The sequence below is a fragment of the Saccostrea echinata genome, unplaced genomic scaffold, assembly GCF_033153115.1.
Source record: "Saccostrea echinata isolate AGI-Se365-2 ecotype Australia unplaced genomic scaffold, CSIRO_AGI_Sech_v1 ptg000033l, whole genome shotgun sequence".
Lineage (NCBI taxonomy): Eukaryota > Metazoa > Mollusca > Bivalvia > Ostreida > Ostreidae > Saccostrea > Saccostrea echinata.
The window spans coordinates 14,429,156-14,573,334 of NW_026889782.1; the positions used below are offsets into that span (position 1 = coordinate 14,429,156).

A 144,179-nucleotide genomic window follows, 5' to 3' on the forward strand; every position below is an offset into this window, starting at 1 on the left:
AAAAGAGTGTATATTGTTTAGAATATTATTCTGAACATCTTTTGTTTAATATTGCTTATCAAAACATTTTCCATTTTCAAAATTTAAAGTGTCAAAGATTTAGCATTCTGGCCCTTATGGCCCCTTATTACGTAACATACAATCAAAATTTTATAATATATAGTTGCAGAATGTTAAGATGAACATTTTTGCTTCAGTAATTTATAACAAAATATTGATCATTAAAGAGTTATAGATGAAAGACTTTTGGCCCTTCTGAGCCCCTAATTGGAGGGGTTAGGCCCTTTTTCTTGATATCAAATGAAAGGTCTTGTGATTTTGAAGACTTTTTGTTCAACAACTATTCAGAAATTTCCTTTAGTTTAAGAGATATATAGAATAACAATATTTAGGGGCCAGCCCTCCAAGTCCTTAATGGGGATGTCTTGCAAAAAATAAAAGGGTGTATATTGTTTAGAACATTATTCTGAACATCTTTTGTTCAATATTGCTTTTCAAAATATTTCCCCTTTTTGAGATATAATGTGTCAAAGATTTAGCATTCTGGCCCCTTCTGGCCCCTTATTACGTAACATATGATCAAAATTTTATAATATATAGTTGCAGAGTGTTAAGATGAACATTTCTGCTTCAGTAATTTATAACAAAATATTGATCATTAAAAAGTTATAGATGAAAGACGTTTGGCCCTTCTGAGCCCCTAATTTGAGGGGTTAGGCCCTTTTTCTTGATATCAAATGAAAGGTCTTGTGATTTTGAAGACTTTTTGTTCAACAACTATTCAGAAATTTCCTTTAGTTTAAGAGATATATAGAATAACAATATTTAGGGGCCAGCCCTCCAAGTCCTTAATGGGGATGTCTTGCAAAAAATAAAAGGGTGTATATTGTTTAGAACATTATTCTGAACATCTTTTGTTCAATATTGCTTATCAAAATATTTCCCCTTTTCGAGATATAATGTGTCAAAGATTTAGCATTCTGGCCCCTTCTGGCCCCTTATTACGTAACATATGATCAAAATTTTATAATATATAGTTGCAGAGTGTTAAGATGAACATTTCTGCTTCAGTAATTTATAACAAAATATTGATCGTTAAAGAGTTATAGATGAAAGACTTTTGGCCCTTCTGAGCCCCTAATTTGAGGAGTCGGCCCCTTTTTCTTGATATCAAATAAAAGGTCTTGTGATTTTAAAGACTTTTTGTTCAATATGTTTTAACAAAATACTTTTATTTAAAATGTTATTATAAGAAATGTCTCTAAAATTCACTTATAAATCACGTCCTAAATTTTGACCCCTACCGAGCTTCCATACTTCGCACTTCCGGAAAATTTGAAAACCAAGGTGCACAACTAGAACATGTCCTCTATCACCACTGAAAGTTTCAGCACTCTAGCTTTTGTCGTTCTTGAGTTTTTGTGCAGACACAAGGTCTATCAAAAAATCGATCAAAGGGCGATAACTTCCGACCGGAAGTGATTTCTCAAAAACTGAAGCGGCGTTATAAACTTCAGATAGCAACGCATTAACCCTGAAAATTTGAAGCAAATCGATCGAGCGATCTCCGAGAAATCTTCTGCACAAAATCGGTAAGGAAAAAAAAAAGAATAATAATAATAATAATAATAAGAAAAGTGAAAAATCAACAATAGAATAATAGAAGGGTCTTCCGCAGAAGACGGAAGACCCTAATAAACAGTACAATCACTATAAGGTCTTCCGACTGAAACGGAAGACCTTAATAACTAGAAACTCATTGCGAGCAATGAGAGGTCTTCCGTCCGATTCTGAAAATAAAAACAAAAATTCACGCTGAAAAAGTGATAAAAGAAATTCAAGAAAGCTAACCATTAACCATTCACTTTTTTGCATCACTTCCTGTCACGACCGGAAGTAACGGCGATACAAGATTTTCTCACGATTCAAATAAACTGATGACTGACTATCAGACCTGACAGTTGTTTACTGTTGCCGAGCAATATTGTGAGAAAAAATTCTAATTTTGAGGACAGGTAAACACTAGACCGGAAGTGAATTTCATAAAAATCTCTGCAAACTTTTTCAATCAAAAAGATGAAAACATACATAAAACTCCTAGGAGACTCTCTATTAACCCTGTAAATCCCAGAGAAAAATATTGAAAAACAAAAAGTTGCAAATTAAACATTTTTGAATTCACTTCCGTTTGCGACCGGAAGTAAGAACGACGAAAAATAATGGTCGATCACCATGTCTACATTTGATGCTCTATTACCTCAGAAAGTTTCATATTCATATCTTTAGCCATTCTCTGATGATATTGTTTACTTTCTTTTATTCTTTATGTATTCAACTTTTTATTTCATGTAATTCCATATACAGGCATGTCCATGTAATCTTTTTCTGCACTTCTATATACTTCTGCTTCAGACCATTTGTCTACTACGAAAGGTTGGTCACGTTACATTATTTCGCGCGAAACGTCACGGGTAAATATTCGCGCATTTCCTTTGGAATGTATTTTCTATTTAATGGTGATAGCTTCAATGAAATTTCAAAATGTATGTTCTTATAACCTGAATATCGAGCTTGAGAAAGTATATTTATCATATTGTACTTATTATATATCGTATGGATAAGTAACACTGAAGCAGTGATTTAGGTAAGATTTTCTAGAAGTTTTATTTTCCTGTTTACCCCCAAAGTGGACTATCCCGATTAGTTACACATTCATGAAAAGACTGGAATGTTTCGCCCAAAAACAAGGAATCTGATACCATTTGTGTTCAATAACAACATCTTTTAGAAAAAAATACTTAAATCATTTTCATTAAACAATCTTTAGAAAAAAATGGTTTTCTTATTTTTGTCTTTTCTGTTCATTTAATATGACACAAGCCTGCATGGGGGAAAAACAATGGCCACGTAATAATTACTATATATTGATTGCTTTAGTCAGGCAAGTTTCTTGAAAAGCTATTACTTATAACCATGGATTAGGATCAGTTTTTCCGTGGTGTAAAACAAAAGGTTGTAGTTATCGTATTTCCACTTGTACTCATGTCGTTTTTCTACTTTGAGATACAGACAAGAACAATTATAGTAGACGTTTGAGGAAACCCCCGATTAAAACTCTAGTTCGAAACAGAATTGCAACGTAATTGTAGTGTGACAATCCAACAATTCCTTCACATTTCTTTGATCCTTATGGTACTTTCATTCAAACAAACGCTCGGCTGACTCCATAAATTCTGACCTACTTATCGGAGTTTACAGAGACAGCCGCCATTTTGAACCCGCTTCAAATTTAGAAATGCGAATATCTAGAGTTTGGATTGATCAATTCTAAAATAAATTATATATTAAGCATTTTCAGAAGAGCCTCTATTAACCTTATTAAAATAAAAGAAAAATATAGAAAAACAAAAAAAGTTTTAAAATACGACTTTTTTAAATTCGCATCCGGTAACGACCGGAAGTACTGACGACGCACAAAAAGGTGATTCCCCTCATCTAGAAGACATAACCTATCATCTCTAACAAGTCTCCAGTTCATATCTTAAACCATTTTTGAAGAAAAGGGGGGACAAAATTTCATTTTAAAATCAGAAAACTGTCAATAACTTGGCACCGGAAGCGAGTTATCCAAATTTTCCTTCTGATGAACAAAGTTCATTTTCCGACACATAATTCCTGAAAGATTCATTTAAAACCACTGAATAGTTTTTGAGAAATCGCCTGCACAAAATTTTGGGGAAAATAATAATAATAATAATAATAATAATAAGAAACAGTAGAATCACTATAAGGTCTTCCGTGAAGACGAAAGACCTTAATAAGAAACAGAGTAAAAACAATATGTTCCCCAACTTCGTTTGGGGAACATAATTAGAACAGAATACTGAAATTGATAGCCAGTATTTACTAGTGTGGTATTTTAGATTGTAATCAGTATCTTGGGGTTAGCTGTTGTAGATGAAAGATATTTAACACTTCTTTATTGTTGGGAATTAAGGAAAAGCAAGACTTGATAATAAACATTGTTGGAAACTATTAATACAGATAGCATAAGATAAAAATGGGGATTAATTGCTACATTGTAGTGTTACCATGAAAACAACATACCAGTGGTATAAAGTGATAATTTTTGACTAATATAGGAATTAACCTTTTAATAAAAATAATGTTATTTGACTCATCGTGGACTGGAGAGAGAGAGAGAGAGATTACCTGTGATACGAAGTTTTCGAATGTGCTTTGACATTTGAATTGATCTCAAGTTCAAGTTTGACATAATTTCCAAATATTTTATCATTGCCGTCATTCATATTTGACAGGACCGTTCACGGTAGCTCAGTCGGTAGAGCCCTCGCTCCATGATCGAAAGGTCGTGAGTTCGATTCTCGGCCGCGACTGATCTAAGTCGATAAAAAAAATAGGTAGCAACTGTTCCTTCGCCAAGCACTCGGCACTTTGAAGTGAAAGTCGCGGGTCCTTCGGATGAGACCTTAAAAACCGAGGCCCCGTTTCACGGCAGGCGTTGGAACGATAAAGATCCCTCACTGTTCAATGGCCCTGAGTGCCGAGTAAAGGTCAAAATTTGAAGCCCTTCATCGGTATATGGTGACGTCTCTATATCAGTGAAAATTCTCGAATGGGACGTAAAACAACATACAATCAATCAACCAATCATATTTGACATGTGTATTACCTGTGACAAGAGATTTTGAAATGTATTATGATTTTTAACCCCTTGACTTTGACCTTGAAGTTTGACCTAATTTTAAAAAAAATTAGCATTGCTGATAACTTCTGAATAAGAGAAAATAGGGCATTTAATTTTGGCATGTGTATTATACCTGTTTCAAGACCTTTCCGAATGTACTCTGGTTTTTACTCTTAAAGTTTGATCTACAGTCTTTTTTTCAAATTTAATTTACATTGGTAATAATTTTGAATGAGAGAACATAGGACTTTCATCTTATACATGTATTTTACCTATGAATACACCTTTCAGAAAAGTATACCATTTTTGACTTCATGATTTTGACCTTTTTCCAGTAAAATATCCAAATATGAAACAGATGTGTAGACTCTGTTGCGTCTTTTATTTCTTGTTTATCTACTAGATGTTTGAAGGACAAACAACCAAAAAATTTACAATATGCCATAAATAATTCCATCCCAAGCACTAAGACACCGAAAGCGGGCGACCATAATTCTTTGAATTTGTTTGTGTATAACTACTTCACCATGTACTGCCTATGACTAATTGATCGATTGTTATTTTACGTCCCATTCACGAAATTTTTCACTCATATAGAGACATCACTATACATCGGTGAAGGATTCAAATTTAGACGTATACTCGGCACTCAGGGCCATTAAACAGTGAAGGATCTTTATCGTGACAACGCCCCTTTGACACGCCACATCGGTCTTTAAGTTCGCATCCGAAAGATGACGGTAGTAGGATTAAATAGTGTGAAAAGTAAGATTTAATATATTGTTGCTATTTGCTCTTTTCAAACCAGCTTGATTTTGTAAAACTTGCATGTGAAAGTATATTATTGCAGTATATTGCAACATTTTTTTATACCAAAAACTATAATCTAGCAAACTTAATTTTATATTTCTATGAATTTAGAAAAGGCAAAAAATTCAATAGCTTTTTTGACGAGGGAGAGATTAAAGGCTCCTATAAAGTAAGAAAAAATGAGGGATGGGGGGGGGGGTGAGCAAACTTTTAGTAGGATTCAAGGTAACATCTGTTGGTATATGCATTTATACCAGAAATACTAATAAAAAATCCTTATATAAGGATTAATTTACACTATATAAAAACATTTGATCTTAGGCAAGGAAGAAATTTCCGTGCGGGGAGGGGGATGGGTGGGGCACAATCCAACAGAAATACATGTACCTTGGCAAGTAATTTAAAAGGTCACTAAGCGTCATTATGGAGGGAGCACTACTGTATAGTATATGCTGGCAATTTATTGGGGACACCATCACTACCATCAATGTTTTTACTCCTTTACTAGCCATTAAAACGATTTAAATAAGACACATATAAAATTTCAAATCTGCACTATTTTTAAACCCATATTAAGACTTCTAGCATTGACCTCTCTTATGGTCTTTGAAGAACTTTTAATAAGATAAGTTATTTTTGTCGCATTTTTATTAATCTATTACTTACAGGTCTACCTGATTATCAAAACTAAGAAAATACTTTTTGAATTATATGATAAACATTCTTGCATAATTATCTTATTCTATTAACCTTTCAAATACATTATTTACAGTGATTAATTATCAAAGGTGAATGGAAAAGGGGAATAACTTCTCTCAGTAGAATACAAATTAATAGAGCCCTGCCCAGGACTAGAATGCTTAGACAAATGGTCCAGATGTTCAAAAATCTGGTAGAAATACGCTTACTTATATCATTTAAACTTTTACTCAGTTTTCTTCCGATATGCCCAGAAGTAGAGAAGAATTTCACAAGTACAATGCATTTTCACTACAGATTCAACAAAGCCTTACCCTAACACCAGAACTCAAGACCAAGGGTCAAGAAATTTACAAATTTGGAAGAGTTACCCTCATCATCATAATTATGGACTTCAAAGAATTAACACTTTTCCACTATATTATCAAAAGCCCCCCCCCCCCCTCGTTATGCCAGAACCCCTGACCCTAGGACCACAAGATTTAAAAATTCTGTTCGAAGCTCCCATTTACATCATAGCTAAGCAATTTATTTATCAGCTCAATGCTAAGGAGCAGACAGGATTAATTAATGATTAATTAATAGAATTAATGCTTTTTCACTATATAATCTATAGAGCTCCACCCTAACACCAGAACCCCTGACCCTGGGGCCATGAATTTCACAATTTTGGAAAAGACTCTCTTGCTCATCATAACTATGTACTTAGTTACTTTATTTAATACCCAGGAGCAGAGAAGAAGATTTTCAGAGAAATAATGCACTTTCACTTTATGATCTATATAGCCCCACCCTGGGGCCAGAACCCCTGACCCTGGGGCCATGAATTTCACAATTTTGGTAGAAGGCTCAATGCTTATTACAATGATGCCAACAGCTTGACTGCTTGATGTCCAGGAGTAAAGAAGAAGATTTTTAAAGATTGCATTATTTTTGGTGGTTTTAGCCCCACCCCTCAGGCCCCAGGGGGGAAGGGACCATGAAATCACAATTTTTGTTCCCCTTCACCCATAGATGCTATATGCCAAATTTGGTTGAAATTGGTTAAGCGGTTTCAGAGAAGAAGCTAAAAATGTTCAAATGTTAACACACGACGCACGACGCACACCGACGGACGAGAACGGATAGCAATAGGTCACATGAGTGACTCAGGTGACCTAAAAATTGGAAATGAAATTGTAATAAAGTTAATTCAATTGTTTTGTAGTTTTGGTATAGTTTCGTTGATTTAATTTTGACTGTATTGGGTTACCGTAAATGGGTGTAGAATGCGAATTATTTTTAGAAGGAGTATATAAGTGCTCGGTTAGGCCAGAGTGGTCAGATTAGGGAGCGGTAACAACATCAGCCGGATGCTACGTTTCTACTTGTCCTATACGTTCTTATGTCCTGGCGAAAATTGCAGTTATAAGTACTGTCAAAGGGGTAGCCATTAGAACAAGTTACAAGGCTTGTTTGGACTGGCATATTTTGTGTTTTCCATCTCTCACTAGCCGGTAAGCGTATTTGTTTTGTTTTTTCCGTTTGTCAATATTGTAAATATGTTCGTGTATTTGGAGTTTTTCTAGGTGTAAATTTCGTTTAGTTTAGGTTTAGTTAAACGTATGATATTTTCAGTGCGTGTGGCGTGAGGGGTGTTTGGCACGTTTTCTCGGCGGATACCAATTAGAGCCATGTGTGATGTAAAGTGATATTATGGATGGTCATCCGGGTACTGAGGGGTGGATTGTTGTAAAGGACAGACTTATTACGTTCGTTCCAAGCAGAAGGGTGAAACCAGAGAGTCCGGGCCTCCAGCTAGAGTTGTGAATCCTTCGAAGTCGATTTTTCGCATGTGTGGTTATCAGGGGGCGGATCAGCACGTGGTGGCGGAAACCGTTCCTGTGTTACTAGTGTCGAGTAGTGAATTTAGTGGAAAAATTTTGCATGTGAATAAAGTCTAAAAATGAATTTTCAAAACCTATTATACAGATTATTCATTGAAGTTGAACTTTTTCTAATAAAAAACAATTATTTTGAATCATTGTATCTGATACGCTATTTGAGACAAAAAGATTTAAAAGTAAATTTAGTATCAGATATTTGTAAAGTTAATAACTGTTTTCATATTATTTCTAGTTTGTGCGTGGTGTGAAAGGAGGAAGAGAGAATATTATTATTTATTGTTTATTTTCGTTAATAAATTTTTTTTTGTTTATTTTATAATTTGTTCTTTCATCTCAGTCATACAAAATCCAAAAGAACTCATTACAGAAATGTTTTGTTTTTAAGAAGAAATACTCCTTTCTCCGATTTACTCCTTCCTCGCCTTTACAGTTTTAGAATTTCTAAATCCGCCAATTTTTGTTATTATTGTAAGATTGATGAACGCTACTCTCGAACTCCACCTACATTTAACATTTATTTAATTCAATATAAATAGTAATTTGGCCATTAAAACTTGTTTGATTGCAAAGAAAAGTGCATTAGTATTGAATTAATAATTTTAAGAACCAGTGCCAAAAAATTAATTATTTTTATTCACAACACTGTAAAAAATGTGCTTAGGAAATAAAAACTTCTATTACGTGTTTAGATCTAAACGTGTTTGATATTGTGTTTAACAACAAAACACTTATGTCTAAATGTATTTAAAATCTATACGCGTTTAGATATTGAACATGTTTTTTGTTTTAAATTCGGTCAAGTGCAGAGTTATCTTCCCGGAAATGATACATATTTGAACGTTAATAAGCGCGGTTGTCGAAACAAAGAAAATCACAACAAAACAATAAACGATGTTTTCAAGAAAGCTGATGACAAGTTGAGTGCCAACCACCGCAGAAATAGTGAAAAACATGTGAAAGGCTCATTGTTATTGCTGTAGGGTACATGTATGTATGCTTTTGTTTTTATATAAAATAAACATGATGAGCAAAGTATACGTAAATAACATTGCACTTTATATCAAGGATGTCTTTCGGTGTTATATCATATATTCATTAATGAGAGTAAATATTGAATCTATAGTTGCAATAATATTTTTTTAAATATTTTTATTATATGCTTAGTAATTAATGTAAAACATCAGCATGTTCAGTGAGGAGCACATACTTTTACTTAAATGCAAAATACGTCCTTTCTTACAGGTTAACTTAATTGGATAGTCGAGAAGAACAAAATTCATTTTTGAAATAGTGATCCGTATTGCATCACACTGCAAGAAGCTAGCACACCATAGCTGGAGTCTTTTACATGTATATTTACTTTGTATTGTGCTACTGGTACAAAATGCAGACAATTCAACAACTTGGATGTTACTAACTCTTTAGATGCCAGTTAGTTTTATACGCCAAAACTTCTAAAAGACTTTGTAACAAACAATGGAAACCATTCACAAGTAAAAGGAATTCCACCGAACAATGATTCAGTGACTGCGTGAGAACACTTTACTGTGTGTTAGGCCTTTTTTTAAAAAAAAAAATCATTTTAATGTGATGTTTAGTAGTAAATAAAACGTGAAAAGGACACACCTGTTATATTTTTGGTTTTCTTGCAGATCCTTGTTTCAAACATTGAAGTGTTTAGCTTCTAAACGCGAATCTAAGTGTTTAGAATTGTGTTTAAACTCTGAACATGTATGTATTTAGGTTTAAAACACTTTCCAATACGCATATTGAAATTCAACATGTTTAAAATTTAAACGCATTAAAAAAAGTGTGACAAGAATGTGTTTAGAAATGTGTCTATCATCTAAACACATTTTTTTACAGTGAACTCCTTTCGTAAGCGAGTAGAAAAATTTATCAATTGAAATCAGGATTTAAAACATCACCAGATTTTCAAAAACTCATGGAAATGGATAAATGACTCTTAAATATTTCTGTATGTTTAACTTATTTAAAATTCAACAATATTCAGATTGACAAAGTACATTTTTTTATTTGTTAGCTCATTTGAAATTGGTTATAAAATGACTATTTAATCTGTTAACATATGCCCTTACCCCCCTCCCCCCCCCCCCCCCCCCCGGTAAAACAACAACACTTTTAATATGAATTTGTGATATAACAATTCATAATACCCTTTAAAAAGGAATTGTTGTTTCATGGGAGATGTTTTGAAAATAGCTTTCCGTTTTCCGTTGATTTCTATAGAAAACACAAGTTTTACCAAATAAGAGACTTATCTTTTTTTCCCAAATAGTTTACGTTTTATGTAGATTCAAATAAATAGCTACATGTATATAAATATGAAAAATCATTCAAATGTGTTAGTTTTTGAAATGTACTTGTGTGTAATAGACAGAACAATACTAACGTTCGCTCTTCTTTTCCTCCTTTCACAGGATTTATGCGATTTATTCGAGCATTAGTATTAAAGATATTAGTTAAGATTTTTTTAAAAAGGCAATATCATCTATAAGCAGTGGAAGTAAGCAGCTGGCAGTTGGCGGTGAGCAGTTGGCTGTTGTATATGAAATTCCATCCCTTCTTTCTTTCTTCCTTTTTCTGAACTTGAAAAATATTAATTTCATTAATTGATGTTTTCTCTTTAGGTGTAAGCATCTTTATATTTTGATACTTGTTGTACTGTTATTACATGTTACAGTTTGGGTACACTGTTTCCATTTCCATCATTGATTTTTAAAAAAGCGAATATAACATTTTCCTGGATTTGTCTGCACATTTTAAAGATAAAATTTAGCTTTTAACCCCCTTATGTATAGGCCTCATATTTTTTTTTTACTTTTTAACAGCTTCAATAAAATAAGAAAATTTTAATACATCGCGCTTTTACTTATATATACATTCATTGACATTTTCTCTTCAGCAAGTTTACAACTATATGCACATATATTGTACTTCGGGTTCGTTGTGATTATGCTTTTACTGGCGAATGTGCAAATTTTACTGCGATATATTAACGCAACTTACTAAGAGTCTTTCGATATATAGGTATATTCATGATTCATAGCACAATCATTTGCTTTACCATTATTTCCCTGACCATTTACATAAATTCATTTTAAATATTTGGGCAATGTCATCTGACATTCTAGAAATTTCCGTAAAGACTCAGATCGGATATAAACGAAAAGGATTTGAAGCAGTTTATAAAAAAGCATAAACTGTTCCAACCCACTTTATAACGTATAAATTGGGTAGCTATTAAATTCATTTCTTATAATTTAATTTTCATTCATTTAGTTAAGAAAAAAAGAAGGATTGCCTTTATAAAATGACTTCAAATTGTGTAAAATTTAAATGTTACGTCAGGCGCATCGATAAGTTTTTGACGCAAGTCATTGTGACGTAGGCAACCTAATTTATACGATATAAAGTAATTTTTTTTATCCAAACAAATCGCGCTTTACTATCAGAATTAAATTATTCAGTAATCACAACTTATTTTTTCTACATCAGTTACATCAAGTTCTGATTGAATGATATATTAACGATATTTTATGAAATAAATAAACAAACATTTGCGAAGGACAAAAATGTCATACACTCAAAAAAAAAACTCCAACCAAAAAAAAACAAGAAGAAGGAGGCAGAAAAGCGTAGAAATGTTCAGGACATTTAAATAATGTATAAAACTGCTTAAACCTTCTCACCTCGATGTAAGAAGGGTCCGAGAAATAAGATGTTTGTGAGATACATAGTGACTCAGGATAACTTGATGCAATAAGTGACGATAACTTAAAAACCATTTTAAAAAGATATATACGAAATGTTATCAAAGCACCTTCAAACATTTGGCGAAATATTTTTCTCCTATATCAACATTTATATTACCTTCAAGTTAGTGCGGAATATAAAATGAAGTTGCAGATTTTGTTCAGGATAAGAACTGTACAAAAGCATGGTTGAAGATGTATATTCAGCAAATTTCTACTCAAAGAATTTTTTTTAAAAGTTACGATGTTAAGTTGGAACTAATGCCATTGTCATAGTTACGCTGACTACTTTCTTTTCAGCTGTTGTTTATATTGATACAGCTGTTAACATTTGAATCTGCTGTTTTTTATGCAAAATGTTCTCATATTTATGGAACATAGATAGAAACTTCTAAGATTTAAATGGTTTGACTCTCAAATAAGTTTATTTTTATTAAAGAGAATGTCGATAATTAAAAATTTTACCCTGGCATCTCTCCATTTTACTGCTGTTTTATTTAGGTAATAACAGCGGCCTGCAAACGGATACCATCCAGACTCACAAACTGAAACATAATGAAAATTAAAACATGATGAACTAATAAATTAATTGAATTCAGTATTTCAAAGTAAGGCAGGTATTTTTTTTTATTGTGGATAATTAAGTTTAAAGCAAAAATGACTTTGCTAAAGACATAACTCCAAAATTTATAACTTTCCTTTTATTAAATTTTTATTACCAACAATCATTGTCTTACTGTCCCGCATGCTATACAAAATTTTCACGAAAGTCATACTTATTTTTATCTCTATTAGTTAAAAGTAACACTTAAAAATTTTCATTCTAGTGATCAAAGGGGTTTTTTTTTGTTCTAAGCACAGCACAATAAGTAAACACACTAAGGGATTTTCTCTCGTGTTTAGCAGACACGCCATTACTTTACAAATTCCAAATTCGTCGTTGCGGAGGAATCCAGAGCAGAGAGGGAAACGTTTCAAACAGTATAACACACAAAGATCGGGGGTAAGATTCTCAAAATGATCCAAAACATAATGATCGTGAATAGGGAACAAGTTGTCAAACGATGCATCCCCCGCCAATGTCATATGTTGAAAATCAGAACCTGCGTTTGCTTTTATTTGAATTACTCTCATCAACATCATTATTACTATCATCGTTTTCACTATCACGTTCACCATCCTGATTAAAGATAGATCGTATTACTTTGAAAGACAAAGATCCTTTTCTTTTGTGAACTTTATTTTTGAAAATGATAAACGATACTTTTTGTATGGCCAATTTGTCAAAACCGCACTGCTTAGAGATATAAACAAAATAAGCATGGATGTGCAACTTCTGTGCTTTTAGAAGATGCATAATTAAGCACGAATAATCCATTATTAATCTTTTCGAAGAAATTGAATTTTTTTTAAAAATTCAATAAAGTGATCTCACGTGTATATTCTGTAACGTTTAATCATATCCAATTTTTGATTAATTTCCCGAGTTTTATCAATATTAATAAAGATGATTGACTCGCTTTATTTAATATATAACGAATTACAATGAAGAATTAATTAAAAGAGGTATCGAGTGTTTCAGCTTATTCTCAAATTCTAATTATCCAGATAGTTATGTCACTAATACATGCATTCCTTACAAAAAGAAAGTCGTCGTCAATCAGTATCTAGATTAATGTTCACAAGGTTATTGTAGAACTTCAGTCAAAAATGAACGTAACACAAAAGTAACACAAATGTAACACAAAACACTGAATACATTCCACAGAGTTTAAGGTTTTGGAGGTACCATTTCAAAATTGAACATAAAATAATGCTTTTTGCACAAGGGTTTATCAATATTAATAAAGCTAATTGATTTTTTTTATTTAATGAATTACGAATTACCATGCAAATTTCATTAAAAGAAGTATTGAACGCTTCAACGGATTCTCAATATTCTTTTAGTCAGACAATTACATCATTAATAAATGTATTCCTTAAAATAAGAAAATAATTAATCAGTTTCTAGATAAATATTCTCAAGTTTATTTTAGTACTTTCCATTATATATAACAATATTCCTGTTTATAAGGTTGCGCAGTGGCAGATACCTAGCACGCGAATCTAAGTAAATTTACGGGTTTTTTATGGATATTTTGATAACATAGCATAGATAAATGTTTTCTTAGCTAAACTTCGCTGTTTTCTCTAAAGACATACCTCATAATTTGAAACGTTTTATCTATCATTAGCAAAATCATAAGTGAAGATAATGCTACTGTGTGTTAAGTCATTTATAATTAGAGCAAACCGTTCAAGGTAGCTCAGTCGGTAGAGCGCTCGCTCCGTGATCGAAAGGTCGTGAGTTCGAATCTCGGCCGCGACTGACCCAAGTCGATAAAATATGGGTAGCAACTGTTCCTTCGCCATGCGCTCGGCACTTTGAAGTGAAAGTTGCGGGTCCTTCGGATGAGACCTTAAAAACCGAGGTCCCGTGTCACGGAAGACGTTGTCACGATAAAGATCCATCACTGTTCAATGGCCCTGAGTGCAGAGTAAAGGTCAAAATTTGAAGCCGTTCACTGGTATATGGTGACGTCTCTATATGAGTGAAAAATTCTCGAATGGGACGTAAAACAACATACAATCAATCAATCATTTAGAGCAACTTATGAATCATCTAGATTGTTGTGAGAAAGGGTTACGTACATGGTTTTCTCCTAGCAAATAATAGGGTCTCTTCAAGCCCTTTTTCCTCATTTCTCAGCTTTTTTTTTCAATCATCGTTAGTGACATTATATGGCTCATCGTCTAACATTGTCCATAAATCCTAATAAACTCCAATGAAACTAAAATCTACCTTATTAATAAGACACTAAAGATGGTAACTGTTTCGGGATCATTTAAAACAAAGGGATGATTTGTCTCTGTCTTACTGTTATATTCAGCATAACTAAATAATCTACATCATAATCACGACAATCTTTAAATCTTCATCTTCATTATGCTTATTAGAGTGGATGAGCACCTTATGTAGTAACATATGAGCTCTTGAGAAATTATCTATATATGCAACAACCCCTTGCGTTGTAACATTTATCTCGTGGGATTCATCCATAATTATGAATACGTAGTTTGGGATTTGAATCATAATCGTCGATATATGAAAAAAATTATTTGCAAAAGAATGTGTCGCTGTGGACAAAAAGTTGTAAAGCCAAATATTTCCTGGGCTCTATCCGAGAACATATACAAGTCCAAAGGAAAACCATTAAGATAATATCCATGAAATTACTAGAGTTTAAATAATTGGCGACATTTATACAAAAAAGTGAAATATGCAGGGACACAAATGGATTTGACAAGTAATGATTATGGTCTCCAAAGCGTCACATAAATTGGTTGGAAAAAGACGTATAAGTAAATAGTTACCAGATTGAACATGGCATGTGCTAAGAGTCAAAGAAAAGCTTTTATTTTAATGATCATGTCAACAAATTGATGCTTCCTTTCTCTATGGATTCTTCTTTTTGAGTATCTTTTTTTAAACCAAAGGGTGCGGAGACAATGCATGCTGAAAGAAATAAAACTAAAGGCAAGGTGTAGATTGATTTATCATTTATACTGAACTACTAAATTTGAAAAATAATATTGAAAAAAGATGTCAGTGAATATTTAAAAAAAATTTAATGCATCTAGAAAACAGGTAGTTAAATTTTTTTTTTATATTTGAAGAAAGTAAAAGTAAGGCAACAAACACCAATAGAAATCTTGGTGTGTTTAAGATATGGTTGCCTTTATCACGTTCTCGTATGAAATACGCGTATTCATGTATGGCTTAAATGGCCTATAGAAATCCTGTTGTATACAGAAGCCGGTCATATCTTTGAAATGAGTGTCTTATAAAATTCTCTCACAGACAAAGGCGTGTAGATATTGACAGTTAGTATCAATCCACATGCCTATATGCAACGTTTCATTGTGCTTCATTAATATGCAGTTCCCCCAACCATCAGGATTCTCAGATTTCCATAACTGATAGGAAAGGGGGCTTCTGCTTTTGTGCCATTTTATTGTGCCGTTTCTTCTTGATGTTCCTATCCATACTTTGGACTCACGCTGATTGTTACCATTACCTGCAAATCAACAAGTAAGGAATATTTGCCGCCTTCATCTTTGGGAATGAATAACTATATAAAGAAGACTCTCTACATGAACTGCAAAGCATATAATTTTTTTTTTTGGCAAACTAGAGTATTTGTTTACATATTAATTTAAAAATGGTAATTTATAACACGTTCTTTGGTTATATCAAAATTATTGCAAATTCTTAGTTTTATGATATAAAAAGATATGACCCGATCGTAATAAATATTTTCACCTCAATGCTTATTGATGTCCTGTTATAACCCGTATGGTAAAACTGTAGAACGTCGACATTTTCTGTTTGAAAATTGCTATAATAACAGAAAATATCGAGGGAGGTTACATATAAAATACTTAAGAAATACGTGGACAGGACTTCCCAATCACTTCGACATATCCATGGTATTCGAGATATCCGTGTTCGAGAAACCGAAGTTCAACTCTAGGTACAAAAATAAATTCTACATCAAATAGCAAGGCTTTACCTAATGCAAGAACCACTAAATCGATTTTGGAATGATGTGTTTACTTTTTATGCACTTCATCTTTCAGGAAAGATGAAGAAAAGTGTGTCAGACCTTCGGATATGACTGAATTTAATATTTATACCCTTATCATTGTAAGCATATGTACATTTTCTTCCGCTAATTTGATTATAATGAATAAAGGTTTAAATAATATTGAAGGAATATATGAAATAGATAATGAAATTATTTTGAACAAAATGTATATGATCTAAAAATAAAAAAGCTCTTCTAGGTAGAATTATCATGCATTGTGGTATAGTCTTTAATTTTATAATACGTGATTAATGCAGAGGGAGATAATGCTCACATATTTCACTTATACAATGTAGCTTTTTTTCATTGTAATTCTTACCAATCGCCGATAAAAACATCTCTGATAACCATTTGTTCTCTTCTGGTGAATTCACCTCCACTAAGTACGAGTTCTGACTTTTACACTGAATCTAAAATATCATATTGAAGCATTAATAAATTTTATGAAAAAAAAATTGTTTCAGCAAATGTTCAGGTAACTGAAGAAAGATGCAGATCTAAGTAACACATACAACAATTATACTGATTCATTTTTATACTTCCTTTCTTAATCTGGCACACATTTTGATGAGTATGGGTTTATTATATACATGTGTACTTCTATTTTAAAGCCAAGCATACAAATGGTGGCCCATACAGAGAATTTTGAAAATTATGAAATATCAAAAAGCTTACAATATTTGAATATCTGTCTGTCGTTTTGATTTCATTGGCTTCTTTTTAAAAAAAAACTACTTTTAGTTAGCAACTCTCCATTTTACTGCTGTTTTATTCAGGTAATAACAGTGGCCTGCAAACGGATCCATCCAGACTCGCAAACTAAAAACAGAATTATTTCTTTACTTTTTATCAAACATTTACTATTTATATCAATTATTAAGATGATGTGATAATTTTGAGTCACACGCATTTGTATATGAAAAAGAAGAAAAATAATGTGAGCAGTTACGTGTATCTTCCTTATTTTGTACACTTTTTAAAAAAAATTCAATCATTAAATAATGCAAATGAACATATTGGAATCATACCTTTATCATTACCAAAAAATTCCCAACCATCTCTTCCTTCAAGAAATCTCATGTTCATTAGACAAGCCATCACTTTACAGATTCTGAGATTACCGTTGTACAAGACTCCAGAGCAGGTTGAAAAAGCCTTAAAACAGTATACAACACAGGAGTCCCGGGTAATATTCTCAAAATGATCCAAAATATAATAATCGTGAATAGGGAGCAGGTTGTCAAACGCCGTATCCCTTGACAATACTATATGATACAAACTGGAACCATTGTGTGTTTTTATCATCTTTATGATCATCCATATCATCACCGATCTTGCTATCATCATCCAATTCATAATTTTAATGAAAGCGATTACACATGTGACTATTGAAATATCAATAAAATCCATATATTTTGTATACTAAGATTTTAAAAGTGATAATTGGTACTTTTAGTATGTACATGGAAAATAAAAAACAAATAAAGTTGGCGAGTTGATTTTTTTTCTAATTGATATATAGTTGATGGAAAATCTGAAACAAAATTAACCGCAATTTATCCTTAAAAATTCAGTGGTGTTTTAAATTCTTTAAATTTCAAAATCTCAGAGCAAATCATTAATTTATTCCCAAATTAAATCATTTAAGTACCATCATATTTAGTGCAACTAATTATTTCAAGTATCATCAATATTAAATAAAAATAGCTCTCTTTCTCTATTCATCACCCTTTGTCATAAAAAAAAGAATTTTGTGGAAAAAAAACATTGAGCTTTTGAACAAAGATTTGTCTGGTTAATTTGTATCAGTTAATCATTAAAAAGCATATGAGTTGATTGCTTTAAAAATAATAGAATACTTTTAAAGTCTATATCAATATTCTGACACATGTTTTTTAAGGTTATTTCGCACACTTCAATCAAAGCTTAAATCAACACAAAATAATTTAGAATCCATGCTCACCCCTCACAATTATGCAAAAGGTAATTCTTTTTAGTTTTAAGGTCAGATATGTATTATTCAAAGGACACATGCTTTGTTTTGTGCATAACATTCCAAACAAAGGAAAATCCATATTTTTTCTTCGAACCAAGAAAATTTGACACCATGAAAACATGTGATTTTACAGTAGGTCATCAATATGTTTCAGACGAAAATTATAACAACCAAATGCTTTGTCTGTATATTAAGTTTGTTCTGGTCTTTCAATGATTTTTTGTAGAGCAGCATATCGTAAAACATGTTGACAAAAGCAGCTTTGAAAAATACAAACAAGCCAAACAGCGAGGTTGATAATGATGTAGTCACCAAAAACAGAAAAGACTGTCATATCCACCAGAGACTTTATAACCAAAAAAACCTACAAATGTATTTGTTTAGAGGGTGGAAAGGGGATGCCTGGGATATTCCAAGCAAAGTCATTTAAATGTTCAAAACGGAAACAAAGACAAGAGCTTGGCAATGTTATACAAAATTATTGAAAGACTCCGCTTCGGTACAAATGATGAAGCAAGCTAATAAGTTTCGTTTCAGTTTTAATATACAACAAAATGACAAGATTCATTAGCAACTATATACTAATAGCAGTGATACACAGGTTCATGTAATTCCAAGTCGAAAAACTCATCGCTGAAACTATGAAATGAATAATAACATTTTCAATTTAAGAAATGATCGATCATATGACTTTAATTATAATCTACAAGGAGATTAGAAACATTATGCGTTGTCTAGATTTACTTAAATAACACAAACAAAATTCATTTATTTCTATTTAAAACACCTTCTTATTTTATAATCTAAGTTAAAATTCATTTTAGAATCTTACCATTTTTTAAAATCTTTGATTTGATTCCAATGTATGTCAACATATATGTCCATGGAAAATGAAATTGTATTAAAACATCTACATGTACACATTCACACTGTTAATTAATATTTGATTAACAACACAAACAAAAGGAACATTGAACAAAATACAAAATGCAAATATGTTTAAGGCAAATGAAATGTTGGACCTATAAAAAATAATTGTTAATTAAAATTTTAAAAAATTTAAATCGACCATTATAGAAATCACTAGTGTCTTACCAGCACTTAACAAATAAAATATGTCAGTATCTTGGAATTTTGAATTTCTCTTTAATCTGCAAAGTAAATTTTAACTTACCTTGATCGTTGTGTTAAAAAATCACGCGCGTTTTCGCGATACTCTTGCAGAGAGAGAGAGAGGAAGAGAAAGAGAGAATGAAAGAGGTAAAATTACCTGCATTTTACCTTTATTTATCTTTATAATTTTAAGTGTAGATTTTACTCAAACTTGTCTTTTTTTAATCAAAATAAATTTTGAAATAAAAAAGAGAATTTACCTCGTAAATATTCAGGGGAAGCTGTTGTGTTGCTGGTACCCTGAAGTACACATCTGAAAGATAAAGAAAAATAGAATATTAAGCCATGGTGACTATTGTTCTATCAAGAATATTAGATATACAAAATCTCATTTAACATGAAATACTTTTATTATGCATCCAAAGCAATGAAATAAATATTCTGGAACATTCTAGAATATTTACATACGATGTATAATTTGTACGATGCTTCACAGAAAAAGGTGACGCTTTATCGCAGTCACAGGTAATTTGTTTTCCAGGTATATATACCTGTAAGAACCGTCCTGGGAAACACACTGACCAACTTTACAGGGACTGGAATCACAGTATGTATAGGACAATTCACAAAGTTTTCCCGTGTAGAACACACCGTTAATCTGTCTACACAGACAGACATACAGTCCAGACTTAGTGGGCTTACATACACCGCCATTATGACATGTTTGATTTTGACAAGGATTTGGAGAAACTTCAACTGTAAAATATTTTAGTGCGGTTTTCTTAAAAAAATCAAAAATTCATGTAATTTAAAAAATGTCTTCATAAGATCTTTTTTTCAAAATATTGATTGGGACTCCTACTTTTGCACTGCTGTTATTGCTTGAATTCATAATCAATCAGAATATACAAGTATTAGTATATACATGTATGTTATTAAATTTTGCACGATCAGCATTTGCACAAGATTTTAAATATTGAAATTTTCTAATAAAATATTTAATCATAATTATTAATGAAAGATTTTGAAACAGAGGTGGAGATTTCCATTTACCTGCATTAATTCTTTCCCTTAAGGTGTGTGTGCACAAGAAGATAATGTAACAAAATACCTGCTGTTGTTGCTGTCTGTCTACATTGAGGACCAGCGAACCCTCGGGCACATATGCAATGGTAAGTAAAGTTAGCTGTAGCCTGACAAATCCCGTAGCCACAGTCCGCTTCCCGGCACGGGTTTATCTCTTCTGTACAAAAGGCTCCTTGAGATAAGAGACGTGAAAAAAGGAATCATCATAGTGTTTGAAAAAATATGTCATTCAAGTACTTAAGATTTGTAGGTATATTACTTAATCAATAACTAAGACTGAAATAAATGCGTTAGAAAAAATGTTTATTTTGAAAATATTAAGAAAAATGAAAAAAAAAATGTTCTTAACAAAAAATAAACAAAACGTATACCAAAAAATACAAAAAAAAACATACAAAAGTGATCCAGTTATAAAATTCTAAGAAGGTTTGAAAATTGATGGGCAGTAATGATAAAGATAAGACTGTCCTTTGTTCATACTATCATAGATTAAGTTTTGGAAGGTATCTAAATCAGAAAGATGGCTACCTGTAAAGCCATTATCACAGATGCAGATATGACCACCTTTTTTGTTTTCACACCTGCCGTGGACACAAGGCGAATTCTTGCAAAAATTAATTTTGTCATTGCACTTATCCCCTTCGTATCCTTGATCGCACCTGCAGTAGACATTAGGTGATGACGTCAAATTCATGACGCAAGTTCCGTTTTCGCAATCTAATCCGCTGCAGAGTCGAGGAGTTCTACAATCAATTCCTTCGTACATGTTGTCACAGAGACACCTATATCCGGTTTGGTCTGAGACGCAGTGTCCATACCCACAGTCAATGCCCTCGCAATGGTTGATGACGTAGTTACATAACTTTCCTGTGAAGCCCGACTGGCAAACACATGCGTACGTATGGTTAGGAGCATATATCATACAATCACCTCGAACACATGGATTTGGGGTGCAAGGATTATTGTCCCTAATTTCACATCTTTTCCCTGTATAACCAGGTTCACAATTACAATGATAGTCATTACCACTATCAACACAAGACCCATGTCTACATGGTCTCATTAAGCATGGATGGAACTTGACATCACAGTTTTTGCCGACGTAGTTCTGTTCACACTGACATCCGTAGCTGTTCCTTCCGGTAGTGAAGCAGGAACCGTGTATACAAGGGTTATTTGCACACATCCCCAAATATCTCTCACAACGCTTTCCAGTAAAGTTACCCAAACACACACAGGAATAATCATTCACATGATCCACACATGTGCCCCCAAAATAACACGGACTACTGGAACAGTCGTCAATATTGGTTTCACACAATATTCCTGTGAATCCTGGAAAGCATGCGCACTTAAAGTTACGTCCTGATGGTTGACAAGTCCCTTCATTTCCACATAGGATGTTCTGACATAGGTCTTTCTCAGGTTCGGATTGACCTGAATAATGTGTTAAAACTTTACAGTAATCACATATGGTCATCCATGCACCTATATTTGTACAGGTATGGTTAATATGTGTAGCTTTGACATTAAATGATGTAAAGATGCTACTAGATTTGCTTATAAACCTAAAGAAAATACAATTTGCTGATGAATGAACAAGCAAATTTTATTTCATTTAAAAATAACTTCCAATTGAATCTTTTCCCTTGTTCAAAATGTGAGCCGTGTATTATGAGTTATTGTTAAGTGATTAACAAAGAAACAACAAAAAATATACTCTTACTGAACTCATATATTCCTTGGAATGCCATGGCTGTGTGTGTTGCTCGAAATCTTACATATAAACTACTAGACGATGAATTTACCGCATAAATGTGACTCGTCATTAAACAGATTCTAGCTATCACTGGAGAGCTTTCGTCCAGTCCATCGTGTACCGTTATCCCTGCTTCTGGTTCGTTGCAGACGTTTGATTTGAAGTAAATAGTGGGAAATGTCAAAGTTATTTTGTTGTTTTGAGGTGCCTGAATGGTCACATGACAGTCCAAATCCAACATTGCCATATACGGGTACTTCAGTGACGCAATAGCATGAGGAGCGTAGTTTGATGACAAGGTAGCATTACAAGGCCATGCTAGAAAATATGTGATGGTCTATAGAGTTTGATAGGTTTGAAAAACTTTCATCGCCAAATACGTAATTTAAAAAAATGTACTTTTAATATTTACAAACATATCATATGAAGGAATTAAATGTAAGAGCGAAGTGTACAATTATAAATCAGCTTCGTTTGTCTGAATTGCTGCCGTATCATTCATTACGTTCGCTAATTTCTAGTACGTATACATGTATTTAGTCCCCTTCATATTCATTTGGTCAAATATCAATGTATAATAGTAACATATACAGTAAAACACGCTAGCTTATAACAAAGTACCAGAGATGGACGATTTTGCTTCGTTATAAACGTAACTCTTAATATCACTTAAGTTAAAGCTAAGGGGAATGAAAATCACTTTGCTATAAGATTTCATTATAAGCGTGTTCGCTATTTGCATGTTTTACTGTCCAGTTTTGACTTCAGTGTTCATTCATATATTTACAGACAGCACCACAAAACTCACTGGTAAAGTACTGGTAATGGTCATACAGGGATGTGTGTATCAATGCTGTGTCATTTGATTGGCTGGTATACAACATGTTACTAAGACCACACGTGCCGGAGGTGTGGCTAAAGGAGAATGACAAGCAGCTATGGGTGTGACTTATGACGCAATGAAAGGAACACTCCTCCAGACTTGAATTCTGCTTGATGTGGTAATAACTGCTTTGTTTACTGAGGGCAGAATTTGGAATCTTACGAAATAGATTCTTGTAGGAAGCTGAAACAAAACAGGAAGAAAGAATTCGAGTAATTATTTTTTTCCCTTCACAATTTTGATGCCAATATAATTATTTACTAAAAATTTCGTGAATTCAAAATAAGAAATTGGCATACCTTTTGATCTTTCGTAGAAGTCCACCCTACTGTTGTCATGGAGACCAAGGTAACCATCTTGGACAAGTAATGTCGTCATGTTTGTGTAGACACACATTCTACTTCCGGCCGTGTACTCAAACGCATAACAGGGAAACTGTCGCGTCCGAAAGTAGATCGTGCACTTGGCGGCGCACATCTCCAGACTGACGTCTTTTTCAACTTTTATGGAGTGTGAAGGAATAGGGGCAATGAATTTTCCAGGAACATGAACATATTCACTAACAGGGCTGACTGAAACAAATTATATTTCAATACACATTTCAACACACTTAAGGTTCATCGATACTCTGATAAGAGAGATAACTCTTAATTAAATTTCTATTATTTCTTTATAAATTTGTCAAGTTGAAGTGTCTTTTTTGTCCAATTTTGCCCCATAAGCTATGCTATAATTGTTTGTATTTTACTTAACAAATACATTTCTTCTGGAAAATCATAAGAGTTAAAGAAACATTTTATATGAGTGAGCAGAGAGTATATGAATCTTAATTGAACTGTACTGAATTTATTAATCTCATCACAATTCTTATAATTGTATACAAAGATATACATAAACAATAGTGACAAATTAAAACAGGTTTTATAGCATGCGTGAGTAGGGATATACACAAATAGTACATTTATAGTGTGGGTATTTACTATGTCAGGGAGCACGTTATGGTAATATTTCCAATATTAAATGTACACAGTTTTCTTTAAAAGGTTTTTTTTTTAATTTATTATTTCTCTAAATGTAATAATTCTAAAAGGTAATTGCTTTGGTGATAAATATTTTTTTTTCTTTTAAATCGATGAACTTGTTTATGATAGACACACCTAACAAGGGGAATAATAATGATTTAATTGACTTTGTTGCGTAGTGGTTAGAGCTTTAACAGCATGCCTTACAGCGAGCTTTGGAGAGTTCGAATCATATGTGAGGTTCTTTTTTTTTTCCTTTTCACATACCTTATAAACAACTGAAAAATGAATAATTATTTATCAATGATTAATTCAATAAATAAAGGAATCAAATGTGCATGTAAAAAGGTGATACTGACAACAAAAGTTTTGAAAAATATAACTTTTCAATGAACTTCTAGAATTGAGAAATATTTTCTCACTGAGCTGTGATTTTGTCCTCGCCTTTTATGCCTCCTTTCTTTATTGCTTAATTGATTAACTTGAGGAACATTTTATTTTTACTAGTATTCCACTATTCTGTGGTATATTATACAGGTAATATAAACTGTGACTTACCTATAGATGTGACAAGTGGTAATATAGAAAAAGTGAAAAACGCAATGGAATACATGGTACACTGACAACCCGAAATGTAATCTCCTGCACTATATACATTCAGATAATAATTATCACAGCTGCAGGTGCTTCCTAAACAAAATCATTCTATCAAGCTGGATATGGATAAAAGAATTGATTACAATGTACACGTTTACTATTCATTCACAACAATGTGGTTATATAAGTCCCTATCCCAAACACTTGCTGTCTTTTTCAACAATAGCGTCACGCGCTTACTCTCTTCATTGGTAGACGCCAAACGTTATCTTTAAAAATAATCATTTCTTCTTAAAAGTGTAAGTACTTCTCTGAGAGGGCCTTTGGGTTGTATTTCAGCCAAGTCTATGGCGGACAAAAATAAAAGAATCTTCAGCAATTAAAAGGACAGTGGAATAAAAAAAATTCAGGACTTTCTTAAAAACCTAAAAAATGTACATGTACATTGATATAAGCGGTCTTCCAATTGAAATCCTTGTTATCATTTTTGCTGTTGCTTGTAGTAGAGAGACGAAAAAGGGAAAGTTTTATACTAATTATCAGCTTTTCCTCTTTTGTGCTAAAAATTTGACATTATATAATTTAATGTTTCTTAAAGGTACTCATCTTTTTTAACTCACATTAATAGTAATTATATGTTAAAATCAAGGGCCTTTGGATCGCCTAAATCCGACTTACGAAAAATATGGGGTGTAAAAAAAAATACTTTTTTTTACACCCCAAATTTTTGTAAGTCGGATTAAAGCGATCTAAAGGCCTGCGGTTGAAATTAACGTAGATGTACTTACAAGGCAGAGAACATAGGAAAATACAGTAAATCACTTTTTATTCACGACAACTTTATTTTCGCGTAATTATGCGATGCTGTGTACTCGCAAAAATTTAATGCTAGCATATTATATAGTTTTTTAATACTAAACATCGATTTCCTAGTTTTGGATGTCGTCGGTCGTAAAACAGCACAGTGTTTCTCATTTAAAATTCTTTTTTTTTTTTTGGCATAATTATTGGGGCGGCGATCTCCGCACCTGCCGCCCCTTTGCCGACGCGCCTGTTATAGGTATTTTTTTGTTACAGCTATATCTATTTGCATATCTAATTCTTCTGAGCAAACCGTGCAACACGCCTAATATGAAAGGTGTTGACTACATATCTATTTGCAAATCTATCTTGTACATACTTGTGAAAACAACATGAAAATAAGACATGTAGTTACAACTAAAACGTGGGTTGATACAACAAAATTGGAACTTGCACCAAGAAAAGATGTGCAATAATTAATGAAAGAGTGAGCAAGCTCAAATACCCCTACGCTCCCCCAAAACTCGACAATGCAACATGTAATGAATGGCACAGTGCATTTTAAATACACAGTATAATTCAAAAAGGGGCATTACATGTACTTGATAAAATCATCACATCAAACCTTCTTGCATATAAGGACATTCAAATCTTTGTATGTTACAAATTAATTGCATGGGCTGAAGTTTCTAGATAAATAATGGAATCAAAATTTCTTGGTAATATACAAATCTATACATTATGTCTGAAATACCTACAAAATTTCAGGAAATTCAGTGCAGGAGTTATGCCGACAAACTGTTATTTAAATTCCTCAGTGATTTCGATTTATCAATGAGTGTAAGTCCATGTCCAACACATGACAATTTACACATTTAAATAATTGATGGAAACAAAATTATGATGTAGTCATATGAATTTGTTTATATACTGTACTTATGAAATTATCTAAGGCAAAGCACCAATTTGAAGGGGGGGGGGGGGGTAGAACTATCCAATTTCTTATGTGTGTGTTAAATCATTAATATTTTGATCTCAAAATCAATAGGGGTCTTTTAAGGTCATAAAATATTTCACATAAAATTTCATTACAAAAGCTGATTCCAGTGGATTTCCTTATTACCTAGCTGGAAAGTTTCTTCGACGATAGGCAAAACTCTTAGGGCAAAAAATAATGGAATCGGAATTTCCTGGTAATATGCACACCTACACACTGTGTACTAAATAACTGCAAAGTTTGACCAAATTCTGTGAAGCGGTTTATGAGGAGTTGCGCTGACAAACTGTTCATCTCTATATTCAAAATATGGCCAAAAATCTAAGTTGAAAAGTGCCGAAATTCCCAGAAAAATAAAGGAATCGGAATTTCCTGGTAATATGCACATCTACACTTTGTGTCCTAAATATCTGCAAAGTTTGACCAAATTCTGTGCAGCGGTTGATGAGGAGTTGCGCTGACAAACTGTTCATCTCTATATTCAAGATATGGCCAAAAGTCTAAGTTGAAAAATGCCGAAATTCCAAGAAAAATAATGGAATTGGAATTTCCTGGTAATATGCACATCTACACATTGTGTCCTAAATATCTGCAAAGTTTGACCAAATTCTGTGCAGTGGTTTATGAGGAGTTGCGCTGACAAAAAAAAAAAACAGGACTGACTGACTGACGGACGGGTCAAAAACATTATACCCCCCGCAACTTGATAAAGACGCTGACAGTTTTTATTAAATCGTCCAAACATACACAGATTCAGTTCATGGCTTCTTCTTTTGACTCACAGCAAAGAAATCGACTCGGAGGCTGTTTCGTTATAAAATACAAAATAATATCACTATTATAGAGGAATATCGCCATTACAATAGTGTTTGCGTTTGTGTTCGACTTATATACAACTATTTGAATATTAATGATAAAAATATTTGAATGTACTCATTTATTTATATATGATTCAGCAAGTTATAGTTACATAACATAATGAAGAAACACATTTAGAACAAGTACAAAATGGATTAATATTGGTTTGTATAATGCTATATAATTAAAAAATTAAAAATCTGTATAACTAAAATATTTGTAATTAAGATAGACACAAAGTTAAACAGCACTTGTCCAAATAATTATATAAAAGAGAATGGCAAACACTCATCATCTAAATACAGTGGGTGTATATTAAATGTAAAATACATGTACATGTATACCATGGAATAATGTCCCCATGTAAAAATTGCTATATTCTTTCTCAACTCTTTTAAAAAGTTGTAACAAATAATGAAGTGTATAAAGAAATTTTACAGCAAAAAAATTCATTACATGAAATCAAACAACCTTTAAAAGCTTCAACATGAATTAAAAAAAAAAGAGGGTCCAGAGTTTTTATTAATTGTAACTTTAAGGTAAGTCATCTTTCTTTTCCTCACTAAGATTGTGTGAAGAAAACTTTTTTGTGACATACTTTGAACAATGCAATGAATCCGTATACAATTTTACAAAAACTATTAATTTTTTACCGACCTTATTCTATTATACCCATAGGAAGATGAAAGAAGACAAAATGGCCCTTTTTGAACCAAGTTGATCTCCCTTTCACCCAGAGACAATTTTTTTCGGGTTTAATTGACATTCCTCCTATGATGCTGGAGAAGTCCACAAAGTGAAGAGACAAACAACATACAGACAAAAGGATGGCACCTTTAGGTTAAAATAAAAACGAAGGCTAAAGTGAGCATAAAAAGATAATTCTCCCTATCAAATATAAAACAAAATACGGACACAATTAAAACTGTTCAGTAAGATTAGGCATTTAATCAAAGAATGTACCTGTGTTACTGATGAAAATGTTACATTGTCCAATGAATATGAATTTTTTTTTTTTAAAAATGCAAAATTTATTGCACTATAATATTGACTGATTGCATTCTACTGTACTAGTTAAACAAACTTCTACGTTGGACAAAATTGCATTCACACTTATAGTTTTTATACATGTACATTATTTATGTGAAGAAAAACATGTTACATGTATGTACTAAAGAGCCGTTAATTCCATGGTTGCCTTAATTACAGTATTTTGCAGTATAATCTAGTAAAAATATATAGAAATGTAAAAAAAAAAAAATCTGATTTCCTTTTCCTTCATATAAAGAAATGAAGGAATTTGCTGAAGTGAAAACACAAAAAAATTAAACCTTTATACTGGATACTTAGAAGGAAAAATTAATTCAACCATGGAATTTCTTCAAAGGACTCTTCAGTCGCCCGCGTGGCGCAGTGGTTAGAGCGTCTGCTCTAGAGTCGCGAAGTAAGGAGTTGATCCTTACGTCGCAGGTTTGAATTATCCCACTGTGGGACGTGGAGACCGGTCCTTCGGATGAGACCGTATAAACCGAGGTCCCGTGTCACAGTAGGTGCTGGCACGAAAAAGATCCCTCACTACTCAATGGCCGTAAGTGCCGAGTATAGGACAAAATTTGCAGCTCTCCACCGGCAAGTGGTGGCGTCTCCATATGAGTGAAAAATTCTCGAGAGGGACGTGAAACAACATATAAACAAACAAACACAGGACGCTTCATAGATAGAGTAAAAATGTCTAATCTGATACTGTGTATTATGATGTCATACCTACTACAATATAAAATTTTTGTCCCTTCCAGTAATTCTATTGTTTGGTAAGTTGTCTAACCCAGAATGTTGTTTAATGTGGCCAATTTCTATGAAACCAATGGTGTCCCTATTGGACAAGTTTTACTGTTCTACAGTTCAATTTGTATGTCACGTACACATTCAAATATTAGCAGTTTCAGATTGTTTAAAGAACTGTACAATTTACTTACATGTATACATTATATATATAAACACGTGTTTCCTATACAAAATGTGTCTATGAAAATAAAAATACAATTGCCAACAAAAATTTGTAAAACAATGTTTGACTGAAGTCACCCTATTCTGATTGTTTAACAAATCCTAAATGATTTCATGGCCATATAATTATTACTGATAATTTCTCATCATTGTCTGTAAACTGTTTGTAGTGTGATTCTCCATTAATAAACTGTATGGTAAATATGTGACTTCTAAAGATGACTTGTAAATAATTTATACATTTAAAACATTTCCAAGATTGTAGCCCTATTTGTGGAAACATACTTATTTAAGAACCTCTATGAGGTGTGCGACTTTGAATGACTATCAAAGATGGCTTGTATACAAATATTAAAAATTTAACTGCAATTACAGCCCTATGAGAGAAAACATACATACTAGGTATTTCCTTGCTTTCTGAACTGCTCTTGTCCATTAATTCATATACAAGCATATAATTATATGAATAAAATGCATAGTACAAGACTTTTTAAGACTTACCAGTAAGCGAGCTAATTTATGAATTATGATTTCACTATCAAGTGAGGGGGAAGACTGCATTTGACTTTTTGGTGGGCTAATTAATGTACACAACTAACAAGCATTTTCAATGTATACATTTAGGTACACTGTATTATCAAACAAAAAAATATTGCAGCCAACAACCAGTCCATGGTGTATTTTTAAGATACAGATTAGTCCCAAAAAACACAATCAGAGACTATTTTGGAAACTCTCCACAATCACAATGAGGTTCATCAACAAAAGGAAAATTATATTAAGAGTTCGAACATTTAAGATTTTAACAAATAGTGTGATTCTGAGAATACATTTAACATAATCAATCATATTATAAGAATTAATAATGAAACTTGAGAAAAAAGATTTCAATGAGTTGCTCATACACAGCAGTAGTGATCTTCACTGGTTGTTAAATCATTGTACGACTTCATAAAACTAATCAATTATAGCACTTGGTTAATTATTTACTCAATACACAGCACTAAGCACATAAAATACAATATACAATGTAAGTTCATAAATAAATGATATGAGGACTATGAGGTAATCTTTAACATGGCTGAGCTACCACTTATTCCTAACTCCTCATGTCTTTTTCAGATTCACTCCCATTTCACAATGGGTTTCCCTACGTTTTCAAAATAGATCCTGGGTCTATAAAATTTGGAATTTAACACATGCAAAGATTTCAGATTGTAATATTTTTCTTTAGTATTTCTGACTTGAAATTTGATTGGGGAAAAAAAGTATCTGAAAACTGATTTGGAAAATGAAAATTAAGCTGATTTCTCTTAATTGGGAATGGATCCAGTAACCATGGTAACTGGACCCCATAATTTCAGGAAAATCTTCTAGTCCCTTTTTTCTTTTCCCAGCAGTATTACTTTTATCTCTTTCAAAATACAGTTGAACTTCGGTATCTCGAACACTGATATCTCGAATACCATGTGAAGTGATTTGGAAGACCAAAGCCCTTATTCTTTAAGTATTTTACCCTGGATATCTCGAATCCTCGGATACCTCAAAGTTTTTCCATCGAGTTCGAGATAACGAAGTTTGACTGTAATTATCCTTTCCACATAACATTCTTGCTTATCATGCTTCAGGTAATGTGACCCTGTGCTAAAAGAGATAACTCTGAAATGGATAAATTGCTGTTTCCACTAGAAATGTTTCATCTTAAACTACAATATATATTATAATTTGTCTCAATTTCACCTTATTTGGTATATTAAGTTTGCTTGAATTTTATTTTAACCACATCTGTTAGTAAATTATCGCAGTTTAGGAAAAAAGATTCAATTTAGCCAGCAGAGGGTTATTTCAACCAATTCATATCACTTCATATATGATCTTGACTATGATTCATCAATATTTTCATCATCTGATTCCATATTAAAATTATTCACTGTATTTGTTAAATCCATGCTTTCATTCTCACCACGACTAAGATCCAGGGATGTTTTGCTATCATCCGGATCCCAAGAATCATCAGTCATGTGATGCACGTTCCTCAAATGCCTCTTAAGGTGGTGTCGCCATTTAAAACAATTCCCACAGATATCACAAGGAAACTTCCTAGCCTTCAATTGTGTGGCTTTATCTGCATGGACATTGTCTTTGTGTCGTTTAAGGTGGTGTTTCCATTTGAAGACACTTCCACATTCTGTGCACATGAATGGGTGTTCATCAGAATGAGTCCTGTAGTGGCATGTTAGTTTGTCCCTTCGCTTGAAGGATTTGTCACACAGTTCACAATGATAAAGTCTGAGGTCTGAATGAACTGTTTGCTTGTGAAGCTTCATCTGGTGATTTCTCTTAAAGCTAGCCTGGCAGATTTCACACTGATATGGTCGGTCATCTACAAACAAATATTAAGATTATAACAAGTTAATTCAAGGAATTTATAACCTCCAGCTTAAGGACAGAAATGTATTTTGATATCAGCTAGTCTTTGGACCAAGTCTTCCAACAAACTGTTGGAAATCCAATGGGCACTAATTTAGCTCCTTTATTAACAGACCTGTTTTTAAATTCGTATGAAGCAGAATTTATTCAAAAACTTCTACATGAGAAGAAGAAAACACTTGCCGTGGCCTTCAACTAAACATTCAGAAATACTGATGACATTTTATCAATTAAAATAGTTATTTCCATTTATACATGTATGTTGACTCAATTTATCCCAGCGAACTTGAAATAAAAGACACCACAGAGTCTGTCACTTCTGCTTCATATTTTGATGTTTCACTGACTATAGATGACAAAGGCCAACTAACAACTACATTGTATGACAAAAGAGATGACTTCAGCTTTTTCATCGTCAACTTTCCTTATTTATGTAGTAATATTCCACTACCACCTGCATATAGTGTTTAGTCTCCCAACTTATTCACTATTCAATAGCATGCTCTAAGTACGACCCGTTTTTAAACCGAGGCGGCTACTCACACAAAAGTTGATGTTACAGGGATTTCAACAACCTCATTTAAAGTCAGCATTCTGTAAATCCTATGGTCTTTATAATGACCTTGTAAAGAAATATAACCTATCACTGGATCGTATTGGGCTGTCTTGTTTCCTACTAATTGTAAGACCTTTGTTTTTAAACTAAATTTGATTAAAGAATTACGGAATGTTCTGTCTACTTGATCAATACACAGGGGTCACAGTGGGTGTGACCAGTCAACAGGGGATGCTTAGTATAGCTTACTCCTCCAAGGCACATGATCCCACCTCTGGAATTTCCAGGGGTCAGAATTTATGCCCTGTTCACAGATTTGTATAGTTTTTATGAGATGTATCAATGTTCGTTATCTTCGACTTTTTTCATCCAGAAACAATTTGCAACTATATTCAAGTTTCTGTCTTTGACCTTTGACCCTTTTACCTATCTGTGACATTTACCATTGACCTCAAAATCAATATGGGTCCTTTGCAAATTAGAAAGAGTTATAACCTTCTTATGATTTAGAAACTATTTTATGCAGCATTGTATGAATGTGACCTTGAAATTTGACCTTTTGTCCTGAAGATCAATGGGGTTTTCTCTGAGTAATTGGGAGTAATGATACAAAACTTTTATTGCAAAAGCTTATAGATATCATACAAAAACAGAAGTGAATTATTGCCGTATAGTTTTGTCCTTAACCTTCGACTTCAAAATCATAAGGGTTAAGGGAAAGCTGGGAACAAAAAGAAGCTTGTATATGTATCATAATGAACCAAACGATGCTTTAATTGTCTTTTAAAATTTGGGCTGCTCTGCTGCCCTGTAAAAACTCCTGTTTTTAAAGTAGCATAAGTTTTAATCCTTTTTTATGAAATGAAAAGTGTTTTATCCCAATTATCAGTACTGCTTACAAAGCTGATACCTGACCAACACACCAGATAACTTGAAAGTAATGAGATTTTTAGAAAAAATTTATGCCCCCATATCAAAGATTCGGGGAAATATAGTTTTTGCCCTAACTATTCGTCTGTTTATCTACAAAAACTTTAACATTGCCCATAACTTTTGATTGGTTGGAGCTATGATTTTCAAATTTCACATGTGTATTCCTTGTGACAAAACCTTTTCTGGGCATCATCTTATTTGACCCTTTGACCTTGATCTTGGAGTTTGACCCAGTTTTGCAAAATTTTACTGAACTTTAACCTTGGCCCTAACTTTTGAACAGTTGGTACTAGGGCTTTCATACTTCACATATGTAATCCTTGTGACAAGGTCTTTCTTTGGAAACCAACAACTTTAACCCTTTGACCTTGACCTTGGAGTTTGACTTACTTTTGGAAAACTTTAACCTTGGCCATACCTTCTGAACATTTATTGCTGTGGTTTTCATATTTAACATGTTTAATATGTCTATTCCTTGTCACAAGACCTTCCTTTGGATACCAACAATTGTAATCTATTGACCGTGACCTTAAAGTTTAACCTACCTTTGAAAAACTTTAACCTTGACCATAACTTTTGAACAATTGGTGCTACATACATCCTTCATATTTCAAATGTGTATTTCTTTTGAGAATGGCTTTCCTTGGGCACCATTAATTTTGACCATTTGACTTTGACCTTGATGTTTGACTTACTTTTGAAAAAACTTTAACCTTTTCCATATTTATTCAATAGTTGCTGCTAGGGCTTTCATATTTCACAGGTATATTTCTCGACACAAGACCTTACTTTTGGTACCAACATATTTGATTTGCACTAAAGAAAGTTTAACCTTTGCTATAAGTTGCTATACAAGGGCATTAGTGTTTCACAAACACATCTTGTTTTATGTTGATTTATTTTCCCCCAAAATTTCTTAATTATAACAACCTTGGCCTCTGTTCTGAAAAGTGGTGTGACAGCCCTGTCATTGGATATTTTAGTGACTATAATTATACATTCATGCATTTGTAATGAGCCTAAAGCATTATTACAGTAAAACACATATAAACATGTAGCCAATCAGCAGGAATAGTCTTAAAACATTTCAGTATATAAACATAATAAATTCTCATTTGAAGTAATTAATTCTCATTAGAAGTGAAGGTCACGGGTCTTTTAGATGCCATTGAGACCTTAAACCCTGAGGTCCAATGTCACAGTATGCATTGGCACAATAAAGAGCCCTCGCTGATTAATGACCTTTGTTCCAAGTAAAGGTCTAAATTTGAAGCCCTTCACTAATATATGGTGACACTTCTATATGAGTGAAAAATTCTCAAGTGGAATGTAAAAAAAAATCTCATGTAGTTACATACATGTATATCCTTTCCACATTTCATTGGTTTGAATATTTTATTGATTTTAATGATAAAAATATTCATACCAAGAAAATAATAATTGTGGTTCCAATTACACTATCAACCTGACCTATCCTAATTTTAAACATTTTTTTTCCAATTTCCAAAAAAAATAATTGTACAGTACCTCAATTAAACCTTTATTAGTTTATACATGATTAGATTTCACCACTGATTTCACTTTCTGTTTGACTTTTCAAATAAATATGGCAAGTATCTTCTGATGCATATACACTTGAATGAAAAAGTCTTTGGAAAGCTGAGATTACAATATAAATTACTTTAAACCATGAAACACTGAAATCAGCATTTAATATTTTTTTTAAAGTAAATTTGCAAAGTCAAAACCTTATGTACCTATTGGTTCCCCAATTTTTATTTTAATGTCACCACAAATTTTTTATTTTTTATTACTTTTTTTGGGGGGGGGGGGGAGGGGAGGAGGGTGGTTACTGTTGATATATTTACTACAGAAATTCGGTATTTTCCCCCAACATGCCCTAGAGAAAATTTCCCCTGAATATCCCATTTTCCCTTTTGATGAGTAAAAAATTCCCCTTACAATAATAAAAAGTTCAACTATTTTTTTTCCTTTATAAAAACTGGAAATTTAAAGTAAAATTTTCAGAAGATATGAAATATGGTTCTAATTTGCTATTTTATGCCCTCTAAATGGTCATTAAAATGCTCCCCAGGAGGACTTGCCCTGCACCTGTTGGGTGTCTGGAGTGACCCCCAGACCCCCGGCTGATATTCCTAATTTCTCCAGAAAGAGTAGTCTCCCCCAAAACCTAGATAAATCCCTGGAATCTACTGTGTGTGGCCAGCTATATGTGTGTTTTAATACAGTAAATTATAATATTCTATACCTGAGTGAGATTTGAGGTGCTCTTTCAGACTGGAATTGATGACTTTTTGGCACACAGGACACTGTTTACAATTCAAGCACTCACTCGATGCCATGCAGTGAAGGGCAAACTTCCCCAGAGAATCAAAAGGCAGCCAGCAGACATTACAGTTAATGCCTGTGGGTTTCAAATTGTCTTCATTCGCTCTGTCAGAATCACTTTGAAAGTAATGAGAAGTTGGTTTTTCTTCTTCACTGTTTTCGCACTTTCTTGCTGATTCTATCTGATCTGAATGGTCATGATTTGTGCCCAGGGAATGGTTTTCTTCTTGTTGCTGGTTTTCTTGAGCATGATTGTTGAGAGGAGTTACATGGTTTTGGATTTCCGGTGAAGAAATTATGCAGCTTTGGTCCATGTGATATTCATTAGGCTTGTTTTGAAAATAGTTTTCTGGATTTCTTTTGGTTTCACTGGAGTCATTTGGTTCTGGAGATGAATAAGTCAATTCCCTTCTCTCATTTCTGTCTTGATTATGTATATTTGCATGCTCTGAGAGCAATTTGTCATTTTCAAAAACCTCATCACACACACTGCATTTTACATAGGCCTCATTTGCATGCCGAGTGTCCATGTGTCTCATAAGGGCATATTTCGAAATAAAGCATTTACCGCACAAACAGCAAACAGCTTTTTCTTTCATTTTCTCCCCCTGTCCAAAGAATTCCTGAATTTTGTCTTTTCTGTCACTGTGAAATTTGCACATGTGAGTTTTTAAATTGTTTTTTGTTTTGAATGCTTTAAAACAAACTGGACACTTAACAGGAGACCCATATAAACCCTCGGAGGATGACTGGTCTTTCCTTTTTCTTCCCCTTTTACCTTTTGTATGTTCACTAAGAATCAAATTCTTCACAAAGCTCCCAATATTAAACTCTTTCATTTCAGACAATTTTGTTTCTTCCACTCTAGCCATGTTTTCTGAGTCCTCTTGTTTTGGGTTTGGTAACAAATTGCTATTTCTTTCAGAAATATCACCAATATGAACTGAGTCAAAATCTGTTTGGTTCACTTTGATATGATGTAGGGTCTCATCCACCTGATTTGATGATCTTCCATCATCAAGATTTTCATATTCAGTTTGATGAGTCATCACATGGTTCATGAACAATTCCAAATCATACAACAGAAGATGGCAGTATTTACACTGATACCCAGATTTCTGAATCGATTCTTCATCAGTATGATCAGTGTTCATAATTTCATTCACAATATTGGTGCTCTGAGAAACCTGAAAATAATCGGGTTTTATTCTCTGCATGTATCTCCCAACATGGACACTTGTATCTTCCTCTTCAGAATTATTGCTATGATTCATTTTGTCCTTCTCAAGCTCTGCTACTTCTTCATTCAACATTTTCTCTAAATCATCTTTAAAACTGTCATCGTAGAGTTCTGTTTTGGACATACTGTGCTGGGGTTTCCTACGATTCCTTATTTTTGAATTCTCCCTCTTCTCTGAAGGCATGTCAGATTCAAAGTTACACCCATTAGACAATCTGAAGTTGCTCCTATTATTATCATAAAGAGTAGTCAATGATGAATTATTTTCCATTCCTTCTGCAGCACTCTGATCAACATTTACATGTGCTTTCTTTAAAAACTCATTTTTAAGGCCATTTCTCAGAGATCTGCTTGGTAAAAAGTTCAGCATATCCTCAAATTCCTGGTCTGTGGGAAAATTAGACTGAAATTGGCCTTGATCTTGGGCTTCTTCTGGCATCCTCGAACTGTTGACCAATGGATATCCATCCTCAGGATTTTTCATGGACATCATGAGTTCAGGTAGCCCATCTTTTAATGTATTTTCAGAATTTTTCTCCATGGTTTACATGATGGTTTTGGTCACTGGACTCTTTGGACATGAGAGTAAGATCCTCTGCTTAACATTTTTCCTCTATATATTGCATAGTTTCATAGAGACTGTGGTCCATCTTCAAACTTCTAGAAAAAATGTTCATGAGTAATTAAATGTATAGCATTTACTAGCTATAAATAACTAACTATAACAGCTAAAATAGCTACAAATAATATAGCAAATAATTTTAAAAATTACAAAATCACAAAATGATTTGGTCTTTATTAGGCTTAAGTCTGATAAGTTATACCCGAACAATTTCTAAAATGAGGCAAGCTATTGACAAACAAGTTGATGAAACAAGGATATCAACAATTTCATTTGAAGGCAACATTTCGCTAGTTCTATGGTCAATACAATGACCTTGTCAGTAAATACAATCTTTCATTAAGTCAAATGCTGACTGATGTTTTTCATACTAATTGTTAGGCTATTTTTTTAAATACTGACATATTGAATTGTTGAAGGATTTTTCCATTTGCTTTATCACTGGGCTCGACATTGACTTTTTTCCCTACTTGTCCATTTGGACAAGTGACCAAGACATTTACTTGTCTGAACTTCAACTTCACTTGTCCGAAAATTGTTCAATAATGATACAATACTGTCAACTTGAAAATTAAAATAAAGTCCATTACATGTGCTTGATTTGTGATGTTATTGATAAATACAACATACACATAAAAACAAAATTTTATCTAGACTTTCTTTCCTGACAACAACATAAATGTTCACAGATGAAACTTCGATCCAAATCGAGTGTGAACTCAATTACATAATGATCTATATTGGGTCGGGATCGAAGTTCGGTTTTTATGTACTGCTTCCGTCTTTACCGATGAACTTTTAACAGTCATTCTTACTATTTGATGACTTCTTTACATTAAAATGCATTTGTCCAATCGGACAAGTGCCCAGCAATATTCACTTGTCTGTAATTTTTTTTTTCACTGGTACTGGACAAGCAGACAAGCGTTAATGTCGAGCCCTGTATCATGACAAGGAGCACACAGCGGGTGTGGCAGGTCGATAGGGGATGCTTACTCCTCCATGGCACCTGATCCCACGTTTGATGCTTTTAGAGGTCTGTGTTTGCTCTGCTCCCAAATTGTATCATTTCAATGGACTTTTGAGCTTGATTGCTATTTGTTATCTCCATATTTCTTTGACATTATCTGTAACATTTTCGAAACATTGCTGTATACTGGAATGTATTAAATTGATCTACATGGAATGTAAATGATATTCTTATGAATTGTCATTATCTGCATAAATATACATGTTAAATTTAAATTCAAATTTACAAAAATTACATAACTTTTCAGTCAATCAATATCAAGATCAACGTGTTTAAAAATGGTGTTGATAAGGCCGCGGGAAACACAATAAATGATCATTTGTACAGTTATTGTCATGCGAGTTAACTACCAAACTAGAAGGATGGGCGTAATAGTAGCCCTAAGTTTAAACCTTGCCAGGTTTTCAGGAGACTGAGGTTTTATTTGTCTTACTTTTTTGCTTACTATCTTAAACATGTTCAACTTGGAATTGTTCTCAGAATCATGAGTTATATATTCCAGCTATAAACATAAATACTGCAATACATGTACATCTGAAAAATGACCACTGTGACAGATGTTTTGTACTGGGTACAAGTTATTTTCTTGTTTAAATGTTCAAGACCTATACATACCATACATACATATTACGTAAAAGCTATACTGAACAATTATAGTAAACAAATACATTAGGGTGAGAATGATGTCCTTAATATACACAAAAAAATCTTTTATCTTTTTCAGTTTTTTAATTGCTGGTAATGCAGAGATTTTTTTGTTGTAAAGTGACACTTTCTTTACTTCATATTAATTTACTTCAAAATATTCCACTAAATGAATTTTTAAAAATCAATCATGAATGCGTCAGCATTTTATTTATGCATAATAAAATTCATTCACAGTCGGGCTTGTTTACTTGACAGGGTTGTGTGTTCCAACTTTGCCGTTTCTTGTTTTGTTAAGTTGTACTTCTAAGTATCACAATTAAAAAAAATATTACTGTTATTATTATGGTTTTTGGCCAGTCTTTTTAAAATCTACTATCTACTGGCCCAGTGGGACAGTGAAAGTACTAAGCTGAGCAGTAAAAATTTAAGGCGATAGCCCGAGCGACCAGTACACAAAAATAATTATTTCTAGCCCTGAATGCTCTGTGCAGTTGCCAACTGCAAGAATATTTTGTAGAGGTAAAAGACATGAACAAGATGAAGGAATATTTTGATATCGAGCTCTTGTGCAGTTGAGGTAAGAATTTGAAGAAATAAATCTTTTCGTGCACAATAAATATACATTTTTTTCCTACGGGTGGCACTGTTGCTCTCTGATCCATCTATATTATTTTCTTCAGAGAGCTACCAACAGTTCTGCAGCTAGGGGTATATAAAAACAAAGTTGTGGAGACTTTCAGGTAGGCTGCCTAATTTAACCAATGAAATGCTAATAAATCAAATGGTTGAAATTATACTTTGCATTCTTATCTATTCACATATATAAACAATCTACATAACAACCAACGTTCATTCTGAAATTCCGTGTGATTTAATCAAAAATATTTCATCACTTATATCATTAATGTATAAGATTGGTTGGATCTTGACTAGTTTTTAATCACGAATACTGATTAACAAAAAAGTTACCCGATCACCGAGGAAACGCGGGTTAAAACACACAGTTTTTTTTATCTCATGGCATTAACTTTGTATGTTTATCAATAAACAAATATGAAAAATATTTTCAAAATGAAGTGATAACAATTAAGTCTTACCTGGTAAAACCCTTGCCTCTTTAATGAACCATTAATCTACTAGTTGAGCACGAACAATAAAAACATTCCAGTTACTTCCCTTCACAAAACCTACATGAGGAATACTGCCGTTGGGCTTATTTTTTCCGGCATATAATTTTGTATAAGAAAATTGTCAAAAAAAAGTGGGGGTAGCAAAATTGTGTGGAAGGCGACTGTTTCTCCTCCTTGAAACTGGGGTAATGGTTTCATACATATGACTTAGTCTTTTTCATACCAACTTAACACAGATCCGCGATTTCTAGACTGAGGGGTCCAAGGTCACTTCTAGTTGCTTTACTGCAGTGGCGGATCCAGAAGTTCATGTGGGGGGGGGGGGGGGGTTGAGGCCCGTAGGGCCGAAGGGGGAGGGCATGAGAGGGGGTGTCTCGGGGGGCCTCCCCCGAGAAATTTTCTTGAGAAATGGCTCCAAATGGTACATTTTCCAGCATTTTAGATTGAGTTAGTTAGTTTTTGGCCACTTTTTTCTAGTTGTTTTTCAAGACCGACCTTCCCAAATTTTCAAGAATTTAAACAAAAAATTAATAAACTTTTGGGATTATTTTTAACTTCCATGTAAACGTGAAAAATGAGATTTAAAAAAAATTAAATGTAAAATCTGATAACATTAGAAATATCGCTATTTGATAAATAATATCCAATTCTTCATTTTAAAATGCACGTCCAATGTGTCGCATGTGAAGCTCTGACTACCAAAATACAACTGATGTGCAATTTCCCAACACTTAGAAAATTTTGATTCTGTGTAGAAACCCTAATTACTCTTTTCAACTACTTGACTATACTATTCATAAAAATTGCATTATAAACAAATAATGATATTTCGTAATGAAGAATAAATATAAAATATTTTGGGAAATTGTTGGAATTATTGCTTACTCATGGGGGGGGGGGTTAATTATAATTTCTGACACAAATGCACTCTTATATTCTTTTTTTTTTACCCACTTACCAGCCCAATGTTTGAAAAAAAAAAAAGTCTTAAAAAACCAGTAAATAAAAAAGTGGTAAATTCTTGTTTTGACAGGACCTCTGCATTATACATATCAGTTTTATCACTATTCATTATACAAATAATAACAATTATCACAGTTTATTCATGTAGTTCAATAATCGCAGTAAGTCTTCATTATAAGGTGTGAAATGGTCAAATGCTATCAGATAACATGGCTTGAAAGAATATTACTTTATCAATACTAAAACAATACCGTATTAACTCTGTGCAGTTTTGGTAGTTAGTGTATGACCTTATGTCATCACTAGCCACTAGCTGCACGGACTATCATGATCTCTGTACTGTTGATTACCTGTGTATTGTGTGCGCTCAAGAGGAAAGGGATTTCTGGTGGCGGCTGTATATTTCACCTCTGCGTAAACAATTGGCTTGGATAGACTCTTATTAATGAAATATATTGTTAAAATGACACTTGTAAAAAAAAATTTTTGATTGGGCGAGGGGGTTTTCCCGAACCCCCCCCCCCCAAACCCCCCTGAATCCGCCACTATTTAGTATATACATTTAGTAACTCTGCAAATTCCAAAGTGAGGGTCCGGAATCCCCCCCCCCGCCCCTCTAGATCCGCGCATGGTAGATAAACATGGTATAGGTATAATTTTATTAACGTTCAAATTAAAATTTTCACTGATTTTGAACTTAAATAACCTTAATTTCTATAGTTAAATTAAACTGACTTTAAATGTGTCTTTTATTTAAATGTGGAGACGGTAAATATATTGGTCATTGTTTTAATTTTGAAAAGCGGTTGATTTAAATTGTGTAATTTACAGAAAAATTCTATCTTTATATAAAGTAATAAATCAAATATTAGAAAGATATATTAAAGTTTTGTTATCTGAACTTATACTACGCGTACGCCATATACGATTATAATAATTTCAACTCCTTGTGCCACTAGGAACCTATACTAACGAATGGCTGTAAAGCGAAAAATATTTCACATTTTTTTTTTTTTTTTACTGGGACGAGAGCTCAACTGTAACATGATAATTTAAAAGACATCGAAAATAGTCAATGAATGCAACAACTGTTCAAAGGTGAGTGGATTTTCTATTCATAATATCTAATTCAGACTTAAATATGACCCAGACCCGTAGGAAGCAATTTCAGTTTGGGGGGGGGGGGGCAGCCAAACATTTTCAGTTTGGGGGGGGGGGGCACTATCAACTACCAATATTCCTTGACAAACAAAAAAAGGGGTCATCAGCCGTTTTTATTGAGGGGGCACAAGCATATGGTAGCTAAATTTTCTAAAGTATATTCTATATATTGGCAAAATTATTGTGGGAGGGGGGCACAACCCCCCCCCCGTGCCCCCCCGGTTAATACGGCCATGTGACCAAAGGAAACGGTATGGGGGTCATGCCCCATCCCCAATAATTTTGCCGATATACATGTATAGTATTCCATAGAAACCTTTATAAATATGAATGCCCCCCCCCTACACCACTGCACACTGCAAACTGAAAACGCTTGGTTGTGCTCCCACACCCAACTGAAATTGCTTCCTACGGGCCTGTCTCAATATAAACAGAAGAAATATTAAGGACAAAGTAAGACAACCCTATTCTATACATTTCGCTTGGCCTTTGTTTAAGATAATGTCTTCATTATTTTAGAGTAGATAAAAGTATAACTGTAAGGTCGAGCACTGGCAAATTCCAGGATTTAGACAGTTAAGAGGGTTTTTTATTCGTTTGCTTGTTTTTTTTCTCTTTTTTGTTTTTGTTTTGCTTTGTTTTTTTGTTTTTTTTGGTCCGAATTTTTCTGGACGTTCCTCCCCCCACTTTCGAAACCGTTGCTACGGACCTGCTGAGCATAAAAATAGTATAAAACTTCGATCCTTATATAATAAAGGTTTGTCTTTTATCATGTTTATGCTGATATATTTATTAACGGTTAGTGAATTGTGAGTTGTATGAAATCGATTTCGCTTGTAGGAATATAAGAGCCTTGCGAGGGATATAGTTTAATCAACACTATATAGACTGTGTTTCCTTTTAATTAGACTAGTATCCCCTGGCGTGAAATAATATTACGGGTAAGTCATGAATTTATCTTCAATTTTCAAAGTTTATCAATATGTAAAAACAGTTTCATGTATATTCTCTTTTCCCAATGCCAATTCTTTAATTAAATATAAAACCAATATGTAAAATATACGTTCAACCTAGATCATATAGGGTGTTTAGGTCAGTGCTTGAGTGGTTATACATGTACTTTTGGATTTCCACAAAGCAAATGCAGGCCTCAGTGTAGGAAGGGGAGGGGGATTTTGTCAACATATACTTTACATTAGAAAACTTAAGCTATTTTGGCCCTCCTCAATATGGTAATGATTGATTATCTTCCCCCTTTTTTATACCGCTTCTGGATCCGTTCTAGTCGATCATCAATGTCGCGACTTGTAAAAACGAACCAAGAGGTATGGAAATCGTCGGCAATAGAATAAGGTTCCTTTCTCGTTCACTTCCCCAATGCAATAACTCCGAAGCATTATGCCAATGACAGCGAATCAAGCTTGTATGAGAGATGCAAATCAAAACATGGCGTATCAATCAATTAATGCAGTAAAGGAGTTTCTTTGTTGTTGTTGTTGTTGTTGTTGTTGTTTTAAAGAATTTCTGATCGATGCCCTCCCCTAGCTCTTTATATCTGAAATTGCTTCCACTAGATTTATATAGCGTTCTTCCATTGAAAGTTTATAATTTATCAGATGAAATTTGTTTGCTGCATTAGCCGAATAAATTATGTGAAAGAGAGATTTTTAAATTTTTTGAGTGGTGCATTTCGTACGTAATTTAGTACAGGTATATAAAGGTGTGTTAAGAAGCGAAATGAAACGAAAACGTGAATTAAATGTTTTATTCTTTTGTATAGTTCCATGTACATGTAATGGGAAGGATTTTATGTCCATAGCGAAACAATTCAGTGACTCATTTTTCCCCAAAGCCCATTGTGTTATCTATAGTTAAGCAAGTGTAAATTTCATTATGCAATCACCAAAAATAATTCCCCAGGAGAAAGTTGGTATGGTAATTTCTTTTCAATGGTCAATATACCGATATTTGTAAATCCCAGGGTCTAACACTCGCAAAACAATAACTGAAATAACATTCATTGCTTATTTCACGAGTACGTTAACACTTGGATGGGAAATTTTATTAGAAAAGGAAGAAGCATTACTCATGAGGAATAAATCTCAAAATAATGGATAATACATATGGTGTTTATGTTTCCCAACCGATTCGATACGCATGCAAGAGCATGCTTTGAATACGATCAAGGCAAGCTACTGATAAATAAGTTGATGTTACAATAATTTCAACAACCCCGCTTAAAGTCAGTTTGTCTCAAACTGTATACGGTCTATATAATGACATTGTATGTAAATACAACCTTTCGTAAGCCTTGGGTCGTATCTTGTCTGACACGTTTCATACTAACGTGGACGCCTTTGGAATGGGCCTGATAAACATGCATGCTACGATAGGATAAACGAAGTTCATGATACATTAGTAAACGATTTTCATGATGAACACAAAACCCGGTAAACGGCTTATACACGAGGATGACATGATAAAAAAAGACCCGATTAAGGATCTTCATAATAAACACTTTCTAATTGAACCAATATAATCAAATTCAAAGAAATGAATAACAATACATCAATAACAGATAAATCAATATGTCTGTCTTAGTTTTGCAATTATTCTCTCAAGTTTTTTTGTTTGTTTGTTTGTTTGTTTTTTGTTTGTTTTTGTTTTGTTTTGTTTTCAACAAAATCCTATCTTAACAAATCTAGATTTTAAGAGATAATAATGGACTTTCCTTCCTTTCAAATAAAATATTTTTTAATGTAATCTCAAGCTTGGGTATGCCAAATCTCACTCTTGTTTCATACTGTTTAATACTCTCGCAATGTGTTCTTTGAAACTTTGAAACTTTTTTATTCACTCAGGGCCTCACATGAGGCATTAGAGTACAAACATAATTCAATTTTTTAACATCTAAACTAGTCAACAAAATAGGAACAAACATATATGTACAAGAGTTACAGGTGTTGGAAGATAATATTATAATGGTTATATTCATTGTTTAAAAACTGACATGACAATTTTACAGTATTTACTCTGTCCAATAAGAACATATTTATCATGGCTATTCATGAGATCAGAAAAACTAATAATATTTCTGCTTTTGCATAAATCATGGGGTAAAAATTTATACCTTTCTTGCTTAAAGTAGTCACGATTGAACAAATAATGGAACTCATCACCCAGTTCTCCTAAATTGCCCAGATTACAAATTCTTTCACTTCTTTCTATGCTAAAAAATATACCAGTTTCAATATTGGGAGTCTATGACTACCACATCTGAATCTGCAAAATGTATACAAAAGGTCAGCAGGTAACATGCAAAAATACTTCTCAAATCCAAATTCAGTCTTATAAATCCTATAATTTAAACACTGGTGAAAAATGTATTTGAATTTTCCATTCATCTATAAATAAATTTGTATAGTATTTCTTTTTTTAGATAAATGTAAAAGTCTATCAGGAGATTGATTTCTCCAAACATTGACATAACCACATGTAGTTAAATATCTTTAACACAATTCAACCATTTGGAATGAAAAAAACAGAAAATAAAAAGAGTACATGATATTTTGATTCCATTAAGATTTTTAGCTTGAAATTAAAATCAAACATGCAGTCAGTCCTTCATAAAGCCATGTCCCGAAAAAAAAGAGTACGGCGAACGTAACATGTAGACAATACACAAGTTGAATGGTACATCTTGTCTAAAATAAAAAGTTTCATTTCAGGGTTAATATACACTGAATTAAGCAAGGCTGTGCACATAAAGGATTTGCCGTAACAAATAGATAGGCGATAATGAGTACAGAAGACGATAAAATACTCGTAATATCGTATACGTATTGCATATATGAGATTTTTAACTTGGACGTCTTCGGATCGTTACTCTTTGTAATTAAACAAAAATATACGAAAAACAGCTACTGGCAGTCGTAAATGCCAATCATTACAGACCGTCGACGTCTAAAAAAAATTATAGACCACATGTCGAGCGACATATTACCATACCCCCCCCCCAAAAAAAAAAAAATATATATATATATATATATACATATATATATCATGTTCAAATACCCGATCTATGAAGTTGTATTCTATAATATATAGACATCCTTTCAAAAAAAAAACAACAAATATGATAGACAGGCAAAATTAGCAGTTATATCCGTTAATAATTATGCTGTCTGGAACAGCTAGCTAAACCTCACACCTCACACTTGATCAATGAAGAACACATGGTAAACTGGTTCCATATTTATTAGCAAGCAAATTCATATTCCAATGAGTGAATGAGCGAATGAGTCTAGGTGAGTGAGTCAAAGTGAACCTATGTGAGTGAGCCTAAGTGAGCGAGTGAGGTAAATAACTGAAATAAACAAAATCAAATACTATAATACTTATATACCAAAAAGACAATAATGGTATTCCATAGAAAAAAACTCATTTATAAACCTTACCATAATAACAAATTAAGGATATCCGATCCTCAGCCAGGAAGGATAACTCATAGATTTATTATTTTATTTAAAAAGTGTCAAAATAAAGCTTGAAATTGATATCTTTTCGTGCAACAATTTTCATTTTATTCATCTCAAAATGATTCAAGATTCTTTGAAGTCTTACAAATGGTCTTGTAAAAAGTTGACATTTGTACCACATAAAAGAAAAAAATAAATTCATTATTAGAGAAATCGAATTTCCTTAATCTAACATTAGATATTGATGCTTATTAGCATGTCATGAAATTAGATGTGATCTGTGATGTCTAACAATGATAGCACAAGCACTTTACACTATGTATTAGAAAACAATTGAAGTAAAGAGAAGAAATGAAATACTTTATAAGCATAAAAAAGATGCAATTTTCTCCATATGCCTGGATACCTATATTTTTAAATCCAAAAATATATTTGTTGATTAATTTTCAACTAGAAAATGCATAGCTGATGTTTTTATCCGCATTTCCTGAAAAAATATTTGAGATTTGATAATTTTCCCTATATAATATGATTAACTATAATGAAGAACTTCGAAGAAATACCATGGGTAAATTCACGTTACTGTGTGAAATCAGAGACATTTTTGTGAGCATTTTCAATTACTGAAAAGCTAATTTTGAGAACCTGAGGATCGGACTACCTTAAATTACTATAAAGCATACTAGATAAATTGAATAACAATAACTAATTCTCGTGACTTCAGTGACTTTAAACTTTACAAAAACTACCGATCTGAATAAGTTTTGTCATATCAATATTATCTGTAAAAACCCATATAGGTTTCACATTTTGTCCATTATTTTGTCCTGACAAGTCATTATATGTAGGTCCAATGTACATACTGTTGAAAAAGGCACTATCACTGTTTGCAGCATTTGCAATGCACATTTGTAAAGAAATATGCTTGTGAATATCACTAAATATTGGATCATATGGTAATACATCAAAATTTGTAATGACACCAAACAGTTCTGGATAAACAATAACATAGTCTATAACAGAGTTGTTACATGTAGAAACGCCATCTTCTAGATCATTACCAATACGACCATTCACAATGAAAAGACCCATGTTTTTACTAAGTTCTAGTAATCGTTTACCATATCTATCAATTTTACATTTGTCTCGTGAATACCTTACGCAAGACACATTATATTTCTCAAGAATATGCGAACTGTTAATAAGTGCTTGATTATAATTCGAAATATTACAATTATTTAATACCTGGTCATCAATATCACTGTAATCATTAGCAGTACCAATGAGAGCATTAAAATCATCCAGTAAAGAGACTCGAAGATTCGCATTAACTATAGTGTTTTCTATGTCAGTAAAGAGACTCGAAGATTCGCATTAACTATAGTGTTTTCTATGTCAGTAAAGAGACTTGAAGATTCGCATTAACTATAGTGTTTTCTATGTCAGTAAAGAGACTTGAAGATTCGCATTAACTATAGTGTTTTCTATGTCAGTAAAGAGACTTGAAGATTCGCATTAACTATAGTGTTTTCTATGTCAGTAAAGAGACTTGAAGATTCGCATTAACTATAGTGTTTTCTATGTCAGTAAACAGATAAGAAGATTCGCATTAACTATAGTGTTTTCTATGTCAGTAAAGAGACTCGAAGATTCGCATTAACTATAGTGTTTTCTATGTCAGTAAACAGATAAGAAGATTCGCATTAACTATAGTGTTTTCTATGTCAGTAAAGAGACTCGAAGATTCGCATTAACTATAGTGTTTTCTATGTCAGTAAAGAGACTCGAAGATTCGCATTAACTATAGTGTTTTCTATGTCAGTAAACAGATAAGAAGATTCGCATTAACTATAGTGTTTTCTATGTCAGTAAACAGATAAGAAGATTCGCATTAACTATAGTGCTTTCTATGTCAGTAAAGAGACTCGAATATTCGCATAAACTACAGTGTTTTCTATGTCAGTAAAGAGACTTGAAGATTCGCATTAACTATAGTGTTTTCTATGTCAGTAAAGAGACTTGAAGATTCGCATTAACTATAGTGTTTTCTATGTCAGTGAACGTATCAATATCACTATATAGACTATATTCAGGGGGAATATACACTACCCCAAATAATGTTTATTTTGACTAGAAGTTTTTCATCAACAAGAAAACATAAAACACAGTGACTAGAACAAGTGGAAGGCTCATTTACACAAACTCTCTTTAACATAAACACATATTCCCCCAGACCTTGCGTTACAATGTTGTCTCACTACAGGAGGAAGCAGAGTAAAACCTTCTAGATAATTGTTAACATCATCATTTTTATATCTATTTTTGTTTCAGTTAAACATATGATGTCATAAAGTGAGACTGATTCAACAAAATCGGGGTTTCTAAACTTTGATAATAATCCACAAACATTAAAAAACAAGATTTCTATTTTATGACAGTTACTGTCAGCTTCAAAATTACATAATATTCTTCCGTTGTGAAGCTTATAGTTCGGAAAGTCCAAGAGCTTGATGATCGATATCAAAAAAACCAATCTTGTAAAGATCATCAGGTGATTCTAGGGTCATAGTGGACGAATGTCACATTCTTAAGAATTATCTCCCGTTGTCAGTGTAACGCTATATATCCTGTGGAATCCGGATAGTATTGAATCAGGATATGACAATTTAGTTCACAATCGCATCATCGCACCATCGAGGATTGAAACGATATAACGATGACGCGATACTGCGATGACTATGAAGCAATGGTGCCCTCATGACCCTTTATTCGATGATCGATGGTGTGATAGTGAACTAAGTGGCCCTCTCCTTTCCGGATCCCATATTATGCTGATGCATGGGTCGTATGGCTTAAAGATATATATATATATATATATATATATATATATATATATATATATATATATATATATATATATATATATATATATATATATATATATATATATATATATATATATATTACAGCAGTATATCTACATCGAAAGCATTGAGCAAGACCATTTTGACTGAAACTAATATCCCAACACAGGATGGTATGTTAGATAGGTTTCACTCTTTTTCAGAAAAAAAGGCCAAAAAAAATGTTCCCGTGACAATCAAGGGCGGATATATTTCTGCACCCGTTTTTGTAATCTTAATCTTAAGCTGGATCCCATAATAATTTTTAAAAAGTAATTTGTTAAATTTCCAGAACAAAATATTGAAAGACATAACCTTTCTGGAATTAGATTCATTCTTTTCAAAAGGTATTTTATCATAACATAAAGTTGAACAAACATTAAGATTATTACATAATTTATTTTTATTTGTTTTTAAGGAGGAATTCTTCTCATATTTCTTGTATTTGAGAATTGATGAAATTTTCATAGATTCAAGAAGACATTATCACGAAGTGATGGTATCAGTTAGATTGAATTTGACCGTTTTATTTACAAGCAAGGTCAGGTCAAGGTCATTATTTTTTTTCCTTGACATTTAGATAAAAAAATTACTGTTGCTTATCATGTGATGCCTACTTCTATTTTAAAAATTAAAATGTTTTTCTTTTTACACAAAAAGATCTTACCATATCGGGTCTATCAGATGATTCTACCAAATTAATTGACATAATGTAGCTAAAAGAGATATTGGCTAATCCGAATTTCCTCTGTATTAATGTTTCAGGATATATTAGTTATTTTTATATACTTCTTACATGTATATTTAAATATTTCTTATTTTCACATATGGTAAAGTCGTCATAGAAATATACAAAATGATATGAAAACAAAAAGCTTTGACCGTTTAGTAAGAGAGAAAAAACACTTTTTACTGATTTTTTGCTCAAATCTACTTTAGATCTGAAGCTTTCAAAAGCTAACAAAATTGTAGTTTGTTTAGAAAATTATTATTATTTGCTATAGTTTAAAACTTCAAAATTTCTTTAAGTCTTTAAGTCCTTGATTGTTTAAAAAAAATCACTAAATGTATTGTTCCGTAAGGGATTTTGATAGGCAGAAAAGGAGATATTTTCATATGCCGCAGTTGCATCAATAATATAGTCCTTGCTGGATTTCAAACTCAGTTTACCATTTCTATTTAAAATTGTACAATTATGATGAGTAAAGAAAAATATGATCTTTTAAGTACATTACAGCTACGTATAAAAGACATAGAAGCAAATATACTTGGATTATTTTGTCTAGTCAGAAACCAGAGAAGAATCCCTCCTGAAAGGGAAAAGAAACAAAAAAGAACAGGCCTTAAAGGGGCATAGACACAGATTTGAAGTTAATATTTTCTCAAATTTTCTGCATTATATCATGACTTATATCTTTATAAAGCATTTCACACAGAAATATAAATAAAAAAAACTTACTTTATCTGGAAATTAATGAAACTACGAATTCCGGGATGCTTTTGATTGACATATCCTTGCACTTTCACAAAGTAAACTTTATTCTTAATACTTAAGAAAAGTAGAAATTTTGTTGTGTATTAATGAACAAAATTTAAGATATACCGAAAGGAAAAAGAAACGCAGGGTAAACTTTTGAAGTGAATTAATGCTATATTTTCAAAGGTATTTTTCAGTATTGTTATATATCATTTAAACTTATCTTTAATGAACAAGTTACCAAAATCTCATTTGATTTTGACTGATAATTCATAAGTTATTGCATTTTATATGACGGTACCCCCTAAAAATGAAAATAAAAATTCGCAATATTTCTCCCGCGCGTCTATAAAAACCTTGATTTTCCTTTGCATGAAGTTCATCAGAGCATTTATCTTTCTCAAAGGGATATTTTTCAACCCTTCCGATAGGACAGCCCCTTGTTTGTGAAGATTAGCAGGGCTTACCGACGTCTTCAAACCCTAGCGCCCAGTTAGTCTCACAGATTTTCAATTGGAAAAAAGATAAAATTTACGGATGCCAGTTGATTTGGTAAATGTGAATATTTTCGAGAAAGTCTTGAAAAACTCCGACAACATTTTCCTGGGGTTGAACATGCTGAATAGTTAGGCTTACGACGTACGCGAGTGAGATTATCACCGACGTAAGGTTGACAAGCTCACGGACTAAAAAGGAGCAATGGATTTCTTTCAGTATTAGAGTGAAGGTAAAGCTTATGATTGTTTGCTGTATTTGAATCTGTTTCAGTGGTAATACCGTGGCGATTACACAGGTGATAGGATGAAAAACCTTATTAAAAACCTCAATGTTACGCGCCAACGTCACCGTCACGGTTGGTTGGAAACCATTCCTGTTTCTCTCTAACAACGGGTAAAATGTTCTATGGTGGAAAATTAGTAACAAACTGCACAGCAACATGTTGTTGCATTTTCTTCACATAGGCAATTCAATAACTAGACCCCATGGGACTTCCATCAGCCGTACCATGATTACTAGAAATTCATATCGACTGTAAATACTGAAAAACTATGTGTATACCTCCAGTGCATCAAGTAGTACTATAAAATCTGACATCATCAATATGCACGTGTTTTTGGTGTTTTACCACTTTTCCTACCTGACGTCATACATTTCACGGTTGAGTAACTTTAAACATCGATTTTAGTGCACTGTAACCAAGATATACCTCTGACGAATTTTCATAATTTTTGGTCACTAAGTCAAAAAAATTTTATATATCATGTTACCCTGCGTTTCTTTTTCCTTTCAATATATAATCCAGAAAATTTAGAGTAGAAATGTGAGAAAGCAAAACCATCTCACTAGTATTGCCAGTCTGTACTCAGTGATGTGTGCAGTGTTTAACAAAGTGAACACACCCGATGGAATGTCAACTGTTTAGTAAACAGGGCACGAGCTCTTTTTTTATTTTAATGGTTACGTCCCTTTAAGGTTGAGTGCATTTGCCTAAATAATATTATAAAAAATCGCGATCATTTAAACACCAAATTACATGTAAAGGAATCAGTATAATGTTCCCAAGCATTGCTCTTCACTGAACCAAAACAAGATACGACTGCACCTTACATTGACATGGAAATCTTTTCTTGATGCTCCATGATTGAATGATATTCAATGTGTAACTTGTTTGGTGGGTTTTATCCTCCGAACATTACGAAAAATCGTTCATATTTTGTATATGACAGGTAAGCATTTCGCTTTATTTTGTTGTTTTTTGGGGGGTTTTTTTCCTCATTTTCATATTAAATATTTTCTTTAATTTTCATTCGAAAATAATTCAGGATATTTATTTCATTTTTTTTTTATATAGAATTCTTTTCATATCATTTTTGGTGGAGGGGAGGTGACAAGTTCAAAATGGCAATATAAATTCAATTAGTATATATAGTTTCCTGGAGAATGATATATACGTCACCAGTAATATGCACTTATAAGTACAGACATGCAAAGGTCAATGATCGGTAATTCTTCATGAAGGCGGAAACTATGGTGTCCCGAAAGGGCCATTTGCAAAAGTGTAACAGCGCGTTAGGAACAACGCGCTAACGCAAAGTGGCAACAAGCAAGCGCGTTCACAAAGGAATGGCGCATTGTCACTTTGCGCTAGCGCATAGTCACTTGCAAAAGTGCAACAATGCGTTAGTACCAACGCATTGCGAACAACGCGTTAGCGCAAAGTGACAACGCGCCGGCGCGTTGTTTACAACACGCCGTCGCGCTAACACAACAACACGTCGTCACGCTAAGGCAATTTTACACAATGAATTGTGTGTTAGCGCAACGGCGTGCTGTGTAAAGTTGCTTTAGTGTGGAAGCGTGTTGTATGTTAGCGTGACGGCGTGTTGTGTATTAGCATGAAGGCGTGTTGTGTGTTAGGCGACGACGTAGGTTGTGTAAAGTTGCGTCATCGAGATGGTGTTGGATGTATTAGCGCAACGTGTGTGTTGTGAACAACGCACTAGCGCGTCGTCACTTCGCGCTAGCGTGTTATTCCTAAAGCGCCCTTTTCCGTGATTGTATCGAGGGATTCCATTGTACAAGTCTGTTGTAAGAAATCCTGACCTCTTGACCCACTAAAACAATGTTATTGCCGTGCTTGTTATATGATTATCATGTATGACAGAGTGATATTTATTTAAAATACTTTTTCTAAAGGAAAATAACTTCTTATTCTCTTCAAAAATAGAAGAATTTAACTTGACTTAGCCCAAAAGTGGTATTTTCATAGTTTAAAAACGTTTCTATCAAAAGTAAGAAAATACTTAAGCTATTTCAAAAAATTACAGTTGAACTTCGGTATCTCGAACACCGATATCTCGAATACCATGTATATGTCGAATTGATTTGGAAGTCCAAACCACTTATTCTTTAAGTATTTTACCCTGGATATCTTGAATCCTCGAATATCTCGAAGTTTTCTATCGGCCCCATCGAGTTCAGGATAACAAAGTTCCACTGTATTTTAATTAAATATCACTCTGCCACAATTGCTTTATAATTTTCTAAGGTATTCAAAATTCCTTTGGGAATCAATAAGCACTTCTAGAGGCAAGAAAAGCGGCTCACATTTTAAAATACGTTCATGGTTTGGATAAAAAACGAGCAACGGAGAGTACCAAATGTCAAGAAAGGTAACAGACATGACTGCAAAGAACATCATGATGAGTTTTCAGTTGTTCGAGGGGATCCGAACGGATGATGGTAAGAAGAGAATGCAAGCACTTTTATTAGTTGATTTGAGAAGTTGCAATTAGAAATATAAAGAAAGACAATTGAAAATTTGATTACTTCTACCATTTTGAAACTCGTTAAATTTAAGAATCTGGGTAAGGGATTTCTGATCCTCAACAAATCTCTCTCTCTCTCTCTCTCTCTCTCTCTCTCTCTCTCTCTCTCTCTCTAAAAACGTTCAAAAGCAAATTGATTCGGAAGAAACTCTGAAAAATTGGTGGATCTTAATCTGTATGATGCTTTTTATGCAATCGCTACTGTAACATCTTGACGCCGTATGTAGGGTGTCATTATAAATACAAAATTACCAACAAAACATTTAACGTTATATAAAAATTGATTTCTTTTATTTCCAATTTCTTAATTACATTGCTGTCTTTTTTTTCTCTTACCTAATTCAATGAATAAATGGATAATTTTTTGCCAAGTTCTAATGTTTCCATTTTTGTGTCGCCTGCAGGGCAGAGCGGCACTTAGGGATCACTTTACACGGCGTAATAAAAATTAAGTATATAATGAATATAAAGAAATAAATTAAAATGAATAGAAATTTTAGTGCATTTGTTTATCAAATTGATTCATCAATGTAATAAAGTTAAGGATGTAATTAAGTCAGTGATAAATTATAAGAATATTTATTGTCATCAAAATGAAGATGTAGGTCTATTCATATTCGATGAACCACGTGCTGATACCCTGGATCTTTGTCACGTTGTGATGTCGATGATTTCTGCAGAGTAGGCTATGCTGCACGGCATGGTTCAAAATGTAGAAAAAGGTAGCCTTATATCATTCGCAGCTGTAGCATATTCAAAACATTTTTTTTTACTAGTTAAACAACTTTTCAATTTTTATTATCATGCACTTTAACCATTTAATTATCCGGAAAATCAAGACGATTTGCTTTCATATCTTACAAACTCCCAGGTTGGGGAGTACCAATTTTAAACTCTTTTTATATAATCATAAATTAACAATTATCTGATGACAAGTGAAAATGAACTTGAAACATAATAACAACAACTTAGATTTGGTTTAAAGCAAGTTTTTAAAATATTTTATTCATAATTTTATACAGGTTATCATTAAAGAATTATTTTATTGAATTAATAAATAAAATAACGTCTCATTTCCCAATGAGCAATTTCTAACACAACCACAAATAGAGCAGCCGATAATGAAACTACAAAGCCGGTGACACATGTATTCCCTGGAACACTCTAGTTTAATACAGTTGCTGACGGAGAAAATGTTAATGATTATAAATAAATTTGGTTTTTAAAATGCATCGAAGAGGGGTTTTTTCTGCAGTGATTAAAACTTTACTTCACATGCACGGATCTAGAGGGGGTCGGAAGGATTTGCAAAGTAATGAAAAGTATATACAGAAGCAAATAAAAAATGACTTTGGAATCCAACCCCCCCCCCCCCCCCCCCCCCCCGAAAACGTAGACCACACCATCACCACCAAGGAATAGGTTTTTTTTCACGTTTGGAAAATGGATTTTAGGTTGTCTTTTGTGTTTTTTTTCCTCGCTTGTCAAGAAATTTTCTTGGTTAAATATACGTTTGGGAAGGGAATTTATTTATTTATTTTTTTAATTTTTTTATTTTATTTTATTTTGTTCTTTTTTTTTTTTTTAAATTTCATTTTATTTATTTTGATATTATTATTATTTTTTTTTTTTTTTTTTTTTTTGGTTGTCAAGAAATTTTTTGATTGGGAATTTTCTTTGACTCGGTAAAAATACCTGGATCCGCGCCTGTTTCATAAACTCGCACATATTAGATTTAAAACTAATCTTTAGCTGTCTTCCCTGAAGGTGTATTAGAGGCAGTGAGAGCCATACCTAGCTTGTGTTTGGACGGAGAGCTAAACTGCATGGAAAATAGTCCATCGTCAATAGGTGGATATGTTTTATTATCGACCAACCAGGAGGGGAGGTAATATTAGACTTGGAAAATCTTAGTAAAATGTTGATCCTCCTGGAGATGGAAAGTAAGGGGAGGGGGCTCCGATTTTTTTACTTTTATTGTTATTTTAGAGGAAGGGGTATTAAAAAAAAATTTTCAAGAGCTTTAAAAAGATGGTAGGCATTTCGAAATAGCTGTGTTGTCTTATATTCTAAATAATTGTGTTTGTTTATCCCCCGCTTACAGAACGAACTACAGTAAAACACTCTTATTACGAAGCGCCAAGGATAGACGTCTACCTTGCTTCGTTTTAAACGTAAATCGTTATAATCGTTAAGTTTACAGTATATTTTAAAGCCGCAAGGAATGAAAATCACTGCACTATATACGTCAATTCTTAATAAGCGTGTTTAGCATAAGCGTGTTTTACTGTAGTAATTTTTTAAATGAACGTAACAATTGTGACTTATTTATGATTTAGTCACGTGGTGATTCATTGCTATAAAAATGGTTTGATAACAGTAGATGTTCAACATTTTGAGGCAGAGAAAAGTCAAGACACCTTACTTGACAAAATTACGGTAAGTCAAAAAGCTTTGTGTGTGGAATTACAGAGAAAGAGAGAATAATAGAGAGGTTAAGCAGTTTACCGTGTGCGTCTACGTGTACGTGTAAACCTAAAAGTGTTTTACAAGTACGAGTAACTATCATCGAGTTCTGTTTAACAAACTGTGCGTGTAGCGGTACATGTAAAACGTCATTTCAACATGTCACTTTACAATCCATTCGTATCAAATAATTCTATGACTTTAATTAAAAAAGATACATAGATGTACGTAATAAACTCTCAATATCACAACAAACACCGCCTGAAAAATATACATTCTATATTTTGGGTTTAAGAAGTTACACGTTCTGTCCTACGTGTACATATGAATCTACACGTTGTGTACAACTTGTAGAATTACGCGCTATGCAAAACTGATGACGTAAATCGCAGTAAATTAGGGGATTTCCCTAGCTACACGTACACGTAGACGTACACGGTCATCTGCTTAACCTCTCTTATAGTCCCCATCTGTTATAAAATGTGCCCAGGTGATAAAAGGAAGAAGTATACTATGTTTTGGTGTCGTTATTATTATATAATTATGTATGCTCTTATATCTTTTCTTTATTACTAAACGAACTAAATGACTTAACTGAGCAAGAAACAACTTTGAAAACTGCATTGAACATACTACAACAGTTTAGGTACAGAATCTAGGACATGGCTTGACTGAAACATTGCGTTTTCCAAATTATAGCTTTTTGCAGGTAGATTCATTGGATTCGAAAGTTCCACTTTTATTTAGTAGTTACACAAGAGAATTTTACTGTTGAAAACGATTTCAGAAATAACTATAATCAGATATATCACTGTATAATGATTGCTAATTGAGATTTTTTTTTGCAGGTCGCAAAGACGTTGGAGATGAAAGTTCGAGAGTCTCTTGGAGATCTCTGCAAGTACAGTAGATGGTAAAAGATAAATCTTTTGAACAGTTCTGCTGACAGTTTGGACTTCAGCATTCAGTATTTGTATAAAACCGAGCAGCTTGTAATTAACAAGACGTATGCTGTATATTTTTTAATCAGAGTAATCGTAGACATGAAAAGTTTGCAAAATTTCTCTGCAATTATTCGACACATGCAATATTTCATTATGTAATTAAAAGGTTATGGTTACGTCATATTGTTCACTTTTTGTCTAATCTGTCCCTTTAATTGTCATACTAATCAAAGGGAGTCATCCTTCACTCTGTTCAACAATGGATCCAGAAATTTTTGAAAAACAAGCTAAAATACTTTCTGTTAAGTAGCTAGCCTATAACAATGATGTCAAATGATTTTTAATGAAACTACCAAAGGGTAGGATCAGAATACACCCTTGTGTAGACCCATCGGAATGCAATTAAGAAAATACAGAAGTCTGTATAGAATGGACAAAATTTATTACAATTATAGTGAAATAAGTAGCGTGTGGAATCCAGGTTTTCTTACATCAGTACATATACTAACTGTGTAAGAGAAAGTAATCACGAGTGAGACTCACTGACTCAGTGAATAGTAAACTTCACCAGCATGTCATCAGTATATAATTGACCCATTGAACATTTATAATAGACGTCAAGCATGTAATCCTTAAGCCCAAAGATTCATTGTAAAGTAAACCTCAGAAGTATGTCATTAGTATATATGCTCATTGATTCATTGAAAAGTACAAGTGTGAAGTTAGTAAGCTCCTTGACTCATTCTGCAGTTGATGTTACAAGCAGGTTATCTGTAATTGAAATATAACAAGCATGTCATCGATCAGTAAGCTCATTGACTTATAGAGTAAAAAGTTATAAGTACGCAAATAGCAAGCCCAGTGACTTGTTGTACAATAGACATAACAAGTATGTTATAAATAAAATCATTAATTCTTTGTAAAAATAAAAGGAAAGAAAAAAGACATCAAAAATATGTATAATCGGAAGTCTCATTGAATTCCTTTAGAGGAGATGACACAGTAAGTTCTCCGAATTAATTGCTAGTAGATGTTACAAACATGTACCCTTATTTGTTACAGTTTGCCTGGAGAAATAAAAAGAGGGGAGATAACTCCATATTTTTCCTCAGGAAGTGACATCCTTTTTGAATACGAAAACCTTAAGCTAATGTTCGAGAAAGATTCTAAGTGGCAGAACATCAAAATATACCACAACCCTGATGTTGGGCATTTCCTGTGTTTAGATGACGATATAAGTGGGTGACATTCTTGAGCAAATGATTTTTTTAACATTACGTGAAATATTTTGTAATTTTGCTGATAAAGAACATGAATATTACAAAGAGATTTTTGTTTTATGGAATTTATACCTTTTTCCCATCCGTAATAACACTTTAGTCCATAGATATAAATTATTTTGGTTATAATGAAAGATTGATTGATTTATTGTATGTTGTTTTACGTCCAATTCGACAATTTTTCACTCATATAGAGACGTCATCATATACCGGTGAAAGGCTTTAAATTAAGACCTTTACTCGTCACTCAAGGTCATTAAGCAGTGAGGGTTCTCTATCGTACCGACGCCTACCGTGACACGGGGCCTCGGTTTTTTAGGTCTCATCCGATGGACCCGCAACTTTCACTTCAAAGTGCAGTGTGCTTGGCGAAGGAACAGTTGCTACCTATTTTTTATCAACTTAGATCAGTCGCGGCCGTGATTCGCACACACGACCTTCCGATCACAGAGTGAGCGCTCTGCCGACTGAGCTACCGTGACGGTAGGTTATAATTAAATAAATAAGAATTCATGTCCTAGGGACTATATGAAGGTTTATTTGTATTCCATTGAAATTAAAAACTGTTCAATTTTAAATTCACATGCAAATCTGCTTTATTGGATTATATTCAATAAACCTGTGTTTTTGCTGCTTTTCAGTGATCGGCGAGAGTGATCTTATTTACACGCAGACGTTACTGGGCATCAATCGCAATGACTTTAGAGATAAAACAGTTCTGATTCTGGGAGGGGGAGATGGGGGACTGTTGTATGAATTACTGAAGGAGAATCCCAGACACGTGCTGATGGCTGAGGTGTATATCTTTAAGATTATAACAGATGGATTTTGACTAGGGCTAGGACGATACAACCTTTTTTATTTCAATACGATTTTTGAGCTACAATACGATATGTATCACGATATATTGAATTAGATATGAATTCTATTTTTGTATAGAAATGAACAAAACATTTCTTCACAAATAAGAATAATGTATTCAAAGAAGTTGCATATCTGTTGTAAAACAAAATTATATTACACAAGTGATGTTAATTATTATGTATTTCATATTTATATTAAGCATATTTATTTTATATATTAAATCCAAAATGTTAAGTTAACAAAGAAAAACATAAGTCAGAACTTTTTTGCGATATTTCGATATTTCTTCATATGTATCGATATGCGTATCATCCTCACAAAGGTTCAATATTATCGATATCTAAATATATCGTCCTAGTCATAATATTGACCAGTTCAATATAAAAAGATTTGTCGTGATTAAAAAAATCATTTATTTTATGACAGTCAAAAATGAAACATAAAATAAAGCTACAATACTACTGTAGGCATTGATGTACTATGATATACTTGAATACATTTTACATCATGCTAATTGAACTGAGCAGATATGTTATGATCAATATTAAGCATGCCGAAAAGCATTCGTTATAAAATTGGTGAATGCACGTATAAAACAAATTTGATTGTATACCATAGTTTTTCTGTAGAAATTGACAGTTGTAACTATTTAAAGTGAGAGCTTTGTAAGATGTTAGAACTTGTGTTCAAACTGTTTATTTAGTATTTATACATTGAAATATGTTCAAGTCCTAAGCTGGATGAAAAATTCATGGGTTTTTATATAGAGTATAAATAGGATTTGGTTTCAAATTAATTTTTTCTATACTTAAAGATTGATGAAGATGTTGTGCTGGCTTGTAGAACTCATATGCGCATAGTTTGTGAATCGGCAATGGATTCATTTGAAGGACCTAACTATAAGGTGATGCTTAAATCTGTTTTAACATTTAAACTTAATTTTTTTTAAATAACCTTTTTGGAATAGGAAGGACTTTAAAAAATTAGAATTTTCATTTCTATTATGGGTTAGAATATTGGTTCAAATTGAAACTTATAAGAATGTCATCTTATTAAAAAATGTTAAGCAAACTGAAAAAAAAAATAATTTATACAAGAAAATGAACAATGTCAGCCATATACCCAAACAATTTTCCTAGATTCTGTTTGAAGACTGTTTGAAAGTTCTTCAGGAATGTCAACAAGAGGGCCGAAAGTTTGATTACGTCATCAATGACCTCAGCGAATATTTCATCAACGCAAAAAATAGTAATGTCACAAATATAAATGATTGTTACTGTATTACGCTTTTATCATCTATTGTACACAAAACAGAAAAAAAAGATTTTTTTCATCATAATATTTCTTATCGCATTTCCCCTTGCGTAAAAGAAGGCAGTATGAATATTAATAATATTGAATTTTTATTGTACTAAAGCCTTCTCTTTTATTTGCTTCAAATGCATACCAGCCTCATTCTTTTAAAAAATATCAGTTTTTTTAATATTTTGTTTCAGCGAAGTTTGCTTATGATTTTGAAACAACATGCATAATTTTAGAGCTATCTTTGAAGATCCTCAATCAACATGGAAAATACCTGTCACGGGTACCTTATTTTATACTTGATGGTATTTTAAATTTTTATGACAAAGCAATTTGACTTATTAATATGTTGAAAAACACGTTATTGCAATAAATTAACTTTAAAAAGGCAACTTTTAAAAATATTTGGGTTGTCTTCTTTAAGGGCAACTGTGCAACTGACACTGAATTCCTGCATACGTATGAAGATGTTATCAGGCATCTAGACATGAAGTTTCAAAAGTCTGAGGTGTACGTACCGTCATTCAAGGAGAAGTATCCTTTATATCAACATGCGTGGTGCAATGTATTTTAAAAACAATTATTGAAAAAAGACAACTTGATTAAAATCAGATCTTTGTTATGCTCCGAAATTATATAGTTGCTGTACTCAGCGACTGTCAGAATTTCTTTGGCTTTAATCAGATTGTGAAAAAGACTAGTTTCTTATATTTGAGAACACGTGACATTTTTGTGAGATACAAAAAACACACATTTTTTGGGGCACATTCTGTCTTCTTTATTTTTGATGAGACCAGGTGAGTAAGAGCACAGCAAAATTGTAAATAAATAACGCTGCATGGAAAACATCGCTTTCTAAATTTCGTTAACCAGAATTATTCCAAGCATATAAGTGTGACACTGGACGTTCATTCATTTTATGTTGAAGAGATATTCAGTATATTATTAAAAATTAGGAAATTCAACAGAAACAGTATAACTGCTGTATACAAATCAACATTTGATGGACCTTAACTTTAACGAAGCTATTGTTTATACGAAGTTTGGAGAGAACAAGAAACATGAATGGAATAGATGTCTGTTATATAAAAAGGGGCTAGTGAATATAAGATTGACTGATAGAAACAAAAGTATAAAGACCCTGTTATTATCTTTCTTCCATTGGCATTACATTCTCAAAATGTTAGATATTTTGGAGATGCAAGAATAAGTATGGCTAGTGCATAGATACTGTGAAATCACTAATTTTCGTGGGGTTTTAATTTTCATTGTTTTAGAGGTATAAAGAGACTCACTAATGCATGACCACCACGAAATGTAAAATGTTATATACGTAACTACTAAAAAAATTCATCCACGAAATCAAACCCCCACGAACCAATACTGTTTCCTCAAACCACGAAAATTTGACCCCTCAAAAATATGTGATTTTACAGTAGTCAGTTTTGAGCTCTTAGGTCAAGTGCAGCATACAGTACCACTATTAAATTTAAAGGAGAACGGCCCTTGGTTCATTAAGAGGATATTTATAACAATTTTCTAACAATGTTTGAATTAAAAATAAAATACAAGCAATTTTTTTTACTATATGGGACACTAATTCTGACAAACAGTTGTTGAATATCAACATAATTATAGTGATTGATCAATCTTAAAAGTAATCTCTGTAACATATAACAAATTGACATTTATCCTATCATATATCATATATATCATATATATCATATATCATATCCTAATACCGCTATAATGTACAATCCAAGGATGATGTAAATACTCTTCTTTCCAACATTACTATATTTCGCTTTTATTTATTGATGTACTATAATTAAGTAATCAGCAAATTATAAATACATAAGGTACCAAAAAATGATGTCCCCACAAAGTCGTTACTGATAATAGATAAAAAAATATGGTCATCAACATATGCAACTCGCACCTAATTCAACGTTATCAATCCCACCTGTATGAGAACACGTGCATCTAACTGGATTTCCATTAATAACTTTTCGACCCCAGGATGGCCTTATACGTTCAATGACAAGTGAAAGGTTTATATCCAAATCACAGGAACAAAGATTTACTGCACCCATGCCCCTCGTTATTACTGTGTCGAATGTATAAGGGTCATACGGGCGGGAATATTTGTCTAGGAAAAGGAAATCATGTAGGCATAGAATGCAACTGGGTTGCGTTGACGATAGTGATCTGTAAGAAACTAACTAAAAATACATTTTTTACACTTATAAAACATGCATGTTAAAAACTGTAAAACGCGTGATTTAATATCATAGATTTTTTTAAAGATGTGTTTATTTACTTTACTGTTCAAACTTTGATTTCCCTCTTTTTCATTCTTTTGCAATCATCATGTTCGTTCTAACAAAAAAATATCTTAAAACATAAATACGTACTGATTTTGGAGACATCTATTTTACTCTGGGTTCGACCAACCGCATGCCATTAAAAACATTATTTATTTATTTATTTTTAATTTTTTACCTTTCTTTGTCCTGTTCAAAGGTGAGCGCCACTCTACTTTTTTTGTTTTGTGTCTCTTCAGGGGAGCTTAACTGATTTACGACATTCAATACTGTAACAATGGTTTCCGTCAAATTTGTCAGAGCATTAAAAATTCAGTCTCATTGAAATATTTCCCCCATGGAATTTTTCATAACAGTCCCTCAAGGAATTTCCACCCTCCTGTGATGTTATAGGTTTTTACAAAAACTGTTATGAATTTAAATTCATTCCCAACAGAATTATATCTTTTGAAAGAACTAGTCAAATGAAAACAGTTGTTTAGTAGAAGAATATAAACAAATTGAATATTTTCTTTATTTAATCAATTTTTCAATCTTTAGAGATGTGTAATGAACTTCCCACGATATCTGAATGTACGCAGGCCATAAAACAGATGAAAAATAACAAATTCCCTGGATTGGTTACCAGTCGATTTCTATCAAATATTCTGGAATGACATTAAAAAATAATTTTATGAATCACTAACTAAGACATTTGAAAAAGAGGAAATGATTTTTTCGCAAAAATTATCAATTATTTCACTAATACATAAAAAAGGAGAAAAGAATGATCTGAGAAATTATAGACCTATTAGTCTAACAAATTGTGACTAGTTTACTAATAGGTCTATAACTTTCTGTAGTCTGATAGCGAATTTTCGCTATCAGACTACAGAAAGTTATAGACATATTAATAAACAAAGATCAATCTGCATATTTCAAGGGTAGATATATTGGTGAAAATGCAAGACTTTTACTTGATATATTTGAATACTGCGAAACTTAGCAAAAATAAGGTGCAATCTTACTTCTTGATTTTCAAAAAGCCTTCGATTCTGAAGAATGGAACTTTATGTTCAGTACCCTAGAAAAATTTAATTTTGGAGAACAATTCATCAAATGGATGGAAATTATATATACAAGGCCTGTATTTCGTATAAAAAATAACGGTTGGGTGTCTAGAACCTGTAAAATGACAAAAGGTATTCGACAAGGATGTCCAATATCAGCATTGCTCTTTTTATTTATAGTAGAAATAATGTCCAAAAAAACTACACAATTCACAAGAATTAAGAGGTTTTACTAATGACTTTATGCTTAAAGAAATAAATATCCTCCAACACGCAGACGATACATCGCTCTTTTTATAAGATAAAAAATCTATAGAAAACGCAATAAAAATAATCGAACAATTTGGAAAGATATCAGAAATGCAACTCAACAAGAATAAATCTGAAAGAATATTATAAGGGCCTTTAAAAACAGATATGACAAATTATATGATATAAATATCACTAATGCACCCGTAAAATGCTTAGGAATATATATAGGTCATGATTCTAATCAGTGCTATGAAAAAACTTGACAGAAAAAGTTGATAAATTAGAAAAGGACTAACAATGTGGAACAATAGAAAGTTTACTATATACGGAAAATGTACAGTAATCAATATTTTAGCATTAACACAAATATACTATAGTTCAACTATATTGCAATATCCTAGAAACGAAACCATTAAAAAAATAAAGAAAACAATCTTCAATTTTCTTTTGGGGAAAAGAGAACGGATAAAAGAAATACTTAAATCGGAAAACAGAATGAAGGAGGGATAGGAATTGTTAACATTGACTGGAAATTGAAAGCGCTCAAGGCCGCATGGGTAACAACACGAATTTTCAATGAAAAACAATCATCTTTAAAGTCCTTCTTCACAGCTTGTATAGCGAGAAAATTCGTTTCACCAGAGTATCTTATTAAGACAAATACAACTAATACTGATGACATAAAACAAATATTTAAGTCATTACCGTTATTCTATTGTGAAATGATCAGTACGCTGAACGAAATAAAATACACAATACAAGGGAGATGACCGATGTTGAAATATTTTCTCTACCTATATGGTTAAACAACCTGGTTCGATTTAATGATGAAATTCTTTTCTACACAGATTGGATAAAAGTGGAATTTTATATACTACGGACCTGTTTAACGAAAACAGAAATTTTCATGACATCAATTATTTTTTGATATTCTTGTAAACAAATCAAATATTATCTGTGAATACAATACCTTTAAAAGTGGTTATGAAACCTATACAAAAATATCGCGATTTTTCAAAAGGAGCTTTTATATACACAGAAAAATCAAACAATGATATTACTAGAAAATAAACGAAAACTACCGATAAATTTGATAAGTAGTTAAATAATGTATGATATTTTTTTCAAAAAAAATTTCAAATACCCTTCTCTGAGAAATTTTGGTCAAAAAGTTTTAATTCAACTTTGAGGAAAATAAAACACACATCTATCAATCCAAAATTACTAAAATCAAAGATAAACAATTACCAGCATTTAATCATAAGCTCTTGCAAAATCTACTTAATAATAACAAATCTGTTCACAAATGGAATAAGAATGTATCAAACAAATGCCCGTATTGTGAAACACTAGAATATACAAAACATCAAATTTTTGAATGTAGAAATGTACAAGTGATTTGGGCTAATCTAGAAAATTGTCTGAATTTGAATATAAATGGAAAATGTTGTATTGGGATTTTTCTATGAAGAAAACAAAACTACTGTTTCATTCAATTATTCATTATCTTAAATAGCATTTTTTTATATATGAGATAAAAATGAAGCTAAGATATGAAATCAAAGAAGAAAATATGAATGATATTATATACTATGTAAAGACAAACCTAATGTATCAATATGAGATCTATAAAAGATTGGATGTTAACTTTACATATAAATGGTTTTATGATATTTCTATAGCTTTGTAATATTAATTATATAGTCTGACTATCTGAAGGGGTCTGTCCTTCAGTAGTGTTGCCCTGTTGGGGTACTTATTATGGACTTTGTAAGATGAAGGTTGTGCCCCACTGGCAACGAGACTGAATTCTCTAGAAATCAATTATTAATTCTAACAAATATTTTTATATTTTTTTTCTATATATAAAGAAATTAAATGATATTATTCAGATTTAAAAAATATTAGTAATGCATGTTTATGTTTATATATATATATATATGTATATATATGACACATCTATAATGTAATATATCCAATCCAATGGGCCCCTAGCACCATAGGTGAGGATTAGGCGGTAACATCCTAGGATATTTTATCCCAATTCCTGTTGTATTTTTGAAAACAAAGAATGAAAGAAAAAAATACCCAATCTTTAAAAATGTTGCTAAGGGCAAAAACTCCTTCTCATGTATATACGGTACCAATTTTGATGCACCAGATGCGCATTTCGACAAATTATGTCTCTTCAGTAATGCTCAAGACGAAACGTTGGAAATCCAATATATATATATAAAAAAGACTTGGAAGAGCTGAAAGAAGATGCCAAAGAGTGGAGCCAAATACGTGTAAGGATCAGAGCTATGCATGAGGGAGATAATCCTTAATTTGAAATAAATTTCTAAATTTTACCACAGCAATTAAATATGTATCTGTATTTTCAAGCTAGTACCGAAGTACTAGGTTACTGGGCTGTAGAGACCCTCGGGGACTAACAGTCCATCAGCAGAGGCCTCGACCCAGGGGTCATAATGTAAATCATATACGGTACCAATTTTGATGCACCAGGTGCGCATTTCGACGAATTGTCTCTTCAGTGATGTTCAGTGATGATCTTCATTTATAGGTATTTTCTTTATTGTACTTCCAATGTAAAATGGTTTTCCTTATATGCACACTTCATATGAATTTATAAAGTAACAATTATTTTGGAACTTTCTACATCAGAATTATGTATTTGAACCAGTTTTTATGTAATTTTTATAATACTGTTTACTATAAATTTTCAATTTTTAATGCTGACATATATACTTATGTTTATTTCAGTCTTACATCTTAAAAAAATATGACAACCTATATATTCTTGGCAATTATTAATTAATTTAAACTATATTCAGAGAAAATGAATTCAGTTTTTCTAAATTTAACCCTTAAAATTGTGAGGGTGGAAATACCTTAATTTCTTTAATTTCTCCGTTTAGATAAGATTTGTCATTCTTTTGATCCTGTTTTCATTCTTGAGTTCCTTATATGCTTCTTCTAGATGGATTAAGCCGTTCTCGATTCTTTCTTTCTACTTTTCATCGAAGCAACCCTAGATATAGTGAAATGCTAATACACAAATTCATTTTTACAACTTTTTGTCCACCAATTTCACTAAAAGTATGGGATATTAATTTCGGTCTGTCCGTCCGTCCTTCCATCTGTCCGTCCGTGTGTCTGTAACACTTTCGTTTCCGCGCGATATCTCGAGAACCCTTTGAGCTTTCGCAATGCAATTTTACATAGCAACTCCATATGGCCTAAAAAAAAGAACCCTATTGATTTAGAGGTGAAAAGGTCAAAGGTCAAGAATTCATAAATTCTGTCTATTTTAACAATTTTGTTTCCGCGCGATATCTCGAGAAGCCTTTAAGCTTTTGCAAAGAAATTTTACATAGCAACTCCCTGTGGCCTAAGGAAGACCCCTATTGATTTTGAGGTCAAAAGATCAAAGTTCAAAGTCGTAAATTCATACATTCTGTCTGTGTGTAACACTTTCGTTTCCGGGCAATATCTCAAGATGCTTTTGAGCTTTTGCAATGAAATTTTAAACCATAAATCTCTATGGCCTCTCTTGCCCCTCTCAAAGTGTCCCGCTCCGTTTTTTATTGTATTAAAAGTCGCTTGGCACTATTTTTAGCACTGGAGCCTGTGGAGAGTTATTACATATAATACAGGTTGTCGGCGGACTTTATATTCTAATTACATCTATTAGAACTGTTTAGTAGAGGCTAAATATACAACATGTAATGTGTAAAATTTTAACAATATCGAACGTGAATATAAACATTATATGTGACTTAACGTTTGCATTTAATTTAATTAATTTAATTTGCCTCTTTGGACTAGTGGTATGATTCTTGCTTAGCAAATGAGAGGTCCAGGGTTCAAATCTCGGACGATCCCGTTTTTTGTTTGTTGTTTTTTTTTGTTTTGTTTTGTTTTTTTTTTTTTGTTTTTTTTTTTTTGAAATGTTTTTTTTTTTAATTTACTAAAATGATAATATTCAACATATGAAATTACAGTATGATAAATACTCTATACAAAAATAATCTTCTATACACATACTAAGGAATAGGCAATCAAATCTATATATCAATATTGGCATTTTTTATTTGCTTCAATATACATGTATATATTTAATAATTCTGCAAATCCATGGGGGGGGGGGGTCCGCCCCCCCGCCCACCCTAGAACTGGGCATGCTCTTCTTTTTTTGCCTAAGCGGGGGACACGAATTCTCTGAATAAGCTTGTTAATCTTTTAGTCAAATTAAGGGTTGTATATGAAACCATGTCTACAAGCAAATATTATGTAAATTTATAGAACACCAAATCTAAGGTTTCAAAGATAAGATCAAAGCTTCAAAGAGATATCGCGCTATTTTTAAAGATATTTCTGTTCACAACTTATGCAGTTCAAGAATTTCTTGCTTCTTTATATATATATATATATATATAGAGAGAGAGAGAGAGAGAATATGTACTGAAATAAAATTAAGTTTCAGTGACAGGCATATTAATTTACCTGTGTATTCATATGACGAATCATGCCCCTGCTCTTCTTGAGATAATTTTGTAAAATATATTCCCTCTATTTCCCGTTTTAAGCAAGATTTAATTTTTGAAACTGGACTTTTCTGGCTCAGTACCTCTGGAGAAAAATTCTTAATGCTAGCAAATTATCACTATTTTTACTTATCTCCTTTAGAAAATGGATGCACCCCTTCATGTAACTAATCGAAATCCCCTCAAAAACGCAATCATGCTTTGTGACAAACATGTTTGCTTGTAATTAATGCGGGGTTCTTGAGAAAAAGTTTTAAGTTTTAAATGTTTATGGACAGACAGACGGAAAGTTGGTGGAGGCCGGACAAAGGGTGATCAGAAAAGATACTTGAAAAAATTATTTATCTTTTGCTATTTTCTTCTATTTTCATGGCATTACATTTTGGAGTTAAGGAATATTTGGAAATGAAAATTAAGGAATTAATAAAACCGACACTTAATACTGTAATATTTATATTTATAAATATTACATTATATGACAATATCATATAAAATATCCTTCAAATTACATACATGGTGGCGTTCGGATCATTATGTCGCAGAACATTGATTAACAATTATTGACTTTAAGAAATACCACTACTCACTAAATTGGATGTTTTTTTTTTTTTTTGTATATGATTAAAAGAATTTAGACACAAATTTGTTGAAGATCAATTTTTAGAACAATAATATTTATTATTCAATTTCAAATTTAGTCTCTCAGATTATTCCTTATTGGCTATTATTTTCAATCGAAGATGCTGAAAAAATTCTTTAACATGTTTAAAGAAAAAAAAATACTTAAATAAATATTTTGCAATTTTATTCCTTCAAATAATCCGAAAATTTATGAATGCATAAGCCATCCAGAAAATGATGACCGCGCACGGTTGTTACATGTACTTATAAGATATCCGATCACAGACTCTAGCGTGAGCACGAAAACATGGTCTCCAACGTTTGCATGAGTCACGACCAACTCGCTCCTAGTTCCCCAATCACCGACCCCTTGTTTTTCAGAGGACGTGCAACCAATTGGATTTCCATTACCAATTATTTCAACGCTTGTCCATGAATGAGTATTTATTTTTAATGTTCAGTGAAATACGTATATCCCGGTCACAGGAACAATGACAATCCCATCATGCTTTTGTATATTCCTTTCCGTAAGGATCGCATGAGTGGGAATATTTGTCTGGTCGAAGGGATTCATGTAAGCATAGAATGTCACAGGCTGAGAAGTCAATACTGATGTTGGAGGAACTCAGGGGATGAAATATTTGATAGCCCAACGTTCGGGGCTAATTGTTCTAAGAGTCAGGCTAGTTTATTTAAATGTTACGATACTCCGTCGGACTAGTAGACCAGGGCTGGGATTCATAAACATACTTAAGATTTGTGCTAAGTTTCACACTTAAGTATAAAATAAATTCTTAGCTAAGAAAAAATTCTTAAGTCATATTCATATAAATTCTAAGTGCATTTCTTAGCTAAGTTTAATTCTGAGAAAATTAGAGCACTTAAGTTAGATGACCTTAGCAACGCATACAATTTCCCGAACAAAAAGCGCACTCTTTTGTGATGGAGGTATTTAGTTCCATGTGTATTACATCACAACTGATACAACTTTGTCATCAACATTGCACACTACTGCATCGTACCAGTTGATAAACATCTCAAAGTCAAAACAAGTTTCTAGTTGGATGTAATAGCATGGTTTCTTACTGAAAGAATAAAATGTCTTCTGTAAAGCATTATTTTTATTTTGATAAAGTAAACTTAAGTATTTCTTATCTACTTAAGACACCTCCTGAGGACACTTAACTTTAAGTCAATACTTAAGCACTAAATATGTTTATGAATTACACTTAAGTATTTCTACCAAATTTAAGTAATACTTAGGGGACTTAGGTATAAAATATAAAACTTAAGTGATTTTTTAAACTTAAGATTTTATGAATCCCAGCCCAGAAAAAAACAGTTCTCGTCAGTTTACTTTTGTTTTCTGTGTATCTAGGCTAGTTTCTTTTGACTGAGAACTAGTTTAATTCGTTTCATCAAAACGTTTGAACTTTAATTGTTTTCATTTTGCATAAAAAAAATCTGGCAAGTTAGTTTGAGGTTTGGGCTAGTATTTTTTACAGATCAGTAGCTCCTGGGCTAGTGAGTTTCCCACGAAAATTTCAACCCCTGACTGGAAATGAAATAAACTTTTTAAAAATAAGATTTATTTATTTTAAAAAGTATTACTGTCTAAATTTTGAATCAATTTTTAGACAATAAAATGTTCCTAAGAATTATAGATACCAATTCTGGACACAGCTTGTTTGCTGGTTTTGACGAAGTGGCTACGACTTACATTTTCATATTTCCTGGATTCATTCCAACTGATTTCCTCCCTTTTACTTCTTCCAAGAACAAGATGAAGGAATGGTTTGATATCCAGCTATTATGCAGTTGAGGTAAGAATTATAATCAATCTACATTACAACAACAAAAATACTTACGACTTATCAACTTCATATACAACCATTCCCCACGATAAATTAAAGTCCAGACTTTTTGATATCATTGACAGTAGTTTTTTCAATAAAAATGGAACTTTATTTACCTTGTCATTGGTCATTTGTAAAATTAGTTTGTTAAAAACATTCTGATTGTTCATAAAAGTACTCTAAAGTTGATATTTAAAAGATGCTCGAGTTTCCGATTGATAATATCTATGTGATTTTTGGAGACCAACGATATTTTTTGGTTTTTGGTCTTCCAACAATCTATTGGAATTAAAATGGGTACCAATTGCGCCCCGTTATTAGCAGACCTATTTTTATATTCATATGATGTAAAATTTGTTCAAAGTATTATACGTGTAAAGAAGAAAACACTTGCTGTGGCCTTCAACTCGACATTTAGATATATCGACGACGTATTGTCAATTATCAAGGTTATTTCCATTCTCATGTCGATACGATATATCCAACTGAGCTTGAAATAAACGATACCACATAGTCTGACACATCTGTTTCATATTTGGATATCTTACTAGAAAAAGACGTTAATGGTAATCTAACAATCAAACTTTATGATAAACGTGATGACTTTAACTTTTCAATCGTCAACTTCCCTTACTTATGCAGAAATATACCTTCATCAACTGCATACAGGGTTTATATCTCTCATTTGATTCAATGCGTAAGAGCATGCTCTACATACATGTATGAGCAATTTCTAAAACGAGGTAAGTTATTGACAAACAAATTGAAGAAACAAGAATATCAGCAGTCTCGTTTAAACTTGTCATTATTAGGCTATTATTTATACACTGAATTGTCAACGGATTTTTTCCGTTATTTCCCGATCGTGACAAGGAGCACACGGCGGGTGTGACCGGTCGGCAGGGTATGCTCACTCCTCCATGGCACCTGATCCCACCTCTGATGTTTTATAGGTCCGTGTTTGCTCTGCTCCAAAATTTATATTGTTTAATGGACTTCTGAGTTTCAATACTGTTCGTTATCTCCATACATTTCATCATTACAACCAAAGTTCATTCTGAAATTCCGTTTAATTTAATCAAAAATGTTTTATCACTTATTAATGTAAAAGATTCACTAAATCTTGACTACTTTTTAATTACGAATACTGATTAACAAAAAGGTTACCCGATCACCGCGGAAACGCGGGTTCAAAAACACAGGGTTTTTTTCTTATCACATCAACTTTGTACGGAAGCCCTGGAGGGACATTGACTCATTTCTTATTAGTTTTGACTTAGTTCTTATTCTCTTTATTTTACATTTGTTATCAAATTTACTTAACCCAAAAACGTGGCGCACGAGATGGACGCTAAGTGTAGTTTCAGAAGAGAAGAAAGGAATACTGTATGTGTACTTAAAAAACGGGCTTCATATTTTAGCGGCTTTGGCGCAGACAACGATGCGCTAATTAATGAATACCGCTAAGAAATCATTTATAAATACAATATACGGCACGAACATGTGTATCGCTAATTCATGATTACGCCAACATCTCCATACCCAGTGATTGCGCTAAATTTTGAATATGCCAATTTATGTACAGTATTTTGCCTTTGAATTTATTACTAATGACAAGATAAAATAGTAGTTATGTTCATATGTTCAATCATTATCCACACTGGAAGTTACAAATAAGAATTAAGTAATAACTATTAAGTAAGAATGAACAAATATCAATCAAGTTATAACAACTAAGTAACAAGGCGTAAAAGATAAGAATAATGTAATCGCAACTATACTGGACGTTAAACTACAATTAATCCATCCAAAACTACAGTTTAACTAGGACTAAACATAAGATTTTTAAAATAAACGTAAGTTATGCTACACGTTTTCCAAAGCTACTTTACACTTAGTTAAAACCAGCAACAAATGAATCATAACAAATAAGTTACAACAAATAAGCTATAACAAATAAGTCACAACAAATAAGCTATAACAAATAAGTCACAACAAATAAGCTATAACAAATAAGTCACAACAAATAAGCTATAACAAATAAGTCACAACAAATAAGCTATAACAAATAAGTTATAACAAATAAGTCAAAACAAATAAGCTATAACAAATAAGCTATAACAAATAAGTCAAAACAAATAAGTCACAACAAATAAGCTATAACAAATAAGTCACAACAAATAAGCTATCACAAATAAGTCAAAACAAATAAGCTATAACAAATAAGTCACGATAAATAAGCTATAACAAATAAGTCACAACAAATAAGCTATAACAAATAAGTCACAACAAATAAGCTATAACAAATAAGTCATAGCAAGTAGTCAGTGTCCCTCCAGGGCTTCCGTAACTTTGTATGTTTATCAATAAAAAAAATATGAAAAAAATATTTTCAAACTGAAGTGATAACAATTAAGTCCTACCTGGTGTTTCGTCTTTAATGAAATAATCTACGAGTTGAACACGAACAATAAAAACATTCTAGTTACTTCCCTTGACAAAACCTACAGGAGGAATACTGCCGTCGGGCTTATTTTTTCCGAAAATATTAAGAAAATTGTCAAAAACCTGTCTATAGTGAAGAGGGACTGCTGGTAGGAATGTGGAGGAGGCAAAATAGTGTGGGAGGTGATTGGTTCTCCTTCTTGAAACCGGGGTAAGCTGCACTATAGGTACCCCCACCCCCACCGGATGGGGGTAAGGGTAAGGCTCAAAAAATGATATTCCTATAAATTAATGATTTCAACTCTTTGTGCAACCAGGAATCTATATACAAACGATGGCAGTATTTTTTTTGCTTGTCAGCTTATTTTGGGAAGTTGGTCCCCCACACATTTTGGTATTTTTTTTTTTTTTTTTTTTTTTTTTTTTTTTTTTTTTTTTTTTTGCTTGTCAGAATTTTTGGGAAGTTACCCCCCCCCCTTTTTAAACACGTTGGCCTGCTGAGCATAAAAATAGTAAAATTCATATCCAATAAAGGTTTGTCTTTATCATGTTTATGCTGAAATATTTATTAACGGTTAGCGAATTGTGAGTTGTCTGAAATCGATCTTGTAGGAATATAAGAACCTTGCGAGGGATATGATTAAATCAACATTCAGTACTCAGCAGTATATATACAGTATTATGGACTGTATTTCCTTTTAATTCGACTGGTACCTCCTGGCGTGAAATAATATTGCGGGTAAGTAATGAATTTATCTTCCATTTTCAAGTTTTTCAATATGTAAAAACAGTTTCATGTATATTCTCTTTTCCCAATGCCAATTCTCATTTACTTAAATATAAAATGTACGTCCAACCCAGATCATTTAGGGTGTTTGGGTCAGTGAGTGGACATGCACGATTATTGACCGGGGTGATCTTACCTTTGGATTTCCACATAGACAAATACAAGGCCTCAGTGTAGGAAAGGGAGGGGGATTTTGTCAACATATACTTTACAATAGAAAACTTAAGCAACTCTGGCCCTCCTCAATATGATTATGATTAATTACCTTCTTAATTAATTCCCCCATTTTTCCCCGCTTCTGGATCTGCTCCATTCTAGTCGATCGTCAGTTTCGCAACTTGTGATTTGGGGGGGGGGGGGGGGGGGCATGAGATATGGAAATCGTCAGCTGGCATAATGGAATATCTTTCCTTTCTTGTATAAATTTCGTTCACTTCCCTCATGCAATAACTCCGAAGTATTATGTCAACGTGGGCGGATCAAACTTGTAAGAGAGATGCAAATCAAGTCATGGCGTATCGCTATTCCCCTAGCTCCTTCAATCTGAAATTGTTTTCAGTAGATTTATATGGCATTCTTCCACTGAAAGTTTATAATTTATGAGATGAAATGTGTTTGCTGCATTAGCCGAATATGACTGAAGGAGAGATTGCAATAGTAAGTTTTGTGAGTGATGTATTTCGTACATAATGTAGTATATATATATATATATATATATATATATATATATATATATATATATATATATATATATATATATATATATATATATATATATATAAAGGTGTGGGTTATTAAGAAGCGAAATGAATGATATTTATTAGAAAACGTTAAATGTTTTATTCTTTTGTATATAGTTCCGTGTAATAGGAACGATTTATTATCCATAGCGAAACAATTCAGTGACTCATTTTCCCCCAAAAGCCCATTGTTTTATCTATAGTTAAGCCTTTTATTGAGCAAGTGCAAATTTTTATTATGCAATAACCAAAAATAATTTCCCCGGAGAAAGGTGGTATGGTAATTTCTTTTCAATGGTCAATAAATTTCTAAAATTCCAGGGTCCAACACTCGCATAACAATAATGAAATAACATACATTGCTCATTTCAAGAGTAAGTTAACACTTGGATGGGAATTTTTATTAGCAAGGAAAAGAGCATTACTAATGTGGAATAAATCTCAAAATAATGGATAATGCATATGGTGTTTATGCTTCCTAACTGATTTGATACGCATGCAAGAGCATGCTCTGAATACGACCAATATGATCAAGGCAAGCTACTGATAAATAAGTTGATGTTACAATAATTTCAACAACCCCGCTTAAATTCAGTTTTTCACACATTCTATACGATCGTTATAATGACATTGTTTGTAAATATAAATACAACCTATCGTACGCCTTGGGTCGTATTCTGCCTGACATGTTTCATACCAGCGTGAACACCTTTGGAATGGGCTTCGTTTCTATGAAAGAGAACACAAACACCATGTTGTCTTGTTTGTAAATATATTCAATATCAATATTATCATAACTCTGAAATACACATAAACAGTCAAGTATTTAATAACAATGCATACATGTAGATCTTGTCAGATAGCAGATAATCTGCAGATGCTTAAAAAATAAAAAAAAAAAAAAAAACATTATTTCAGAGACCGATATATTCTACATCAATTTTTAATTCATCAATCCTCTATCCGATTTTATTGTCATTTTGACCGGTACGGTATACAGGGTTAATCTTTATAAAAACATCAACATTGTCTATTACAGTTTTATGCGTTAAATGTTGCGTGCATTCGTCCTAATTATCGTTTTCAATAATCAGAACATGATATGACTGTATTTTACATTGATCATGAGCTTATGAACAAATAAAATACAATGCAATTGATAAAAGGATATTACTCATAGGGTGTTTTTTTTTTAAAGCACGCCCAATATGACAATGATTTTTTTTTAAATACCAGATAGGCGTTTTTATCCATATCTCGTTAGTTTTTCTGTTTAGTCTATTTCCTTATCTACTATATTTTTCTTTTAATAAACTTAAAAGTACGAAAAAAATAAGGTTGATTGTTTTAAAGTACTCGCAGTGTTCTTCTTTACATGATATACGTTAGAACAGGACACATACACGATACGACGATACGATAGAATATACATTGCCGACGTATACACATGTAGCAGTATATAATAGACAACATAGTTAATCCATGCTTGTGTCTTCTCAAGGAATTCTTGCTTGGCAGTGCCCCCTCCCAAGCTGAAAATGTTTTCTTGTGCCCCCACCCCCCAATCAACTAAAATTGCTTCTTACGCGCAGGTATGTTAAGGCAGCACATAGATCAGAATTCGGTGAATTTACGCTTTTTTGGTGAAATGTAACATTGATAAATCGGAAAAGCCATAGATAAAACATTTACTATTATTATCCATTATATAGATGTCATAGAGACTTTGGCTAAATTAAGCAGTCCACTACGACGTCATAACGTGGCGTCTATATACAGAAAAATTGCCTTAATGAAGAAGTGAAAAGGCCAACACTACCCCGGAGATAATTCATTTCTCTTTGTTAAAATAATTATGTAAAAACATCACTGGGCCATGAAAAGTACTGCTAGAATCCTACACTCCTGTCACAGAAATAATTATTTCGTATTCTCGCATGAAACTTTACCAAAATTTTTACATTGTGTACATAAGATCGAAGAATTTTCATCAATTTATGTTAACCACACGATTCTAGCAGCACTTTCCAAGTACTGTAGAGTACAAGCCAGTCTGACTAAAGCCAGTCCCTACTATTTCACTTCGTTCGAACGAAGTGAAATAGTAGGGGCTGGCTTTAGTAAGACTGGAGTACAAGCTTTTGATAGAAACAAAAATTATGTTTCAAAGTATGCGGCGTAGTGTTGAACTTTTGCATCTTTTTTGTTACGACCGACAGGGGAAAGGCTGATCGGGATTTCATAACACTGCCGGTCTTCATTACACGACAAAAATAATTAAATCAGCTACCTTGTCCTTGATTTTTAATCCCTTATGAATCTCACATGATATTTACGGTATATGCTTTTACGAGGGTTGTCCCAGAAAAACGCGAACTTTTTGAATATTTCAAATACTATTCTACCAAAATTAATATTATTTGCACCTTGTTGGGGAATGAAATGTTTTGCTATTTTGACAAAATATTATAATGTTGTAATGTCATATGCATGTTAAATAAGCCTTTAAAGGGTATCAAATATCGGTGCTCGGCGCACAGCAATTTTTTGAGTTTTAGAATCTTTCTTTATTACCGGGCTATACGCTATCGCTGCATGGCGTCATCGGTATCGCACCATCGTTTCATTGTCATCGAATTATTGCGTCATCGCGCCATCGACCCTTTATTCTGACAGTTGAATGGCGTAATATGTGGCAACTCTTCAGAAAAATAATGTAAATATGAGAAATGAATTTAATTTTTGAAAATTCATGAGGTACATGAACTACAACGCTTCACGCCGGCATACTAATATGCCGGCGTTAATTGTCGTAGTTCATGTCCTCATAAATCTTCCAAAATTAAATTCATTTCTTAAATAAATTTGCAATACAATACACTTACATCGTTGATACCATTGAACAAAAACATTTTGACTGAAACTAATACCCCAACACAGGGTGGTATGTAAGATAGGGGTTCAGAAAAAGGGCAGAAAAAATTAATGTTGCCATGATAACCAAGGGCGTTTTGTACCCGTTTAAATTTTGTACTGTAAGTCTTAAGCTGGACCCCTTTTTTAAAATGTATATGTAAAATTTCCAGAAGAAAGTAATGAAAGACTAAACCTTTCTAGAATGCCATTCATTTCTTAAAAAGGCAAATTATTATAATTTCAAGTTGAACAAATATTGAGATGTGTGCATAAATTATACAGATAAGTTTTTCAATTGTTTCAATCGGAAAAATAATGGACCTTAATCCATGAAGAGAATAAGAGAACCGAGATAGTTGATACTAGTAGTTTTATACATTCTTTAAGGTTGAGTACATTTGCCTAAATAATCAAAACGTCGCGATCATTTAAACACCAAATTAATCGTCCCAGGCATTGCTCTTCATTGAACCAAAACAAGGTACGACTGCACTTTAAATAGACTGACACAGAAATCTTTTCTTGATGCTGAATGATTAAATAATATTCAGTGTGTTACTAATTTGGTGGGTTTTAACCCCCACAGACTACGAAAAATCGTTCATTTTTTGTTTATGGCAGGTAAGCATTTCGCTATATTTTTTTCATTCTCATATTATTTTTTTTTCTTCAACATGTTCAATTCAATTCTTTAATTTTCATTCGAAAACAATTCATGATATTTGTTTCATTTAGAATTCATTTCCTATTATTTTTGGGGGAAGGAAGGGGGGACATTCAAAATGGCAATATAAATTCAATTCAATTCAATTTGTATATAGATTCCTGGAGAATGATATATACGTAACCGGTAATATTCAGTAAATCAATACAGAGACGTGTAAAGGTCAATGATCCGTAATTCTTCATAAAGGCGGACACGGATGAAGCATTCATCTGTAATATTAATTCCTGAATGAAGAATAAGTATAGATATATATCCTTGTACAAAATTATATATTATTATACTTTCATGTTAAATACTAAAATCTGATTGGTTTAGAAGCATTTAACAATCCGTAATATTACCCTCAGCGTTAGCAACACACTTGACAACGGGTAACATTACGAAAATATCACATGCGTTCAAATCATGCGCGTACGGTTCACCATAGAATTCTCAAAACGTCGGTTGTGCGTTTGAAAGAAGCCGAATAAATGACGTCAATAAAAGCTTGCGTCCGATGTAGCTTACTTGAAAACAACAAACGACAGACGAAACATCCTTGCGAGTGCAAACTTTAGATGATAAAGGACTTTTTGAGTAGCAAACAAACAATAGAGAGGTTGGTAAATCTTTTCCGAAGCTTTCTTATTGAGAAAAATAGAAGCAGGGAGTTTGAAAGCTTTCTAAGCGTGAACTTAACGACGATCTCCGAATTTTTTTTATGACATCCGAAATCAATAAGACATTCAGTATAATAAAATAAATAGTGCACGTTTTTGAGGGTAACAGTTGAAATTGACACCCCAAGGAAAACCATTGTCAACCGACGCTGACGCGTCGGTTGACAATGGTTTTCCTTGGGGTGTCAATTTCAACTGTTACCCTCAAAAACGTGCACTATTTATATAATGTAACCCCCTCTCCGTGATTGTAACGAGCGATTCCATAGTACAAGTCTATTGTAAGAAATCCTGACGTCTTGATCTGCATGGAACCGCTAAAACAATTTTATGATCGTGCTTGTTATATGATTATTATTGATTTATAAATTTCACAGGTTTTATTAAATCATTAAGGAGATAATAAGCAAGTCTAGCGGCAAGAAAAGCGGCTCATATTTTAAAAAAACGTTCATGGTTTGGATAAAAGACGAGCAAGGAAAAGTACCGCATGTAAAGACAGGTAACAGACATGGCGGCAAAGAACATCATGATGAGCTTTCAGATGCACGAGGGGATCCGAACGGATGACGGTAAGTAAAGAATGCAAGCACTTTTATTTGCTGGTTCTAGAAGTTGCAGTTAGAAATATACAGCATTACTCCGACAAGTGAAAATGTTATTACTTCTATAATTTGAAACTTATGTCATTAAATTTAAGAATCTGGTTGAAGGATTTCTCATCCTCGACATTAGCGCTCAATCGATGGATCTTAATATGTCTGATGTTTTTCATGCAATCACTACTGTAAGATCTTGACTCCGTATGCAGAATATCATTATAAATACAAAATTACCGAACAAAACATTTCATTAAAAATTCATTTGATTATTTTTTTTTATTTCCATTGTCTTATTTTTATTGCTGTGTCTTTTTATCTTACTTAATTCAATGAATAAATAGATAATTTTTAGCCAAGTTATAATGTTTACATTTTTTAATAAAATTGATGACAGAGAAAATAATTATAAATAAATTTGGTTTTTAAAAACCATTGAAAAGGTTTTTCTGCAGTAATTTTAACTAAAATTCATAAACTCCCACATACTAGATTTAAAAGCTAATCTTTTGTTGTCTTCCGTACAGGTGCATTTAAGGCGGTGAGAGCTATACCTAGCTTGTGTTTGGATGGAGAGTTAAACTGCATGGAGAATAATCCGTCGTCAATGGGTGGATATGTTTTATTATCAACCAATCAGGAGGGGAGGTACTGACGTTTATTTAAACAATAAAAGCTTTCTTTGATGGGAATTTATGCTGTAGCTGTTGCAGAAAAAATGCATAACCGGCGTAAGTGGGTTATGTAATTTATTTCTGCATTAGCTACAACGTTAATTCCCGTAATTACAAAGAAAGAAGGCCATTTTATTGTTTATATTTATATCTTTACAAATACCATTTAAAGTAGGATTAAGTACATGAAATAGTGTATTATGAACATTTACGTTTAATTGAAGGAAGCGCCACTAAATGACTTGATATGCTTAGCGGTGTTTACTGACTGATAAACGACAATGGTTTTCCTAAGAAATAAAGGAGATAATATTCAGTAGATGTAAATATATTATCAGGTTAATATTAAACTTGAGAAATCTTGTCAATAGTTGGGAGATCCACCTGGAGATGGAGGGCGTTGGGGCTCCAAAGATAACCTTTTAAGTGATTGTAATTTTAGAGCAAGGGGATTAAGCATAGAGTTTCCTCAGCTACATGTTTAAAAAGAGGTATAAGTCTTCTCGAAATTGCTGTGTTGTCTTATATTCTAAATGATTATGTTCAAAAGAAAGAATCCCCGCTTTACGAACTTAATTACTAGTAATTTTAGAATATTTTTAAGAATAAAAGCATTTTTTTAGAGTTGATATGAAACAGTTTAAATGAATGTATCATTTTTTTTTCATTTATGATCTAGTCACGTAGTGGTTCATTGCTATGCCAATGGGTTAATAACAGTAGATGTTCAACATTTTGAGGGAGAAAAAAGTCAAGACACCCTGCATGACGAAATTACGGTAAGACAAAAACCTCCGGGTGTGGTATTACAGAGAGAGAGAGAGAGAGAGCGAACAATTGTCTCTAACTGTTATAAATATGCCCCGTCGATATACACAAGAAGTATAACATGTTTTGGTACCGTTATTAATAGCGAAGCGCTCTGGGCGAAGAGAAAATTCGGACTTACACATTGAACCAAACGATTTTTTTTCCTCAGTAACTTTTGGACCCAGAATGCATCGCTTCTTTAAGCTATGTTCTCGCGAGAATAACAACAAAAGTTTAACAAAAAAATAAACTCGCCTTGATTTAATGTATATTGCAGATAAATATCAACATTAGTCAACAATGAATACGACGTCATATGACGTCAGAGTCTAGACTCACCAAATCATCCCAAGAAATCCCGTCCGATTTAGCTTTGAGCTGAACTCAATACAAGTGCTATTAACACTAATCACCGATATTCCCCTAAGAGTGATTCGAGACAATTTATGGCAGAATCTTGTAGAGGTGGATCTAAAAAAAAAATACTTTTACAATTTTTTTTCTTTGGATGTCATTGATAATTATAGCATTTATTTCCTTTAATATGCTCAATATTATTTTGCTACCACGCGTTCTTCTACCTTTTTTGCATGTGGAATTTATTTAAATTTTATTTAGAATTAATTAAATATATCTTGAAATTTAGCGATTTCTTTTTTATTATAGCCTTAAAATATTTTTAAATCTAAGGAGAATCTTTAGTGTACAAGTCCCTCTAAGACATCGTGAGTTATACCCCATACCCTGCATATTTAACTTACCCCTTGAGAAGAAGGTAAACATGGCCTATTTAAGGTATCACACCGGTAATTGTTTTCACTATGTAATTCTATATAGAATAAAAAATCATTAAAAATCAGGTATTCGAATTCATGAAAAAATATTTAGCAGGAAGTGTTAAACGTTACCAGTCACATCAGCTGACACCAAAAATAGGGTACCTACACGACATTTTCTGATTTTTTCCATCCGCAAACAGGAATACCCTCAAAACCACGTGTATTCAATGTGTTTATAAACATCCTGTGTGCACCCCAGGAAGTGGCCTCCTATGCCCCGAAAGAAATAGTTCCTGTCAAAAGCCTTTAATATTTTACAAAGTACATAAAATATCCTAAGCACAGATACCAAAAATGTAAAAATAGAATAAGGGAAATTAAAAAATTTCTCACAATAAAAAAAATATTTCTTTATTATGTATGGAACTACAATTGACTAAGTTCATTTTGATTGGTCAATTACCGGTGTGATACCTTTACACCCTTCCTAATACGCATTCAAAGGCAATATTTCTCAATATTTGAAATTTTAATTCTTTTCCCCCAGACACTCTCCTTCCCATCTATGCCCTAAAATCAGCCCATTCCACCCCGTATACATCCTACATCCGAAGACATATTTATGAAAAAACCAGTGTTTTTATATGGCACTACTTGCGTGGTCAATGAAAAGGGGTAAAATTAGTGACCTGTGATACGCTTATACTTTCTAAAAAAAAAAAAAAAAAAATAAGGGTTACAAACTCAAACATGTATTTTAATTTCCTTTTTATTTGAATTTGTTTATCGTTTACTCGTTTATTTTCTATAATCATATGTTTCATTTTAAACTCGTTAGGGTCTTCCGTCTCCAACGGAAGACCCTTCTATTATTCTATTGTTTCTTTTTCACTTTTATTATTATTAGGGTCTTCCGTCTTCAGCGGAAGACCCTTCTATTATTCTTCGGTTTCTTTTTTACCTTTATTAGGGTCTTCCGTCTTCTGCGGAAGACCCTTCTATTATTCTATTGTTGATTTTTCACTTTTCTTATTATTATTATTATTATTATTCTTTTTTTTTTCCTTACCGATTTTGTGCAGAAGATTTCTCGGAGATCGCTCGATCGATTTGCTTCAAATTTTCAGGGTTAATGCGTTTGCTATCTGAAGTTTATAACGCCGCTTCAGTTTTTGAAAAATCACTTCCGGTCGGAAGTTATCGCCCTTTGATCGATTTTTTGATAGACCTTGTGTCTGCACAAAAACTCAAGAACGACAAAAGCTAGAGTGCTGAAACTTTCAGTGGTGATAGAGGACATGTTCTAGTTGTGCACCTTGGTTTTCAAATTTTCCGGAAGTGCGAAGTATGGAAGCTCGGTAGGGGTCAAAATTTAGGACGTGATTTATGAGTGAATTTTAGAGACATTTCTTATAATAACATTTTAAATAAAAGTATTTTGTTAAAACATATTGAACAAAAAGTCTTTAAAATCACAAGACCTTTTATTTGATATCAAGAAAAAGGGGCCGACTCCTCAAATTAGGGGCTCAGAAGGGCCAAAAGTCTTTCATCTATAACTCTTTAACGATCAATATTTTGTTATAAATTACTGAAGCAAAAATGTTCATCTTAACACTCTGCAACTATATATTATAAAATTTTGATCATATGTTACGTAATAAGGGGCCATAAGGGGCCAGAATGCTAAATCTTTGACACATTATATCTCGAAAAGGGGAAATATTTTGATAAGCAATATTGAACAAAAGATGTTCAGAATAATGTTCTAAACAATATACACCCTTTTATTTTTTGCAAGACATCCCCATTAAGGACTTGGAGGGCTGGCCCCTAAATATTGTTATTCTATATATCTCTTAAACTAAAGGAAATTTCTGAATAGTTGTTGAACAAAAAGTCTTCAAAATCACAAGACCTTTCATTTGATATCAAGAAAAAGGGGCTAACCCCTCTAATTAGGGGCTCAGAAGGGCCAAAAGTCTTTCATTTATAACTCTTTAATGATCAATATTTTGTCATAAATTACTGAAGAAAAAATGTTCATCTTAACATTCTGCAACTATATATTATAAAATTTTGATCGTATGTTACGTAATAAGGGGCCATAAGGGACCAGAATGCTAAATCTTTGACACTTTATATCTCGAAAAGGGGAAATATTTTGATAAGCAATATTGAACAAAAGATGTTCAGAATAATGTTCTAAACAATATACATCCTTTTAATTTTTGCAAGACATCCCCATTAAGGACTTGGAGGGCTGGCCCCTAAATATTGTTATTCTATATATCTCTTAAACGAAAGGAAATTTCTGAATAGTTGTTGAACAAAAAAACTTCAAAATCACAAGACCTTTCATTTGATAATAAGAAAAAGGGGTTGACCCCTCAAATTAGGGGCTCAGAAGGGCCAAAAGTCTTTCATCTATAACTTTCTAATGATCAATATTTTGTTACATATTACTGAAGCAAGAATCTTCATCTTAACATTCTGCAACTATATATTATAAAATTTTGATCATATGTTACGTAATAAGGGGCCATAAGGGACCAGAATGCTAAATCCTTGACACTTTATATCTCGAAAAGGGAAAATATTTTGATAAGCAATATTGAACAAAAGATGTTCAGAATAATGTTCTAAACAATATACACCCTTTTAATTTTTGCAAGACATCCCCATTAAGGACTCGGAGGGCTGGCCCCTAAATATTGTTATTCTATATATCTCTTAAACGAAGGAAATTTCTGAAAATCACAAGACCTTTCATTTGATATTAAGAAAAAGGGGTTGATCCCTCAAATTAAGGCCCAGAAGGGCCAAAAGTCTTTCATTTATAACTTTTAAATAATCAATATTTTGTTATAAATTCCAGAAGGAAAAATGTTCATCTTAACATTCGTTAACTATATATTATAAAACTTTAATCGTGTGTTCAAAATAATGGGCCATAAAGGGCCAGAATGCCAAATCTTTGACACCTCGAACAAGGGGAAATATTTTGATCAGTAATATTGAACAAAAGATGGTCAGAATAATGTTATAAACAATATGCATCCTTTCACTTTTTATAGACGAATATCTCAGTCAAGATCTTGACTTATCTCATCCAAAATCAGACGGAAGACCCACTCGTTGCTCGCAACGAGAACCATCTAGTTATTATTATTTTTATTCTTTTTTCTTCTTACAAATTTTGTGCAGACGATTTCTCGGAGATGGCTCGTTCAATTTCATTCAAATTTTCATGGTAAATGCGTTGACATCTGAAGTTAATTCCGGCCATTCCGTTAAGGGATATTAACTTCCGGTCGGAAGTTATCGCCCTTTTATCAAAATTTAGAGGACCTCCTTGTCTGCTATGGAACTCAAAAACGGCTCACGCTAGAGCGCTGAAATTTTCAATGATGATAGAGGACATGTTGCCATTTTGCACCTGGGTTTGGATATTTTCCGGAAGTGCCTAGTATGGAAGCTCGGTAGGGGTCGAAATTTAGGACACGAAACATGAGTGAATTTTTGAGACATTTTGTATCATATCTTTTAAAGTATAATTATTTTGTTAAAATATACTGAACAATATTTGTGCAGAATGACAAGATCTTTAATATGATATCAAGAGAAAAGGGCTGACTTGTCAAATTAGGGGCCGATAGGGGCCGAAAGTCTTTAATCGATAACTCTTAAACAAGCAATATTTTTGTATACATTACTGAAGCAAAATTATTTATCTTAACAAACTACAACTACATATTATGATTTTTACGTCATATGTTACATAAATAAGGGCCACAAGGGGCCAGAATGCTTAATCTTTGAAGCTTTATATCTCGAAAAGGGGAAATATTTTGAAAAGCAATATTGAACAAAAGTTGTTTAGAATGATGATCTGAACTATGTGCATCCTTTGAATTTTTCCTAAACAGCCCCTATAAGGACTTAAAGGGATGACCCCTAAATATTTCAAATCTACATATCTCGAAAACGAAACGAAACTTCTGAATAGTTGTTGAACAAAAAGTCTTCAGAATTACAAGACCTTTCATGTGATATCAAGAAAAAGGGGCTGACCCCTAAATTAGGGGCTCAGAGGGGCCAAAAGTCTTTCATCTATAACTCCTTAACGTTAAATATTTTGATATTAATTATTGAAGCAAAAATGTTCATCTTCACAATCTGCAACTATATATTTTAAAATGTTCTTCAAATATTACGTCATTAGGGGCCATAAGGGGCCAGAATGCTTAATCTTTGACGCTTTATATCTCGAAAAGGGGAAACATTTTGAAAAGTAATATTAAACAAAAGTTGTTGAGAATGATGATCTGAACAATGTGCATCCTTTCATTTTTTCCTAAACAGCCCCTATAAGGACTTAAAGGGACGGCCCCTAAATATTTCAAGTCTACATATCTCGAAAACGAAACGAAACTTCTGAATAGTTGTTGAACAAAAAGTCTTCAGAATTACAAGACCTTTCATGTGATATCAAGAAAAAGGGGCCGACCCCTCAAATTAGGGGCTCAGAGGGGCCAAAAGTCTTTCATCTATAACTCCTTAACGTTAAATATTTTGATATTAATTATTGAAGCAAAAATGTTAATCTTCACAATCTGCAACTATAAATCTTAAAATGTTCTTCAAATATTACGTAATAAGGGCCACAAGAGGCCAGAATGCTTAATCTTTGAAGCTTTATATCTCGAAAAGGGGAAACATTTTGAAAAGCAATATTGAACAAAAGTTGTTTAGAATAATATTCTGAACAATGTGCATCCTTTGAAATTTTCCTAAACAGCCCCTATAAGGACTTAAAGGGACGGCCCCTAAATATTTCAAGTCTACATATCTCGAAAACGAAACGAAACTTCTGAATAGTTGTTGAACAAAAAGTCTTCAGAATTACAAGACCTTTCATGTGATATCAAGAAAAAGGGGCTGACCCCTCAAATTAGGAGCTCAGAGGGGCCAGAATTCTTTCATCTATAACTCCTTAACGTTAAATATTTTGATATTAATTATTGAAGCAAAAATGTTCATCTTCACAATCTGCAACTATATATCTTAAAATTTTCTTCAAATATTACGTAATTAGGGGCCATAAGGGGCCAGAATGCTTAATCTTTGATGCTTTATATCTCGAAAAGGGGAAACATTTTGAAAAGCAATATTGAACAAAAGTTGTTTAGAATGATGATCTGAACAATGTGCATCCTTTGAATTTTTCCTAAACAGACCCTATAAGGACTTAAAGTTACGGCCCCTAAATATTTCAAGTCTGCATATCTCGAAAACTGAATAGTTGTTGAACAAAAAGTCTTCAGAATTACAAGACCTTTCATGTCATATCAAGACCCCTCGAATTAGGGGCTCAAAGGGGCTAAAAGTCTTTCATCTATAACCCTTTTACAGTAATGTTCATCTTCACGATCTGCTACTATAAATATTTTGAAATCTTCATCAAATATTGCGGGTTTTTTTGGTGCCATAATGATCAAAATTTTGTTAAACATAACTGAAGGAAATTGTACGTATTCACTATTTATATATTTATGAACGAAAATCTCAGTCAAATTCGTATCTCATCTTATCAAAAATCGGACGGAAGACCCACTCGTTGCTCGCAACGAGATCGCATCTAGTTATTAGGGTCTTCCGTCTTCAGCGGAAGACCCTTCTATTATTCTTAGGTTTCTTTTTTACCTTTATTATTATTATTATTAGGGTCTTCCGTCTTCAGCGGAAGACCCTTCTATTATTCTATTGTTTCTTTTTCACTTTTCTTATTATTATTCTTCCTTTTTTTTTTCTTTACAAATTTTGTGCAGAAGATTTCTCGGAGATGGTTCGATCGATTTGGTTCAAATTTTCAGCATTAACACCTTTTTATCTGAAGTTAATTCCGGCACTTCCGTTTCTAGAAAATAACTTCCGGTCGGAAGTTATCGCCCTTTTATCAAAATTCAGAGGACCTCCTTGTCTGCGATGGAACTCAAAAACGGCTAAAGCTAGAGCGCTGAAATTTTCAGCGATGATAGAGGACATATTGCAATTATGCACCTGGGTTTAGATATTTTCCAGAAGTGAATAGTATGGAAGCTCGGTAGAGGTCGAAATTTAGGACACGAATCATGAGTGAATTTTAGAGACATTTCTTACGATAACTTTTTAACTATGGGTATTTTGTTAAAACATATTGAACAGAAATTGTGTAGAATTACAAGATCTTTTATATGATATCAAAGAAAAGGGGCTGACTCATCACATTAGGGGCCGAGAAGGGCCGAAATTCTTTAATCAATAAATCTTTAACGATCAATATTTTGTAATGCATTACTGAAGCAAAAATGTTTAACTTAACAATTTACAACTATATATTATGATATTTACATCATATGTTACATAATTAGGGGCCATAAGGGACCAGAATGCTAAATCTTTGACGCTTTATATCTCAAAAGTGGGAAATATTTTGATAAGCAATATTGAACAAAAGATGTTCAACATAATGTTCTAAACAATACACAACCTTTCATTTTTTGCTAAATGTCCCTATTAAGGAGTTGAAGGGCCGGCCCCTAAATACTTCTTTTGCAAATATCTCGGAAACGAAAAAGAATTTTTGACTAGTTGTTGAACAGAAAGTGTTCAAAATCATGAGAGCTTTAAGGTGATATGAAGGAAAAGGGGCTGGCCCCTCAAAATAGGGGCTGAGAGGCGCCGAAAGTCTTTGAACAATAGCTCTTTAACGATCAATATTTTGTAATGCATTACTGAAGCAAAAATGTTCATCTCACCAATTTACAACTACATATTATGATATTTATATCATATGTTACATAATTAGGGGCCATAAAGGGCCAGAATGCTAAATTTTTGACGCTTTATATCTCAAAAGTGGGAAATATTTTGATAAGCAATATTGAACAAAAGATGTTCAACATAATGTTCTGAACAATATGCAACCTTTTATATTTTGCTAAACGTCCCCATTAAGGAGTTGAAGGGCCGGCCCTTAAATATTTCTTATTTAAATATCTCAAAAACGAAGAAGAGTTTGTAAATAGTTGTTGAACAAAAAATGTTCGAAATCATGAGAGCTTTGAAGTGGTATGAAGAAAAAGGGACTGGCCCCTTTAAATAGGGGCTGAGAGGGGCCAAAAGTCTTTAATCAATAACTCTTTAACAATTAATATTTTGTAATGCATTACTGAAGCAAAAATGTTTATCTCAACAATTTACAACTACATATTATGATATTCACATCATATGTTACATAATTAGGGGCCATAGGGGGCCAGAATGCAAAATCTTTCACGCTTTATATCTCAAAAGGGGGAAATATTTTGGGAAGCAGTTTTGAATAAAAGATGTTCAAAATAATGTTTTGAACAATATGTGAACTTTCAATTTTTGCTAAATATCCCCATTTAGGTGTTGAAGGACCAGCCCCTAAATGTTTCTTTTGAATATATCTCGGAAACGAAGAAGACTTTCTCAATAGTTGTTGAATAAAAAGTTTTTAAAATCACGAGAGGTTTAAGCTTATATAAAAAAGGGATTTTAAAAAACCAAAATCTCTGTCAAATTCTTATCTCATCTGATCAAAAATCGGACGGAAGACCCACTCGTTGCTCGCAACGAGATCGCATCTAGTTATTATTATTATTCTTTTTTCTCCTTACAAAATTTGTGCAGAGGATTTCTCGGAGATGGCTCGTTCGATTTCATTCAAATTTTCAAGGTAGATGCGTTGACATCTGAAGTTAATTCCGGCAAGTCCGTTAAGGGATATTTACTTCCGGTCGAGAGTTATCGCCCTTTTATTAAAATTCAGAGGACCTCCTTGTCTGCGATGGAACTCAAAAACGGCTTAAGCTAGAGCGCTGAAATTTTCAGTGATGATAGAGGACATGTTGCCATATTGCACCTGGGTTAAGATATTTTCCGGAAGTGCCTAGTATGGAAGCTCGGTAGGGGTCGAAATTTAGGACACGAATCATGAGTGAATTTTTGAGACATTTTGTATCATATCTTTTAAAGTATAATTATTTTGTTAAAACATGTTGAACAATATTTGTGCAGAATAAAAAGATCTGTAACATGATATCAAGAAAAAAGGGCTGACTCATCATATTAGGGGCCAATAGGGGCTGAAAGTCTTTAATCGATAACTCTTAAACAAGCAATATTTTTGTATACATTACTGAAGCAAAATTATTTATCTTAACAAACTACAACTATATATTATGATTTTTACGTCATATGTTACATAAATAAGGGCCAGAAGGGGCCAGAATGCTTAATCTTTGAAGCTTTATATCTCGAAAAGGGGAAACATTTTGAAAAGTAATATTGAACAAAAGTTGCTTAGAATGATGATCTGAACAATGTGCATCCTTTGAATTTTTCCTAAACAGCCCCTATAAGGACTTAAAGGGACGGCCCCTAAATATTTCAAGTCTACATATCTCGAAAACGAAACGAAACTTCTGAATAGTTGTTGAACAAAAAGTCTTCAGAATTACAAGACCTTTCAAGTGATATCAAGAAAAAGGGGCTTACCCCTCAAATTAGGGGCTCAGAGGGGCCAAAAGTCTTTCATCTATAACTCCTTAACGTTAAATATTTTGATATTAATTATTGAAGCAAAAATGTTCATCTTCACAATCTGCAACTTTCTATCTTTAAATTTTCTCCAAATATTACGTAATTAGGGGCCATAAGGGGCCAGAATGCTTAATCTTTGACGATTTATATCTCGAAAGGTGAAACATTTTGAAAAGCAATATTGAACAAAAGTTGTTTAGTATGATGATCTGAACAATGTGCATCCTTTGAATTTTTCCTAATCAGCCCCTATAAGGACTTAAAGGGACGGCCCCTAAATATTTCAAGTCTACATATCTCGAAAACGAAACGAAACTTCTGAATAGTTGTTGAACAAAAAGTCTTCAGAATTACAAGACCTTTCAAGTGATATCAAGAAAAAGGGGCTTACCCCTCAAATTAGGGGCTTAGAGGGGCCAAAAGTCTTTCATCTATAACTCCTTAACGTTAAATATTTTGATATTAAATATTGAAGCAAAAATGTTCATCTTCACAATCTGCAACTATATATCTTAAAATTTTCTTCAAATATTACGTAATTAGGGGCCATAAGGGGCCAGAATGCTTAATCTTTGAAGCTTTATATCTCGAAAAGGGGAAACATTTTGAAAAGCAATATTGAAAAAAAGTTGTTTAGAATGATGATCTCAACAATGTGCATCCCTTTAATTTTCCCTAAACAGCCCCTATAAGGACTTAAAGGGATGGCCCCTAAATATTTCAAGTCTGCATATCTCGAAAACTGAATATTTGTTGAACGAAAATTCTTCAGAATTACAAGACCTTTCATGTGATATCAAGACCCCTCGAATTCGGGGCTCAGAGGGGCTAAACGTCTTTCATCTATAACCCTTTTACAGTAATGTTCATCTTCACGATCTGCTACTATAAATATTTTAAAATCTTCATCAAATATTGCGTTTTCTGGTGCCATAATGATCAAAATTTTGTTAAACATAACTGAAGGAAATTGTACGTTTTCACTATTTATATATTTATGAACGAAAATCTCAGTCAAATTCGTATCTCATCTGATCAAAAATCGGACGGAAGACCCACTCGTTGCTCGCAACGAGATCGCATCTAGTTATTATTAGGGTCTTCCGTCTTCAGCGGAAGACCCTTCTATTATTCTTCGGTTTCTTTTTTACCTTTATTATTATTATTATTATTATTTTTATTCTTTTTTCTTCTTACAAAATTTGTGCAGACGATTTCTCGGAGATGGCTCGTTCGATTTTATTCAAATTTTCATGGTAGATGCGTTGATATCTGAAGTTAATTCCGGCAATTCCGTTAACGAATATCTACTTCCGGTCGGAAGTTATCGCCCTTTTATCAAAATTTAGAGGACCTCCTTGTCTGCGATGGAACTCAAAAACGGCTTAAGCTAGAGTGCTGAAATTTTCAGTGATGATAGAGGACATGTTGCCATAATGCACCTGGGTTTAGATATTTTCCGGAAGTGCCTAGCATGGAAGCTCGGTAGGGGTCGAAATTTAGGACACGAATTATGAGTGAATTTTTGAGACATTTTGTATCATATCTTTTAAAATACAATTATTTTATTAAAACATATTGAACAATATTTGTGCAGAATGACAAGATCTGTAATATGATATGAAGAAAAAAGCGCTGACTCATCACATTAGGAGCCGATAGGGGCCAAAAGTTTTTAATCGATAACTCTTAAACAAGCAATATTTTTGTATACATTACTGAAGCAAAATTATTTATCTTAACAATTTACAACTATATATTATGATTTTTACGTCATATGTCACATAAAAAGGGGCCACAAGGGGCCAGAATGCTTAATGTTTGACGCTTTATATCTCGAAAAGGCGAAATATTTTGATAAGCAATATTGAAAAAAAGTTGTTTAGAATGCTGTTCTCAACAATGTGCATCCTTTGAATTTTTCCTAAACAGCCCCTATAAGGACTTAAAGGGACAGCCCCTAAATATTTCAAGTCTATATATCTCGAAAACGAAACGAAACTTCTGAATAGTTGTAGAGCAAAAAGTCTTCAGAATTACAAGACCTTTCATGTGATATCAAGAAAAAGGGGCTGACCCCTCAAATTAGGGGCTCAGAGGGGCCAAAAGTCTTTCATCTATAACTCCTTAACGTTATATATTTTGATATTAATTATTGAAGCAAAAATGTTCATCTTCACATTCTGCAACTATATATCTGAACATTTTTATCAAATATTACGTAATTAGGGGCCATAAGGGTCCAGAATGCTTAATCTTTGACGCTTTATATCTCGAAAAGGGGAAATATTTTGAAAAGCAATATTGAAAAAAAGTTGTTTAGAATGCTGTTCTCAACAATGTGCATCCTTTGAATTTTTCCTAAACAGCCCCTATAAGGACTTAAAGGGACGGCCCCTAAATATTTCAAGTCTACATATCTCGAAAACGAAACGAAACTTCTGAATAGTTGTAGAGCAAAAAGTCTTCAGAATTACAAGACCTTTCATGTGATATCAAGAAAAAGGGGCTGACCCCTCAAATTAGGGGCTCAGAGGGGCCAAAAGTCTTTCATCTATAACTCCTTAACGTTAAAAATTTTGATATTAATTATTGAAGCAAAAATGTTCATCTTCACATTCTGCAACTATATATCTTAAAATTTTCATCAAATATTATGTAATTAGGGGCCACAAGGGGCCAGAATGCTTAATCTTTGACGCTTTATATTTCGAAAAGGGGAAATATTTTGAAAAGCAATATTGAACAAAAGTTGTTTAGAATGCTGTTCTCAACAATGTGCATCCATTGAATTTTTCCTAAACAGCCCCTATAAGGACTTAAAGGGACGGCCCCTAAATATTTCAAGTCTACATATCTCGAAAACGAAACGAAACTTCTGAATAGATGTTGAACAAAAGTCTTCAGAATTACAAAATTTTCATGTGATATCAAGAAAAAGGGGCTGACTTGTCTTATTAGGGGCCGAGAGGGGCCAAAAGTATTAAATCAATTACTCTTTAACGATCATTATTTTGGTATACATTACTGAAGCAAAAATGTTTATCTTAACAATTTACAACATATATTATGATATATACATCATATGTTACATAATTAAGGGCCATAAGGGGCCAGAATGCCAAATCTTTGGCACTCTATATCTCGAAAGTGGGAAATATTTTGAAAAGCAATATTGAATAAAAGATGTTCAAAATAATGTTCTAAACAATATCTAACCTTTCGATTTTTGCTAAACGTCCCCATTAAGGAGTTGAAGGGCTGGCCCCTACATATATCTTTTGCAAATATCTCGGAAACGAAAAAGAATTTCTGAATAGTTGTTGAACAAGAAGTGTTCAAAATCATAGGAGATTTAAAGTGGTATGAAGAAAAAGGGGCTGGCCCCTCAAAATAGGGGCCGAGAGGGGCCAAAAGTCCTTAATAAATAACTTTTTAACGAGCAATATTTTGCAATTCATTACTGAAGCAAAAATGTTTATCTTAACAATTTACAACTATATATTATAAAATTTTTGTCATATGTTATATAATAAGGGGCCAGAATGCCAGATCATTGGCACTCTATATCTCAAAAGTGGGAAATATTTTGAAAAGCAATATTGAATAAAAGATGTTCAAAATAATGTTCTAAACAATATTTAATCTTTCGATTTTTGCTAAACGTCCCTATTAAGGAGTTGAAGGGTTGGCCCCTAAATATATCTTTTGCAAATATCTCGGAAACGAAAAAGAATTTCTGAATAGTTGTTGAACAAGAAGTGTTCAAAATCATAGGAGATTTAAAGTGGTATGAAGAAAAAGGGGCTGGCCCCTCAAAATAGGGGCCGAGAGGGGCCAAAAGTCCTTAATAAATAACTTTTTAACGAGCAATATTTTGCAATTCATTACTGAAGCAAAAATGTTTATCTTAACAATTTACAACTATATATTATAAAATTTTTGTCATATGTTATATAATAAGGGGCCAGAATGCCAGATCATTGGCACTCTATATCTCAAAAGTGGGAAATATTTTGAAAAGCAATATTGAATAAAAGATGTTCAAAATAATGTTCTAAACAATATTTAATCTTTCGATTTTTGCTAAACGTCCCTATTAAGGAGTTGAAGGGTTGGCCCCTAAATATATCTTTTGCAAATATCTCGGAAACGAAAAAGAATTTCTGAATAGTTGTTGAACAAGAAGTGTTCAAAATCATAGGAGATTTAAAGTGGTATGAAGAAAAAGGGGCTGGCCCCTCAAAATAGGGGCCGAGAGGGCCAAAAGTCTTAAATCAATAACTATTTAATGATCAATATTTTGTAATATATTACTGAAGCGAAATAGTTCATCTTCACACTCTTTAACTATATAACATGGTGTTTACATCATATCTTATGCAATAAGGGATAATTAGGAGTCAGATTGTATAATCTTTGGCGCAATAAATCTTGAAAAGGAAGAATATTTTGATAACCAATATTTAAACAAAAGATGTTCAAAATAATATTCTTAATAATATGCAATCATTCAATTTTTGCTAGACGTCCCTGTTTAGGACTTAAAGGGCCGGCCCTTAATATTTCTTTTGCATATATCTCAGAACGAAAAAGAATTTCTGAATAGTTGTTGAACAAAAAGTGTTCAAAATCATGAGAGCTTTAAGATGATATCTAGAAAAAGGGGCTGACCACTCATGTAAGGGGCCAAGACGGGCCGGAAGTGTTTAATCTATAACTTTTTATTGATCAATATTTTGTAACACATTACTGAAGGAAAATTGTTTGTCTTAAGAATTTTATTATACAACAAAAATCTCAGTCAAATTCTTATCTCATCTTATCGGAAATTGGACGGAAGACCCACTCGTTGCTCGCAACGAGATCGCATCTAGTTATTATTATTTTTATTCTTTTTTCTTCTTACAAAATTTGTGCAGAAGATTTCTCGGAGATGGCTCGTTCGGTTTTATTCAAATTTTCATGGTAGATGCGTTGATATCTGAAGTTAATTCCGGCAATTCCGTTAAGGGATATTTACTTCCGGTCGGAAGTTATCGCCCTTTTATCAAAATTTAGAGGACCTCCTTGTCTGCGATGGAACTCAAAAACGGCTTAAGATAGAGCGCTGAAATTTTCAGTGATGATAGAGGACATGTTGCCATTTTGCACCTGGGTTTAGATATTTTCCGGAAGTGCCTAGTATGGAAGCTCGGTAGGGGTCGAAATTTAGGACACGAATTATGAGTGAATTTTTGAGACATTTTGTATCATATCTTTTAAAGTATAATTATTTTGCTATAACATATTGAACAATATTTGTGCAGAATGACAAGATCTTTAATATGATATCAAGAAAAAAGGGCTGACTTATCATATTAGGGGCCGAGAGGGGCCAAAAGTATTAAATCAATAACTCTTTAACGATCAATATTTTGGTATACATTACTGAAGAATAAATGTTTATTTTAACAATTTACAACTATAAATTATAATATTTATGTCATATATTATATAATTAAGGGCCATGAGGGGCCAGAATGCCAAATCTTTGGCACTCTATATCTCGAAAGTGGGAAATGTTTTGATAAGCAATATAGAATAAAAGATGTTCAATATAATGTTCTAAACAATATGTAACTTTTCGATTTTTGCTAAACGTCCCTATTAAGGAGTTGAAGGGCTGGCCCCTAAATATATCTTTTGCATATATCTCGGGAACGAAAAAGAATTTCTGAATAGTTGTTGAACAAAAAGTGTTCAAAATCATAAGAGCTTTAAGGTGGTATGATGAAAAAGGGGCTGGTCCCTCGAAATAGGGGCTGAGAGGGGCCAAAAGTCTTTAATCAATAACTCTTTAGTGATAAACATTTTGCAATTCATTACTGAAGCAAAAATGTTTATTTCAACAATTTCCAACTATATATTATGATATTGACATCACGTGTTACATAATTAGGGGCCATGAGGGGCCAGAAGGCCAAATGTTTGGCACTCTATATCTCGAAAGTGGGAAATGTTTTGATAAGCAATATAGAATAAAAGATGTTCAAAATAATGTTCTAAACTGTAGGTAACTTTTCGATTTTTGATAATCTCAGTCAAATTCTTATCTCATCGAAAATCGGACGGAAGACCCACTCGTTGCTCGCAACGAGAACCATCTAGTTATTATTATTTTTTTCTGTCCAAATTTTGTGCAGACGATTTCTCAGAGATGGTTGGATGGATTCACTTGAAATTTTCAGAGATGATGTATCATGATCTAAACCTTATTCATTTTTTTCATTTTTTGGAAATATACTTCCGGTCGGAAGTTATCGCCCTTTAATCGAATTTTTAGTGACCATTTTGTCTACACAAAAACTCAAAAACGACAAAAGCTAGAGTGCTGAAATTTTCAGTGATAATAGAGGACATGTTCTAGTTGTGCACCTCAGTTTTCAAATTTTGTGGAAATGCCTAGTATGGAAGCTCGGTAGGGGTCAAAATTTAGGACATGAATCAGGAGTGAATTTTCGAGACATTTTTTATCATATCTTCAAAACTATGAATATTTTCTTAAAACACATTGAACAGAAATTGTGCAGAATTAATAGATCTTTTATATGATATCAAGAAAAAAGGGCTGACTCATCACATTAGGGGCCAAAAGGGGCAAAAAGTCTTAAATCCATAACTCTTTAACGATCAATATTTTGTTATACATTACTGAAGCAAAAACGTTTATCTGAACAATCTACAACTATATATTATAATAAAAATCTCATATGTTACATAATTAAGGGCCATAAGGGACCAGAATGCTAAATCTTTGACGCTTTATATCTCAAAAGTGGGAAATATTTTGATAAGCAATATTGAACAAAAGATGTTCAAAATAATGTTCTAAACAATATGCAACCTTTCAATATTTGCTAAACGTCCCCATTAAGGAGTTGAAGGGCCGGCCCCTAAATATTTCTTTTGCATATATCTCAGTAACGAAAAAGAATTTCTGAATAGTTGTTGAACAAAATGTGTTCAAAATCATAAGAGCTTTAAGATGAAATCAAGAAAAAGGGGCTGGCCCCTCAAAATCGGGGCCAAAAGGGGCAAAAAGTCTTTCATCAATAACTCTTTAACGATCAATATTTTGTTATACATTACTGAAGCAAAAATGTTTATCTGAACAATCTACAACTATATATTATAATAAAAATCTCATATGTTACATAATTAGGGGCCATAAGGGGCCAGAATGCTAAATCTTTGACGCTTTATATCTCGAAAGTTGGAAATATTTTGATAAGCAATATTGAACAAAAGATGTTTAAAATAATGTTCTAAACAATATGCAACCTTTCAATATTTGCTAAACATCCCCATTAAGGAGTTGAAGGGCCGGCCCCTAAATATTTCTTTTGCATATATCTCAGTAATGAAAAAGAATTTCTGAATAGTTGTTGAACAAAATGTGTTCAAAATCATAAGAGCTTTAAGGTGAAATCAAGAAAAAGGGGCTTGCCCCTCAAAATCGGGGCCGAGAGGGGCCGAAAGTCTTTCATCAATAACTCTTTAACGATCAATATTTTGTGAAATATTACTGCAGCAAAAATGTTTATCTGAGCAAACTACAACTATATATTATGTTATTCAAATCACATGTTACATAATTAGGGGTCATGAGGGGCAGAAATACTAAATCTTTGACGCTTTATATCTAGAAAGTGGGAAATATTTTGCTAAGCAATATTGAACAAAAGATGTTCACAATAATGTTCTGAACAATATGTAACCTTTCAATTTTTGCTAAACGTCTCCATTAAGGAGTTGAAGGGCCGGCCCCTAAATATTTCTTTTGCACATATATCGGAAACGAAAAAGAATTTCTGAATAGTTGTTGAACAAAAAGTGTTCAAAATCATAAGAGCTTTAAGGTGATATCAAGAAAAAGGGACTTGCCCCTCAAAATAAGGGCTGATAGGGGCCGAAAGTCTTTCATCAATAACTCTTAAACGATCAATATTTTGTAATACATTACTAAGGCAGAATAGATCATCTTCACACTCCTTAACTATATAACGTTGTTGGCATCATATGTTTCGTAATAAGGGGACAATAGGGGCCAGAATGCTAAATCTTTGACGTTAAAAAGGGACATTAGGGGCCAGAATGCTAAATCTTTGACGCTTTATATCTCGAAAGTGGGAAATATCTTGATAAGCAATATTGATTAAAAGATGTTCACAATAACGTTCTGAACAATATGTTACCTTTCAAGTTTTGCCGAACGTTCCCATTAAGGAGTTGCAGGGCCGGCCCCTATTATTTCTTTTGCAGATATTTCGGAAACGAAAAAAAATGTAGAATAGTTGTTGAACAAAAAGTGTTCAAAATCATGAGAGCTGTAAGAAGATAGCAAGAAAATAGGGCTGGCCCCTCAAAATAGGGACCAAGACGGGCCGAAAGTCTTTAATCTATAATCTTTAATGATCAACATTTTGTTATAGATTACTGAAGCAAAATTGTTCGTCTTCACAATTTATTTATATCATTATATTTGAACAAAAGTCTCAGTCAAATTCTTATCTCATCTTATCAAAAATCGGACGGAAGACCCACTCGTTGCTCGCAACGAGATCGCATCTAGTTATTATTATTATTGAGCACGTAGGAAATTGAAATCACGCCCCCCCCCCCCAACCTCCAATGAAAGGCCTTATATTGTTCTTTTAAAGCTTTAATTTTAAATCTGAAAAAATGTTGGATCCTTCCCTCAGCAGTGCTGCCATCATTTGTCTCGCATCACTCTCATGGGTAATATAAAGATTAGCGTTAATTGCGCTTTGATTGAATTCAGTCTAAAGCAACACCGGAGAAAATCCACAGAATTTCTTCCCATGGTCACGTGCAGTTTGACGATCGAGCCCGATCTAAATTCAAACTGAATAATGCCCTATTCACACGGAGAGTTTAATTCGAATTAAACGTAAGTTACTGCGAATTAAATTTGATTCGCGTTCACACGGAGATCTTAATGCGAATTAGTTTAATTCGAATTAGTTTACTGCGCAGTAAATTACTTCGCATTAGCTCCGTGTGAACGCTAAGCGAAGCTAATTCGAATTAAATTTTGACGCATGCGTAAGGGCAGAATTAAGTCACAGGCCACGTGTTGATTGTCAAATATAGGTACTTGTACTATTTTCGAGTGGAAAACAAAGGAAAATTATGTTAATCACTAAAATGTGTACAGACACTATGACACTTATGTCAAATATCTGCTCTGCACAGTCTGACGTGATTTGTAAATGACGTCAAAATAACCTCACTGAATAGCCTTGTTGTAGAAATAAAATTATAATTCGCATTAGTTTACTTCGCATTAGCTTTCGTGTGAACGCAATTTAATTCGCATTAGTTTAATTCGCATCATTTTACTTCGCATTAATTTACTGCGAATTAAACTCTCCGTGTGAACAGGGCATAAGCATCTGCGCTCGCCCTAACGGTCGCAAAGTCAACATATTATATATAATATACACTCTAATATCTTAATTACCAAACGAACTGAATAACTTGAGCAAGAAGTAACTTTGATTGTAGACTACATGTAAATGATAACAGCAGAGTTAGTAAGGACTCTAGCACATGGTTTGGCTGAATGACTGCGTTTTTTTTTTCAAATTGTAGCTTTTTGTAGGTAGATTCATTGGATGCAAAGTATCAGGTAATATTGATATCCTTCGCCTGTTTACATACAAACAGCTATTGCAGTATAAATTCTTGCATTTTATAATTTACAACGATTTCAACGATAGCTGGACTTCAGCTATTTGGTGTGAAGCAATGAGATGAGTTGTCATAATCTTCTAATTGGAGAAGATTTTGCACCAATTCCATTTATCCAACTTTCATCCCCAGGCACAAAGAATTTAACGTTTGTCCGATTTTGTCAGTATGACGTAATGAAAGTTTACGGACACGTGTATCACTGTTTACTTTCTATGAATAAAAATGTTCTAGAGAGGACAGAGGAAACAAGATCACTGTCGTGATCCCGTGCCGGATTGGACGATACAAGATGGCGACGGTAACACATCGAAAAAGGTAGGCACCTGAATTTTTTATAAATATCTGCATTAATAAGTAAGATATGCTAACCTTCAAAAATACTATTAGCAAATCAACTCATAATGCAAGGTAGGGATTGCTCTAAATTATCATCTGTTACCGACATTCCAGCTGCTGGATTTATGAAATTGTCGAAATAGGGGGAAGTAACAACCTCACTCCACTTCAAACTCGATCGGAAAAAATCTACTGTCTTTGGTCGATAAATTTTAAAGTTTAAAAGACGACATGAACAGTAGCAACCCAAAATAACAGTAACTAATTCACTCCAAATTGAATAGTATTTTTGAAGGTAGCATATCTTACCTATTAATGCAGATATTTATAAAAAAAAAAAAAAAAATCAGGTGCCTACCTTTTTCGATGCGTTACCGTCGCCATCTTGTTTCGTCCAATCCGGCACGGGATCAGGACAGTGAAGATGTGTTTGTGAAACACTTGCGCCCGTATGGCAACTTATAGCAAAGGTTAAACTTTCTCAAGTGCAAATCAAATATGTTGGTACCCAAAGTAAGGTCTTGTCTCGAGGAATATACCTGTGAAATATTAAAGCCCTAGCAGCAACCATTGAATAGATATAGAAAAGGTTAAAGTTTTTCAAAAGTAAGTCAAACATCAAGGTCAAGGTCAAATGGTCAAAATTAATGGTGCCTTAGGAAAGGTCTTCTCACAAGAAAAATACAGGTGAAATATGAAAACTGAAGCACCAATCGTTCAAAAGTTATGGCCAAGGTTAAAGTTTTTCTAAAGTAGGACAAACTCCAAGGTCAAGGTCAAAGGGTAAAAGTTGTTGGTATTTAAAGGAAGGTCTTGTCACAAGGATTACATATGTGAAGTATGAAAGCTGAAGTACCAATTGTTCAAAAGTTATGGCCAATGTTAAAGTTTTTCAAAAGTAGGTCAAACTCCAAGGTTAAGGTCAAAGGGTCAAAGTTGTTCGTATTCAAAGGAAGTACCTGTCACAAGGATTACACATGTGAAGTAAGAAAGCCTTAGCACCAATTGTTCAAAAGTTATGGCCAAGGTTAACGTTGGATAAAATTTTGCAAAACTTGGTCAAACTCCAAGGTCAAAAGGTCAAATATGGTGGTACCCAAAGAAAGGTCACAAGGAATACACATGTGAAATAAGAAAGCCATAGCTCCAACCAATCAAAAGTTATGGGCAATGTTAAAGTTTTTGCGGACAAACAGACAGACAGACGGACGGCAGGGCAAAAACTATATACCCCCGAATCTTCGATACGGGGGCATAAACACTGAGAAATATCCGAAGATTCGAAATAAGGAGAAGAAAAAGTAACTGTGACTTCCATCTATCGATGAAATAATTATATAAAGAAAAAAATGTTGTATACAGAACTTTGCATGAATATTTTATATACTAGTATGTACCTTTAAAAATACTCAGTGCACATGCATTTGCTGAAGTAACAATATATAGAACGAAGTTATACATGTTTAAGGCTTTTCGCAGTTTACAGCCTATATTGCTTCTGCAATTAATTAGTCCTGTATGGCCAGTCGTAATCTATTCATGCTATCATCTATCTAACATATTTTATGATATTTAAAAAGAAAGTTTTGTCGGAGGATTAGTTCAATACATGTACATGAACACTGCAGCTATGTTATCTCTATTTTATTCTATGCATAGGGTAGATCATTATAAGTACGAGTGGAATATCACTTTTTATCTTTTCACGGATGCAAGGCAAAAAAATAAAATATATAAAAACAATCACATATCATGATTAAAATAAATTTCATATCCAACTACAGAAAATAGAATTTTTGTTAGTGTCAGGATGGTTTATACACTCGTGCTGTCTTTAGGCAGTATTTCTTTACACTCTCCAAGAAGGGAAAAAGAGTTGTGTGGCGAATCAATTATTTTCCTGTAAAACATTAATAAAGTTTGTTTGTTTTTTTTTTAACAGTGACATAACAAGAATAGGAAAATGCCACTTTTATTCAATAGGTACAAAACAGAAATTCACTGTTGAAAATATTTTTAAAATAACTTTCATAGATATTGACGTGTATAATATGATCACTAACTGTGAACTTTTCAGGCCGCAAAGAACTTAGAGATGAAAGTCCGAGAGTTTCTTGGAGACCTTTGCAAGTACAGCAGATGGTAAATAATTAATCTTTTGAACAGTTTTACTGACAGTTTTGACTTGAGTATGCAGTAACAGACTTAAATTTATGTAAAAACCGAAAAGGCAATTAATGTTATATGCTATATATTTCTAATCAGAGCAAGCGTAAACCTATGGAAAGTTAGCTAAAATACTCTGAGCTAAATACAATATTCCATTGTTTAAGAGTTTATGCTTACGTCATGTTGTTCATTCGTAAGTCATATCTATCCCTGAAACTGTATATGCTCATTGACTCATTGCACATGTATAGCACACGTCACAAGTATGTATTCGTAAAGATTATTGAATGTCATCAGTGAATATGCTCATTGATTCATTGAAAAGTACATGTAATCAGTAAACTCCTTAGCCCATTGTGCATAACATGTCACAATTTAGGATAATCTATGTTAACAGTAAGTTCCTTGACTCAATGTACAGTAGATGTCACAAGTACGGTATGTTATATCGTATGTTATCAGTAAACTCAGGGACTCATTGTAAAGTAGACATAACAAGTACTAGTATGTTATCAGAAAGCTCACCGTTCAGTAGGTGTCACAAGTATGTTATCTGTATTGACTCATTGTACAGTAGACTCACAGGAACGTAAACAGTAAGCACATTAACTCAATGTAAAGTAGACATAACAAGTATGTTATCAGGAAGCTCATTGTATTGTAGATGTCACAAGTATGTTATGAGTAACTCATTGACTCATGGTAAAGAGACGTCACAAGTAGTAGTCGGACATTAGATTGTACAAGTACGCCATCATTAAGCTTTAAGTAGATGTCACAAGTATGTACCCTTGTATTTGTTACAGTTTGCCTGGAGAAATAAAAAGAGGGGAGCTAACTCCATATTTTTCATCAGGAAGTGACACAATTTATGAATACGAAAACCTTAAGCTGGTGTTCGAGAAAGATTCTAAGTGGCAGAACATCAAAATATACCACAACCCTGATGTTGGGCATTTCCTGTGTTTAGATGATGATATAAGTGCGTAAAATAGACGTTCGTCTACAAACGAGTTTTTAAATGTGAAAGTTTTTGTAATAATACAGTAAATCTTGTTCATCAAAAACAGGGACATTAGGAAATCTCTGTTTCAAGGAACTTTTATCTTTTCCCCATCCCTATTATCATAACACTTAACTGTATTGAAATAAATTGTTTTGATAATAAGGAAATAAGAATTCATGTCCCAAGGACTCTAAGAAGTTTTATCTGTATTCCATTAAATTTGAAGGCAATTCCAAAGCCATCATGTATTTCAAATTCACGTGTAAATTTGCTTTATAGGATTATGTTCAATAAACTTGTGTTTTTGCTGCTTTTCAGTGATTGGGGAAAGTGATCTTATTTACACGCAGACGTTACTGGGCATCAATCGCAATGACTTTAGCAATAAAACAGTTCTGATTCTGGGAGGGGGAGATGGTGGATTGTTGAATGAACTACTGAAGGAGAACCCCAGACACGTGCTGATGGCTGAGGTGTATATCTTTATAGATTTGTTGAATATTATTTCCTTTTCAAAACAAACTGTTGGAATAAGAATATAAGAGATTAATTATTGACCAGTTTATTATAAAAACCTTTAAAATTTGACATCTTGCTAATTGAACCGAATACACATGTTATGGTTTTAATATTAAGCACACAACAGAGAATTTGTGGAAAGATGGGTGAAAAAATACAGTGTAGATAAGAATAAGATTTGAATTAAATTCCATATACATGTACCTATAGATTGATGAAGATGTTGTGCTGGCGTGTAGAACTCATATGCGCAAGGTTTGTGAATCGGCAATGGATTCATTTGAAGGACCTAACTATAAGGTGATGCTTTAATTTGTTTTGACGTATAAACTTAATACTTCTTTTTTATTTATATCCCTTCAGGAATAGGAAAAACTTAAAATAGAATTTTCATTTTTATTATAAGAAAGTTAGCATATTGGTTCAAATTAAAACACATTTTATATAAGAACTTATTATTTTGTGTCACCTTATTAATAAAAGGTTAAGCAAATTGAACACAAAAATTAATTTCAACAAAGAAATTTAACAATTCCAGTCCATTTTTTAGATTCAGTTCGAGGACTGTTTGAAAGTTCTCCAGGAATGTCAACAAGAGGGCCGGAAGTTTGATTACGTCATCAATGACCTCAGCGAATATTTAATCAACGCAGAAAATAGTAATGTTACAAAAACATTGTATAGATTACAACTATTTTATTATGCTTTAGCCATCTACTGTACAAAAAGAGAAATGTCTGTATGATTAAAAAAGGAATCTTAAAACTTACCATTTATTTGATTCAAATGCATGCCAGCCTTATTCATTTAAAATTAACATTTTTTTTAAATATTCTATTTCAGCGAAGTTTGCCTATGATTTTGAAACAACGTGCATTATTTTAGAGCTGTCCTTGAAGATCCTTAGACTAAATGGAAAATACCTGTCACGGGTACCTTATTTTATCTGTGTTGGTAAAATTTTAAATTATATGACAAAACAGTTTAAATTGTTACTGCGTTGATGGGCACATTCGTTATTGTAATAAATGTACCTCTTTCGAATACCAAAATTAAAGAAATACATACTATACTATTATTGGATGAGCAGATTTTAATTATCGCAACTTTTAAAACATTGGTGTTATCCGTTTTAAGGGCAACTCTGTAACTGCCACTGAATTCCTGCATAAGTATGAAGAGGATATCGGACACCTAGGCATGAAGTTCCAAAAGTTTGAGGTGTACGTACCGTCATTCAAGGAGAAGTATCCTTTACGTCAACATGTGTGTTGCAATATAGTTTGAACACGTGTTTATAAAGACTACAGTTTTCTATACTACTATTTAAAAACACGTGACATATATCTTAGATATAAAACACAACATTTTTGGCACATTCTGTCAAATTTTCTCTAATGAGACCAGAGTACAGTCTTAAATTACAGTGGAAAACATCAGTTTTTTGATTTGACATATGCCAAGCACATTAGTGTGACATTATTCTGAATTTCATTTTATGTTGAAGAAATATTCAATTTGTTAGAAATTAGAAAATTCAATAAAACTATATAACTGCAGTACACAATTGACATTTGGTGGACCTTAACTTTACAAAGCTATTGTTTATACGAAGTTTGGAGAGAACAAGAGTCATGAATGGAATAGAAATTTCTTATATACAGGAAATTGTGAACATAAGATTGACTAATAGAAATGAAAATATAAAAATCCTGATATTATCTTTATTCCATTGGCATTACATTCTAAAAAATGTTAGATATTTTGAGATGCAAGATTAAGTGTGGCTGTGCATAGATAGTCGATTTTGGGCTAATATGTCATATGCAGCACATCTTTATTGACTTTAAGAGAGAACCACCCTTGGTTCACTAAGAGGATAATTATAACAATTTTCTAACAATGTTTGAATAAATATAAAATATAAGCAAATGTTTTGTTTTTTTTAATCATATGGGACAATAAGTCTGACAAACATTTGTTGAATATCAACATATAGTCATTGATCAATCTTAAAGTAATCTCTGTAACATAATGTCACAGGGTGAATTATAATTAATTAATTAATATTACTAATTATCATTCATATCATATTCATACATTTGTCTAAGGCATTATATTATAATTATAGTAACTAGTGAATTCCGTTCTCACTACGGAATTTACTACGTTCATTCATTGCCTTATTCATTCATTCATTCATTTATACGGGTGAGTGGTCAGTGAGAGTACGGGTGTGTGAGTGGTCAAACTGTTTTATTCTGTCCCCTGCGCATTCGCGCCAATACTAATTCTCAAGCACTCCAACCTAAGACTTTGGGGAGAGAAGACGCTCTCTCTCCCCAACACAACTTTATCTCACGATAATTGTGAACTTTGTCTAGGATTTACGGTAAGAAATAACTGGTAAATTATTTCTTAGGATTCAATTACTATTCAATATCTATTTGATCATTTTATTTCAATCAAGTATTTTATAAATTCTCCAAATTTATAAAATTTAAATTATGATCCGCGTAAAAGTGTGAGTGAGGCGAGAGATATTTAATACCTGTTGTTATATTTCAGGTCACCCTTCCTTCTATGTTATAAATTCCATTATCGTAGATTATATATTATATATAAACATCGAACCCAGCAGCCGTGTTGTGTTATATTTTACCACATTATAAGGCTGTGACAATGGCGCCCAACGTGATTAATATTTTCTACGCTGGAATTTTCATTTTTTCATAAAGTCTAAAGGGTGATTCGTATTTATATCATCGTTGGAGTTCTTCATTTGTTCATCATTTTATAAATGTTCCTTTGATTGCTGTTATTTAATATTCAATTCAATTGTGTCTTCATCTGTTCATCTGTTATATTGAATTGGACCCGCTCGAGCAGAACTGAACACTGATCACCAATGATTCAGTAGTCATTCATCGTGCGTGACTTTTACAGCTGTTACTATATATATACCGATAGGCCTACACCGCTGGAATGCGTTTCCCATCTAGACATTTCGCGTGCCATCCAGGATTCATTTTCAAGGGAATGTGACTTTCTCTATATATTTATTTTATTGACTGTTAATTTTAATTCATTTGTTTAATATCATATATTTCTGTCATTGTTTATTTTCATGTATACACGTGTGTGAAGAGCGTGCGTGTAAAAGAGTGTAAAACTTAAATAACTTCATTCAGTTGAAATTTAGTACACAGTCAAGTGGCATTACAGTTAAATTAATGACAAGTTAACATGTCGGCATGCGCTAACATTTTTATTGCACTCTATTAACATTCTCTTATTTTTCTGAGCAGAGGAAATTCGAGTGAACAGGTGCGTGTTAGATTGTGACAGTTTCAGTCATCATTTAGATCATTCATTTTATTCATCATTATTATGAAATTAACAGTGCTAATATTTGACTAAATTTAAATTGTACAGTGTAGTCATAATAGAGCTTAGACTTACACTCTTACGACTAGCTGATACACGATCTACATTACTTCGTTCTGTTATTTCAGATTACAGGATAAGGTGTATAGCAGTTACAAAGAAATATTAATTACTATTTTCTTTATTACAGATTACAGGAAATCAACAGATTTAAACCAAAATTTACTTTTGTATTTAGTTTATAATTTGTTGTTTTAAGAGTTTAATTTACTGTAATCAGCTTTGATATTTAATGAGTAATAGTAAGGTACAGAAATATTTAGATAGACCAGTAGAAAAGAAGAAATTAGTTAGTCAACCTGTATTAGTTAGTACAAGTTTGGGTAACTACCTGAAAAAACATCTAGATCTTTTAAAACAATATCATTTATTCTTGCATTTTGAATGTAGACCTGGTGCTCGATTTACAGATTTTTATTCATAGTTAAATTAAAATTTACGTGCTCTTTTGGACCAGTACGGCCATTTGACGTAGTATGATTGGCTTCGTAAAGGCGAAATCAAAAGAAAATCTGGTAAGTTTATTTCTTTAGTTTCTGAAAGTCTTTTGTGGAGAATGTTGTTCACTATATAGATAGTTTTTATTCAATTGTCCAAGAGTTTTATTTAATTTCAATTTTATTTGGATGGAGTTCATCCGGGTCAAATGTTAACCAGAGCGTAGTTAAAAAGACTTATAGAGAACATTTTTGTACACTGTTCTTAAATGTCTTAATATATACAGTGTTATTGATACATTACTGCTCATCTGGGAACAGGTATCTGTTGGCAGGGACTGACCCAATCACAGAAATCGTACCTGTTACTCAATACACTGTATCATAGATTTATTCATGTACATAGTATTACACTGTTGGGTTTGTATTGGTAGGGATTGACCCAATCATATTTTTATACCTAATAAGTTGTAAATTTACTATTACATGTGATACTGTCATTATTTTACAAAATGGCAGAAGCAGGTAAGAAAGAACAAAAGATACCATCAGACAAGGCAGGAATAGGTGAGGATACTGATGCAATCTCTATACAGCATCATATTTCTGAGGTACAGAAAGACCCCAACTACAGAGTGTTAACTAAAGAGGAATATGACGTTTAAGTAAATGCTATTTTAAAGCAAAGCAACACTAGTACCCCCTTGGGTAAACCAAATATGTCACCAATGGCAAGACTCTTAAATAGTAAACCATTAAATTTTGACTTCCCCAAAACACCAGATGTCCCTTCTACCCCTACATGTACAATCAGCACCCAATACAACTTTCCAAAATTACCAACATTTAGTGGTGCTGATGATCCTAAACAAGGTGAGGTCAAATATGAAGTATGGAATTTTGAGGTCAAGTGTATTCAAAATTCAGGCCAGTACCCTGAGCACATTTTGCTCCAGTCTGTAAGAAATTCATTAAAAGGGCTTGCCCGATCAATGTTAGGTTCTATTGGAGAAAATGCTTCTCTAAAAGATATTCTAACCAAACTTGATGGATTTTTTGGAAATGTTGCTTCAGGGGAAACTCTTATGCAATCTTTTTATAATGATATGCAAAAAGAGGGAGAATCACTTGTAGTGTATGCTTCTAGATTAGAGGATACTTTATCCAAAGCTATAAAATTTGGCCATATAGATGCCGTTGCAAAAGATGCTATGCTTAGAAGTAAATTTTGGACTGGTTTGTACAATGTACAATTAAAACAAAGTACTAGGCATTTATTTGATTCAATTAAAAACTTTGAACATCTTCTTAGGGAAATTAGAAAAGTACACCAGGAAGAATTATCAACTCCTGTGAGAAAGACACAGAAAGTATTCCAACAGGCTGAGAGAGCAGAAACAACAGACTTACAAAAGGAACTTCAGAAATTGACATCAACAATGCAAAGGTTAGAGAGCAAAATTGACAGTAACTCTCAAAGTTTTCAGCAATTAAGCAATAAAGTTAATCAGTTGGAAAAAATGTCAAACCAACAAAGTCCAAATTTTATTGGGTCAGGTAGAAGTAGAGCAAGAGGATTTGGTTTTCGTGGAAACTCTAGTAGAGGCTATGTTCGCGGACGAGGTCAATTTCGGGGTCAAGGTCATTTCAATGTAAATGAGAACAACCGAACTCGGTCAAACAATCAAGTGCCTCAAAAGAGTAACAATTCAACAAACTAGTAACCTCTTCTATTAAAGGGCAAATGGGGGAGGAATCTGTAAATAAGAGCCCTAAACAAAATTTGTTGTCAAGAATGGTGGGTCATTCAAACGAGAGTAAAATCATTATTAATGGTGTTGAGACAGAAGCTTTGATAGATACAGGTTCTATGGTCACTTGCATGTCAGAAGAGTTTTACCATTCATTGAGTCATAAACCTGAACTTCATAGTATTGAAGATTTTGAGTTGAAGGTATTCAGTGCAGAAGGTAGTACTTTGCCATATTCAGGTTATGTTGAAGTAGATTTTCAAGTACCTTTTCTGTCAAAAGAATCATTCTATGTACCAGTCTTAGTTATGAAAGGAACAGAATACAGTAGTAAAGTCCCAATAATTGTTGGTACTAATATTATAAGACTGTGTAAAGAATATTCTAAGTGTATAGAAACAACTATTCCAGATGAATGGGAATTAGCTTTTACAAATTTAAGCATTGATAGTGATATGCCTGTCAAAAGCACAAATAAGTATCCCATTACAGTAGCACCATACGAGGTGAAAACAATTTCTGGTTTAGTTAAGACCATGGACAAGGTAAGTACTGCTATTACAGAGCAAATTAATACAAATCAAAATGGTAGTCTTTTGATATGTCCAAGGGTTGTTACAATGAAAAGTGGCAAAACTTGTAGAGTACCTGTTCGTGTTTGCAATATGTCAGCACAACCAATTAAAATAGCACCAAAATCTGTCATTTGTAATGTAAGTGCTGCAAAGGTGGTTGATACTTTAGATTCACCATTGTTAGATTCCAAGGACCATAATTCATTTAATCTTGTGGATGCAGGTATAAAGGTTAATCATAATAACTTAACCCCAGATCAATCAGAAGAGTGTCATAATTTTCTTAACAAGTGGAAACACATCTTTTCTACATCTTTCAAGGACATAGGGAGAACTGATCTAGTTGAACATGAGATTAAGTTAACAGATACTATTCCTTTTAAAGAACCATACAGAAGGATTCCACCAGCAATGTTTGAGGAGGTAAGGCATCATCTCAAAGAAATGTTAGATGCTGATGCTATTAGAAAATCAAAGAGTCCTTATTGTTCAAACGTAGTACTAGCCAGAAAATCAGATGGTTCACTAAGATTTTGTATTGATCTCAGGAAGTTAAACAACAAAACTATAAGAGATGCATATAATCTTCCTAGAGTGGATGAAACAATTGACACTTTGATTGGCAGTAAGTATTTTTCTAAGTTAGACTTAAGATCTGGTTATTGGCAGGTGGAAATCAAAGAGGAAGACAAACATAAGACTGCATTTTCGCTTGGTCCACTTGGTTTTTATGAATGCAACCGTATGGCATTTGGCTTGACTAATGCGCCCGCTACATTTCAGCGGCTAATGGAAACTTGCATGGGTAAGATGAATCTTAAGGAATGTTTGATATTTCTAGATGATATACTTGTATTTTCATCTACTTTTGAAGAACATTTAGAGAGACTGCAGGGTGTTTTCAAGCGATTAGAAAAACATAATTTGAAATTAAAACCCTCGAAATGTGAATTCTTTATGTCAGAGGTCAAATATTTAGGACATATTGTGTCTGAGAAAGGTATTCAAACAGACCCTGATAAAATATCAGCTTTGAAAACATGGCCTGTCCCTAAAAATATCAAATCATTACGTTCTTTCTTAGGATTCACTGGTTATTATAGGCGTTTTGTTAAGGGCTATGCCAAAATTGTAAAACCCCTAAACGATTTATTAGTGGGTCACCCTACAAACAAACGTGCTAACAAGTCAAAGAAAAAGAAAGTACCTTGGATTTGGGGCAAAACAGAACAAACAGCTTTTTATACCCTAATAGAAAAACTTACGTCACCCCCTATTTTAGCCTATGCAGACTTTTCCCAACCTTTTATTGTAAATATTGATGCTAGTAGGGAAGGTCATGGCGCTGTTTTATACCAGAATCAAGGAGGGTTAGACAGGGTTATAGCTTACGCAAGTAGGGGATTGCGCCCCAGTGAATGCAATTACCCCGCCCACAAATTGGAATTTTTATGCTTGAAATGGGCACTATGTGATAAATTTCATGATTACTTATATGGGAATACATTTACGGTCTATACTGACAATAACCCTTTAACGTATGTAACAACTACAGCTAAGTTGGATGCAACATCGCACCGCTGGTTAGCGTCTCTTTCAAATTACAATTTCAAGTTAGTTTACAAAACTGGAAAATCTAATAGAGATGCTGATGGGTTATCACGGAGACCAACAGAGGTAGAAGTTTTTCCTGATGTTATAAAAGCTTTAACATCTGCAGTTTTAGTTGAAAAGGAAGAACTACCTTTAGCCGAATGTATAGTTTTATCACAGAATGCTCAGTTAAAACATGTAGAAATAGAGAGTCAGAATACAGATTTTAGTACCAGTGATATCAATTGGAAAGAGGAACAAGATAAAGATACAGCCATTAATAGAGTAGTTGAGTTAATACACACTGGATTGAAACCTACAGGTAAGGACTTACAAAACGAAAGTCAAGATGTTAAGGAGTATCTTAGAGAGTGGAAGAACTTAGAAATTTGTAAAGGTATACTTTATAGAAACACTATTCAAGATGGAGTAAGTATTAAGCAATTAGTCTTACCAGCACAGTACAGAGATGTAGCTTTTAAAGGAATTCATGACAATGCAGGACACCAAGGTAGGGATAAGACTCTATGGCTAGCTAAACAAAGATTCTTTTGGAATGGAATGGATAATGATATTAAATCCAGAGTAGAAACTTGTGGAAGGTGTGTAAGAAGAAAAGTAGGTGATGCACCAAGAGCTGATCTTATTAATATCCAAAGTACTAAACCCTTAGAAATTTTATGTATAGATTTTTTATCTCTTGAAAGATCAAAGGGTGGATTTGAAAATATACTGGTGATCACAGATCATTTCACTAGATATGCAATGGCTGTGCCAACGAAGAACCAACTTGCTAGAACAACTGCAAAAGTATTATTTGAAAATTTTATATGTCATTATAGTTTTCCTGAAAGATTACATTCAGATCAGGGAAGAAATTTTGAAAGTAAAGTTATTAAAGAACTTTGTAAATTATCAGGTGTGAGTAAATCACGTACAACACCATATCACCCCATGGGTAATGGTCTAGTTGAACGTTTTAACCAAACTTTACTTAAAATGTTGGGAACTTTAGAAAATTACAAGAAAGATGATTGGAAATCTTATATTTTACCGTTGGTTCATGCTTATAATGCAACCAAACAAGACACAACTGGTTTTTCACCACATTATTTAATGTTTGGTTGGCATCCAAAGTTGGCCGTTGATGCATTTTTAAATTTAGATCCTTCAGAAATGTCTGATAAGCCAGTCAGTCATCAAACTTATGTTGACAAATTGAAGAAAAGATTAAACTTTGCTTATAATGTCGCAAGATCTAATGTCGGAAAAAATACTACAAGACACAAAGAGAACTATGATAATAGAGTCCGATTTTCAAAGTTAGAGATCGGAGACAGGGTTCTAGTTCGTCTTTTAGTAAAGACTGGAAAAAGTAAACTATCTGATAAATGGGAAAAAGATCCATATATTGTGTTAGATGTTCCCAATAGTGACATTCCTGTTTATAAAGTACAGAAGTCATCTGGCAAAGGACCAGTAAGATTACGTCACAGAAACTTACTGTTACCGTTTATGTTCTTGTCAGATGATGACTGTCTTACAAATAATAAGACCAAGAAAAGTAAGAAAACTGTTAAACAAAAACATAGTGTGTTTACAGAAAGTGGAACAGATTCTGATTCAAGTGATTCTGAATCAGAGGTGTTACTGGTGACAAAACCAGCGAATACAAATAAGTGTAAAAATGTTCATAACACTTCACGTGTTAACCATAATACTCATCTCAATAGTTCAAATGAACAAATGAGATCAGATGGTTTGACATTTAACACATTTAATATTTCAGATTTTAGTAGACCTATGTCAAGGTTAGAAAATTCTTCTTCCTTTGACCCTGCATATCAAATACAGGATAGTGGTTCTTCTTTTAACACAGTATCGAGTACAAATTTATCCGAAATGCGTGATAATTTGTCGCGAGGTAGTGAATCGAGCCCGTCTACTATTCAACCAAGTATAAGACGTTCCACAAGAGTTAAAAATCCTCCTGATAGATATGGAAATTGGGTTGTAGGGGAGCATGATGCTCAAGTATGGTATGTGTAGGAGGAAAATGTCACAGGATTATCACAGGGATTAGATTTCAGACAGTATATTCCAGATAGTTAGTTGTATATAGTTTTATGACGTAGATATCTAAAGTTGATAGTTTTAGGACGTATGTGATAGTTGATAGTTTTATGATTTACATGATCGCTAGTTGATCATATTACCTAGATTTTAGGATACTTTATTAATCATGGATTGCTTTTCAGCGTAGCCATTCGTGATTCCAGTTTTATGACAATAATACATTGATATGAATTGATTGAATGATTTTGTATTTCAGCTTGTGCTAATACAAAATGCTTTCTGTTATAGAGCAGAAGATGTTGCAAAACATTAATTATCAATTATATGTGTGTTGATATTTTTAATATTTAATACTTTTATTTCAGTTGATATATATTTTTTACAATGTAATTTGATGAAATGTGAGGACACATTTTTCTCAAAGAGGAGGAGAATGTCACAGGGTGAATTATAATTAATTAATTAATATTACTAATTATCATTCATATCATATTCATACATTTGTCTAAGGCATTATATTATTATAGTAACTAGTGAATTCCGTTCTCACTACGGAATTTACTACGTTCATTCATTGCCTTATTCATTCATTCATTCATTTATACGGGTGAGTGGTCAGTGAGAGTACGGGTGTGTGAGTGGTCAAACTGGTTTTATTCTGTCCCCTGCGCATTCGCGCCAATACTAATTCTCAAGCACTCCAACCTAAGACTTTGGGGAGAGAAGACGCTCTCTCTCCCCAACACAACTTTATCTCACGATAATTGTGAACTTTGTCTAGGATTTACGGTAAGAAATAACTGGTAAATTATTTCTTAGGATTCAATTACTATTCAATATCTATTTGATCATTTTATTTCAATCAAGTATTTTATAAATTCTCCAAATTTATAAAATTTAAATTATGATCCGCGTAAAAGTGTGAGTGAGGCGAGAGATATTTAATACCTGTTGTTATATTTCAGGTCACCCTTCCTTCTATGTTATAAATTCCATTATCGTAGATTATATATTATATATAAACATCGAACCCAGCAGCCGTGTTGTGTTATATTTTACCACATTATAAGGCTGTGACATTTTTATTTTATTTTTTGAAATACTAATTTAAAAAAAGTAAACAGCAAATTACGAATGCATAAGCCACAAAAAAATGATGTCCTAGCGATCTAAAAGTCGTTACTGAAAACATATCCAAAAATATGTCACCAACATGTGCATTTTTGGCAACCAACTCGCACCGAATTCCCCGTTATGTATCCCATATGTATCAGAATACGTGAATCTAACTGGATTTCCATTATCAATTATTTCGACGCCTGTCCTTGAATGGTCTTTTACTTTAATGAAAAGTAAAAGATTTATATTCAAGTCACAGTAACAAAGAAACTCAGAAATGATTATTTAAGAGCCAGTCCCCGAGAAAACCATGCAAAACTCTCCAAATCGAAGGTTGTCATATCTTGATGAAATTTGGTGGGTAGTTAGACTTCATAACATGTAATTCAAAAAAGCCGAAAATTTTCCTCATCATCCAACATGGCAACCGTAGGAAGTGCCACCTTCTTTTTGCACATTTAAGTGCAAATGTACTCAAATCAAGCAAAATGGTAAAAAATACATTTTGATTTATTTTACTCAAAATTAAATTTGTATTTCCTTTAAGATATTTTAAAGTAACATATGACTATGTTCTTCTAAAACTGACATTTATCATAATCAAATACGCAACATATCAAAGGGTAGACAACTCTTTAAAATGGCACAATGCCAAGTTTGAAGAAATGACAAAATTATTACATATTAAATGGCCAAAATCCTCTAAAACCAAGCTGCAAAATTAACATTTTTGATCTTACTGTCAAAATATAGTTCTAAATATTATCTCTGCAAAATATTAAGCTTGGGATTTCATAATTTATTGAGATATAGAGATTTACATATTGCCAATTTTCAAAAAAAATCTTCAAATTCCAATTGATACAAAGTCAGATATAGAACTTTAAATTATAAATACTTGTTGTTAGTGTTACCATTTTCTTTATAATCATAATTAAAAATTTTTAAAAATTGATAAAAGTATTCCTTCATTTAAAAAAATGGAATTTACATGTATATATTTACATTTGCTGTGTTTTTCTATTAAGCCAACTGTGAAATTGATTTGAAAACCATTTTTGTGTATACTCACGCGTAGAAATATACACGGAGAAATTCGCGCTATAGTGACGCCACAATGAGGCTACAGAGACGTTAATAAAAATGTGACAATACAGGGCAACGAGAAATTCAAAGATAGAGTATATTTTTGGTGCATTTAAACATGTAAAATGTAAATATAAGGAATGTTTTTAAGTTTAGTGTGAATTATTGGTGTGTAAATCACACCGACTTGCACGTAGGCATGTTTTTCGTGAAGCGCTGTTTGTAGTTTGAGGAAAAAAATTTGGTTCGTGGGGATTCGATTTTATGGCTCTGAGGTGTTTAGTTGTTGCAATACTCCAAAATTTACATTTTAAGGGACACAACAACAATGACCCCGCCCCCTCCAGTTTTAGACTCCAAATCTTTAACTATGTTATTGTGTTAGCCAGTAATTTAAACATACCAATATTTTCAACATTCTGACACTTAAAAATTGTGTTTGTATAAATATTTTTTAACAAATTTCTGCACATATAGTCCAATTACACAAAGGTTTTCATTTCAATCATAGTGCAAGTACTAGAAATAATATTTCACCAAGTTTGTTCTTTGAACACCATAATATGCTACTTTCTTGATCATCTAAAAAAAACACACATCATAAGAAATACATGTCAGTGCATGCAGTTTTACATACATGTAATGCGTGCATGTATATATTGATATGCTAGCATTTTTCTGGTTAACACAAAATCTAGATCTTTGACTTGCATTAAATGATGGAAAAAATATATAACTTTGTTTTATTGTAAAAGGAAAATTAATTTGTTAGCAATATTTTGACAATTTTAAGTCACAATATTTTTCATCCTGAAAATCAGTACGTGTTTTCAGTGCACTTTCAATTTTTTTTTCTCCAAATCCTCATCATATACCAAATTCCGTGTTCCATGTTGGCTTCTTCTAGAACATCTAAGCGATTCTCGATTCTTTCTATCCAGTTTTGACCGCTGGAACACTGGACATGGTAAACTAGTAACACACACAAAACTAAAAAGAGGAATCCCTTTGACTTTATTTTCACACTTTTATCTTCGTTCCGAATTAAGAACTGTATATAAATCTCCGGTCCATGCCTTACTAGCGCATAATTATTGTAACAGTATAAAGCAGCAAAGGTTTCAATGATAAGATAGTGAAAGATCGTGTCGCTTTTTAGGACAAATTTCTGCAGTCATAACTATGCCACCTGATCACTTCTGGTACTTAATAACTTCTTAACTATAACCATTCTGTTCATTTTTTTTTATATCAAAACAAATGTACTTAAGTCGCCGTCGCCCACGTGGTGCAGTGATTAAAGCGTTCGATCTAGAGTCGCGGAGTAAGGAGATGATCCTTACGTCGCGGGTCCGAATCCCACTGCGGGAAGTGGAGACCGATTTTTATTTTTTTTTTTTTTTTTTTTTTGGATGAGACCGTATAAACAGTGGTCCCGTGTCGCAGTAGGTGCTGGCACGAGAAAAGGTTCCTCACTGCTTAAAGGCCCAAGTGCCAAGTACAGGTCTAACGTTGCTGTCCTCCACCGACAAGTGGTGGCTTCTCAATATGGGTGAAAATTTCTCGACGGGACGTTAAACAAACAAAAGCACTTAAATAAAATGTTAATACCAGAAATGAATTTGAAGTCAATAACAATTGAAAATACATTATTAATCTTGCATCTCGTCTTGTAAATCTCATGCATATACAGTGTATATGTCTATATTTATCTTATTTTAATGCAAAGACATGGGAGACAGCTGGAACGGCTTATAAATGCAGGAATTACCAAGACTTCCATGTTGGTTAAAATCTTCACATACACTAATTCACACGTAAAGCATTTTTTTTTATTATTTTTAACTTAATGTGACTATATTACCCTTCATCTGTTGTGCAAACGTGATTATTTACTCCATTATTAATTGTTCTAATATGATGTATGTAGTGATCTTAATTTTTTCTATTATATCGGTCGACTACATAAAGAAAATTTTGTACTTCAGAATATACATGTATGACATGTGGGTTTTTTTTTAAACTTAAAAAACGGCAGTGGCCCATGGGCATTGATGGTGACCTGAAAATCTTGTCTCTTTCCATGAATATGACCAACACTGCACCATTGGAATTGGAAGTCGGAGCTCAAGTGTCTTGCAGTTAGTTTTGTGGAAGACTATATATGCTCATTATCACATTAATTGCACGAAGATTAGATTTCAGGAGTAAAAATCTTTAAAGATAATATCTAAATACATAATCAGCTTATCCCAACTCTAGAGCCTGAGTCTGGGTATACACATTTTACAATCTAGTAAAGAGGCAATTGGATTTTGTTTTCATGTATTTTTGCACGATAAATATCTACCAATAGGATTTATTTTTTCAAAAGTTCTGTTCTTATTAGCTTCTCTTAATTAGCATTATCTTAACGTTACGCATTGAGACCGCAAAAAGATCAAATTAGGTCGGTAGTATCTCGGTGATTGCACCGATCATTATCATTGGGTTGTCTACTTCTAACAAGAAGTCCATGGGCCACAACACTCGCCTAAATCATATGGGGGTCATAACATAAAGCTTGTTAAGGATACACCAAAGATTTCCAAATGCCAGAACTTAATTTGCATGTAATTCTTTCATTATCAAAGATAACGTAATAAAAGTATAAATCATTTGAAAGCTTGTTAAATTTACTATTTAATTATCCTAATTTAAACTTTAATTAATAACTTAATAAAAAAAATTATTTAAATATTAATGTAAATGTAAGTGCATAAATATTTTATAAGTCAACTTTTTTTATTTAACCCCTCAAAGTGGTCATTTTGCCTCAAGGTAAATTAAAGATTGAACTTAAAAACTGTATCTCAGATTTTTGTGAAATCTTCTAATTCAAAGTTACAACCATTTGCACGGCAATGTTACCAATTTATTAGCCTAATTTAACATTTCCCTCAATAATTCCAGAAATAGACTAAGATATCAAAAATCTGAGATACGGTTTTGTGAACACACATTTGAAAAGCAACCCATCCAATTTTCAGAGAAATTGGTCAATAAATAAGGGAGCTGAATCCTTTGAAATAATACCACAAACTGTCTGATCTTACTTTACAGTAGAGGGCAAAAACCCATTACACAACAAAATCTGCCAAAGCTAGGAATATATGACACCTTGGAGATTCAGCTTTGGATACCTGTCACTTAGCCATATTTCCTATGCATATTCACAAGAAAGGGTGGTTCTTTTCTGTATTTAGATGCTTTTAATTAAGTAAAACAGATTCAACTCTGAATTAGAAAGATTTCCCAGCAAAATGGCAAGAGCTAAGCTCCACCTCCTATTTTATGGTCATCACTGATCTGTTAGATCTCTTTCTCTAAACCTAGAGTCCCTGTAGTTTAATTACTGATAAATTCTGTGTGGCTAATGAAGATTTCCCCAAGTGGTCACAGTGATTAATTGCATCTTTCATGAGCAGGCAGTCACAGATCAAATCAGAAGCTTCAATAACGGAACATTCACATGTGGTAGTGTTTATATTTCATTATTGTTAAATACTTAGAAAACCATTTCATAATTACCAATAATTTTACACGCATTATAAAGCAGTGATTAACTTCTTTTTCTTAGTCAAAAATCTCAAAATTGTTGAAAATCTCGAAAAAAAAAAGCCTTCGGTGTATCCTTAAGTTTTTGACTTAAGTAGGCTCATAAGTATGTTTTAGGCGCAATCCTAGGACCGGTCTAAGTATACTACTTTAAAAGTATGTCTGAAACTGCATGTAACATAAAACGAACTAAGCGAGGTCTTAACTAAGTCAACATTATGTTCACAATATTTCTTATGAATCACACTAGTTTTTCAATTTGTTCACTTGTATTAATAAAAAAAAATATTCAGTTGTGCCTTTAATTATATATAAAGTTCGACGTCCTTTCTTAAGTTTTAGTTTGGTTTCATTACATTTCGTATTAAATTTATATTTCTGTAAAAATGACTCTTCGTATTTGAAAAGAAATATTGCACCTTCACAAAGTGGCAAACGTTCAATGTAAATGCATAACATTTGTTTATCACTCGATACTGCGATGTTTTCAGTTTAACTTTTGTTGTTATTTTGTTTTGACAAATATTAACTTGCTCTGTCATTCTAGCGGACATGACACGATAAACGAACGTTTATCTACTTTTGAAACTCTCATAAAAAAGTACAAAACAATACGGACATTTTGAATTCTTTTAACCCCCGATGTATAACCCCATGTCAGCAAGCAAAGACTTCAGACGTATTTAACGTTTATTCAAGGATTGAAAAGAACTGTTTTCAAAAGATAATTTTTTGTACATCTCCAACTGAACAGTTTCTCTCTCTCTCTCTCTCTCTCTCTGATGGTATAGCTAACCACTGCATGTCTGAATCCGCGCGCTTGTTGCATTCAAATTTAATCTAATTTACAGACACTCTTTATTAGCATTCTAGTCATCAACCTCTAACTCACCGACAATTTTCTGTCTCTTTAAATCTATTTCAACTCATATTTTCACAGTGAACATACAAAACCACGACTACTGTGTACATTACTTATAATGATAAGTGTTTATAGCCTAGGACTCATTAGTACTTCAAAAGTAACCCAAAAATAAAATTTTGCATCTACACATATGCCATATAGAGAGTTATAGCGGAATCACTTATCAGTTATCAATATAACCACGTCTTATAGTTTACTTATCCATTATCCTTTGCTCCGTACTCAACGCAGGTTTAAATGTCAAAGTAAGCCATTAATTGTAAAAGTCAGTACTTCTCACAAAAGTCCTATAGAGAGTTTGTAACTGACGCCCTTCTCAATGAAAAAGGTGAAGAAACAAGAGGCCCATGGGCCACATCGCTCACCTGAGTAACTTTGGCCATGCTGTTCATTACCAGACTTCCCCCCTTGCAATACCAATTGTGGTCCCACCCTACCCCCAGGGGCCATGCTTTGAACAATTTAGAATCTACACTACCCCAGGATGCTTCCACATTAAGTTTCAGTTTTTCTGGTCCAGTGGTTCTTGAGAAGATTTTTAAAGATTTTTCCTATATATTTCAATGTAAAACTTGGGATTCCCCCTATTGTGGCCCCGCCCTATCCCCAGGGTCATGATTTGAACATTTTAGAGTGTACACTACTTGAGGATGCTTCCACATAAGTTTCAGCTTTTCTGGCTCAGTGGTTCTTGAGAAGAAGATTTTTAAAGATTTTTCCTATATATTTCAATGTAAAACTTGGACTCCCTATTGTGGCCCCGCCCTACCCCCGGGGGTCATGATTTGAACAATTTAGAATCTACACTACCCCAGGATGCTTCCACATAAGTTTTAGCTTTTCTGGCTCAGTGGTTCTTGAGAAGAAGATTTTAAAAGATTTTTCCTATATATTTCAATGTAAAACTTGGATTCCCTATTGTGGCCCCGCCCTACCCCCGGGGGTCATGATTTGAACAATTTAGAGTGTACACTACTTGAGGATGCTTCCACATAAGTTTCAGCTTTTCTGGCTCAGTGGTTCTTGAGAGGAAGATTTTTAAAGATTTTTCCTATATATTTCAATGTAAAACTTGGATTCCCTATTGCAGCCCCGCCCTACCCCCGGGGGTCATGATTTGAACAATTTAGAATCTACACTATCCCAGGATGCTTCCACATAAGTTTCAGCTTTTCTAGACCAGTGGTTCTTGAGAAGAAGATTTTTAAAGATTTTTCCTATATATTTCAATGTAAAACTTGTATTTCCTATTGTGGCCCGGCCCTACCCCCGGGGAACATGATTTGAACAATTTAGAATCTACACTACCCCAGGATGCTTCCATATTAGTTTCAGCTTTTCTGGCTCAGTGGTTCTTGAGAAGAAGATTTTTTAAAGATTTTTCCTATATATTTCAATGTAAAACTTGGATTCCCTATTGTGGCCCGGCCCTACCCCCGGGGGTCATGATTTTAACAATTTAGAATCTACACTATCCCAGGATGCTTCCACATAAGTTTCAGCTTTTCTAGCCCAGTGCTTCTTGAAAAGAAGATTTTTTAATGACCCCACCCTATTTTTGTCTTTTCTTGATTATCTACCCTTGTAAGGGGACTTGGCCCTTTATTTTTACAATTTAAACTCCCCTTCCCCCAAGGATTCTTTGTACCAAGTTTGGTTAAAATTGGTCCAGTGGTTCTTGAGAAGAAGTTGAAAATGTGAAAAGTTTACAGACGGATAGACAGACGGACGGACGACGGACAATGGGTATCAGAAAAGCTCACTTGAGCTTTCAGCTCAGGTGAGCTAAAAAAGCAAAGATCAATCTCGTAATCTTAACAAGAGGCCCAGGGGCCACATCGATCTCGCTCACCTGAGCACTATGGCTAGGAAAAAGCAGAAATCAGTTCAGTCTTGAAAGGTTGAAAAGTTTAAATAAAAAGGTGGTTCGGGAAAGGGGGGGGGGTCATGAATTGAACAAATTTGAATGTACATTATCTGAGGATGCTTCCATTTAAATATGACCAATCATGGCTTTGCTGTTCTTGAGAAGAAGATTTTTAAAGATTTTTCCTATATATTCCCACGTAAAACTTTGATCGCCCATTGTGGCCCCACCCGACCCCCGGGGGTCATGATTTGAACAAACTTGAATCTACACTCTCTGAGGATGCTACCATATAAATATGACCAATCATGGCTTTGCTGTTCTTGAGAAAAAGATTTTTTAAAGATTTTTCCTTTATATTCCTATGTAAAACTTTGATCGCCCATTGTGGCCCCACCCGACCCCCGGGGGTCATGATTTGAACAGACTTGAATCTACACTACCTGAGAATGCTTCCATGTAAATATGACTAATCATGGCTTTGCTGTTCTTGAGAAGAAGATTTTTAAAGATTTTTCCTATATATTCCTATGTAAAACTTTGATCGCCCATTGTGGCCCCACCCGACCCCCGGGGGTCATGATTTGAACAAACTTGAATCTAAACTATCTGAGGATGCTACCATATAAATATGACCAATCATGGCTTTGCTGTTCTTGAGAAGAAGATTTTTAAAGATTTTTCCTATATATTCCTATGTAGAACTTTGATCGCCCATTGTGGCCCCACCCGACCCCCAGGGGTCATGATTTGAACAAACTTGAATCTACACTACCTGAGGATGCTTCCACATAAGTTTCATATTTTCAAGCACAGTGGTTCTTGAGAAGAAAATTTTTTAATGATGCCATTAATTTTTCACGAATTCTTAATTATCTCCCCTTGGAAGAAGGCGTGGCCCTTCATTTGAACAAACTTGAATCCCCTTTACCCAAGGATACTTTGTGGCAAGTTTGGTTAAAATTGGCCCAGTGGTTCTTGAGAAGAAGATGAAAATGTGAAAAGTTTACAACAACAACAACGACGACGACTACAACGACGACAGACAACAGACAAATTTTGATCAGAAAAGCTCACTTGAGCCTTTGGCTCAGGTGAGCTAAAAACAATACAGATCCAAAACAAAACAAATATACAGAAATGCCATTTTTTTCCCCTACTAAAATCAGTGACCTTCAGAAACGACCTTAAGTCTCTGACTCTCTGGTCATTAGCAATAACACACTAAGGTTAGCACCTGGTCCAAGAAAGGATTATGGAGTTACAAGACAGTACAAAATACTGTGGCAGACAGACAGAAAACCAGTGTCTCCTTCCACTGAGGGTGACATTACTGCCATATTACAACTTTAGTACTACAAATTTTATTAACAGGAAAAATGCATTCACACAACATTAACATTTACAACTATCAAAATATTTATACATGTACACACCTCATATTTTAATAAACATAATTCAACGTGATGTGCATCAATACAGATTTGACAATATGCATGTTTCAAAGTATTTATGCTGCAGGAAACATAACTCGTACAAAGGTATTCCTGTTGCAAACTTGGATATTTTGCTTACATTAAAAGATGCAGAAGTGTCACGGAGCCTGATTCCAATGCTGACCAGAGTTTGTCAAAGAATCTTTTCCAGGTAAAATCCAAATCCTTTCTCATTCCAGAAATAATTATACTTCTGGATAACACTATAAGGACTATTTAATTCTGTGTCTTGAGACAAACAAGGGTTTCACAAGCTTGATTTTTAAAAAAAAAAGAAAATGCCTTCTTGATGCAGCTTTTTAAATCCTTAGCAACTCCACCAGGACTTTCTTTAACATCCTCCCTCTCAGAGAGATGTAAATGACCTTTATTTGTTCAGAGTCCCTCCCTTCAGTATTGTTTCCACCTCTTCCTTTGTGAGAGTCTCGTACTTCTTCAGGTTTTCAGTCAATACATTCAGTTCTGTTCTATGTTTCTGTAACACAGTCTGTGCTCTCTTGTACGCCTCCTGAAAATTACATAATAACATAGTCAAACCTTGTTATCTCGAACTCGAAGGAATCAAAAAAATACTTCGAGATAACCCAGGATTTGAGATATCCAGGGTAAAATACTTATTAAGGAATAAGCAGTTGGGACTTCAAAATCACTTCGACATAGGTTTCGAGATATCTGTGTTCAAGATACCAAAGTTCAACTGTAATTATAACTTTCATGCACCTTCTGTTCAAACAGCATTTTCAGCACACTTTGTATCAAATTACATACAGCATTGTAAAAATTAAAGAATTCTCTTAACAGAAGATAGCCCCTAAATATATTCCAAACAACACTCTTTTTTTATCTTTCTTAGGCATAATCTGGTTATTGATAATTTTTCAACATTTAGGATAGTTTAAGAACATGAATTTCCAATACAGACTCTTAGTGATAAGATCATCCAATCGTTGAACAAAATTGTTAGAAACTAAGCCCTGTCAAACATATCTTTTAGTTTTAAGCTCAACCCCGTGAAACATCTATTATAGTTTTTAGTTGAAACCTGTAAACACTTTTTTAAGTTGGTTATACAAATGTACATCTTTATCATAGTTCAAACTTTGTAAAATAGCTATTAAAGTTTTAACCTGAAACTTGTAAAGCATCTCTAATTATTGTTAATGCTGACCTTGAGAAGTCTATTAATTTCCTGGTTAATGAGATCCTGGTACTCAGGGCTAGTCAAACCTTCATCTTCTCTGGAGTACACGCGTGTCCCTACCTACACAATAAACAGACACATATCAGCCATACATTATATCCTTTGACATAACTCCCACCAGAGAAAGGGTGTCCTCATCTCTTTTGGAGTGACAACACCTGTAATTCTGATGGGGGAAATCATTCTCTACCACCAGAGAATACACAGGTCTTCTGCAATCTAGTCCAGTGCACTAACTATCAAGCTAAAAGGTTAACCGTTTAATAGACAGAGCAATAAACTAGCATGCCTGAGGACGGCTTCATATCCAAGCACAGCCCCCCCCCCCCTTCTTGTTACATATGTACAATAATGATGGTTGCAGTACCTTTTCTGACATTCCACATTGAGTGACATACGTCCTCGCTAAATCTGTGGCTCTTTTAATTGTAGGTGCACTTACTAAAATAAAAAAATCAGACTATTAAATTATACAATGGTTTTCAAAGGCAGCTGCCTTTTTTTTCATTAAATTCTTGATCTCTTTATGTACCAAAAAACTCAATGTACAGTAAAAAGCTGTGAATTTTGCAGATTTGAATGAAGCATGCTTTTAAGGTGGTTATATTAGAAATCTAACACAACACAATACTAAAAACATCATTATACACACAATATCTTGGATTAGACCATACAGCAGTTCTACTGAGATTTTACAATGTTTAGTTTCTATTGTAAGAAGTGCAGTAATAGGCTACTGACAAGTTGTGATATTATCCTTCCCAAACACCATCTCCTCTGCAACCCTCCCCGCCATATAGAAATCCAGCCGTGCCGCCATCTCCTCCTTTGTCTGGTTATAAATCTCTTTACTGGGCAACACTTGTGTCTGAAACACAATATCTTGGATACAGAAAATACCAAAAACAAGGGACATAAAGGCCCTAACACCTACCTGAGTATTATGCCCCATTTTATTTAACATAATATTAGAAAGCAATGATTTTTTTTTTAAAAAAAAACATCTCATTCTTCTGGTATTTTTCAATATAAATGATACCTTATGTAAAGTTCTGAAACTGGGAGACTTTCACTGCCTAACATGTTAAGGAAACCGTACAGACCTGTCCTAAACTGGTTCCCCTCCTCAGTATGGTGGTTTTATACAGTGGTATGGAGTGTTTGGTGTAGTATGATACTATGGCATGTGCTGCCTCGCGTACAGCCATCACTTCTATCATCTGCTGGTCTGATAGTTTTGATGTCTTTTCTGCACCTGAAGTCATTTAGAAAAAGTTAAAATCCTGTTTCCTTTGGGAAATTTGAGAATGTTTCAGGAAAGAAATAATTTCATTAATATATTACACACATGATGCAAAATAAATTCAATACATAAACGTTGTAATTAGCCAATTCCTTGCCCAGCCATGAGGCTCATAAGAGCCATTTTTATATCCAGTTTCTGTAGTGCTTAGCTCCCCCTGGACGAGACACCAGGTTTCAGGGCCATAAAACTTAGATGAGCTTACTTTTGATTTCAGTCTCACTTTTACAGAAAGAACGTATAGTAGAAAAGTGAGACCGAGATCGAGGGTGAGCTCATCTAAGTTTTATGGCACTGGAGCAAGTCCTTTGCTGGTTAGATCCCAGCATGTGCTGATAGCCAATTTCTGCTGAGTGGACTGACATCACAGATACATGCTTTTTCCAAGGATAAAACCGAGGGCTTTCAGCAGGATTTGAGCCAGTGACTTTTTTGTTACCGGTCAAATACCACTTAGTCATGTGCTCTACAGACAGCGTTTTCATTAATATGTGGTTAAGAAATGCAATTTATGTATTAACCTTTACTGGTTAATAAAACAAATAAGTGCCAATAAAACAAGTTTCCACACTGAGGAGGGTCTTATTCTGCTGCTTACCCATCATGATTTTATCCTTAGCAAACTCCATGTCTTTCATTGACACCTCTGTTTGTCCGGTACGAGCTGCTTGGAAGGCAGCCTGGTTTACAATGTTACTGATGTCAGCCCCTGTGGAAAGGATAGAAAATATGTCAGCAACAAATAAGGAAGGGATTACAGGTGTACTAACTTAGGAAGACATATAAAACTACTTAAGTCAAAAAAATTCAAAGTGAAAAATTCATAAGATTCTCTTTTTAATAGGGAGAAGGATGGTGTTTTCTTTCAGAGTGGGGAAGAAATGAGAGATATTCTGTGTGTGGGGGGGGGGGGATCAAGCAGGTTTTGAAACACACAATACAACCATTATCAAACAAGAAAGAAAAAAACTACAAATTATTAGTATATTACAATGCAATCAACTTCATAATGAATGATATTCTAAAAGTACCTGACATCCCAAATGTTCCTCTGGCAAGTTTGTTCACATCAATGGCTGTAATACAGGAACAATATCACATCAAATTATAATATGTTTTTAATTTAAAAAACTCCTGTTAGCATGCTAACAATGGTAAAATTATCTCATGAAAACAAAACACATGAAGGCTAAACACCTCTCTTAATTCTCCCTGTTCATTTGTACAAACAGCTGTTCTAAATCACAGTTAAATTGAATACAATGAAATTCATTAATCAATAATGCATATGCTTTGTCTTACTCACAAAAATTTGTGGGGAATGGAATTCATATTAATATCTATCAAATACATGTATATGAGGTATGTTTCATCAAAATCAACCTTTAATTTATCCACACAATATACTCAGGAAAACAGAAGTTCTGATTAAAGAGGCTCAACTGTGCTAAGCAGTTCCTATTACAGTATAAATGTACTCAGCATTACTCAACTGTTACTTAATTTTACTTATATATTACTTACAGCTGTCACACGGGGGCAGTGTTACTTATATATTACTTACATCTGTCACACCTGACTTTCTGGAGGTGGTGTTACAGCTGTCACACCTGACTCTCTGGAGGTAGTATTACTTATATACTACTTACATCTGTCACACCTGACTTTGTAGAGGTAGTGTTACTTATATATTACTTATGTCTGTCACACCTGACTATGTAGAGGCAGTATTACTTATATATTACTTACAGCTGTCACACCTGACTTTCTGGAAGTAGTGTTACTTATATATTACTTACGACTGTCACACTTGACTTTCTGGAGGTAGTGTTACTTATATATTACTTACACCTGTCACATCTGACTTTCTGGAGATAGTGTTACTTATATATTACTTACATCTATCATACCTGACATTCTAGGGGTAGTGTTACTTATATATCACTTATAGCTGTCACACTTGACATTCTGGAGGTAGTGTTACTTATATATTATTTATGACTTTCACACCTGACTTTCTGGAGGTAGTGTTACTTATATATTACTTACAGTGTCACACCTGACTTTCTGGAGGTAGTATTACTTATATATTACTTATAGCTGTCACACTTGACTTTCTGAAGGTAGTGTTACTTATATATTACTTACAGCTGTCACACCTGACTTTCTGAAGGTAGTGTTCGAACAGTTCCTCTCGACCTTTCAGGTCAGGGAGTGGGACAGAAACAATGACATCAAAACGACCCGGTCTGACTAGGGCCCTGTAATAGAGGAAAAAGTTAGGTCTCAGACATAAATATAATCATTAAACATGTTAAACAAGATTAATGCAATGCAGATGCAAAGTGCCAATTTGCTAGGTAGGAGATACTTCAAACTGATTTCCACTTTAGCTAAAATTTTTGAGAAGTAGATTTACAGTTGGATGTTTGTATCCAACATTGAATTTCTTGTAGTAATGGACCTTTGTTAGGCAATTTTGGAATATTTTTTTTTAGGTCACAGTAATAAAAAGAAAGTTAGTTCATGCAATGAAAAATTACAAACATCAGCAATTTTCGATTATGGAAATAACAATCAACTAATATTCACATTGTTTTATTTACGAGGTGACTATTAGAAAATTGTTAAGAATTGTTACACTACTTATTTCTGAACAAATATCCTCAGTTCTATAAAACATTGAGCATTAAGAACTTACTCATCCAAGAAGTTGGGTCTGTTTGTGGCTGCTATCACTATTACTCCTGTCTCATTGTTAAATCTGTTTAAAAAAGGAAAGACTGATCAAAATTCCTGTATTAAGTAAATGAATTTCTCTTTAAATCATCGTCATTAAATGTCTACTATAAAAAACATAAAATTACGAATAGTACATTTTTCAAAGTTTTGAATAAATTAATTACACAACAATTTATATTCTAACTTTACTGCTTATTATTACTTACATTTCCAGTAAGTTTTCCATAAGACAGTCATTTTTCATATTTTCAAAATATCAAGTTTTCTCCAACATTAGAAGATAACTTATTATCTGGAGCTTTTTAAAACACAACTTAGCCCAACCCCCTTACAGTGTCAAGCTTAAGGTTTGTGATTGGTCAGTTTAAAAAGAGTCCCCTATAGAACATGCTTACCCATCCAATTCATTTAGCAGCTGATGTAGAGTCTGGTATGCGAAGCTGTTACTCTGTGACCTTTTGACCCCGACACTGTCTATTTCATCAATGAATATAATACAAGGGGCGTGGGCCTTAGCTGCATCTGTAAGAGAGATACAGTGGTTCATTAGAGGTCAATATACTTATATCATTCTGACTCTAGTTTGATTAAAGGCTGGAGTTGTTTTATGAAATATCTAAAAACTTGGTAAGAAGTTATACTGGTCCATTATCATGATTATGTTGATATATTTCTACTCCATTTTGGCAGAATGCCAGAGTTGATTCATTAGATACTTATAAAATTTTGTAAGGTTCTAGATTTTCAGAAGTTTTATTTTGCTTATTTAACAAACAACAGACATACAATGCAGCTGTGCAAAAATAACTCTGTAGTGATATGTATATTATCTCTCTTAACAGATCAATAAAAGTTGGACTCTCAACAAATTTTGCATTAAAACATGTGACAAATCTATATCACGCAGTTATCTTCAAGGTGTGCTAACTTTGCCTTGTGATTCAATTCCTTTTTAAGCTACTTTTTCTTTTAAAATTATTACAATAAAACAATTATAACAATTATTATTACAATTACAATAAAAACGTCATAAACACCTTAATCTGCCAATGAGTAGAATAAACCGTGACTCACCAAAGAGATCTCTAATGCGTTTAGCACCAACTCCTACATACATCTCATCAAAACTGGAGCCGGCAGCATAAAAGAAGCTCACACCCGCCTCACCTGTGGAACAAGGAATCCAGAGATAAAGGATACAACAGTTACCGAACTATAAAAAATGACTCCTTAAGGACAATAAATCTTAAGCAGGGAAGTGGCAGGAACTAGACAATTTTGATTACTTATCAACCTTATTTATTGTATCTGTGAAGTTCAAATATAAATCAAAATGTTTAAAAAAGTACAAAGAATAGTTTGTTGTTCATTATAAGCATTTTCTCTGTAACCATGTTATGCTGTTATGCTTTCCAAACAATCTTTTGCCTAGTGTCTAGTTTCTACTGTACATAAAATACAAACCTCATTATCTCGAACTCAATGGGACCAAGAACAACCTTGGAGATATCAGAGGATTTGAGGTGTCGAACAAAAGGGTAAAATACTTAAAGAATTAATGATTGGGGACTTCCAGATCACTTCGACATATCTATGATATTTGAGATACCAGTGTTTGAGATACCGTAGTTCAACTGTAACTTATGATTCATGGCTAATGCAGCTGTTGCAAAGAGAAATGCGTAAAACATTCAATTTCATGAAATAGTTCCATTTCTATCATTTAATTAACAGATTTCTGCCATGAGATCTTAATCAAATGTTATGTACAACTAGTGATGGGAATCGGTAAGAATTTCATAATCGATGATTGGGCTACTGTAACTAACTAATTATCACTTATAATCGGACATTTACAAAGTCTGTCAATTTAGTTTATTAAATGGTAAGAATGGGTGAATAACTACTTCCTGTTGTGGTCCAGCTGTAGTTAGTATAATCTAACTGTGTCTCGGGACAAGCCCTAGTCCTTCTAGTCCGTAGGACAATATAATTTTAACAAAAGAACGTTCTATCTAGTCCAGCTGGTTCTTCGTTCATTTTGTAGTATCCAAAGTACGTCCATACCCGAGAATGAGCGTTGTTACTCGGGTATAAATACAATGCCTGTTCGTCTGTGCCAGCCTGCGTGGCACAGTGGTAAAGCGTCTGCTCTAGAGCTAGGGAGTTGATCCTTACGTCGCGGGTTCAAATTCCACTGTGGGTTGTGGAGACCGGTCCTTCGGATGAGACCTATAAACCGAAGTCCCGTGTCACAGTAGGTGCTGGCACAAAAAAGATCCCTCACTGCTCAATGGCCCTAAGTGCCAAGCATAGGTCAACATTTGCAGCTCTTCACTGGTAAGTGGTGGCGTCTCCATATGAGTGAAAAAATTTCAAGAGGGACGTTAAACAACAAACAAACGACACCACACAAATAAGTTAACAGACAAGTTGCAGCTGGAATATTCGGCTTAAAATCTATTACGCTTGTGAAATAAAATAAATAACCTGATTAATCGAAATCAAAATTTTGTAATCGAGCGCTTGGTTTATGCCAGCAATCAACTGATTTTCGATTATAATCGATGACTGGAACACCACTATGTACAACACACATTCATTTGAGTTACCTGCTGTAGCTTTAGCAAGAAATGTCTTCCCACATCCTGGGGGTCCCACCATCAGAACACCTGTGAATTATAGTCATGTGATGATTAAAGTCATGTGATTAAAATCTAATGCTTCGATACAGTAAATAGATTATATGTAAATCTATGAAGGTATAAAATAGTTTTAATTAAATGATTATGAAATATTACTTTCTGTATTTGGGATTCTGGTATTCCTAAAATTTAACCTGATACTTTCTATGCAACTTGCAAGGCTGAGACACTTGCACCATTTGCAGGGATTTTCAATATTATATTGGAAATGGGGCCCAGTCCCTTGGAATTGGTAAATAAATTTCTACAAGTGGGTCAGAATAATGTTTATTACCAAAACAAATTTTAATTTTGAACCATTCTGTTCTTTTGAGCAATAAAAATTGTCATTTACATATCTGTTGTGAATTCCATTCCTGTACTTTTGTAAGAATTCCGATACTGGTTGAATTTTAAATGTAAATTATTTTGGGAAAAACTGAGGTGGGATTTTGGGGGAGAGTGGAGGGTTTTGTAATTGGGAATGGGGCCGAAATTCAGCCCTACATGGAGCAGTGGAAAATCCCTTATTTGGTTTCATGGTTTATTTATCTTTCACAAAAGTACACATCACATATCATATTCAGTAGTCACCCTTAACATAAAGTAAATAAATTCATCCAAAAGAAAACTCCTGCTAAAAAACCTTCTTGCTTGCATATAATGTTTTTCACCCTTAAGACAATTTTGCTCTACATGCTGAAAGTACGTCTTTTCTTCTGTGTATACTGAGCAAAGAGAGTTTGTATGATATACAGTATTTTTGCATCCCTGATAGTCGCCCATGTGGCACAGTGGTTAGTGCATTAGCTATAGTGTCGAGACATAAGGAGTTGATCCTTATTTCATGAATTCAAATCCATTGGAGACAGGTCCTTCAGAGGAGACCATATAAACCGAGGTCCTGTGTCACAATAGGTGCTTGCATGAAAAAGATCCCCACTGCTAAAAGGCTATAAGTGGTGAGTACAGGTCTAAATTTGCAGCCCTCCACCAGCAAGTGGTGGCATCTCAAAATGAGTGAAATATTCTTGAAGGGACGTTAAACAAACAAGCATCAATGATAAGAAGTCAAGCAGTTGCCTGTCATCACACATTAATTTGATTATATATTATCAGTGTATACCTTTGGGGATCTTGGCTCCCATGATGGCGTACTTTTTAGGATCTTTCAGAAATTTGACCACAGTTTCCAGCTCTTCTTTCACTTCATCAATCTAGAAATTGTTTTGTTATTATAATTATAAATACAGTCAAACCTTGTTATCTCAAACTCAGTGGGGTAAAGAAAAAATTTCGAGATATCCGAGGATTTGAGATATCCAGGGTAAATACTTAGAGAATAAGGGCTTTGGAATATCCATGGTATTCAAGATATTGGTGTTCAAGATACTGAAGTTCAACTGTATTTGAATAAAATATATTAAGCTGGCATTTCTTTATATACATGTAGTATGTGACAAAAGATTTTTTTGTGAATATGACTCATTTCATAGTTGTACTGCACCTAAATAATGCAGATTTCTAAGGTCTATAGATTCACTAATTATACACATTACATGCTTTTTCAATAATTTTTTTTAATTATTTTTAAATTTAATTACCATTATCAACAGATATACTGATGATTCATTTTATTTTGTTGCAACTTATGAGGGTAACAACCTCAAAGAAATTTGACAGAAAGCCAGTATCTGTCATAGACATTTCTCCTGTAACTACCCCACCCACCCACTCACCTTGAACCTATACATTTTAAGCAATACATGAAAAATCCCTCCCCCCCCCCCCCCCCATGAATTACAAATAGAATCATTCCACAGTAATTTTTGAATGCAGGTATAATACAGTACTTTATTTTTAATTTTTTTACTTTAAAACTTACCCCTTTGACATGACTGAAATTAATGCCCGTCTTTTCTGGATGGACCACCATATAGTTATTGGCACCACCTGCTGGGAGATTTATGGACACTTCCAATTTCTTACCTGTCAAAGAAAGAGAAGTTTATAAAGAATTAGATGGAATCCAATCAATACTGATTTTCATTTTTGAATCAACACTGTCGTCCCGACCTACTGGGCTACCATTACCGTCATACCCTGCTGAAACCCTGTCAACACACAAAATTTCATTGTGAATAAAATAATGATATTTATGGGTCAACTTCACCCAGAGCAGATGTGAATTTATCCACACATATCAGAGTTATTGTGATTTATCCTTACCATGAGGGTTCACCCTACGTGTAAGTGTACCTTTCCTTAGTTGCATGTAATGTGAGTTTTAAAACCATACATTGTGAACTTGTTGTAAATATACCTCACCTCTCATGTAAAAAGCTACCAACAACACGACTATGGCGGTAACCCCTAGTGCCACCATTCGCACTTGATGCCAATGTTTACGTTTAGCATTCAGTTGTCGTAGTTCCTGCTCTATCTCTGCTATGTGTTTCTTAATTTTCTTCTCCAGTTCATCTGGATTTAAATACTGTGTGCTTCCAACCTGTAAAGCGTATCCTTAATAATTAGAATGAAACAAATATATATATATATATATATATATATATATATATATATATATATATATATATATATATATATATATATATAAATCTATGACTCACTTCTGAGCAGATCTGTAGATGCAACCTTGCATATCAAATATCTTTTTTAAATTACATTTAAATATCAAGTTGATATTCTCTCTCTCTCTCTCTTTATGCACAGTGACTCATTCTTTAATAGAGTTTCATTTTACCCTCTAATATACAGACATTACAAATGGTCACTAGCTGATACCTCATCATATAATGTGTTAATATATTAAAAATCATGTTAAATATGTGATTCCTCACAGCAAATAATATGCTCAAGTACAAAAGAAAATGTTCATGACTGATCGCAGTGTGCTTCTACTGTGCACATGTGTTACAAAAATTTATTTTTTATCTGTATACAATTATACATAAACAGACATTGCGTATGTGTGAATGTGTTTCCTCCCTGTACTTATGTCACAAATATTATTAAATCACTGTAGTAATCTTGAAATGTTTAGATATTTTACAGTAATCTTGAAGTATAGATAGAAATCTGCACAAATGAACTTTTTGAAAAAGAATGATGGCTAACATTTTATTTCCCTGGTACATGCATGTATCTACAATTTCAGAAATTGCTTGTAGGACAAAACAACAATTTTGAGATACTCAAATGTTTCAATTTTGGACTACTACAAAACACACTTGTGTTTTCTAGCTATTAGTCAGAAATTGAAACAAATTTTTGTTGTTAGTATGAGTGCACGTCTATTCAAGCTTTCAGCATTTACATTTCCTTTTTGATTCATGGCAAACTTCATATAAAAATTACCTGTGACTGTCTTTCTTTATTCAGCCCAAAACTTTTGGATCCAATATCTTTTATGGCACCTGAAAATTCAAAATTTCTTGGTCAACAATTTTGCAGATTAGACTACTAACTATTAAGACTGACTTTTCCCAAGGTGATCTAATGACCTTGTAGATTAAACTTTAAATATGAAATCAATGAACTTCTGTATCTTGAACATCAACATCTTGAATACCATGGATATGTCAAAATGAGTAGGATATGTCCAAACCAATTTTTCTTAACATATTTTAACCTCAAAATCTTGAATATTTACAAGTTTTTTGTTGGTCCTACTGAATTTGAGATAAGGGGGATTTTTTCTGTACATGTAATTTTATGCATAAACAGTTGCAAAACTCAAAATACAGTGTGATAGTTGAAATTACAGTTTTCAAGCATACCTAGGTTATTCTGTTGGAAAATAGAGCCTAGCTTTATCGAAGAACCTTCACTTGTTTTCTGTGTCTGAAATTCAAATTTATTCATGAATTATTTGTATGTTGCTTGATATTTATCTTCATATAATTTTTTTTTTTTTATATTTAATCGTGTTCAAAACATAAACATAAAAACTCAGCTTATCAGTCTCCATTTCAATAAACAAACATTTAATACTACTTCTAAACTTGTATATGAATGCATGTTGTTCAATCAAACATAATTTTGTTATTATGAAGAGTTTTACTAAATTCACATTGAACTTGACTGATTTTGTGGAATTTTTTCAATGTATACAATGTCGTGTAATAATTGATCTAGATATTTCTGTATTAAGTATTACTTACCTTTCCACTCCCCCCCCCCCCCCCCCATTTTCAAATTACAATTTAAAATCATTTAATGATTACAGATGTTCAGTGATACTATATATAACATTTTTAAGTAAACAATAATCAGGAACAATAATATGCATCCAAGACTTAGTATAAAATGATACACAATTTTTCATTACTTTCCGTCTGTCAGATCTACTCCATCTATGTCTTGTTTCCCCGGTGGCAGTGGCGTAATAAATTCTCTGTCCCAATCTACATGTACAAGACACACCCAAAGGTCTGCTGAATATGGTGTGTAACTGAGAAATTGCTCGCTCAATCTACAAAATAAAAAGAGGTACATTAATGTAACTAAAAATTACCCACCCACCCCCTGCAATGACACTCAATACAAATATGCCTTTGATTTTTTTTTTTTTTTTTTTTTTTTTATTGTGCTATTTCTAAAAATGAATATGGATTTTAATTTAACAAGGTAAATCCAATGAACAGGGACAAAGAGTACAAATCAGGTCCAGTACAATTAGTACATTTAGCTATGTAGCTAGAATTACCTACCGTAGCTTTATTTCGCTACCTCAGGAAGCTCTATTTAGCTATTTCAATGCAACCTTTCACAATTCTGCTTTTTATTTAAAAAAAAAAAAAAATCGCAAGTATATGAATACTAATATTTATACTAGGGATTTTTAAAAAAGCAATCCAGAGCAGAGATAGTTTTAACATTGCTGCATTTGAACACTTCCAAGGAAAAGATGTATTTTCATTGTTTGAGTAACTATACACCACTTTGAGTGCGGTGAGGCATGGATAATTCTGATTAATCAGAGTCTCAGACTAATACATTTTCATTCGGACTAATAAAATATGTGGCTAATTAGTCCGAACGGACCAATAAAAATTTCTGAAAAACAATATGAATAAATTACCGATGTCCGATTCTCGACAACTTTTACTGGAAAACCCCGCATGTATTTTTAGATTTCTAGCTTTTGGCGGGTAGTTACGCAAAGCCAGGTCAATTCAGCGCTTAATTTTTCCGACTGATCGATATGAAGTATAAACTTTAAGCGATCATGATTTAGTATGACACTTTTAAGAAAGATGTTGAACGTTTTGGATGTAATGTAAAGACAAAAAAAAAAAAAAAAAAACAATATCGAAAAAACAATCGTTCTTGCTGATTGCGAGATTTCAATGAATCTGTGGAATAATATATTTCACGTAGATACTTTGTTTATTTCAAAAAATAAATTGTCACATTAAATTAATGTTAAAAACATTGATGTTTCTTTTTTTTTTGACGGACTAATAAAATCGCGTGCGGACTAGTAAAAGTAATGAAGCACTAGTCCGGCTGGACTTAAGCCTTAAAAAGTTAGTGTCGAACCCTGTTACTTCACTTTGTGCTGAATAATTACCAGTCAATTATCATGTTAACCAGAACTGGTCTTCTTTGTTATTTCATCCTAGAAGTTTGGTCACAAATTAACTGTTCTATATAGCCCCCAAAACTTTTAGAACTTTGATTGCAATTGTTCAGAAAAAGACACATTTTCAAGGGTGATTTTTTCATGACTTGTTTTCAGACGAGTTTAAAGTTGAAAATTAACACTGCATCAATGTGCGATTTGCTGCACATCCAGAGAAAAATGCTAATTTAAAAAAAAAGTTTGATTTGGTAGCTAAATAAAGGCAGGTCTGGCACAATCACTAGATTTAGCTACGTAGCTTGAATTTTTTTACCTCCTGAAGTTTATTTAGGTTTTTAAATAATCCCTAGTATATATTATTTGTAGTCATTTATTTGCAATTTTTTGTCGTTTTAAAGTAAAGAGCAAAATTGTGAAAAAGTTGCCTTGAAATAGCTAAATAAAGCTACCTGAGGTAGGTAAATAAAGCTACGGTAATTTTAATTTTAGCTACGTAGCTGAAGTTACTGATTGTACTGGACCTGAAAGGTACTTCAGGTAGGTGAATAAAGCTATGTAGGTAATTCAAGCAATGTCGCTAAATCTAATGATTGTACCAGACCTGCAAATATGGGAGAAATGAACAACTATTATTATGCTGATGAAATCTGAGATTCCATTAAATATCCAAATTTACAGATCATGTTCGTACAGAGCATACAGAACATGCATACGTATTCTATCCTTATTAAAACTGAAAAAAGTCTTTTTGTATTAAACAAACTGGTTTTGGTGAGATTAAAACTACGGCTTTACATGTGAATTACATAAGTCTGAATTCGTCATTTTACAATCGGGATATAGGATTTACCTGTAATTGTCTTGAAGTCATTTTCCTTTACTTAACAACTGCCTCCCCACATATCTAAGTAAAAGTGGATGTTCTTTATTCCTTGTTGTCCATTATAAACTTGTCATGTTGACATGCAATCAACAGGGCCCACTCAACACATCGAAATCCTAACCTTGATTTCACATCGGAAACAAAACTGAGCACGAATTAGTCGTGCTGGAAACAAACGGAAAATTTATTTCCGTATTCATCATAAACCAAGTTTCGTAGCCGCCTTGACAAAATAGTAAATCGTCCAAGGCTATCAAAAGGACTTGTATTCTAAGATTGAGGAACAGTTGTACAGCATGTATTTTGGGACAACTACTTGATTCGGACGGCTTTTGGAAATAATCTGTCCTCGAAAATGCGAATATGTTGGAAATAAATAATCCGTCCTCATCTCTCAAGTGGCAAGAAAAGAAAATCATTTTTTTTTTTTTTTTTGGTCTCAGACTTTTTTCAGCGGAAAAAAATAATATGTCCTCGATCATCTTGGAAATAAATAATCTCTCCTTCATCGACATGAAAATAAATAATCTGACTCTGAAAAATCCCCCCCCCCCCTTTTCAGTCCGGTCCAATACGAAAAATCGTAATATTACGAAAAGTCGTAATATAAGCAATTTCTAACTTTTCTAAGAGTTACTTCCCTTTTTCTGATACACTGTTTCATTAATCATGATATCGTGGATACACAAATTATACTATGTGAAAACATGAAAAGCACGATTTTTTTGTAATTATTCATATGAAAACATGGTTAGTTATGCAAACAACACATACATGCATGTCAAAATTCTACAGAGATGTGTCCTAACCAGTGGCCTAATTTTCGTGTTTTGAAAGCAGCTATTAATAGTACAAAGTTGCGTCATTAAAAAGTGTTTTAAAATGGTCGATTTATCAGATGTTAAGAAATTAATTCATAACTAATTTTAATAAAATCTCAGTACTTGATATCATTTTTCAACAAACCCAACTCGATCGACCAATGTCACTTCAAAATTTAGCCTGTTGTCAATGCAAGTGTCTTGTACTAAAACATCCATTAAAAATTAAAAAGTTTTTAAATGAGTATGCGTATGGTATACCAATTTTAGGAAAACTGCCAATCCTCGGAATATAAAAAATAGGAAATTTATACTGCTAAGAATCGTTCCATTACAGAAAACTGTAATATTACGAAAATCCGTAACATTATAGAAAACCGTAATGTTACGAAAATCCGTAATATAACAGAAAACCGTAACATTACGAAAACCTATATTTCAGATAAAATCACTGCAAAAAGATCGTTAAATTACAAAAGAAATATTTAATTGATATGGTCTACTGTTGTACACTTAGTGTACTGGAGAATGGTATACTAGAATTGCCCTTATTGCTGACTGTGTACATGTCAAAGACATTTGTAAAAATGAAATGATTTTTTTTTTTTGGAGGGGGGGGGGTTACAGTTTACATGATCCCTACACCAACTACATGTATGTCAACTTCTGACAAGGGGAAAAACGTTTGTAGAGTGCTTTCCTAAAATAAATAGACTTTTGTGGTTGAAGTGGTGGGAGGGAGCCTCAAATTTACGAAAATCAAAAGCCATAAAAATATAGAAATAAACTCAAGAACCTTTTATCATTTTGCAATTTGTAGCCCACTACTCTCTGCTCTTATAAACGAGTTCTCATAAGTGACCTAGTTTTTATATATAACATGAATACATTGGATGCAGTGGATGTATTACTACACTACTGCTATAACAATTAAAACAAGAACACCAAGCCACGAACAAAAACATTTTTTACAGGAACCAATATTTTTCCCTTACAAAATACCATCATTTAATTTACATAGACCACCTTGACCGTTTCGTAACTCATCTGAAAGTTTGAAGAAAAGAGAAAGGTATCAGTCTGTCTATTCAAATCCGTATAAATCTCAAGTATCCCGCCGAGTCAAACATCGATTAACAGACACGTATAGTTTCATGAGGGCAATTAAGAACGGCTTGCCCCCCCCCCCCTTTTCCAACATAAAATTTCACTATTGAAAAAGTTCATTTAAAGGCTGGTTACCCCCCCCCCAGCCCCCCCCCCCCAGTTTTTATTGTAGCATAGTTAAATCATAGTAAATTAATATGTATTGAAAAATAAATTGATTGTGAAAGAAAGTTGTAACTTAACCCACCCACCTCATCCCTTTAACGAAATAGGATTTTCGAGTTCCTTTTTTATTGCTTCTCAAGGGTTTTTTTTTTCAGGTAATTTGTCATTTTTTTTTCTGTCCCCCTTTCAAAAACGATACTGCGTCCCTGACTATAACTTCCTGCCTCCTGATAATGATAGGCTATAGTAGAAGAGAAATTATTAATTTTAAACATGTATATATCGGTACTCTCTCTCTCTCTCTCATTCGTTTACATGTATAAAGACCATGTGTATTGAACTGTATCATACACTCTAATGTGAAACGGGCATGGTCTACATCCTGTCCTTTTCTCATCTTGTGCGATCATGTTGATGTAAAATTGCTATTTTGTTTAAGTGCGTTAAAACAGAATGATTCATTAATAAATCACCGCTTTATCCAGGTCTGACAAAATTGTGTAAATATTTTTAATTATTACAATTCGTCTATAGCCTTGTGATTTTTGAATGTCGACAATCGTCCTGGGACATTACTTCGGCAAAGAACAGTTCGTATGCTGACCTCTATCAATCAACTTCTGGGGTCACTTCAATATTTATTTCCCACAGGGTGAAGGATCTTTAGGTTCGCTGTTTCTGAATCTTTTGTGTTTACTACTTGGCCAGGATACCACAAGTCCTCAGAATCTTACAGCAAAGTACGCCCCAGTTTCCCAACTAAGTTTTCTAGATAAAATAAACATGCAATTACAATATCGGTTCACACGTACAACTGGGTGTATTTATCGAAGAGCCTAAAAATAAGGAATTCTAGCTTTGTAATATATTTCAAAGATTTTATGTATTTACACATGAATTTCAGAGAAAAATTTTCCCAGCTTCTTTTTTTCGGGGGGGGGGGGGCACAAAAAGTTGGAACCTTATACAGGCTTCTCATTCTTGATTCATTGTACTCTTCTTCATCGTCGAAGTTTACCAGCTGGGTTGTAAATTTATATCCCCAAGATGTCTATGGAGCTCCTTGAACAGCCTAATTGCCTGACCTTCTTCATAAACAGAGTCTATCGTGTGTGGCTCTATTTTAAATTTGAAAGAAAAGCTTACTTGATCATTGTTTTTTTTTTTCGAGCAATAACTCTGATAGACTATAACTGAAAAAAAATTAGTATCATAATTCTAGACTCGAACCCTAGCTATTACAGCTAGGGTTCGAGTCTAGAATTATGATATTAATTTTAAAAATATAAACCGACAGTGACACTGAAAATTGTTAAGTTTGGTAATATTTAAGTAGTTTCTCTTTCGAAGAGGTTCAGAAAATATCTTAAATTTATTTACTTCAAACATCAAATCCTGCTATTTTTTAAGAAATCTCGAATACTTTTAAAGAAATATCCCCCACCCACTTTTGCATCCGAATCTTAAATGACACAGACCTGCACAGAAGTCTTATATAATGCAATTAATAAAATAAGAATTGGAACATGTTCCTTATAATTGTTTTCTTACTTTTACACATCTGATACTGTATTTGTTTTAAAATAAAGGGAAATCCTCACATGCTTAGCATGTTTGGTCGTTTTTTCTGCATTGAACTCTCTCATGTCCTAACTTACTTTGTGCAAAGTGTTGCTTGTACAGTACAATGTGTAAATACATGTATTATCGTCAAG

The 144,179-nt window shown here is 33.2% G+C and overlaps 4 protein-coding genes across 4 annotated transcripts; 1 reads left to right on the forward strand and 3 right to left on the reverse strand.

Annotated features, from left to right (window-relative positions):
• Positions 1-15,761: 15,761 nt before the first annotated feature.
• Positions 15,762-25,046, reverse strand: LOC133198165 (fibropellin-1-like). The gene is made up of 12 exons (XM_061334302.1): positions 24,985-25,046; positions 23,704-23,976; positions 23,330-23,587; positions 22,489-22,839; positions 21,291-22,199; positions 20,788-20,934; positions 20,228-20,432; positions 19,937-19,989; positions 17,596-17,832; positions 17,352-17,386; positions 16,887-16,977; positions 15,762-15,997 (listed from the first exon to the last, which is right to left on the reverse strand). Exons 1-12 carry the CDS (start codon positions 25,037-25,039, stop codon positions 15,762-15,764), a joined length of 2,850 nt encoding a protein of 949 aa, XP_061190286.1. The 5' UTR covers positions 25,040-25,046.
• Positions 25,047-31,042: 5,996 nt separating this feature from the next.
• On the reverse strand, positions 31,043-37,735 carry LOC133198166 (zinc finger protein 60-like). The gene is made up of 2 exons (XM_061334303.1): positions 35,875-37,735; positions 31,043-32,069 (listed from the first exon to the last, which is right to left on the reverse strand). The coding sequence occupies exons 1-2, from the start codon at positions 37,733-37,735 to the stop codon at positions 31,567-31,569; spliced, it is 2,364 nt and encodes a 787-aa protein (XP_061190287.1). The 3' UTR covers positions 31,043-31,566.
• A 16,927-nt stretch (positions 37,736-54,662) lies between these two features.
• Positions 54,663-63,372, forward strand: LOC133199006 (spermine synthase-like). The gene is made up of 11 exons (XM_061334903.1): positions 54,663-54,849; positions 56,703-56,823; positions 57,275-57,374; positions 58,250-58,314; positions 59,408-59,583; positions 60,267-60,421; positions 61,304-61,393; positions 61,629-61,737; positions 61,986-62,074; positions 62,216-62,325; positions 62,817-63,372. Exons 1-11 carry the CDS (start codon positions 54,768-54,770, stop codon positions 62,854-62,856), a joined length of 1,137 nt encoding a protein of 378 aa, XP_061190887.1. The 5' UTR covers positions 54,663-54,767; the 3' UTR covers positions 62,857-63,372.
• Positions 63,373-125,855: 62,483 nt separating this feature from the next.
• On the reverse strand, positions 125,856-140,479 carry LOC133199004 (ATP-dependent zinc metalloprotease YME1L1-like). The gene is made up of 19 exons (XM_061334901.1): positions 140,339-140,479; positions 138,232-138,375; positions 137,681-137,744; positions 137,259-137,317; positions 136,209-136,389; positions 135,766-135,869; positions 135,007-135,097; positions 133,809-133,868; positions 132,271-132,363; positions 131,592-131,718; positions 131,156-131,218; positions 130,603-130,715; positions 129,486-129,530; positions 129,053-129,163; positions 128,255-128,406; positions 127,893-128,019; positions 127,519-127,592; positions 127,119-127,211; positions 125,856-126,458 (listed from the first exon to the last, which is right to left on the reverse strand). The coding sequence occupies exons 1-19, from the start codon at positions 140,357-140,359 to the stop codon at positions 126,318-126,320; spliced, it is 1,863 nt and encodes a 620-aa protein (XP_061190885.1). The 5' UTR covers positions 140,360-140,479; the 3' UTR covers positions 125,856-126,317.
• Between the last annotated feature and the right edge of the window lie 3,700 nt (positions 140,480-144,179).

What these genes read in the sequence shown, in the direction of transcription:
- LOC133198165 (XM_061334302.1), bottom strand. Translation starts at nt 25,039, where the DNA reads ATGTATTCCATTGCGTTTTTCACTTTTTCTATATTACCACTTGTCACA. An exon ending in ACAGACAGCAACAACAGCAG is followed by an intron (nt 20,433 to 20,787) that starts GTATTTTGTTAC and finishes AATATTTTACAG; the next exon opens with TTGAAGTTTCTCCAAATCCT. An exon ending in GGATCCGTTTGCAGGCCACT is followed by an intron (nt 16,978 to 17,351) that starts GTTATTACCTGA and finishes ATGATATTTTAG; the next exon opens with ATTCAGTGTAAAAGTCAGAA.
- LOC133198166 (XM_061334303.1), bottom strand. Translation starts at nt 37,735, where the DNA reads ATGGAGAAAAATTCTGAAAATACATTAAAAGATGGGCTACCTGAACTC. An exon ending in GCACCTCAAATCTCACTCAG is followed by an intron (nt 32,070 to 35,874) that starts GTATAGAATATT and finishes ATTTGTTTGTAG; the next exon opens with ATGACCGACCATATCAGTGT.
- LOC133199004 (XM_061334901.1), bottom strand. Translation starts at nt 140,359, where the DNA reads ATGACTTCAAGACAATTACAG. An exon ending in GGGAGCCAAGATCCCCAAAG is followed by an intron (nt 133,869 to 135,006) that starts GTATACACTGAT and finishes TATAATTCACAG; the next exon opens with GTGTTCTGATGGTGGGACCC. An exon ending in AATGTGGAATGTCAGAAAAG is followed by an intron (nt 127,212 to 127,518) that starts GTACTGCAACCA and finishes TTTATTGTGTAG; the next exon opens with GTAGGGACACGCGTGTACTC.
- LOC133199006 (XM_061334903.1), top strand. Translation starts at nt 54,768, where the DNA reads ATGTCAAGAAAGGTAACAGACATGACTGCAAAGAACATCATGATGAGT. An exon ending in GGGGATCCGAACGGATGATG is followed by an intron (nt 54,850 to 56,702) that starts GTAAGAAGAGAA and finishes TCTTCCCTGAAG; the next exon opens with GTGTATTAGAGGCAGTGAGA. An exon ending in ATGGAAAATACCTGTCACGG is followed by an intron (nt 62,075 to 62,215) that starts GTACCTTATTTT and finishes GTCTTCTTTAAG; the next exon opens with GGCAACTGTGCAACTGACAC.